The sequence below is a fragment of the Pituophis catenifer genome, unplaced genomic scaffold, assembly GCF_029215685.1.
Source record: "Pituophis catenifer annectens isolate HBS135680 unplaced genomic scaffold, rPitCat1.0.hap2 SCAF_7, whole genome shotgun sequence".
In the NCBI taxonomy this organism is placed as follows: Eukaryota; Metazoa; Chordata; class Lepidosauria; order Squamata; family Colubridae; genus Pituophis; species Pituophis catenifer.
This window is the reverse complement of record NW_027256887.1, coordinates 69,300,585-69,444,763: the sequence shown is the minus strand read 5'-3', so window position 1 is coordinate 69,444,763 and position 144,179 is coordinate 69,300,585. Positions and strand designations below refer to the sequence as shown.

The 144,179-nt window shown below is 39.0% G+C and overlaps 1 protein-coding gene across 7 annotated transcripts; it reads left to right on the top strand.

Annotated features, from left to right (window-relative positions):
- The first annotated feature begins 34,896 nt into the window (after positions 1-34,896).
- MYBPC1 (myosin binding protein C1) lies at positions 34,897-139,216 on the top strand. Of its 7 annotated transcripts, XM_070947636.1 has the most exons (33): positions 34,897-35,041; positions 63,087-63,119; positions 64,084-64,125; positions 67,080-67,112; positions 67,511-67,534; positions 69,247-69,282; positions 70,550-70,642; positions 74,191-74,339; positions 76,181-76,298; positions 78,149-78,197; positions 81,253-81,309; positions 87,798-87,964; positions 89,440-89,572; positions 92,979-93,103; positions 93,945-94,050; positions 96,155-96,321; positions 98,245-98,407; positions 100,372-100,478; positions 102,603-102,736; positions 105,269-105,428; positions 105,517-105,621; positions 106,604-106,792; positions 109,784-109,918; positions 113,798-113,884; positions 116,065-116,232; positions 117,510-117,598; positions 119,157-119,352; positions 121,194-121,333; positions 124,136-124,295; positions 125,909-126,045; positions 131,861-132,047; positions 135,978-136,017; positions 138,025-138,113. In XM_070947636.1, the coding sequence occupies exons 1-32, from the start codon at positions 35,002-35,004 to the stop codon at positions 135,986-135,988; spliced, it is 3,540 nt and encodes a 1,179-aa protein (XP_070803737.1). In that variant the 5' UTR covers positions 34,897-35,001; the 3' UTR covers positions 135,989-136,017; positions 138,025-138,113. The 7 variants fall into 7 exon arrangements, with proteins under 7 accessions (XP_070803737.1, XP_070803734.1, XP_070803733.1 ...); XM_070947633.1 differs by lacking the exon at positions 135,978-136,017 and having other exon boundaries at positions 64,087-64,125; positions 138,025-139,216; XM_070947632.1 differs by lacking the exon at positions 135,978-136,017 and having other exon boundaries at positions 138,025-139,216.
- The last annotated feature ends 4,963 nt before the right edge of the window (positions 139,217-144,179 follow it).

The following is a 144,179-nucleotide window of genomic DNA, read 5'->3' as shown; positions in this document are numbered from 1 at the left end:
ATAATCACTTGATCAAATTTGTCACTATCAACTGATTTACTGTAAATATGGTAGTTATTCAGTTAACACTTTATAGTTATTTACAGCAATATTTTAAGGAAGATTATTGTGTCTATTATGTGTGATTATTTTTAAAACTTTGTAACTCAGAAATAAATTATGTATTCCGTATATATACACACATATCTGGAGGGTTGAACATTTATTTTTATGCAAAATAACATGGATAACTGATGTTTGTCATGTCTATGGAGATTCTTAGTCATCCAGGTGCATTTTCAAAAGGCAACTGGAGTTTGTTTTTCCTTGAAGTTTGTCACACATCCCAGTTTTGAGATGTAGAAACACCAAAAGGGGATCTCCCACCCATTTTCGCATCTGTCTCCTATAATAAAACATGTTAATTAGAATTTACATTTATTCCATTTTTGTTCTATCTACACTATTAAGCATCCTGTTGACTAAAGTTAATGAGCCTCGATTTGGGGGGAAAATCCATCTCTGTCTCTCTCTCCTCCCCACCTCTCTCCCTCCCTCAATCCCTCCCTTTCTTCCTTTCCTTCGCCCTCCCTCCCTTCCTCCCTGTGTGTTTTCTCTTCTCCAATACTTCAAAGTTTATATTCTACTAGTCTCATTGTTAATCAACCAACAGCTGTCTGTGTCTGAATAAAATTATATTATATTAGTGTCCCTAAAAGTTCAGGTTATTTCATTATGTATTATCTCAAAGAACCCTAAAAATGATAGGATGATATCAGTCTTGGTTATTCTCTTTTATTTAGTCCACAATTAATTTAATTATTGGTTGCTCAATTATCTGGGATTGCATGACCCTCTAAACCATGGAATAAACCATTGAGCTGGGTATGTACAATTTGCACATGAGCTGTACTATCTAAAGTATAGTATTCTATTAAGTTAGAAGTGAATAATTTATAAGGTGAATATTTTGACATTTAAATTGTCATATTTATTATATTTTGATATATTAATTCCACTTTTCCTTCAGGATTCTAAAACTAAAGCTCTTCTGTCACTGACATAATCTCTGTTAGATAAAGCAAAGATCTGGAATCTTCTGCATATCATTACTCCCGTCTAAAGGTTCTCCAGTTCATTGTCATCCAAATGTGGTAGCATCATCTGCTACTCAGATGATGTTTTGCTGTAGCTCCTGCTTTATGTACATGCTATATGATCATCTCAAGAATTTTTGCCATTAAGTAATAGCTAAATAGCCAAAATCAGGGGTAAAATGCTCCCGGTTCGGACCAGATCGGGCAATCTGGTAGTGATTGTGGCAGGTGGTTCGGAGAATCGATAGCGATGGCGGTGCAAGGCTCCACCCACTTGCCTACTTCCTGCTTTTAAAAGATAAAAAAAAAGGCTCTGACAATCGCGTGTCACAGCTGTGATCATCAGAGCCTTTTTTTAACCTTTTAAAAGCATTTTTTATAACCTGTTCGCCCAAATAGGTTGTAAAAAAATGCTTTAAAAAGGTTTTTTAAAAAAAGTTGGCCACGCCCACCCAGTCACATTACCTCCACCACCACCAAGCCACGCCCACAGAACTGGTAGTAACAAATTTTACATTTCACCACTGGCCAAAATCAGTAAATGCTGAAGTGCTAGATGTAGTTGTCTCTATAACTGGATGGTGAACATTCATGAGTTTCCCTTTCAGCTTCAGAAGAAGCTTCCTTGAGTGACTGATGTTGACGAAGTACTGCAGTTGGAGAATGAACCTGTGCTACTAACATTTTAGTCTTAGGGCAAGGCAAGCAGATTAGAAAATTGAGTTGGTGAGTGAGTTTCTATGAGGGAGATGGGTGATCTCTAAATATGATCAATCAATCAATTCAGAGAGCAGATAATTACAATATACTTTCACTGAAACAGGACTAATGTTCATAACTCTTTTTTATGCAACCCCTGGCTTACACTGTAAAAAAAAACTTCCTCACCGTTTTGGGAATGAATGAATAGTAACAAATCATTTCAGTGCTATTGCAAAGCAGGTGAAAATCCCAGTGTTTAAGATGATATAACCTTACTTAGGTACCACAAGATGGTGCTGTATGTCAAACTAGTTCCTAGGCAAATCTAGTTTTCCTTTGGCCTTAGAGGGCCACAAATCATATGGATCTAATTTGCAGTTTGTTGAAAATGTACAGGAAAGGGACCACAACTGATGAAATCAATGCTGGCATTGTGGGGAATTAACTTTTTTCTTAACTTACTGGGATCCTGTGAAAATTCCTCTAAACTGGAATTTATATATGGTGGAATGGTCCATTGGTGTCATTTTTTTTGGTGAGGATTTTTTTTTTTGGTGAAAATATAGTCGGTCCTTTGCTTCCTTTTTCCGGGCTTCCTTATTTCAACTATAAAAACAGTGGTCAGTTCTGAACCAGCCTTTTTAGCTGTTCTTACCAGCAGTTAAAAGTGACAACATTTCTAATTTCTAATTTGCCCATTGACCATGGAGATTCTCAGACATCCAGGTCATCGTTTTCCCAAAGATGATTTTTTTTCAAGAGACAACTGGACTTTCTAGTTTTTCTTTCTTTTCTTTTTTTTAATTTTAAAACCTTTATTGTTAAAAAAGAAAGTTGGACATGGTGGAACCGTCTTGGCGTTATCCCTGCCATACAAAGTTAGAGTGTAACACAAATCTCTTATATATTCAATATACATTACTAATTACTAATTATATACACATATTTAACCCCTTATAAATACTTACAGTTACATAATATATTGCATATATTACATTTTCTTTTGATCTAAACACCCTTGTTCTTATCTGTTCCGACTTCCATTCCTCAAGTCTAACCATTGGTAAACCCTATTCCAAATCTCATAGTATTCTGTCTCTCCTTGATTTTTCAGTTCTAGCATCAATCTATCACATTCTGTACAGTTAAGTATTTTCTTTGTTATTTCTCTTTTTTTAGGTACGTTTTCACTCTTCCATTGTTGGGCATAGATTATTCTCGCTGCTGTTATGATATGCAATATTAAATATGTTAATTCTTTACGTAGACCTTCTTTTATTATTCCTAATAGGAATAGTTCTGGTTTGAGTTCCAATCTCTGTCCGGTCATTTTTTCCAACCACATTAGAATCCTTTGCCAATAGTCTTTTGCTTTTCTACATGTCCACCACATGTGGTAGTAGGTGCCCGGTATTTGGTCACATTTACAGCATTTAGGTGATAATTTTTTGTACATTTTGGTTAGCCTGTTTTTTTCTTTTCTTTTCTGAAGAGCTGAAGAAGCGTCTTGGATGAGGAGCAAAATGTCTTCAAAGAAAAACCAGAAATCCCAATTGCCTCTTGAAAAAAAGCATCTTTGGAATAATTTCCTCATTATTACAAAGCCATCTTCTTTATTTGTCTGGACTAGAGAACAGCAGCCCATTTCTTCCTAATCAGTTAGCAACTTATACCTTAGTTTCTTTTTGTGTAGCAGCTTTGACTATTTTATGCTCATCTTCTCCCCCTCCCCCCCCCAAAAAAAAAGATGATTGGGAATTAAACCCTGACATATCTGAAGCCCATCAAGTTGAAGAAGATTAATGTAGAGCTCCAATCAGTATCAAAGGGAACCCTTCCAATTTCTAAAACACATTCACCCAAACCATAAGTTTTAATCTTTGTTTTTGAAGGATATGTTTCATCTAATGGAAGAAGTTTAAACACAGAAACTATTCTATATTTAACTATGATGCACCTGCTCTCTGGAACGAGGTTCCCACTGAAATCCTGGTGGCTCCCACCCTATTGGCATTGCAGAAGGCCTTGAAGATCTGGCTCTTTGCCCAGGCCTTTGAATAGGATGGGTGGGAATGTTTTTTTTTTCCTTGTGGCTCAGTTTTGCCACTTTTGCTTTCTGCATTTTCATTTATTGTTGCATGATTCTCCTGTTTTTGTGAGAACTGCTCAAAGCTATTGTGAGTCAGGGGGTGCACAAATTGACTATATAAATAAATATACCATATTTTTCGGACTGCAAGATGCTCTGGACTATAAGACGCACTTTAACTTTAGAGGAGGAAAACAAGAAAAAAAATCTGCCTCTGCCTCCATGGCCTGTTTGCTGCAGCCGGTTCGCTGCGGTCCACCAGCCACCACTGTGGCCCATTCACCACAGCCCATTGGCCGTAGCCTGTTCGCCACTGCCTATTCACTGCTGCCCATTTGCCGCCACTGCCACCTGTTTGCCTGTTTGCCACTGTGGCGGCCTGTTTGCCGCCACCATGGCCCATTTGCTGTGGCCTGTTCGCCACCACTAGTTTGCCACTACCAGTTCACTACCGCCCGTTCGCTGCTGTGACTGGGTGGCAGCAGCAATAGGCAGTGATAGGTGGCGGCAGCAGGGGCAATCCCCGCCACCTAGAACAGCTGATTGGCACTGCATCAACTCCCCTCCCCCCACCGCAATATTCACTCTATAAGACGCACAGACATCTCCACCCACTACTCAAAATTTCCGCTACCGGTTCTCTGAACTGCTCAAAATTTCCGCTACCAGTTCTCCAGAACCTGTCAGAACCTGCTGGATTTCACCCCTGGACTAGGGGTGACTGATAGCAGTATTCCAGTATTTGAGGAATACTGCCATAAAGAGGAAAGGGTCATCTTATTTTCCAAAGCACCAGAAGGAAAGACAAGAAACAATGGATGGAAACTAATCAATGAGAAAAACAATTTTCTCATTAAGGAGAGACTTCCTAACAATGAGGACAACTAACAAGTGGAACAGCTTGCCTTCAGAAGTTGTAGGGGCTTCATCACTGGAGGTTTTTAAGAAAAAACTGGACAGCCACCTATCTGAAATGGTATAGGGTCTCCTGCTTGAGCAGGGGGTTGGACAAGAAGACCTCCAAGGTCCCTTCTAGATATTCTGATTGATTGATTGATTGATTGAAGCTAGCATAGCTTTTTTTCTGTTGGAGGTTTTCAGCTAGAGACCAGTAAGGGGTGAAGCTTTGGCTCATCTTTCAGAAAGCCATTTACATGTGGCTATTCCAGAGAGCCTTTGAAGAAGAATTGGTGTGAGTGGTGAGCCTTTCAGTTATGGATTATTATATAATGTTTAGTTGTTCCTCAGCTACTGCAGGTGTTATCATTTCTATTGTACATTAATTATTCCTTGGGGAAAAAATCTCTTCTATAGAGAAAAATGAAAGCCGTCCATGCCGTCCTTTTCAATTGCAGTGGTATAGAAGCCCTGATAAATAAGAACTGATATATTAACTGAAAGAAAAAAGCTATCTTGTCAAGAATGTCTGCATGAAATAATGTCTGTTGATACAGTGGATTAGAAAATTATGCTCAGTGGGACTGGACTATATTAGCAAGATGCCACCAGTGTGCAAAGTGTAAATTGATGGTGGAAAAACAAATCTCTTTGGACATTCCAGAGTCACAGAGTGCATGCCAAGGCCTGAAGAACAAAGAAGGACTTTGGGGGAGGGAGGGGGGAAGGGAGACAACTGGCTTCAATTTTCAGTGATGGAGAAGAAGACCAACTTGAAACTACCATAATAGAAACTCACAGATATTAATTCATCAGGTCGAGCTGAACTGATATCAGTCATGCACAAGGCAGAGATATGAGTAGCCTTAGAGGGATTCCAAAATGTTTAAAAATACAAAAAATCTTAAATACCTCCTAAGTGAGGGGACTCTAGAAACAGATCAATGACAACTGAGCATAGTAAGGCAACACCAACTATCCATAACAGATAGGAAGAATAGAATGTTTTAGTTAGTAGATATCATTATCTACCATGGAAAAGGGATACTGAATGAGTTATATTTACTACAACCTTTCTGCTTTTTTTTCTTTCTTTCTTGTTTTAAAAGAATATTTAAATGGATGGTATAAACAAATTCTTAAGATGGCAAAAGCTTTTGTCCTATGTATAAAATTATATTGTACTGAGACCACTGAATAGTTCTGCAACTGACAATAGGACAACTCATTTGAAGATATCAAAAATGTATGGTAGACCATACTGCACTTCCAGACAAAGGTGCCATTTCCCAGAATTTAATATCTGATATTCACTTTGCGTAATTCAGCCATGGACATCTGGTCCCCAAATATGTAGGTCATAACACAGGGTATGCATCGGTGGTGAAATGTAAAATTTGTTACTACTGGTTCTGTGGGCATGGCTTGGTGGTGGTGGGGTAATATGACTGAGTGGGTGTGGCCAACTTTTTTTTTTTTACTTTTAAAACCATTTTTTCTACAACCTCTTTGGCTGAAGAGGTTGTAAAAAAAATGCTTTTAAAGCCTCTGACGATCCCAGCTGACTTGCCTGATCGGCAGAAGTTTTCTTTTTTTTTGAAAGCCTCTGACGATCCCAGCTGACTTGCCTGATCGACAGAGGCTTTTTTTCCTTTTAAAAACATTTTTTCTATAACTTCTTCGGCCAAACAGGTTGTAGAAAAAATGCTTTTAAAAGCCTCTGATGATCCCAGCTGAGCCACGCGATCATCAGAGGCTTTTTTTTTTTTACTTTTAAAAGCATTTTTTCAGCCAAAGAGGTTGTAGAAAAAATGCAGCTCAGCTGGGCAATGGGGGGGCAGGGATTTTTGCTACCAGTTCTCCGAACCACCCGCCTCCATCGCTACCGGATCAGGTGATCCGGTCCGAACCGGGAGCATTTCACCCCTGGTATGCATGAATACAAATGATATCTTAGACTTCTCCCTAGAAAGACGAACTGGGACTATGGAAATATTGGTTGCATTTGTGTCCAAAATTGTCAGTAGCGAACCAATACAACCAGCCATTCTTGTTAGTCTTGGAAAGGCTAATCTGAGCTAGACTTAATTAATATTTGGATTAGTACAGGAAATTTCAGGGTTATAACCAGTGGTGGTGATTCAGCCAGTTCTATCTGGTTCGGGTAGCTCTGTCCGGCTCCGCCCACCCGCCCGGACATCATCATGTCCTGTTTTTGATGCTACGCATGTGCGGAGGTGGTACGTGTGCTCACATTTGTGAACTGGTAGCAAAGGTAAGTGAATACCACCCTGGTTATAACCTAGTCTGGTGAAGCAAAAACACATTCTAAAAGACATTGGTGAGCCCCTTCCATAAACCATGTAAATAAATAAATAAACCTACCCATATATATGGGCATCCGGTGGGAGACTACAGATGTCATATATATCATTGAACAAATGATATGAGTTATATAACTCATCAATCAGGTCAGCGACACAGAGTATTTAATTTCAATCATTTGTATGATAACTTATCCCATAATTCCCTCCCCCTTTGTGGTTTTTTTTTAACGAGAACCCCAAACAGCAATTCATTGAATGATTGCCTAGAAATTGGCAAAAATAAAAGCCAACACTTTCATTTCAATCTACTCTGAAAGAAAAAAGATAAGGAAAGGAATAAAAGTAGTGCTATTATTTTGCGTGTCAAAGCAAGTATCATGTAAAAAGTAACGGTAAAAGTTCCCCTTGGACATATGTGCTAGTCGTTCCTGACTCTAGGGGGCGGTGCTCATCTCCATTTCAAAGCCAAAGAGCCAGCGTTGTCCGAAGACGTCTCCGTGGTCATGTGGCTAGCATGACTAAATGCCAAAGGCGCACAGAACACTGGTACCTTCCCAGCAAAGGTGGTCCCTATTTTTCTACTTGCATTTTCTACGTGCTTTCGAACTGCTAGGTTGGCAGAAGCTGGGACAAGTAATGGGAGCTCACCCCGTTACGCAGCACGAGGGATTCGAGCCGCTGAACTGCCGACCTTTCGATTGACAATCTCAGCATCTTAGCCACTGAGCTACCGCATCCCAATATCATTTATCATGAGTATTATGTAAAATGCATTAAAAATGATTTTCCCTCTAGAGCCATTATGAGGATCAGGGATTTCTACCTGTCAAAAGAAAGTAAAGTCAAGATGTTATTCATGATGATGTGATCAAACCTCTGTTCATTTTAACATGGGTTGCACCTTGGCCATGTTTTGGCCATGCCACATGGACATTCTTTATTAGGATAATTCTAGGCTCACTGCCAAATTGATTTAGCACTGGGAATATTCTACTCCTCTGAGTAAAAAATTCAGAGTAACCTTAATAAGAGGAAAAAAATAGCTAAGGAGAAATGTGTGTAATAATAAAAATGAATTGCCTTCATATAAACTGGATAAATGTATATAGCACAGATGACAAAGGGGGAACATTGTCAGAAAGCCTAAACAATGGTTCTGTAGAACCATCAGTCAGAAAACTGATCAGGGAAAGGGTGAGCATAAGCCTAAGCATAATAATGGGTGATTTTAATGAATTTGACATTGTACAGCATGACTTCTCTGGTCTTTCTTTTTAAAATGGGCTTTAAGAAAAAAAGGACCTGTGGTTAGGTTTTGTTTGCATTTTTATTACAACTCTGATGTTTGAATTTTTAAAGTATGTTTTGTTATGATTCACGCAAAAAGGGAGAAGATAAACAAAAGAATAACTATATAGAATTATAGACACTAGAGGTCTCCTAGTCCAACCCCCAACACATTTATGAACATTTAGTCAAGCACTGCACAGAGATTGGGCAGATTGTCTAGTTGTTTCTTAACGGCTAGCTCTTGAGGTTCCGCAACTCTCATTGTCAGAAGTTCCCAACAGTCCAACTATTGCGTCTTTCCTCTTATACAGTACTTCTTCAACCTCCTATAGCTCCAGACCAAGACTCCTTTGCTTTGTACTATTCTTTTAGGAATACTTAAGAGTAAAATAATGGAGTTGGAAGGGACCTCGGAGCAGTAGTGGGTTTCAAATCCCAGTGCTACCGGTTCACTATCAGTGGTGTGCAGGTGCGCTCACTTGCTTTGCGAGCATGTGGCGCTTCTGCGCATGCACTGAATGTTTTTTATGACATCTAGGTGGGTGGGTGGAGCCTCCCACCACTACCGGTTCGCCCAAACCGGGATGAACCAGGAGCAACCCAACACTGCCTTGGAGGTCTTCTAGTCCAACCCCCTGCTTAGGCAGGAAACCCTATACCACTTCAGACAAATGGTTATCCAACATCTTCTTAAAAACATCCAGTGTTGCAGCATTCACAATTTCTGGAGGCAAGTTGTTCCACTGATTAATTGTTCTAACTGTCAGGAAATTTCTGCTTAGTTCTATCCAAAACACAAATGAAAAGCAGAGTCCCTCAGTTGTGTTAGAATTGTAGATCTGATTATTTTAACTATAATTTTGTTTATGGAGGGGGTTCTATTAAAAGTGTAGACATAATTTGTTTCTTTATTTAACTGTTAGATAAATCCTAGTCCTTCACACTTCATGGGGGCATTCATTCATTGTGTAGTGGAAATCTGTCCTTGCAGGACTTGGTAGTGGGGGGTGGGGTTTACCCATAAATTTACCACTCTTCAAAAGCCTACAGGGTAGATCAGACCTGGAAGGTGACTCCATAAGAACTTCAAAACTATACTTTATTGATATATACTTTAGTAAAAGAATTTTGTACATCTGATTGAGCTGTGGGGGCACAGTGGTTAGAGTGTGTACTGCAGGCTACTTCTGCTGACTGCTGATTGCCAGCAGTTTGGCAGTTCAAGTCCCACCGACTCAAGGTTGACTCAGCCTTTCATCAGCCTTCCATCCTTCCGAGGTGGGTAAAACGAGGACCCAGATTGTTGGGGGCAATATGCTGACTCTGTAAACTGCTTAGAGAGGGCTGTAAAGCACTGTAAGGTGGTATATAAGTCTAAGTGCTATTGCTATTGTGCTTGCCTTTTTCCTCTTGCACCCCAGTGAGTCAGGGAGGAGTCATTCAAATTGTCTTTTTAATACTATTTCCCTTGCCAGGACTTCAAAATACATTTGTCATTTTTTTTTTTACACCTAACAGTTTCTAAATACGTGCTTCAAGGCTATCTCCCTAGCACTCTACACAAAACAATGCTTATTCAGCATTCAACCAACGTAAAAAATCTGGAAAATAAAGGCAATATTAAATACAGAAATACTTTAACATTGGAAAAACTACAGTGCCAGTTTCAGTGGCAAACTTCTTTGCTGATTTTCAGCAAATCACGCTATTAGTTTTCAATGGCAACTTCAGCGGGAGCTCCAGGGCCTTAGTGAGAGTTGGAGGTTACCTCTCCCAATTCTGCAGAAAAGAGATGCTGTTGCCTTAGTAAGGGCCCAGGCAAAAGGTCTTATTTGGTTAAGGAAAACAAATAATTCTGGATGGCCCAAAATGATTATTTGTTAACAGGAAAGCAAACTGCCCCTTGTAAATACCATCATTAATTCAGATTCATAGGATCAGGCTGCAATGTTATAAAGCCAACAGGTTCTTGCTCTGTGCTGCAAGATCATAGTTGGTTTATCAGATCTCCTGCCGCTGCTCCTCACCCCCAGTGGGGGGTAACATATTTCCCTTAGTATAGGCGGCTTGTCCCAAGTATCTGCTGCCAACATAGTTACAATTCCGGATGAACTCTTTGGAACAGCTGTCACCAGAGCTCAAATGAATGACGTCAGCAGCTTCAGAGAGCAAGCCATGGACACTGTCGGTTTTGCTGTGCTCAGAGAGATCTATAGGTTTTTTTTGTAACACCACCAATACTGCAATCAAATTATTCAGGTTTGAAGGCCACAGTTGAATTGAATAGTTCGATTATAGTTGTATGTGTAGATGAGTGTATGATTTTCATACAGCAGCACAGCATGAAAAGTTTTGTAGAGTATCTCTGTTGACCTCTCAGCTTGCCCTGTAATCTAGGATTGTAATAATGGGGATAAATGAGAAGATCTAGAGTCAACCTCATGGAGATTATGACAAGAATAATTCAGGTGACTCAGCTTCATGTTTCCCCAGCTATGACACAAACAAGTCCCAAAAATCATTTTTATATGACATGTCCTTATAACATTGACTTTTTGCCATAGTTGATCTTAAAGTCACATAGAGTGACTTTAATAATAATTTTATTATTATGTTTTCCCCCTTCTTCCAACATAATTCATACCCTGGGCATGATCTTGCACACTTTATTGACAATGTGGCTAATGACACAGTTAGGGGGCCCAATTTTCCCAGCTCTTCTGGACCAGTTTAACCAGTTGTGGACCTGTCTCTCCCTACCAGTCATAGGCAATTGCCTTCTATGGTCATTTGGCCTGAGCTGCAACAGTTACCTGGCTTATGCAAAGACATCAGCCCATATAATGCCTTACCAGTGCTTTCCAGAGTGCATGGGCTCCTTAGATACGTTCCTTATTCTTCCTCGGCACCTGCAACCAGTCAGCTGGACTCTTTTTGGACACACATACCCATCCACATCAGGAGAGGGTTCTACTTACCTTTACTACCAGTTCGCAACGGGGCCACGCACGCTCTTCTGCACATGCGCAGAAGCGTTCTGATGATGTCGGGGTCGGTGGGCGGAGCCTCCTGCCAGTTTTACCACCGGTTTTATAGAACTGGTGCGAACCGGGGGCAACCCACCACTGATCCACATTGAAAGCACACACACACAAACTCACACACACTTTCCCAGCCTCATCATGTCACTTGTTAAGGAGAGCAGTCTTTTCTTGACAGCTGTAAATGCTCACTCAGTGGGAGACGAAACAAAGCTTTCATTAACTTATCCTGTATTAAACCATAAGGGCAGCACTAGGTCCAGGACTTGTTATTGAGATGGAATAGGATTTGGTTGCTGGGAAAATATAGTAATTCAGGGGTGGGTTCTACTTACCTTTACTACCAGTTCGCAATGGGAATGCACGTGCACTTTTGCGCATGCACAGATCATCCATGATGACGTCCGGGCGGGTGGGTGGGCGGACCCTGCCTCCACTTTTACTACTGGTTTGCAAGAACCAGACCGAACCAGGAGCAATCCTCCACTGTAGTAATTGTTACATTTTTCTACCAGCTCAGGAACCAGCAGATTTCAGCTGCCTTCCTATGCCTAGAGGACCAATATTTATTCCATGAGAAAAATCAAGACTGAATCTGTCAAATTGTCACAGATTATATATTAATCTTTAAAGTTATTTTAGAATGAAGTAGATTTCTCCTTGGGTGGGAGAATATGCACAATTTTCTGTTATGAAGAAATATTTCCTTTTACATAATAAACCAAAGAATAGGACCAGGAATGTAGCAAACACAATTACATTAGTAACCAGATTTCTTCTGGTTTTTTTTTTTGTTTTTTTTTTTTGCTGCTACCTTAGACTAACGTGGCTCTCCTCCTATAATAACCTTGATAGACCATAGGCAGCATTAGGGACAGAATCAAATAAATGTGCTATAGTGACTTTCCCATCCTCCCAAACTACAGCCTTATTCTGATTTTCTTTCAGTCCACTCAAACTAAAATCCTCTACTAACTTCCCTCAATTTTATTTCCAAGAAGATATGTGGAAGAGTGGACTGGTAATTAGCACTGCAGAAGTCAATAGACTTGAATGTCTTTCTTGAACAGCAGAGAACTACATGTTAGAAATGGATCTTTTGAAAAGAGAATGTCAGTCAAGTTACAGGAGCCCAGTTCTTTGAGGAATGCAATATGAGACCAGCAATATTTTCATGCAGGCCAAGCTGTTCCATTTGTTCAGCCACTTGTGGTTCTACATGAGTGATGATAAGTTAGGAAAGTTCTTCACATTTCAAACTCACACAGTGACTATCAAGTTAATTCCATCCTTTACTCTGGACCATTCCTCCACTTTCAATTGTGAGCGACACTAATTATGGCATTACTTTGAAAACTACTTTATTTTCTCTTAAGCTAACGTAATGTAAACAGTTACAGTTTCTAGCAAAGACAGGTCAGATATACCTTTCTACTTTCCTGGCAGACCCAAAGAAGCATTGTCTGTGTACACAAAGACAAGTGGGGTAGCCTTCAGCCATGTAAGTTGTGGCTGCTTTGAGGGGAGATCTTTTGCTTGCATTGACATGCTTTGCAAAGCACGTCTTTCAAATGATTTGCAGAGCTTAAATTCCAAAGATTGGTAATAGTGTTTCCCTGAAAATAAGCCCCACCCTGAAAACAAGCCCTAGCCTGATTTTTTGGTGTGGGCCTAATATAAGGCCTACCCCAAAAATAAACCCAGGGGGATGGGCGTGGCCTTGGCACAGTGGATGGATGGATGGATGGATGGATGGATGGATGGATGGATGGATGAAATATGTGCCATCAAGTCACTTTTGACTCCTAGTTACCACATAGATATCATGATCTATTCCTAATCGATTCTTTCAAATCTCCCAATGTTACACTCATCACTATTGTAACTGACCCATCCATCTTGCTGCTAGTCATCCACACTGAACTTCATAGACAAATAGAATGGTTATATATTAGGAACTGACTTCAAGACTTTGTGGGTCTAACTTGTCTTCCACCTTTGAGCTATCATCTATTTTCTATCCTGGGCAGTTGGCAATTGGCCTCCAGGATATACAGTATTATACTGAGCCAAGATAAGTTGGTTGTGGGTTTCCTTGTGGGTTTCCTATGGTTTCCTGACCATAGTGAGACTGTGTGACTCCTGCATTGCTGGTATGATTCAAAGTGCCCATATCCTGGAGAAACAATAGGCCACAGCCCCACTATTCTTCACATTATATTTTGGTTGATTCTCCCCTGATGTTTAAGAAAAAAAGTAACCAATATCACTTTGAAGATATTCTGCTGCTCATCTGCCAGCAAAATAGACCAGCTTTAAGCCTGATCTACCCATTTCCCAAATGGAAATCTCATCTTGTCACTTTTCTGTTATGAAGTCATATGCTTCATGTAGCTGAAAACTTAATTATTAAACATTCAGTTTTTGTATTAATATTGGAGTCATGGTGGTGCAGTGGTTAGAATGTATTATTACAGGTTAACTCACTGCTCAGTCCAGTTCGATTCTGACCGGATCAAGATTGACTCAGCCTTCCATCCTTCTGAGGTCAATAAAATAAGGACCCAGATTGTTGGGGACAATAAGTTCACTCAGTAAACCACTTAGAGAGGACTGCAGAGATGAATTGATCACCTATGTTATTCACATCACTTACCTATGCTGTTTTGACATAAATGGAGTTCAGATGAAGACTTAATCCAGATGGACTGGAACTGAATGGTTCTTTAGATAATTAAAGGAGGTATTCATCTAGATTTTTTTTGTCTTTTAATGACCCTGTAATCCCTTACATCAGGGTGGAGTCAGGGCAACTGAATGGAGCTGAGTGTTTACTGGCTGGATGCCCTTCCTGTCACCAATGCAGAGTTAGCAGCTGATATTTACTCAGTGTGCCCAGAGAGAGCTATACCTGCCGCTACCTAGGATTGAACTCACAGCCTCCTGATTGTATGGTGAGAGCTCCACTTCTAGGCCACTGCACTACTCCAGGTATTCATCTAGATGAATGGGGTTATAATAATCTATAAATCTGGATCCACTGGTTAGGAAAAATGCATCAATCTTCAATTTTGCTTAAGAGGCATTAATATTTTTTGATAAGCTGGTGTAATGCCCACTTGGATCTCCTTCTGGAAAGAAGGATCATAGAATCCTGCAAGGATTTGTTTCAGGATGCAATTTAATGTGTCACTGTGGTTGATCCTAAGATGAAGAAGTGATGTGAATTTTAGCAGGACAGCTATACTTCCACCGTTTGAATCCCTATGTCAGGTTAGGTGTCACTAACAATAAGAAAAAAAATCACCCATTTTTATTTGGAGGCACTTGATGGTAGCTTTTTCATACATTTATTTGCTAATTTTAGTTATTTATTTCTGCTTGCGGATATTGTTTTATCAAACTGCCTTGGAAGCAATTCTGATTGAATGGGGCATATTGAAAAATAAAGTAGACAATTTGTATATGGGGTTATAGAGTAAGAAGTGATTGTAATGTCTCTCTCTCTCTTGTAATTTGTCTCCTGCCAAAATGAGAAATCTGCTTCTTGATAAATGGATTTTCAGCTTTTTAATTCTCTTTCCTTACCAACATCTCAGGCTGCCAGCTCCACTATTGAACGATGTAAAATATTCAGAAGTTCTTTTCCTGTTATAACATGTTCTTGTGCAAATGCTGTGCCACCTTGGTCCTTACTCTGGATCCTTTACATCTGCTCTCTTTCTTCTTCTACACACAAATCCTCCTTAGCATCCATTACATTGTCAACAGGAGAGCTGATTAATGTTAAATGAAAATGGCAATTAATTTGACAAGCACTGTTCTGTAGCAGATGTCAAATTGGAAGCTGTAAATTCTTCCAGATGACAAATGGTGACCCTAAGCGAGTTATGGGTTCTTTATTCCTGCAATTTTCTACAAGCAAGAAAGTTTGCTACCTTTGACATTTCTAACAGCAGTTTCAGAGGTGCTATTCAGCCGGTTTGGATCGGTTCGCCCGAACTGGTAGCGGAAATTGTGGGTGGGCTTGCCCACCCACTCTGGCTCTATGCCATCCTATTTAAGCACGTTTTTGAGGCCGGGCACAAGTGTGGAAGGTGCACGTGCCAGCAAAGTGCATGCAATGAATGCCAGGTGCATGTGTGAATGGGGCGCATGTGAGTGAAGCATGCACACAGGCACGTGCTCACATTTGCAAACCAGTAGGGAAAATAAGTAACTACCACCCCTGAGCAGTTTAAGGTATTTTGGGCATAGCCATTCATATAATGCTCTTATATAATAAAATTGGAGCCATGTCCCATTGAAAAAGGAATCGATAGCAGGACTTTTTCATACTAGATGTCAGAGATTCCCTTCTTATGGTTGAAGTGGGCTGTTCAATGCTGCAAAACTCTTCTGGACCGGAGGTGGGTTTTAGCAGGTTCTGACCAGTTCTGGAGAACCAGTAGTGGAAATTTTGAGTAGTTTGGAGAACCGGTAGTAAACATTCTGACTGGCCCTGCCCCCATCTATTCTCTGTCTCCCAAGTCCCAGCTGATCGGGAGAAATGGGGATTTTGCAGTAACTTTCCCCTGGATTGGGGAGGGAATGGAGATTCTACAGTATTCTTCCCCTGCCATGCAGACCAAGCCATGCCCACCAAGCCACACCCACAGAATCGGTAGTAAAAAATTTTAAACTGTTCTAGACTGAGCAGAGATGAGAGTAGATTGTATAACGGAGCAATCCAAATATTGTTGGCTTAAAACTACTGGGGTTGGGTAGAGCTGCTGGGATATGTAGTTCTGCAACACTTCTCCTGGAGTGTTGAGATTACCTTGCAAGCCAACAGAGAGCTTCCCACATCCTGCAATATACCAGGGGTGTCAAACTCACGGCCCTTGGGCCAGATGCGTAACGTGCTAGCCACGTCCTTTCCCAAGCAAAGGGGGAGGGGAAGTCGTGATACATCACATGACAACAACATGATGCTGTGGGTTTGACACCCCTGCCATATACTGAGACCTATTCAGTAAAGAGACATAAAACAAGATGGATCGACAACATCAGCAAGTATTGCGGGCCCAGTTGGCAAAAAAAAAAAGATCAGGACTGCATTGGGTGGAAACATGTGGAAGAGGCCTTCATTCTGCAGTGGACAGACATTGGCTAAAATGATGATGATAATGATAAAAAATATAAAATGATAATGAATATAAAAAAACAGCCCATTTTTAAAAACAGCAACAATACACCTCAAAAGATCTATTTGAAGAGACGTTTTCCTTCTGCAGAAAAAGTGGGAGTAAAACACAACTCCCAGGAACTGCATTCCTTAGCTGAATAGCAACATAAGAAAAGACTGATTGTTAAATGAAAAGGAGTTTTAATTGGCTCTTGACTGATGACCTAAACAAGTCAGATATGCTGTCAGATAGTATGCAGTCTAGGGCTTTTAATGTTAAAAACAATACTCTGATATATGCTCAGAATGTAATTGGCAATTAGTGCATGTCTTTCAACTTGGGGTTAATATGATCCTACCGTCATGCACCACTTAGTAGATGATTGTTCAGGGATTCTTGTTTTAGCTCTGTAGTAGAGTGTGTTTTGCATACAAAAGATCAGTCCCTGATACTTTCATTTAAATGGTTGGAGAATGGGCCAGCCATTGCCAATGTTCCTTTCCTGCACCGGATGTAAACACCTTCCTAAGGATCTGAATCAATTTAGATGAAGCAGTAAAAACTTTCCCCAAATGGTGACAACTTCTGAATTCAGAATCTATTGTTCTGAAGAAGTTTGAATGTATTTATGCAGCTGAAATTGCACCTGAACTTCACCATTTTCTTGCCACATTTGTTAAGTGAATCGCTGCAGTTCTTAAATTAGTAACATGGTTGTTAAGTGAATCTGGTTTCCCCATTAACTTTGGTTGTCAAAAGGTTGCAAAAGGGGGTCACAAGACCCCGGGACACTGCAACTGTCATAAATGTGAGTCAATTGTCAGGCATCCAAATATAAATCACGTGAACCATGGGGATGCCACAATGGTCGTAAGTGTGAAAAATGGCCATAAGTCACCTTTTTTCAGTGCCGCTGTAACCCTGAATGGTCACTAAGTGGACTGTTGTAAGTTGAGGACTACCTGTATTGTCTTGAGATAGGTATACTATATTCACTATTCTCACAAGTGGGAAGGATGGGAAGAGATGGCTGCTGAATCAAAATATGAACCATACAGATGACACCACTTCGTTAGCCAAACTTCAGGAAAACTTTAAAAAGCTTGTTAGGAATGTAAACATAGTGAAAAACTGCAAGTATTCCTTGCTTAACAATTGGACAAAGCAAAACAATTGTTCAAGGTTATGACGGACTGCTTATGACCCAGTTCCAGAGTTCCAATTGTCACCCCCTATCCAGGGTTGGGTTCTAAATTTTATACTACCGGTTCTGTGGGCGTGGCTTATTTTGTGGGTGTGGCTTGGTGGGTGTAATTAACTGGGTGGGCGTGGCCAAGTTTTGTTTTTTTTTTACTTTTAAAAGCATTTTTTCTACAACCTTAAGAGGTTGCAGAAAAAAATGCTTTGAAAAGCCTCTGCCGATCAGGCAACTCAGCTGGGATCGTCAGAGGATTTTCAAAGCATTTTTTTTTCTACAACCTCTTCAGCCGAAGAGGTTGTAGAAAAAATGCTTTGAAAAGCCTCTGACGATCCCAGGTGAGCCGCGGAATCATCAGAGCCTCTTTTTTTTTACGTTTAAAAGCATTTTTTCTGCTGAAGAGGTTGCAGAAAAATGCTTTTAAAAGTAAAAAAAAAAAAAGCCTCTGATGAGGTGGGCAGGGTAAGCTAGCAGCGACTGGGCCGGGGACTGGTTTGGGGGCATGGCCAGCCAATGTTATTACCGGTTCTCAGAACTACTACAAATTTTTACTACCGGTTCTTGCAAACCGGTGCAAGCCAGGAGCCTGTCACATGATGACACTATGGGCACTTGGAAACCAGTGAATATTTATGGCTGTTTGCAGCATCCAAGGGTCACATGACTGCTTTTCTGCATTTTTTGACCAGTTTATGGAGTTTAATTCTGATTGCTGTCAAAAAAATGTCCATTGAAAAAGACGGGTTTACTGAACGACCATGGCATTCGCTTAACAACCATGATATTTGCTTAACAATGGCTGCAAAAAGGTTGTAAAATCAGGCATAATTAGGTCCTAATGACTCACTTACAATTGCCACAATTTACGACCCTAATTCCAGGCTCTATTATGGTTGTAAGTCAAGGAATAACTACAGGGCCTAATATTAAATATGAAGTAGGCAAAAGTAATCTCAACCTGCATACTTAGTGAATTTACTTGACGGTTAAGAAGTGAAGATGATAGTCAGTATCTTCTTTGGTCCAAGAATAGATTATAATTAAAAACTGTAAAAAGCTTTTCTGACATCCCTTCTTCTCTTTTTTTCTATATCTTTTCTCTTTTGGAAACTTTCTATTTTTCCTCTCTTAGACTGAAACAAAAAACCGCTTGAAACAAATATACGGTTGATTTGAAATTATGCTGGAACCGCCTGAAGGGTTCCAAAATGATAAAACTATAAAAAGCACATGAAAGAAGAGAAGATGATGTTAATCCCAATAAGGCCATGGCAAAATCTTCCCAGACCTCTAGGATCCTCAGGTCTGATAGCATAGCCAGATCTTGAGGGTCTAAAGAAGTGTTTCTCAACTTCGGCAACTTTAAGATGTGTGGTCTTTGACTCCCAAAATTCCCCAGCCAACCATCTTAAACATTGCCAAAGTTGAGAAACGCTGGTCTAAAGCATTCCCTGTCCAGTTGTACAAAGAAGTGTGTGTTTTGTAGCTGATTTAACTCTTCTTCTTCTTCTTCTTCTTCTTCTTCTTCTTCTTCTTCTTCTTCTTCTTCTTCTTCTTCTTCTTCTTCTTCTTCTTCTTCTTCTTCTTCTTCTTCTTCTTCTCCTTCTCCTTCTTCTTCTTCTTCTTCTTTTCCTCCTCCTCCTCCTTTTTCTTTTCCTCCTCCTCCTCCTTTTTCTTTTCCTCCTCCTCCTCCTTTTTCTTTTCCTCCTCCTCCTTTTTCTTCTCCTCCTCCTCCTTTTTCTTCTTCTTCGTTTCCTCCTCCTCCTCCTTTTTCTCCTCCTCCTCCTTTTTCTTCTTCTTCTCCTCCTCCTTTTTCTCCTCCTCCTCCTCCTCCTCCTCCTCCTCCTCCTCCTCCTCCTCCTTCCTCCTAGCGTATTTCTGCAGGTACAGGGTCTGCTTTTTGGATCATTGAATGCCACTTTGTATGGTCAGCTGCGTCTCCAGGGTGCAGGCCTATGGCTTGCATATCTTTGTTGATGGTATCTTGCCATCTCTGGTTTGGATGCCTGCGAGGTCGCCGGCCATTGACTTCTGTTGGTAGGCTGTCTTGGCAACAGTGGAAAGTGCTGCTCTCAGGATATGTCCATACCAGCAGAGCTAGCCTTCTCTCATCTTCTCTGTAATTGGTGCCACATCAAAATGGTGTCATTTGTGATGTGGTCAAGAAGGGAGATGCCCGATATCCAACTGAGCATTCGCATTTCCATGGCACGGAGGTAGCTTTCGGTCCCTGTTGTTGCTGCCCAGCATTCAGTGCCATACAGTGCAACAGAGCGGATGGTTGTCTTGTAACAGTTTAGCAGTTCCTGATTTAACAGTTCCTGCTGTCAAATTAAGCACAGTAACCAAAGATAATGTGCCTGGCACAGAATTATGCTTCTTTATCTGAACATAGAGAGATATGTTAATTTACAGCCTAAATTTAAGGTTGGGATAGTCCATCCTTGTGATGAATTTCAATCAAGCACACTCTGTAGCTTTGGCACACTCTTCTGGGTGCCGAGATGAAAATTCTGATGTGTTATCACATTTGCTAAGGTAATAATAACTTTTAGTACCTTTAGCAGCTGGTCTGCAGACAGCTCCAGATATATTTCTTACACATTAATACATACTCTGAATTGAAAGTGCTCAGCTTTTGGTGGAGACTGATATAACATCATTGGTATGTCATCAGCACACTGCGCTGGTGAAAGCTGCTGCTGGTTTAATGGGACCATAAAATAGTTGTCCTTCTTGTAAAGTAAAAACAGGAATCATGAGGGAAAAAATACACACAAACATCTTTCAGCAGGAAAAGTCAGCAGAGCCATTGTGCATATTAGTATTCAGTGGTGCTGGAATAAGCTAAGTGGAGCTTCAGCCAAGAGTCAGTAGAAGTGTCCATTCTCCTTCCTTTTCTGACATCCCTTCTTTCTTTTCTTACATTTTCTTTCTCCTTTTGGACGCCTTCTATTTTCCCTCTCTTAAGCTGCAGTTAGCAACTGCTTGAAAGAAACAGATTGTTGATTTAAAATTGTCCTGAGACTGCATGAATGGATCCAAAGGCTGCCCATGGCCCACAGCTTCAAGTTGCTTATCCAGTCCTAGAGGACACGAGCAGATGTGACTTGATACAATCCGCTTCAGGATGAATGAAAGGACGGATATAAATGGACTGCATTAATAACTAGGAACAAAATGTAGAAGACTGCTGAAGCAAATTATTCAATACATGAAACTTTGCAGAATGCTGATGTCATTTAGTTGTTTGCATAGGAAAAAAAACAACAATCCAGGGATTTCTTCCCACCCACCCCTTCCCCTCAACAATCATGTCTCCCATAAGCATTGTGTGTAATGTGTACAGCATTTTATGTCACAATATATAAGACACATATCATCTTCAAAGATCCCCATTGCTATGGCAAAATGGGAATCACACAAAGAATCAAATTGCTTTTAAGGCTGGTCAGACAAGTGACCTCCAAAATCCTCTTAAGTGGCTAGGAATGTTAAAGGGTATATGTAAAGCACAAGATTTGAACTGGCTAAAAATATTATCTCTGCTCAAGAAAGCTGAGGGGCGGGTGGCTGCGGAGGGGCGGGTGGAGAAATGCAGGCAGATGCTTCAACCAATGAAAGTGTAATACACAATTCTGCCATCAAGAAGGCTGATGAACCCGAACCCCAGACTTGGTCTACGAAGCAGAGAGATCTTTCCTTTCAAAATAGGGAAACATGAATGCCTTTTATGGCATTCAAAACAGCACTGTTGCTACAGGAAGGAGAAAGGGAGTTGCCCAGGCACAGGATAGGAGACTTGTAGGAAATCTAGAACCAGACTGAGATTCAGCATTGGGATTTGAGAATGGAAAGGAATAAAACCTTTCTGTGTCTTGAAATGCTGCATTGTCGATTCAAAAGGAGAAATAAAAAAGTTTCTACAATAGTAGCATCCTCAGGGTATTGGGGGAGCATCAAAATTGGCACCATGGTGGAAGGAGTGCCTCAATACAGGCCCCACCCCTTTTGTACATGAGTCAACATGGCACACATGTCCCAAAGGGGGGCATTTTTGATTTTCTCATGGATACTACTGTATGGGTATACAGCAAGCCAATGGTTCTCAACCTTTTCTTCACCATGGACCCAGGGATGGGTTCTAAAATTTTTAACTACCGGTTCTGTGGGCGTGGCTTATTTTGTGGGCGTGGCTTGATGGTCATGTGACAATTATTTAGCATTTAGCAGCGGTACTGGTCTACCAGGCTTTTAACTGCTTGCAGAGCTGTACCGATCTACCCATTTATTTTTGCAGGCACTGATCTACTCATGTATTTTTGCAGGCACTGATCTACTCATGTATTTTTGCAGGCACTGATCTACTCATGTATTTTTTCAGGCACTGATCTACTCATGTGTTTTTGCAGGCACTGATCTACTCATGTATTTTTGCAGGCACCAGTCTACTCATGTATTTTTGCAGGCACTGATCTACCCATTTATTTTTACAGGCACTGGTCTACTCATTTGTTTTCTTTTACCACTGATCAGCTGTAGGGCGGCCCTTTGAAGCCCCGCAGCAAGAGTTTAAACAGGTTTTTTTCCTCTAGCCATCAGATGGGACTCAGGAGGCAGCAATAGATTGGGGGTGGGGCTGAATAAAAGGTAGGAATAACGCAGGGGGTGCGGGGCGTGGGGGTGCGAGGGGGCAGGGGGCAGAACCAGTTCAATGACATCATATCGTCACCGCTACCGGCTCGGGAGAACCAGGCCAAACTGGGAGGAATCCACCACTGCATGGACCCCCTATAGCCGTGATGGCAAACTTATGGCATGCGTGCCACAGGTGGCAAACAGTGCCCTCTCTGTGGGCATGTGAGCAGTCACCCTAGTTCAGCTCCACTGCGCATGTGTGCACACCTTCTGTCAGCCAGCTGGTCCTCGGATCTCTGCCGCACATGCGTGGGGGGCAGGGTGCATGCGGGAGACTGCGTGTGCATGCGTGTGGGGCATGCATGGGGCGTGAGCATGAGCGACGGGCATGGGGCATATGGGGGTGCGCATGTGCAGGGGGTGGGGTGCATGTAGGGGGCGGACACATGCGGGGGGCCGCATGTGCATACACAGAGATGGGGTGCATGCGGGGGGCCACATGCACATTGCATTTTGGGGGTTTGGGCACGTCCATGTTTTGGGCACTCGGTCCAGAAAAGGTTAGCCATACCTGCTCTATAAATATCTTTTGTGACCATGGACCATGGCTACAGATCACAGATGTACACAGACCAAGACTTAATTCAAGATTTAAATCATAACATTTCTTCAAGCCTTCTCAGACCCCCTGTGATGACATTTGGGGGGGGGGCAGGAGTCCGCAGAGCACAGGTTGAGAACAATTGAAATGAGCTATTTAAGGGGCTTACTACAGTTCAGGGCCCCTGGTATTTTGAACATTGTGATTCAAGTACTTCTTTTATTCCTTCAAGTTAAAACACAATTTGAACATACCAGCAGGAAGCTTGCACTAAAAAAGGCAAAGCATCATAGAGATTAAAAATATCAGGCAGCCAGGCTGCAAAATGTCTCTATGTTCTATATGGATCCATTCTGAGCAACTAAAGTTGCTGTAGCCTCATGAAGAGCATATGCTTTGTCTGTCTCAAGGTCAAGCCTCAGCTTCTCCAGAATTAACTTTCAGGCTATCTCCCAGGGCTTCCCTGTTGTGGATGGATTTTGAAATAAATTGTTACTTGTTTATTTATTTTGCCACCATTTTATGATGGCAAAAGTCATTTTATGACTTTCAGCAGCTGGCCTGTGGCCAGGCACGCCATTCACAAGACATCTCATACATGAGATTGAAGGCCCATAACTCTGCATCCACGGTTAATGCATCTCACCTCGATTTATTCTCTGTCCAGTAGAGAGGCTACCTTGCTATTTTCCCCCTGCTGTGCTGCTGTTGATATTTTTTTGATTTGATTTATATGCTGCCCTTCTCCGGAGACTCAGGGCGGCTTACAATGCGTTAAGCAATAGCCTTCATACTTTTGTATATTTTATACAAAGTCAGCTTATTGCCCTCACAATCTGGGTTCTCATTTTAACCAGGAAATGGCAGAGACTCAGCCTGGAACCTTCTATATGCGCTTTGCCATTGAAAGATATTATCCCTTTGTATGATCAGCTTATTTCAGGCTTGCAAGTCAAGATGCACAACTTTTCCTCACAATAATACTACGCTCAAAATAGTTGTGCAAAGTCACGTACATTGATCTCAAATACTTTTGTCAGCCCACAGTGTTGTTTTTCTTTGTTTGTGTTTCTGGAGAGTCAGTCTCAATTGGGCAAAGTTTGAGAAGGTTTGAATTCTCCAGGCACACGTTTTCTTTCCCTCAGTTCTGTGGCTTCTTTTGTTAGCATCCTAGGAATACCGTGGGGACATGTGCTTTTAGCCAAGAATAGCCTTGCAAAGTTCAACAGAAATAGAGAGAGGGACTTTTAAAATGTGTATCGAATTTCTATAATGTCAAGCCAAGCACTCCGTGAAGTTCTGGACACCACTATCACTTTTCTTAAGACTTGGCTTGGCGCTGGACATCAGAAAGAAAAGATAATTTTAGCAAAAAAGCACAAAATTTAGGGGAATGTCCCTGATGAATATTTTCCAGAAGACACGGCCAGGAGCCTGCTATTTCATTTTTTTTCCCCTATCTTGGTGTTTTAGTTTTCTGAAAGGAAGGAGAGTAGCCAAGCAAGAGGAGAACACATATTTAATCATGTCATAATCCTATTTTGAAAAATCTGCTTTATGTATTTATAATTTTACAGAATAATTTGTTCACTTTTGGGGGAAAATATTTAGAAACAAAGTAGATTTTTTCAAAAATTAAATATTCTTTAGTAAAATCTATATCGATGCCCTGATATCCAGTCTGTTGTGGTAGTTAAAGCATCAAGCTAGAACCCAGGAGACAATGAATTCGAATCCTGCCTTAGACACAAAGCCAGGTGGGTGACTCTGGGCCAGTCACTTTCTCTCAGCCCAAGGAAGATGGCAATGGCCAAAGACTTCTGAAAAACCTTGCCAAGAAAACTGCAGAGACTTGTCTCAGCAATCTGTAAGACTTGGACATGATTGATTAAAAAAAATTATATATATTGATGCCCTAGGCAACAGGCCTCTTTAAAAAAAAAACCTGTTTAAGCCCAGTTAAATGGGAACTTCTAGGGGTGAAATTCAGCAGGTTCTGACAGGTTCTGGAGAACTGGTAGCGGAAATTTTGAGTAGTTCAGAGAACTGGCAATTACCACCTCCGGCTGGCCCCAGAGTGCGGTGGGAATGGAGATTTTGCAATATCCTTCCCCCAGGAGTGGGGAGGGAATGGGGATTTTTCAGTATCCTTCCTCTGGAGTGGGGTGGGAATGGAGATTTTGCAGTATCCTTCCCCTGCCATTCCCACCAAGCCACACCCACAGAACTGGTAGTAAAGAAAATTTGAATTCCACCACTGGGAACTTCCATTCCTTTCACTGGGACTTATACCAGATGGCATTGTTATTATTTAACATACAACTTTTCTGATCAAACCTACAATGCATACTGTATTTAACACGTAGATTTTTCTATGTAGACTTTTGGAACAAAATTAAAATAATCTAGCAAGACCAGAATTACACAAAATATTAGAATTGGGCCAAATATGTGATTCCCAGTACGGAAAGGTGAAGGCTTTACATATGGAGAACTGACCAGCTTCAAGTCTACTTTTGTGTCCATCTCATGTGTATCATCTCATATACTTGCTGTTTGATGTGCTGTTTCACTGTTATGCCTTGATTATGGAAGTCAGGGGTATATACTGTGAGGTTTTTATTAAGTACCAGGTACACTTTTTTATTCTCTCTTAGTGTTTCAATTTTCCTTAGATCTAGATCAGGGGTGTCAAACTCAAGGTGGATCTGACCCGTGGGGTGCTTAGATCTGGCCTGCGGGGCTGCCCTGGAAACAGCAAAGGACTGGACCATGGTGCCTCTCCCAGTGAAAACAGGAGGCCCTCCCGAGCTCCATTTTCGGCTGCGATGGCCTCCTGCAACTCTCTGCCAGTGAAAATGCATGCAGCCCTCCCGAGCTCTGTTTTTGCTGGCAGAGCGCTCGGGCCACCTGTTGTGGCCTGCCAGCAGATCTGGCAGCAGATTCGGTGTGGAGTGAGGAGGTTGGGGAGGAACATGGGCCAGTCCTGGAGTCTGGGGAAGGCTCTGATGAGGGCTCTGCATCAGAGGCAGAGACGCGGCCAGAGCCGTATGCCAGTTATCAGCTACCTTTGAAGTTAGACATCAGTGAGGCAGATGAACAGCTGGAGCCTGTTCCCAGTGTGCGCATGCGCAGAGTTGCCAGACGAAGGGAACAGCTAAAGAACAAGGGTCGACTTGGAAGTAAGGCCACAGGTGGATGATGAATGGCCTCTCCCAGAGAGAATAAAAGAGGAGCGAAAGGGTAGTGGAGTTTGCAGGGGACAATTAGTTCCTTACTGCATTCTTGCCAAGTATTGCGGCGTCTAAAAGATATCAGCCTGGCTACTCTCCAAGCCTGATAAAGGTCAGTAATTGTGAACTATCTTGAAAGACTGTGGGAGAGGAAAGACTTTGCTGGAGAGGAATTCACTGTAAATTAAATAAAAGGGGTGTCAGGGTGGCAATTAATCCCATTCTGCTTTTGGGTAATTGCACCTTGATTAGAGAATGGATCGTGACCTTTCCTTGAAGTATACTTTAAGAAAATAAAACCGAGATATATTCTAATAAACACATTTTATTATAAAGAAGTAAAAACATCTTACTAGCTAATTAATTACATCTTGGCAGCGTTCCTGCCGGACCTCTTGGCAGGCAAACAAAGAAAGATAGAAGAAAGTGAAAGAATGTGGACATGCACAGTTAGCTTAGAGATAAGAGTTCTGATCAGCTACGGTAAGTCTTAGAGTTCAAGCACAGCTGGCAAATACAAAAAACGCAGTGACAAGGGGTTTATCAGGACGAGGACTCGGCTTAGTGTTGCTGGGGAAGCCTAGGTCAGAACACCACCATAGGTGCCCCTGACATGAGTGATGCCGAGCTGGCCATGCCCACCCTGGCCGCCCCCACCCATCCCCCGAGGTCAAACACAACACTGATGCTTTCACCTCAATGAAATCAAGTTTGACACCCCTGATCTAGATCGTCCTCACTGCTTTATTTCCTGCTTCAGGAGAATTTATTTTAATGATTCCATCTGAATCAACAGTCTAATTTGGAAAAATAATTGCATTCAGCAATTCAAACCACCAGTGAATCTTCGAATCAACTATTTGCACAATCTTAGAACATCTATCATGAAACCTTCCATCCAGGAGAGTCGACTGAACAAGAAAAATGCTAGTAAAACTTTTGTGCGGTTGCAGGTAGATGGCAACTATTTTCTCTACTTATCCAGATGATATTCTTAAAATAATACTGTTGCAGCAATCCCAAATGAATTGTTGATGTTATCATAACAAAGCAATGACCACACTAAGTACAAATACCATCCAGCCACATTTGGACTTATCATGAGCTTGTTTTGTTATGGTTCCAGACGACTAATACCCTTAAGCTTTAGACTCGCAGGAAGATTTTATTTTTGGAAGAAGAATCTTTCCTGTAAACGAGTTCCAATAATTCCAACAAATGTCCTTTTTTTTAAAAAAAAACAGATACAGTGTGCTGCATTGTTTGATCTAAAAAAGACCATTGTTACTATGACTCAAGGCTCTGAAAAAGCTATTTTTGAACAATGTAACTAAAGCAGCAGCACACTCAGATCCCAGTTATAAGACAAAATGTAGAGCCCACTGAACGGAGCTCATCTATGCATTGCATTACTTGAGATAATTTATGCGGACTGAAAAGCAAATACAGGACTACGATTACACAGATGAGATTTATCCATTAATATTTGTTTTCTTCCTCTAGCTAGCTACAACATTGGTTTCAGTCCAAATCTGCTATTATTTAGTGAGTAGAAATCATTTCCATTTCTGCGAGGCAAAGGGACTATCTATCTATCTATCTATCTATCTATCTATCTATCTATCTATCTATCATCTATCTATCTATCTATCTATCTATCTATCTATCTATCATCTATCTATCATCTATTTATTTATTTATTTATTTATTATTAATTTTGTTTGCTGCCCATCTCACTGTAAAGTGACTGTGGGAGACTTACAACATTAAAAAGAATAAACCAATACAACAACATGTATGCAATAAAATTGAAACACTATTAAAATATAAATTATCAACTATAATTAAAAGATGGGCAGGGTGGAAGTAGGGTGAGCGGGGATGGGTGGGATCTGTTATTAATCTATCAACCATCTCCAGTGTGACATTCAGTGTGAGTCCCGCAGGAGAAGGGCGGTATAGAAATATAATAAAATAAAATAATAAATAAAATAAATAATAATAAATTCCCCCTATTGAAGCTCCAGGCCAACTGGCAAAGCCAGGTCTTCAAGCTCCTGTGGAGGAGGTGGGAGCTGATCTCACTTCTAGGGAACAAGGAGCCACAGGATAGGAGCCATGGCAGAGAAGCCATTTCTCTTGGACCCCACCAGAATTCCCTAACTGATGGGGCCCGCAGCTCTGCTGGCATGGGTGGAGCAGGCCAATCCGAGTGGGGTGAGACAATTCCTGAAGTAATCTGGCCCCATGCCATAACTATGTTTTGCAGTTATGCACATTCCCACTACCAGCCGATTGGATCATGATAAAAATGTTTTTATGTAAGTGTGTAGCAAGTAGGCAGGAATGAGTTTATGAATTATGCATGCACAGACAATAGTCTTACTCAATCCAAGAAGCCAACCTGTCCTCATTATATATAATTTATTTAAAGACTTCAATGAGAACATTTTGCTGCCACTGGCCCTTATTTGTATCATAGATTTCCTGAACACTGCTTTATTTGGGAAGCAAAAATAAGTATTGTAAAAACAAAAAGCAAGGAAAATTTTACTCTCAATTTACTATGATTAATTTTGAAAGAGGCACCATGACTTTCATTGAGCAAGGAATAAAATATTTAAAATTTAATTCTACATGTACAGGGAACTGGGGGAAAAAAGGCCTTTTAACCAGGGGTGAAATCCAGCAGGTTCTGACAGGTTCTGGAGAACCGGTAGCAGAAATTTTGAGTAGTTTGGAGAATTGGCAAATACCACCTCTGGCTGGCCCCAGAATGGGGTGGGAATGGAGATTTTGCAATATCCTTTCCCCAAGAGTGGGGAGGGAATGGAGTTTTTGTAGTATCCTTCCCCTGGAGTGGAGTGGGAATGGAGATTTTGCAGTATCCTTCCTTTGCCATGCCCACCAAGCCGCGCCCACCAAGCCAAACCACACCCACCAAGCCATGCCCACAGAACCGATAGTAAAAAAAATTGAATTCCACCACTGCTTTTAACCCCCTTGTTATCCTGCTTCGCACATCTTCTGCGAAGACTCAGCTCTTTGGAGAAGGCTATAATGCAGAGAAAGGTAAAAGAAAAGGAAGACAAGTCAACCAACAATATTATGGATGGACACAGTCATAGGGACGCTGAGTGCACTATTGGGAGACCTGAAAGACCAGGTTAGGGACAGAAGCTGTTCTGTCAATGAAGTGCCTGAGAAATAGCTCCTATAAATGATACAAAACTCCAATGAGGTTAAAGAAGGATTTGTTTATCAATGTTCCCCCTACATTACAAGGTTAAAACACAAGGTCATGCACTAAATTAGAGAAGGGGGACTATAACAATTAGGTGGTGGTGAGGCCTCTCCTCAAGAAGCCGTCCCTGGATCCGGCAATATTGGCCAACTATCGTCCTGTCTCCAACCTTCGCTTCCTGGCGAAGGTTGTTGAGAGTGTGGTCGCGCGACAGTTTCCACAATTCTTGGAGGAAACATCCTATCTAGATCCGTTCCAGTCGGGTTTCAGGCCTGGACACAGCACGGAAACGGCATTGGTCGCGTTGGTTGATGATCTCTGGAGGGCTCGGGACAGGGGTTGTTCCTCTGTTCTGGTCCTGTTAGACCTCTCAGCGGCTTTTGATACCATCGACCATGGTATCATGCTGCACCGGCTGGAAGAGTTGGGGATGGGGGGCACCGTATTACGGTGGTTCTCCTCCTTTCTCTCCGACCGGTCGCAGTTCGTGTTGGCAGGTGGGCAGAGGTCGACCTCAAGGCCTCTTATATGTGGAGTGCCGCAGGGGTCGGTCCTCTCGCCCCTTCTGTTCAACATTTATGTGAAGCCGCTGGGCGAGATCATCCGTGGCTTTGGGGTGAGATACCACCAGTACGCTGATGACACCCAGCTGTACATCTCCACCCCAGGCCACCCCAACGATGCCCTTGAAGTGATGTCCCAGTGCCTGGAGGCTGTGCGGATCTGGATGGGGAGGAACAGGCTCAGGCTCAACCCTTCCAAGACTGAGTGGCTGTGGCTCCCGGCATCCCGATATAGTCAGTTGACTCCATCACTGACTATTGGGGGCGAGTCGTTGGCCCCCACAGAGAGGGCTCGCAATCTGGGAGTCCTCCTGGATAGGCAGCTGTCCTTGGAGGAACATCTGACGGCTGTAACCAGGGGGACCTTTTGTCAGGTTCGCCTGATCCGCCAGTTGCGGCCCTTTCTTGATCGGGATTCCCTGTGCACAGTCACTCATGCCCTCGTCACCTCTCGCCTTGACTACTGCAACGCTCTCTACATGGGGCTCCCCTTGAGGAGCACCCGGAGGCTCCAACTGGTCCAGAATGCAGCAGCGCGGGTAGTGACGGGAGCAGCATGGCGCTCCCATGTAACACCGCTCCTGCGCGAGCTGCACTGGCTCCCAGTGGTCTTCCGGGTGCGCTTCAAGGTGTTGGTTATCACCTTTAAAGCGCTCCATGGCATAGGGCCTAGCTATCTTCGAGACCGCCTGCTGCCACCAACAATCTCCCATCGACCCGTGCGCTCCCACAGAGAGGGCCTCCTCGGGGTGCCATCAGCCAAACAGTGCAGGCTGGTGACCCCCAGGGGGAGGGCCTTCTCTGTGGGGGCACCTACCCTCTGGAATCAATTGCCTCCAGAGATAAGGAGTATCCAAGACCTCGGTGCCTTCCGCCGTGCCCTTAAAACCTTCCTTTTCCAGCAAGCCGGGCTGGCCTAATTTTTTTAAGTGTTTTTAAGTGTTTTGTTTATTGTTTTTAATTAATGGGGCCAAATTTATATATGTATATTTTAACTGTATTTTAATATTTGTACTTGATGTTTTTACTTGGCTGTTCACCGCCCTGAGTCCTCAGGGAGAAGGGCGGTATACAAATTCAAAATAAAATAAAAAATAAAAATAAAATAAACAATTGATACTAGAAGATTTCCTTTAATCCCCAAAAGGTACAGCAGATCACACAGATCTGCCTGAGCAAAACAACAAAATGTTTGTAGAATTAATGATAGTTACACTGCCGTGAATACTGAAGTTCTGAAAAGCAATGAAATAAAATGCACTAAAATGCATCCCTTGACATTAGAGAAGCATCAGATCTATTGTAGATAGAATATCCATACTTATTGATGAACGGATGCCAAAGTCAGTGTTTTTTTTTTAATTATTATTTGATTTATATGCCGCCCTTCTCCGGAGACTCAGGGCAGCTTACAATGCGTTTGCACATCACCCCAAAATGATAATGTAATTTGATCTCTAGTTGAATCCAAAACAAGTCAATAAGGATTATAAGGATCCATGTCTTTGTTCCAACCACAAATGGAAAAAAAAAAAGACTTTGTACTATTCTATGAATACCTCCCCCCCCTTTTTAAAAAAACCCTCATATTAATTATAGGAATGCTAAATTTGGAAGTCAATTTGGAAGTAAAGTGGTATGTGGATTATGGAGAAATTTGGTCTTGGTGTAGAAACAAAGTGGGAAACAGATTAATGAAAAGCTCTGCCAAGAAAGCCCTATTCTTATCATTCAAAATATCTGTTTCACGTTCTTCCAACATCCTGAAAGATTACGTTACACATGGAGATCACCAAATGGATAACCCAGAAATCAAGCTCACTTCTGCAACCAAAGTTGGAAAACTTCTACTCATTCAGCAAAAACAAGGCCTAGTGTTAATTGTGGATTGGATTACAAATCCCTGCTTGCAAAATTATTACATTCATAACTCTATGTTTATTTTCCTTGTCATCTGGCTTTTATTTTCCTTGTCAGCACAAAGCTAATGGGTGACCTTGGGCCAGTCACTTTCTCTCAGCAATAGCAAGCCACTTCTGAAAAGCTTTGCCAAGAAAACTGCAGTGAGTTGTCCAGGCCAAGAACTGGACATGATTGAACAGAAGAAAAAATGTAGGAAGCATATTAATAAAAAAAAGCTAGACACATTTATGTTTTACTGCAACATTTTCATATTAAATATTTTCTAGCCTGGGTGATTGGGAGCTATGTGGAAGGCAAGATTATGCAAACCTAATGGGTTTATGGATTTTTGGAAGATGGCTGTCCTTTGTATTTCTTAAGTTTCCACTACAGGTTTCCACAAAATGACAGGAAACTTTGCCACCAGTTTTCAGCTATTCTAGTCGGAAGTAATTCCAATAGTCACTACAAATGGATCTGTGTATTTCAAACTGCCCAGCCCTATTTTACTGCAAGAATGAGATAAACAAAGATCATATTATTACTGAGTACTGCTACAGGAACTGCTAAGAACTGGATTCTTGCCCTTTAGCATTTGGAGAGGGTGTTATAAACAATCTATGTCTTTCCAGAGGACAAGTGACCTATCAACAATAACCTCTATTTAAGCCATGCAATTAATTTCTTCATTCTATCCTTTTCCACCCTTGGGGTCCACGATATGTTGAAAATCCCATCATCCCCCAACTGTTCTATTGTGAGGAACTGAAGCCCAATGACATCTGGAATCTTGTAGCTGGAAGCTGCTAGTCCAGTCATTGCCTTTGCTGCATAGACTGACTTCTTCTGATACACAGTAATTTATATTGTTAAATATGAATAGAATAGAATAGAATTTTTTTATTGGCCAAGTGTGATTGGACACACAAGGAATTTGTCTTGATGCATATGCTCTCAGTGTACATAAAAGAAAAGATACGTTCATCAAGAATCATAAGGTACAACACTTAATGATAGTCATAGGGTACAAATAAGCAATCAGGAAACAATCAATATCAATATAAATCGTAAGGATACAAGCAACAAAGTTACAGTCATAAGTAGGAGGAGATGGGTAATGGGAACAATGAGAAGATTAATAGTAGTGCAGATTTAGTAAATAGTTTGACAGTGTTGAGGGAATTATTTGTTTAGCAGAGTGATGGCGTTCAGGAAAAATGGATATTCAGATAAGTGAGTTTTCTTATAATCCACAACCACTAGTTTCTACCTGTTTGGGAGCAAAAACAAGTAGTTTCTACCTGTTTGAGAGCAAAATCACTAAAAAAGTGTACTCCTAGAACTGTGATGGTGAACCTATGGCACGCGTGCCACAGGTGGCACACAGCACCCTCTCTATGGGCACACAAGCTGTCAGCCCAGTTCACCTCTGTTGCGTATGTGTGCGCCTCCCGCCGACCAGCTGGTTGTCGGGTCTCTGCTGTGCATGTGGGAGGGGTGCATGCAGGGTGTGTGTGTGCATGTGCGGGGTGTGGTGTGGTGTGTGCGGGGGGGCATGCATGCATTGCATTTTGGGGGTTTAGCCACGCACTTTGGGCACTTGGTCCAGTAAAAGTTAGCCATCACTGTCCTAGAATGTACTCTAGATCATTGTTTCTCAACCTTGGCAACTTAAAGATATGTGGACTTCAACTCCCAGAATTCCCCAATCAGGATGCTGGCTGAGAAATTCTAGGAATTGAAGTCCATGCATCTTCAGGCTACCACGGTTGAAAAACACTGCTCTAGGTGATTAATACCAGAGGCTAGGAATATTGAGGATTGTGATTCCCTAAATAATATCTGGGCCATCCCTGGAATCATCATGATATGATTCATTAAGCCTATGCAAAGAATTTAAAGTGGTACCATAGAATTACTGTTGGTTCTGAGACAGCCTTTTAGTTCTTCTCCTCCGCCCGCCCCTTAAAAAGATTGTTAAAGCATGGCAAGTAAAAAAGAAAGTTGAGTTATTGTGACAAGAAGATATAATATGAAGACGGGAACAATTATTTAATCAAACTACACTCCCCTTTCTAAAGAACTGTTGATGTTTATGACACAGTAATTTGGGGTATGTGGGAAATTGAGCATATTAACTCACATAAACACAGACTTGGACTGATTAGTTTTATTACTCTGCATGAAAAGTACCAACTCTTCAGATCTGGACAACATTCTGATACCCATGACAATTGCCTCCATGCCATGCTTCTAAAGAATTTATGGTTGGACAATCATCTGAAAGTACACAAATTTTGTGCTGCTCTGCTGCCATGTTTTTTTTTAATTTTTGTAAAATATCATATTTGTGTCCCCTTCATTAACGTGCCAGTCTTTTGTGTTCTTGTTCACAGATAAGAATTTTCCATTGTTTTTGACTGAAGAAGAAAATAAGTATCACTTCCGTTGAGGTTCTTGTCTCAATCAGTGCCATAATCTCCTGTCCCAGAAGATGAGCAGTCTACGTTCCTCAAGTTAAGGAAAGCATTCTGAGGTTTGAATTATCCATCAAAGCACTAAAAATAGTTAAGTAGCATTGCATATTCCTCATCAGGCTGTCTGTCTGGACTATCGTGCCACAGGGGTGGGGATGAAATGACAATTCTCTACTGACTGATCTCTCATCTCTAAAAGCCCTTTGATAGCTTGGCAAGCTGTTTGATTCCCCATGTTGTATGTGGATCCACAGGTCTGAAATTAGAAAGTTATAACTGATCTCCTCAGCCACATGAAATGCAGCAGAGATTCCTTCCTAAAGCCGAGGGGGGCAGTGGCTTCAAACAACAAATGTAAGCTGAGCTCCCATAACTGTCAATTTTCAGAGGGTTTACATTAATAGGAGAGGAGGTGCTACTCTGATTGATATTTTAAGGCTGTATATAAAATGGAAAAATTCTTCTCACTCTCTGCTTGTCGTACTGGGCTGCATTTGTATCTGGGGGCTCGATGATTCCTTGCTGTTGTATTTGCACATACTGGGAATAAAGACAATGCCAGAACCCACAATGCCAGAACCCACTAAAACAGATGGTAAGTTTAACTGTTTTTTTTTAAAATACATACATATATCACATTGAAATTCAGAAATGCACATTTTCAAACCAGCTTGCAAATGAAGAGAAATCAGAGAAGGCAAACTGTATTGGTGCTATATCGAATTTCTGTTCATGGACATCTGCTAATGTACGCCATTAGTGTGAAACTAAAACAACTTACATGATTATTTAACCACATTTGAAAGGTTTTGTAAATAAAGATTAGAAAGCTCTGCCTAACTAGAAAATTATGATTTGAGTTGTGTGCAGGTTTTCTTATCAGGATTGTTGGCAGTTGAATTATTATTCTATTATTACTACTTTTATGATTGTACTTAATTTTTATGAAAGCATACTATCCTAACATATGCAGATTCAGAAATTTAAGAGGATATTTGTATTATCTTTACAAACGCCACTGATTTTTATCCTAATAAATAAATCATAGTTTAGGTTTATAACATAGCATAGATGATTTAGAGATAGAGATAATGAATGAAAGTGCAGTCTTTGTAAGTTATGCATTAAATTTCAAGGATGTACTTTTGCTCCTTGTCTGAAGTTTGGAGAAGCACCTTATTTCTTTACAACAAAACCTTTACAAAGAGTTACAGAATACATTTATGAATATTTAGTCAAGCACTGCACAGAGATTGGGCAGATTGTCTAGTTGTTTCTTAATGGCTAGCTCTTGAGGTTTTGCAACTTTCTTTGTCAGAAGTTCCCAACAGCCCAACTATTGCGTCTTTCCTCTTATACAGTACTTCATCAACCTCCTGTAGCTCCAGACCAAGCTTTGTACTATTCTTTTAGGAATACTTAGATCATCACATACAGGGTAGTTCTGTGTAGGACTAGAAAACATTTGGATCCATCATAGACTTATTTGGAATTTTGAGAGGCGGTTATGGGCGCTCTCAAAAAATGGTTGCACAGCATTTACAAAATGGCTGACAAAAAAGGTTTGGTCATTCACAAAGCATCTATTTACAAGGTTGTGAAGTACTGACATTGCTGTTCACCCCCTCCACTTGAATGCCCTGTACAACCTTTGGCTTCTTTTTCCATGCAGGTCAAATAACCTGCATGGAACCTACTGGCCACCCACCACTCCATTTTTAAACAATGCCTCAAAAGCCAGTGTGCAGAGGTAGTCTTAGAAATAAAGAGGTATTCTTAGAAATAAAGAGGACCCTGGTTGTTGGCATCTTGCTTTGACACATGTCATATTATTTTTTTCTAAAGCTAAAATAATAAAAGTTTGAAATCAGAAGTGGGATAGGGTGCCAAGGGTGACTGCAAGCCACGATGTACTCACAGGTCTTCTAATGCTTTTCAGTGTTGCGTGTATTCTTTCTGGGAACAAAGCTGAATTTGCAACTATTAAGATGAATGGGATTACTGTCAAGTTGGAAGGAAAAGGGTGGGAACTTCAATTCTCCATGAACAAAACCAGCCTAGTTCCTTCCTTTCCACTACCATAGATTCACACTGTTCATCAGCCTTAGTGCCATCCTCTTAGGAGAAATATGAAAAAAAAACCACAATTCTTTATGTAAGACCTAATATAGGCATTATTCAAAAAATACCTCCTGTGAGACAAATATACCCTTTTTAATCTAGCAAGATGGAAATGATATTTTCATGGACAATTTCCATGTGTGAAAGCACCATCATTATTGCTCTCTGGATTGAGAGAACATATGAAAAAAGATGTTGTTATGCTATCAAACTCACACCCCTCTGATGTGTTTTGGGTTATTCTGTTTGTTTCGTACTGTGAACGTAATTCCCTTCCATTTTAAGGATGTGGAAATACTCTTTGGGCATATTAGATAGTGCCACAGTGGGGATTACACCTTGTCTGTGAGTCTGTGACAGGGATCTACTGAGTGTTTTATGAAGTGTGCTTTAAATGACGTCCTTATACAGCTAGTGTGTTTGACACCTCACCATCTTGCATTTCATTTCTCTCTCTCTCTTTTGCATTCTATGCTGATAATATGAGTCCATTTATGAGAGGGGGGTGTATGCATTTTATGACCTACTTTGATTAGAACGGTGGATTGAATGTGTACTTTTTTCAAAATCTTTCTAGTTGTGACAAGCTAAAATCTTATCATGTGGTCTCTGATTTAATGGACTGCCATGAGGTTTGAGCTATTTGTTCTGAGCATTTATAGTTAACTTTCTGAATGTGGTTGAAGCTACCTGATTATCATGGGCATTGGCTTTGTGATACAATCTGCTGGTTTTGTATTGTCTGAATAACAATATAATAATAGAATATAATTTTTTATAGAATATAATTTTTTTTATTGGCCAAATGTGATTGGACACACTAGGAATTTGTCTTGGTGCATATGCTCTCAGTGTACATAAAAGAAAAGATATGTTCATCAAGAATCATAAGGTACTGGATAATCATCATCATCATCATCATCATCATCATCATCATCATCATCATCATCTGGAGAAGTACCGTGTTTCCCCAAAAATAAGACCATGTCTTATATTTTTTGAACCCTGAAATAAGCACTTGGCCTTACTGCCATGCACTCAAAAGCCCAATTGGGCTTATTATCAGGGAATGTCTTATTTTGGGGGAAACAGGGTAGTAAATACTACAAAGTTTAGTTGGTGAATTTTAAGTTTGGGATCTTTATTGTTATTTTATTCTGTTACATTCATAAAGAAATAGTATATTCTCTCTCTCTTTGTCTCTCTCATTCTCTCTCTCAATATACAACAGTTAGTTACTAATAATTGCTAAGATTCCTACATGGTCAGATCATTTTAACCTGTCGCTCTGATAGTAACCTAAAGATAACACTTGGTGACTCTTCAGGGTCAGAGTGACATTTAAATGAATTTAAATTTAAATGAAGAATGACATTTAAGCCAGAGTGACATTTTAAAAAACAAATAAGGAGTAGAAGCTCATGTTAACCGATTACAATTAGTACACTATGCCAAATACCCATCACTTTCCAGGATTAAGATCTAATTTTGTTGTGGGCTTTTGTCTCCTTTCTGTCAAACCATGGAGATTAGGGATCTTTGGACTGGGGTAGTAACAGGAAAGATCAATGGTTAAGATGACCTTCTCCAAGACGTGGGAATTATAGTCCAGTACTATAAAGGCTGTAGGTTCAGAACAGCTGATTTTCTGCAGCATTGGAAGGTGGAAGCAAATTACTTCTTTACAGATATTTAAAATATTAGCTATTTTAAATTCATGGGTCTGTGATTTAATTGAGAACTTTGTTTTATACTTCGTTTGTTGGTTTATCAAATTTATATGCCACTCTTATGCATGAACATATGCTCATAGGTGTGTGAGGTGACACAGAGTGGCTTGCTTGCCAAGCTATTTAGTTATAAAGTTTTCTGTTCTCAATAGAAATAAGAGGTTAAGATCTCTGGAAACTATAAGGATTTTAGCACCTCAAAATGGAACTCAGCATCATACAGGGCTGAGTCCAAGGCAACTAGCGTTGACAGACTGAAAGGATTTATTTTCTTGGTGCCAGAGCTCTGTAATGCAGGAAGACAATGTATGAGGTACCTTCCCTAAAATAGCTGTATAAAATATGTGTGCAAATTTGAAAGGCCAAGCCCTATTCAGGCCTTCCTTTTAAGGTATTCTATTTGAAATGCAAATGAAAATATATACAGTAAATCTTCATAATTTATCTTCAGGGTAGGGTTAAATTAGCTATAAGGTCTCCATTATTGGGCCTTATTTTAATTGGTTGATTTGTGGATTGCGTAGAGATGCAAGTAAAACTATATCTATAGCTGAAATGCTAAATTGTGCCAATCTCATGATTTATCTGTTCTATGGTTGTTAAAACAGAAAATGACTGCAGATAAAAGTGAGCATCAATTAAGAAAAACTCTATTTCATTGATCTATAGTTCTTTGGGTAGAAGTATCATTGATATTACTCAACATAATCGATCTTAATAATAGGTTAGAATGAAAAGAATCTGGAAATGACATACATCAGCACCTATCAATCTCTTGCTATGTGTAGTGGCGCCATTGTGCATTCACAATATTTCATGTAATGCTGCATATTCAGAATGTTTAATCTGTTGCACACAGTCACAAATGGGGGATTACTAGAGTCAGAATTGTTCACATGGATGCAGAATAGCAGTTCTCCAAATGGCCTATGTGTACGCAAAGACAGATGCATGCAAAGACAGATGAAATATTAACAACATTAAACTTATGAATAGAAATGTACTACAATATTCAGATACATTTTCACTTTCTGAGGTGGAAGTTATCCGCCTCAGACTCTTACCATCGGCTCTCAATGCCCAGAACGACTTAATTGCAAGAATTTTTGTACTAGAATTATATTATCTCTCTTGTAATGTAAAATACAAATCAATGTTGTTTAATTAATAATGTGCTGGAGTCATTGATTGGCTTTTAACTTTCTCTAGTAAGCTGTCAAGTTCACAGCTAAATCAATTCAATTTATTATCTTTAGTCTGCAATAAATTCATGCCTCTATTTTTATTGTTCAATAGTTTAGGGATTCTGAAATTATGCTCCAAATAAGCGAAACTGAATACTATACATCAAATGAGTTATTTGCCTGTGTAACTTGTTTTTATCTTATTTTTAAAGATATATATATATATATATATATATATATATATATATATATATATATCCCTTTTTTTTTAACATAACCAAAGATCTCACTAGAATAAGACAACAATCTTGGAGCATTTTCTAGGGTTAGAATTTGTTTTTGTAACTGCAAAAGTGCAAGGATATAGTTTATTTTGTTCTTTCGACATTTGAAGTAAATGTAGTCTAACAGAATTGGATTTAATGATCAGGAGATGATTGACTTTAGCAAATGTATGACATTTAGAATAATCAAATTTCCCTTTTTAGCTATAAAGATTCATGCAAAGACTAAAGGAACAAATGGAAAACAATATTAAGATACCATTCTCCAGAAAGAGTTATTGGCTATACATTGTTAACTGCTAATGAATTGCTATATAATGGCTCATTTGAACATCATAATAGAATGAGTGACTAATTAAATATTTGCTAATAGACAGTCAATCTTTGGAGGAACTTTTTCTGAAATTGAAAAAATTAATTTCTAATTGACAGATAAATGGAGCATCTAAAAAGGATTGTCCGGGATTTTTATTTCTCCTCTGCCACAAAAATACAGATATCATGAGGAAAATTCTGAGAACTTTGACCCTTTAACATTACGCACTAAGAGCTATGCTATCAGATGTCTTTCCTTCTTCCTTTTCAGGGGTGTCTGACCCAAATAAAAAAGGCTTAGGGCTTCAATCGTGTGGTCTCAGGTATCATTTTGACATTTTTGGTAAGCTCTGAGGATGTTCCTTTTTCAAGAGCTTTCACGCTAGAGGAATTTTATTTTGCACTAGCCTGAATCTAATGCTAGTGCAGGATGTTGGGCTTTTGGAAATCTTCTAGAAGATTTTAGTTGACTTTCAGGCCAATGTGCTTGACTACAAAAACAATGTGACAATGCAAGCAAGTGTTAGCAGGACATAGAAAGTTTTTCTCTTACGGGATGCTTCTAAAAGAGACAAGACAGCCAACTGTTGGGCGGGTATGGAACAGACATTTTACCTTAATTACTATGATTTTCCCACTTCTTTCTATGCACTGTCAACAGGGAAAGCAGAAAGCATGGTAAAGGCAAAAGAAAAGAGGTTTTATGAATAAAAGTTGCAATGTTCAGATGAGGTAAAGGGGAAGAAATAAAAGCTGTCCTATCTTATGGCTCACAGGGTGATAGAACTGACAGAATCTTTGACGTTATTTCTCTACATTATACTTGGATATTGTTCTTACTTCAAAACAAAGAAAGAGTGCCATCACCAATATGCTGATTTACCACATGTAGGTTTTTTTTAAAATACTCATTCAGCTGAAGTTCAGATTGTTCTCAGGTCAGTTCTGTCAGTTGTGTGGAACAGTTTAAATATAATCCAAATATTATTTTTACTAGAGCTTGGGGGCCTATTATGGAGCAGTACCAGCTACAAGAAGGTGGAAAACACTAAAGTGAAATAATAGATCATGCTAAAGAATAATCACAAAGACTTCATCCCTCCATATTTATTATCCAGGCCTTTTAAGTTCTGTTGGAGTCGATCAGAAGCACTGTTAGAACAGATTTAGTAAGCTGCTCCTTTTAAAGGATGAGGGAGAATGTACTTGTGTAGTTAACTTAGACATGCTGATAAATTATAAGGTTTGCATGAAGAAGATCTCAGGTTCAGTGCCTGATGTATTAGTTTAAAAGAATCAGATTGCAAATATTTGGAAAAGTCCCAGCTGGACATGTTGGATAGCTGCTGTTAAAGTAAATTCTGGCTTAGATGGAAAATGATTGGCATATAAACTTACTCTTTCAGTAATACTCTTTGTATTTTCAGAAAAAAAATGGGAGAGAAAGAATTTATTTCATTTCAGGGCAATTCCATTTATTTGTCCTCTAATGGCCCTTCAGCTGTGCATTTATACCCAGGTAACCCAAGTCTGTCCGATTTAATATGGAAAAGAATTATATTTTATCTCCGGCAAGAGCAGTTAACAGTCTATATTGCCTGCAGTTCTTCAGAGCGAGGCAGATTATTCACATTTTTATCCCCCTTGCTCATCATTTTAAGATATTTTAACTTTCTTTGACCATTGCATTCATATATTATTTCTTAAGAAAAGACCACAGTTTCAGATTGTATGTTGATTTCTTATTGGCCATTTCCTTATGCAGTGGTCTCCAAACTTGGCAAGTTTAAGACTTGTGGACTTCAACTCCCAGAATTCCCCTGCCAGGGGAAGTTTCTCAAGCAAGTTGCCAATTTTGAAGACCCCTGTCCTTATGTAATAGACCCTGCAGTAGAAAGAGGACCTAACTTCTGCAGGGAGGTTAGAGTTAGGTTTACTGCTACCTCACAAGTATGTTTTCATGTTCACTCCCACACTTCCTCCTATGATATTAAATTAATGTTGACCTTCAAAACTCCCACTCATCGTGTTTGAATCAAGATCACTGAATATATGCAGCTCAGTTAAAGACAATTCAAGTAGGCTGTTGCTAAATTGGTAAACACTGGAAACTATATCAGCCAATGTTTGAACACAAATTATAAGACATTTAGCTCACTATCACCTAGGGTTACTTTTAGCTCTGCCAAGAGTTCATCACCTCTGGAATACATTTGATTATTATTTGCTGTACATCAGATCCCTTCCCACACAAGCACATATTACAATATCACAAACTATTTTTGAAATTTTCCATTTGGGAAGGAGTCTGAAAAGTACCAGCCAAAGCATAGTTGTCAAGTTATTCAATCCTAGTCCTCAACTAACCTACACTGAGCTGCAGTGGCACAGTGGTTAGAATGCAGTACTGCAGGCTACTTCTGCTGATGGCTGCCTGCCTGCAATGTGGCAGTTCGAATCTCACCAGGCTCAAGGTTGAGTCAGCCTTCCATCCTTCCATCCTTCTGAGGTTGGTAAAATGAGGACCCAAATTGTTGGGGGTAATATGCGGATTCTATAAACCACTTAGAGAGGGCTGTAAAGCACTGTGAAGTGATATATAAATCTAAGTGCTATTCAGCAGTGGGTTTCACATTTTGTTGCTACCAGTTTGCCCCGCTTCACGTGTGTGCGCACCTTCCGTGCTTGCGATTTGCTTGTGTGCACATCTTTTGGGCATGCCTCTGGCCTCAAAACCGTGCCTAAATAGGACGGCATAGAGCTGGGGCGGGTCCACCTGCTATCTCCGCTACCGGTTCACCGGTAGCAAGTACAGGCGGAGTACGAACTGGCTGAATTCAAAATACGAACCGGCTGAATACCACCTCTGGTGCTATTGCTATTCTCTGAAAGTTACTACACTGAATCCCAACAGACAATTCTGAAACAAGATTTTCCTATATCCACACTATTGTAGTACTTTGTTGAACTTCAGGTCTCTAGCCTGAAGCCTTAACCACTACAACAAACTGGTTCTCTTGGTTTGACTTCAATTTATTCAAATCTTTCATGGGTTGACATTAATCTTTATTTATTTTATTTTATTTTATTTTAAATTTATATACCGCCCCTCTCCCTGAGGACTCAGGGCGGTGTACAGCCAGAATAAAAAAAACATGGAATACAAATATTAAAAACAATTAAAATATATATAAATTTGGCCCAAAATTAAAAATACAAACCAATTAAAACATTTAAAATTTCTTCTTAAACCAGCCCGGCTTGCTGGAAAAAGTGGGTTTTAAGGGCACGGCGGAAGGCGCTAAGGTCTTGGATTCTCCTTATCTCTGGGGGCAATTGATTCCAGAGGGTAGGTGCCCCCACAGAGAAGGCCCTCCCCCTGGGGGTCACCAGCCTGCATTGATTGGCTGATGGCACCCTGAGGAGGCCCTCTCTGTGGGAGCGCACGGGATGATGGGAGGTCGTTGGTAGCAGCAGGCGGTCTCGAAGATAGCTAGGCCCGATGCCATGGAGCGCTTTAAAGGTGATAACCAGCACCTTGAAGCGCACCCGGAAGACCACTGGGAGCCAGTGCAGCTCGCGCAGGAGCGGTGTTACATGGGAACGCCATGCTGCTCCCATCACTACCCGCGCTGCTGCATTCTGGACTAGTTGGAGCCTCCGGGTGCTCTTCAAGGGGAACCCCATGTAGAGAGCGTTGCAGTAGTCAAGGTGAGAGGTGATGAGGGCATGAGTGACTGTGCACAGGGAATCCCGATCAAGAAAGGGCCGCAACTGGCGAATCAGGCGAACCTGACGAAAGGTCCCCCTGGTTACAGCTGTCAGATGTTCCTCCAAGGACAGCTGCCTATCCAGGAGGACTCCCAGATTGCGAGCCCCTTCTGTGGGGGCCAAAAACTCTCCCCCAATAGTCAGTGATGGAGTCAACTGACTATATCGGGATGCCGGGAGCCACAGCCACTCAGTCTTGGAAGGATTGAGCTTGAGCCTGTTCCTCCCCATCCAGATCCACACAGCCTCCAGGCACTGGGACATCACTTCAAGGGCATCATTGGGGTGGTCTGGGGTGGAGATGTACAGCTGGGTGTCATCAGCGTACTGGTGGTATCTCACTCCAAAGCCATGGATGATCTCGCCCAGCGGCTTTACATAAATGTTGAACAGAAGGGGCAAGAGGACCGATCCCTGCGGCACTCCACAGATAAGAGGCCTCGAGGTCGACCTCTGCCCCCCTGCCAACACAAACTGCGACCGGTCGGAGAGAAAGGAGGAGAACCACCGCAACATGGTGCCTCCCACCCCCAACTCTTCCAGCTGGTGCAGCATGATACCATGGTCAATGGTATCAAAAGCCGCTGAGAGATCTAACAGGACCAGAACAGAGGAGCAACCCCTGTCCCGAGCCCTCCAGAGATCATCAACCAACGCGACCAATCGCTGCTCTTTGAAAGGTACAGGTATATGTAACAGTCAAGAAGAAAAGTGGAGAAAGTATTTGCCTGCTGATGGAGATGAAGATTAGTAGAAATTATCCTAAAGATCATTTGTTATCATATTTATGCTACAAGTTGTTATTATGTGTGGGTAGATAAAATAATTCAAGTAGTAAATACATATTTAATTTTAGATTACTTTTTGGTACAAAATGTAGTTTTAAAAGGCTTTTGAAATAGTGGGGAGGACATACACAAATGCAAACATAATCATGATTTTACTTTCCTACAAAATGGGAACTGTGCTTTTAAAGAGGAGAACAATTAAAGTCTTTCTTTAATTGAGTGGTTGCACATTTTCTAAATGTTCATTTAATTATCTATGTTTGCAGAAAATTAGAGACATACTGCTCTAAGCAAATATTTTACAATCAAGGCAGCAGAAGCAAATTCAATTTTATTTTCACAGTATAATCATTGAAGATGCTTTGTTTTAGTTAAATGTAAATGGCAGAATATATGGATGGCAACTAGCATGCTTTGTGGGGGATTGTTCTCTTTGTGGGAATTTAAAAGCACTTGTAAAGGTTGTATAATTGGAAGAAATCATTATGTGCTTTATAGTTAAAATAATAATTTTAACTATGTGTAAATGTCTATAGCCTGAAAATTTATTGACAGATGTTTTAAGGGTCCACTTTATAATGTTCATTTTCTCCATCACCCCATTCTCTCTTTTTCTGCCATTCATATATCTGATGGAATAGCAATGGTTTTCTTTGCCAACACTTTGGAGCCACATTTTATTTAAATAAAATTGATTGCCATAAATAAAGCAATCTATTTTATACTATGTAAACACTTTCCAATTAATCTGATCTGACATTCAATCCATATGGACAATCTGGTTCTTGTTTGACAATACAACTGAGTATAGTAGACATAAGATATTTTAGATTGGATAGTGAAGAGGTGTGTTTCATAGATCTTTGCAAATCTGGCATGATATTGGTATCATAATTCTATATTAGTACATATTTTCCTCTATATATCATAATTTGTCCCAATTTGATTGTCAAAGAATAAAAACCTTTAGGCTGAAAGAGAGTACTATTTCTTATTTGGATTAGCTAGGAAAAAATGTGATTGATGAAAATCAAAAATTCAAATAGAAATGTTTCAATGTGGGTATGTATGTATTCATTGATTTGATTGATATAGACAACCAACTTGTCAAAGTTACTCTGGGTGTTTCACAATGGAATAGAAGAACAAAAAACCACAGGAGTTAAAACAAAATCAAGCAAACACCTGGAACAAAAAAAGATAGTAATAGAATAACCAAATGAAATAATAAAAGAATAAAATTGATAAATAATTTATTTTTAAATATTAAATCACAATATAATGCAAATACAGAAAGAATGTGGGCATATGTTCTGTTTCATATGTCTGCTTCTATTTCAGTGGCTACCAGTCCAAATCTGACAAATAAGGAATCATAAGAAGGAAATAAAGTTTCCCATGATCTTCATCAAACAATAATTTGAAGAGACATAGAGTCATTTGGTCAGAAACCCCACCCATTACAGCAGGGGCAGGCAATTTCTATACCACCTGTGGAATTCAACATCTAGCATGGCTGGCTCAGGCATTCGGGGAGTTGAAGCCCACTGATCATAATGGGGCCTTAGTTGCCCATTCCTTCATTACAGAGATGCAAGGATAGCAATAGCACTTAGACTTATATACCATTTCACAGTACTTTACAAGCACTCTCTGAATGGTTATAAATGTCAGCATATTGCCCCCAAACAATCTGGGTTCTCATTTTACCAACTTCGGAAGGATGGAAGGCTGAGTCAACCTTGATCCTGTCAGGATTGAACTCCTGACTGTGGGCAGAGTTAGACTGCGATACTGCATTCTAACCACTGCACCACCACATAAGAACTGTATAATCTTATGTGTTTGTCCAATCAACCCATTTTCAAAATTGCAAAGCATTTGCCGTATCATAAAATGAGATTCAGCAGTTGAAGCTCTGATCTCATATTTTGCGTGAGATTGTCTAAATCATGTACAATATCATATGCAAGGCAAGGCAGATGAAATCTCATCAAATTTTCCTGAAGTTTGCAATGTTGACTTGTTTTACTAAAGTGCTTCTTGGACATCCAGAAGTTGCCCTGATATTTATCAGAACCCTGATATCTAAATCTATATTTGCATCTGTATCTACATCTGTATCATCTCTTACATTTGTATCATTATTGAGCGGCACGTTTTCTTCAGATGTGTTCTTCTTTAGCCTTTTCTTCTTTTTCTTTTTTTAAAATAGCAATGCAGTTCTGTCTAAAAATAAGAGTGATGGCAATGCATAAGTAGCTACCCTATTTTCATCAGTCAACAAATGCTCTAGCAAGAATCAGGCTCCTTGGTGCTTGGCTATTGGTGTAAATCAGGATCCATAATCCTCTTCTTGGATGGCTAAACCATGAAAGCATTTCTCTGTGCAAACCTAAGTAACAGCTGTGCTTTTACTCTCTTAATTAGATGTCGCATCTTGATATTTTAGGCATGTTCTTCTAGTAGCGTATAAAGCAGAGATGAGTTACGCTTCCAACCTTATAGCATTTAGCCTTCTTCAACAAGGTTGCTTTTCAAACTTCAGGTCAACGGAGACAGTAACACAAATTTAGACTGAAATTTACTGCACACCTTATTGGATACTGGTTCCCAGTACAAGTGAAATTGCTTGAGGAGATCTGCTTTTAGATTTTGTGTGTTGTATTTGTTAGGGAGTAGATGTAAGGGCTACCTAGTGCAGCAGGAAGAAGCGTTCTGCTTCACAGTGTCACCTGGTCACCCCACCATCATTTAAATTCTAATCTGTGCTTGAAGATAGACTGCCAGGTACTATAAAGATTGTGTGATACATCAGGAATATTGGTTCTGCCCCAGTGCGCAGAAGAGACCTGTTGACTGCAGCATAGACCTTTTGATTGTTGAGTCACAGCTGGCAAGAATACAGAACGAAGGCTGTGCAGTAGAACAGGAGGGAGATTCTGGAGTCTGCCTCCTGCAGCCTTTTTCATCCACCTCAGTTGATGCAATGGCTTTCGTGATACAGTGGGAGTCTCCCTCCCACAGCCTCAGACAACCTCTTGCCCCTCATCAGCTGTTCAGTTTGCACACAAGAAGCTAATACCCAGAGGCTCCAGTTCAAAGCTGGAGAGGTGGTATCCTTGCCCATGAGATTTAGGCCTGCTTTAGGATTAGAACTTGATCCCCCTATTACCAGTGAGACCTAGTGGCCAAGATTGATACTCTTTGAGAAGAAGAAAAATGAATTTTGCAATAAATATTTCTCCCGTTTTAAAACTTAATTTTCTAGTTTATACCTTTGAAAGAGATTTGGAAGATCTGGATGTTCAAAATGCAAAGAAGGCATAGATTTTGAGTCATAAAATATCTTAAAACCTGTTTTAAAAAAAACACTGAGGTGCAGAGATAAGAATGTCTTTGGCAGACATAGAAATGAGGCCGGACTCCCTGCTATAGAATGAAAGGGATATAAAGAAAGGGATGTCCATGGAACGTGTCCTCAGGAGACTTCCAGTAAACTTCCCTTAATGTGACTCAAGAAATTCTTCTGCAATTGGTAAGTTTCGGAAATGCAGGATGTAGTATTTGCTGCTGCAACAAGCCTGCAAATGTTCTTCTTTCCATGGGTCCATTCTTTGTTTCTCAGAATTGCATTCAGAGGTGATATTCAGCCGAATCAGTAGCAGAAATCACGGGTTGGCCTGCCCTCGCCCACCCGTCCATCCTGGCTCTATGCCATCCTATTTAGGCACTTTTTGAGGCCGGGCGCATGTATGGAAGATGTGCATGAGAGCAAAGCACATACACAGAAGGCTGGGTACATGTACGGAAGGCAGGCACACGTGTGGACCGGGAGCGCTCGTGCATGAAGTGAGTGCACACGCATGGGGCGAACCGGTAGTAACCTAATATGAAACCCACCACTGGTTGCATTCCATTACATTCATAGGTGTACCCAGAATTGCAGAAAATGTTCAGAACTGTGAATTTAACACCACTAATATAAATAGATTAAATGTTAAATATAAAAAATATATATTAAAACTTTTTCAAAACCTCTTCAGGATCTTATTTTGATCTGCATAATGGGATGCCTAGATGTACAACCACATGTACAGTAAACCATAATAATGTCGCACATTCTTTAACATTGCATAAATAATGCAGATTACATCATCATCTTTGTCATGTACATGACAACATAAAATAAATATTTGTTCTTGGCTGTGGCCCTCAGAACCTGCAAAAGCTATCCAAGTGTGATTCCTAATAGGAAGGAGAAATGGTTAAATGCATGACTGGTGAATGTATCAATGTAAGGAAAGAAAATCACATTTAATTTGGCTCTAGCCACTTTTTCTGATTGTGGATCCTGGGTTGTCATTCAAAGGCTAAATGAGGCACTTGGCTCAGAAAAAAAATGTGTCACCTTCAAACTTGATGATTGCATTTAAGTTGATAGATACCCTGTTGGAGGACAAGGCAATTGATCAGAGTGCTAGAGGAAAACCGAGCTATCTATTTAATTTTCATATTGCTATTTCTAATTTTTTAAAAGAAATTGGGAAAGTAATGATTTTTTTTCTCAATTTAAATTTCTTCCATGCTCTCTTGGACATTAACGTCTAGTTAAATGCTTTTTAAATGTTAGCGTACTCTTCCAGTTTTAGAATGCTGTCTCAACACAAATACATACACCTGAAGCAGACCCATTTGTTTTTTTAGCATTGACCCCCCCCTTCTTTGGAAAAAGCTCTCCATTGATCTTTTCATTATTTATTTATCTGATTAGTTGATTTTTAGACCCTACTTTTCCTCCAGGAACTCAAGGCAAGCATTCCCTCCTTCAAATTCTTCATCACAGCAAAATCTCTGCGGAGTAGGTTATCTTGCTAAATGCTAATCATGTTCTATGTTTAACAGCGAAATTCACCATTGAATACTCTATTATAAATGTCCTTGAGAGTTCTAAATGGGAAACAGCATACAAGCATGCCAATGAAGGAATGGAAATGAATGAATGAGCAAGCCAGCCAACCAGGCAGCCATAAAATTCTGGAGACAAAAAATCTGGAGTCTGGAAGTATGAATGAAACAAAACTAGCTAAACCCGAAGCAAGAAGTAAGTTTCATCCAGAATGGATCTATGTCAGCCATGAATGGGCTGATATTCCCTTTTAAAGAGCAGGAGGATCTAGGAGTCTCAGTTACTGTTAGATAAGCAGGTGAGGGTGAGGTGGGGTATTAGATAAGCAAGTGGGGTTGGGGTGGGATATTTTTACTCAGCTTTGGCTGATGCATGGTTGTGGTCCTTCCTGGACTGAGATTCCCTGCCAAGGATGACTCGGGCACTCATCAACACCCAACTAGATTATTTTAGTCACTCTCTGTAGTTCTGCCTTTGAAGAACACTTTGAAACTACTTGGTCTAATTGGTCCAAATTGCAAGCAAATCAGAGTCATCGCAGTCATCTAACATCAGTTTCTCAGTCACAGCATTGGCTACTAATAAGAGTTCAAGTGCAACTTGCAGTGCTACTTTTAACTTATAATGCCCATGAGGAGTCACAACTAGATACTGACAGGTGCTTATATGTCAGCTACCTTGATGTAGAAGTAGTCCATCCGACCTAGAATGTATTATATGTTACAATTTATGATCTTCTATTAAGCTGATGAGGTAAAGCAGGGATGTCAAACTGGCGGCTTGCAGGCCAGATGTGTCACGCGTAAGCCATGCCCACCCCAACTCTATGAATGGGGAAAACGTCATGAAACATCACATGACGGCAACGTGATATGGCATGTTTGACACCTCTGAGGTAAAGAGATAGCCAATGCTTTCCCATTACAATTCTCACCATGGAATGGGCCCCTTCTTGAAGCAGGTCAACTTCCAGAAATTATTTCAAACCAAATTATCCTGAACAATTTGAAGAATATGAATGGTGACTGTCATGCTTATGTCCATCTGCTGTATTTTTGCACCAAATTATTTTTATTTCAATTTTATTCTATTTTATAGAATATATAATTGTTTTATGCTTTTATGACATAGTCCTGGGAGTCCTTAGAATAAAATGCAATAAATAAATGAAATATAAATTTAAATCTTGTATGTCTTCATTGATTCTGTTGAATGGTCATTTTGACTGATTGTTTTTTCTCAAACATAGTATTGCAGTTTTTCAGCTCAGAGCTATCGGGTTGTATGTTACTTGGAACAATCTGAGAAGGTGGCAATAAATGGTTAACCTTGTAAATTAAGCTGGTTTAGCACTAGTTATTACTTGAGCAAGAGACCTCCAGGGAATAGCTGAGTTGTAGAGTAGGCTGAAAAGTCAGGAAACAACTTGGAAGACAGCAATGGCCAAGAACTACAGTATTCTTACTGAGAAAATTTCACAAATGTATCTCTGTTGTCCTCAGAAACTGAGTTTAACTTGACTTTCTTCCTACTGAATCTTTCAAAAATGCATTTTTGAAAGATTTGAAATCAACGCGGAAACAAATATTGCTACTTTTTAAAACAAAAGATTTACGCTTCCAGGCTCTTAAGTCTTCCCTTACTCTGCAATTCTATTCCAGGTATTTATAATCTTTTTGGTCATGTTCTATGTTTAGCCTGAAGTACCTTGAGCTTTCCTGGCTAAAACCGTATTGACATTTCCCCAGCCTTGGCAGCTGAAGAGGGTCCTCATGATTTAATGAGGAAAATTTCTCCCTGAAGGGATGAAATGCTTTGTCAGGCATTCAGTGTGAGGAACTGATCCATACTATAAGCCTCCACAACACCTAACCAGAGAACCTTGTAAGGCAACTGGATGGTAAAGAATGACATCTAGGGACTCCACTGAGCATGCTGGATCAAAAAGGCTGAACAGCTACGGAGGTAACATATCATCTTTTTTTTATTGTTCTTCCTTTCTTGGCAGAAAAGTCTATCCTGAAAGCTAATAGTCTGGTTAACCTTTGGTACTGGGCGCTGTAATATGTTTACTGTTGGCTTCCTTCAGAACTGAAAGTAGCAGCCAAGGACACCTTATTGTTGATAGATAACTGTACCATGCAGTCTAGGTTAATTGCTAACTGAAACAGGGAATCTACTAGAGACCTTAGTTCAGCAGATGATACCAGTGCCAGTTCTTGCCTTCCTTTTTAGACCTAATCTTGCTCTTATCTTCAAGTAGGCTACTATTGCCTTTCCCTATATGAAGCTGACATGTATCAGGGTGCTTCTCAAGTTAAGGGCTGTTCTTGGTCTTTTGAGTGACATGTTGGAGACTCCGTTCAAAAATATGAATGTAAACTAGGACCAAAAAGTGGGTAAGACAAAGCCAGGACAAAATTTAAATTTAATAATTAAAAATTCAGCCTCTTCTGCCATTTATCAGTGCTTACCTTTTCATCTCCACAAAACTATAGGGCTTCTGAAGAGTTTAAAGAGCTGAGCTGATTAATCTTAAAGTCAACTTCTAGAACAGAAAATTTGTAATATTTATTTTGAACCTCCCACTCTTAGAAGCTTCTGTCTTGAAGTCTTCTTGGTTCCTGGCATTTCCCCCATCCCACTTGAGATCAAAACATCAGGATGCCCTGTCTTCTGTGTCCAGGAGGCAGAATAACAGAATTGGAAGGGAACTTAGAGGTCTTCTAGTCCAACCCCTTGCATGAGCAGGAGACCCTATACTAGGGGTGTCAAACTGGTGGCTCGCAGACTGGATGTGTCACACACAGGCCATGCCCACTCCAGCTCCGTGAATGGGGAAAGGGTTGAGAAATATCACATGATGGCAACATGACGTGGGAAGTTTGACACCTGTGCTTTATACCATTATGGACAAATGGATGTCCAATGTCTTCTTAAAAACCTCCAGGGATGGAACATCTACAACTTCTGAAGGCAAGCTGTTCCACTGGTTAATTATTCTCACTATCAGGAAATTTCTCCTTATTTCTAGATTGGTTCTGTCTTTAATTAGTTTCCATCCATTGCTTCCATCCATCCTGTCTTCTGGTGTTTTAATGAATACTTTGACCCGCCTCTTCTTTGGAATATTTTGGAATATTTGAGCCCCTCAAATATTGGAACACTGCTGTCATGTCACTTCTTTTCACTGAATTAGACATACGCAATTCCTACAACTGTTCTTCATATGTTTTAGTCCCCAGCCCCCTAATCTTTTTTGTTGCTCTTCTCTGCACTCTTTCCAGAGTCTCAACATCTTTTTTTAATATATATTTTGGCAACCAAAACTGGATGCAATATTCCAGAGGTAAATTTTATCAGGGCATTATAAAGTGATACCAACACATCATGCGATCTTGATTCTATCCCTCTGTTAATGCAGCCTAGGATTGTATTGCCTTTTTTGGTGGCTGCCACACACTGCTAACTCATATTTAAGTGATTCCACTAGGACTCCAAGATCCCTCTCGCAGTTACTGCTGTTGAGCCAGGTTCCACCTATTCCAGGGGTGAAATGCTTCCAGTTCGGACTGGATCGCCCGATCCGGTAGCGATGGCGGCGGGGTGGTTCGGAGAACCGTAGCAAAAATCCCTGCCCCCCCATGCCCAGCTGAGCCGCATGATCATCAGAGGCTCTTTTTTTTACTTTTAAAAGCATTTTTTCTACAACCTCTTCGGCCAAAAAATTCTTTTAAAAGAAAAACAAAAAGCCTCAGATGATCGTGCGGCTCAGCTGGGATCGTCAGAGGCTTTTAAAAGCATTTTTTTCTGCAACCTCTTAAGGTTGTAGAAAAAATGCTTTTAAAAGTAAAAAAAAAAAGTTGGCCACACCCACCCAATCACATTACCCACCACCACCACCAAGCCACACCCACAGAACTGGTAGTAACAAATTTTACATTTCACCACTGACCTATTCTATTCTATACATTCGCTTTTTCTTGCCTAAGTGTAAAATCTTTCTTTTCTTATGGTTGAATTTCATTTTATTAGATAGAGCCCAGTGTTCAAGTCTGTTGAGATCCTTCTGGATCTTGAGCCTATCTTCTGGGGTGTTGGCTATTCCTGCCAGCTTGATGTCATCTGCAAATTTGATGAGTTCCCTTTCTATTCCTTCATCTAAATCATTTATGAAGATATTGAAGAGTACTGGGCCTAAGACAGACCCTTGGGTTTTACCCCACTGCTTACTTCTCTCCATGAAATATAGATATAGTTTCATTAAGGACTACATATTGAGTGCAATTTGTCAGCCAGTTATGGATCCATCTGGTGGTGCTGTCTAGCCCACATTTTTCTAACTTACTAAGAAGTAGTTTGTGGTCTATTGTGTCAAATGTCTTACTGAAATCCAATTATACTTTGTCCACAGCATTTCTCTGGTCCACTAATTTGGTCACCTTGTCAAAAAATGAAATAAAATTTGTTTGGCATGATCTGCTTTTGGCAAATCCATGTTGGCTTCTGGTTATAACTTTGCTTGCTTTTAGGTGTTAGCAGATCTGCTGCTTGATTATCTTTTTAAGGATCTTCCTAGGTATTGATGTCAGGCTGATTAATCTGTAGTTTCCGTGGTGCTTTGACAGCACCTCCACATAGTCACCCTGAAAGAAATTGCAGTGTGGAATTGAGGTGAATAAAGGATAAGGTGCTTCACAAAACATATATTTTTCTGTTCCCCCATTGGGCATCCAGATGATCTTCCCTTGCCTTTGTCATCCACCAAAGTCCCAAGAAAAAGCCATGAAACGCAGCAGGAGATAAGGAGAAGGGATGATGGCTGAAGTTAAATATGATTACTCCATGTGAAGTAGTGTACAAAAATCATATAAAGGGGAAAATGTGGACGGTGGATATTTTAAATGAATGGTTTAAAAATCAATGTGGAAAGAAAGCGTAATGAATTCAGGATTGCAAAATAAAAAACTAAGAAGGTGACAAAAATCAAAATTATGATTAATTGATTGATAATATGTCATAAAGTTGATGTAGACTCAGCGGCTACATAATTTTTTCCCCATGAAAATTTGTTCCCAAATTGGTCCTTCAGGTCTTCCAACAATCCATCTCGCTATACAAGAATTTGGAAAACTCAGTGACTAGCAGGAGATTCAAGAGTGACAAAACAAATTAACTTGTGAAACCATGAGAAGTGTTGAGAAATGCTATTGAAACAAGAAATGTTTTTAAAGGCTTATAGTGTTCTTACAACACTGAGGATGATAACTGAGTGTTGATTTGAAACTTTGAAGCTCCCTGTTAAGGAAGTTCAAAGGAATTTCCATTTTGTGTATTTTACTGCTGGCAGACAATGTTTAGACTTAGGCAGGGTTAAGTATGCAAACTGGTTTTACTGGTGAGTTGAGCGGGTACGGAACTTTAGTTATTTATTTAGAAATGTGCCTTTGCCACCTTTCGTACATAAGTTGCTCTTTATATTTTGCTTCCAAACAGCTAAGATTAGAAAAGCAGCACAAACATCAAGAAGTATTTGAAGTGTTATGGTTCGTGTTTTCATTTAGAATGGGGAAGCCAAGTTTAAATCTGTATTCCAGTGGTGGGTTGCTACCAGTTCTCCCCGGTTCTTGCAAACTGTAGTGGAAATTTTGAATAGTTCGGAGAACCGGTAAATACCACCTCTGCCTGGCCCCGCCCCCAATCTATTCGCTGCCTCCCGAGGCCCGGCTGATCGGCTAGACAAAAAAAATCAGGGCTCACTTGACAAAGAAGAGAAAAAAAAACCAAGACACCTTAGCTTTAAATTGATAAGCCAAGAAGCCTCCCAACTGATCGGCTAGAACCGATCTGCTCCTTGTAAACTGCTCGGTGGTAGATTGGCAATTGAGGCCAAGCTGCTCGAAAGCGGTTTCCGATGCTCTCGGTGGTGGCAGAGAGGCAAAAAACTGTTTTAACTCTTGTCACTGAGCTTCAAAGGGCCACCCTACAGCTGATCAGTGGTAAAAGGCAGTGTGGTGGTAGATCAGTGCACTCCAAAAACAAATAGGTAGACCGGTATGCTCCAAGAACAAATGGGTACAGACTGGTACGGCTCTGCAAGCAGTTAAAAGCCTGGTAGACCAGTACCTCTGCTAAATCCTAAAGAATTGTTTGTCACATGACCATCAAACCACGCCCACAAAATAAGCCACGCCTACAGAACCGGTAGTAAAAAAATTTAGAACCCGCTCCTGCTGTATTCAACTACAGAGATCATTAGGTGACTTTAAGCCAGTTGCTCTCTCTCAGTCCTTTCAGTTTCTGGAGGCATTTGGTGAAAAAAAAGATGCTAAACTACAGTAGATGGGCCAGCAGACACCTCTTTGTGATAAAAATATTATAAAGATTTCCTTTCTGAAATTTTTCTTCATAAAACAATAACGTTATACAAATACAGTGTAGCTAACCCAACTCAGGGGTAATCCTCGGTTTATGACTACAGTTGAGACTTATGACACTAAATGATGTCATGCTACATGACGGCACCCGATGGTATGATCTTTTTTTGCCATGGTCATTATTTGAATTTCCCCCTTTGCCTGTTGGAAACCAGTTGGGAAGGTTGCAAATGACACATGACCAGTGGTGAAATCCTCCATGGGTCGCCACTGATTCGCTGCCCATGCATGCATGGTACACGCCAGATACACGCTGCACACACATGCGCACTCCACACCAAACGCATGCTTTTGGATTTCCTGCTCTTTTTTTTACTTTTTAAAGCATTTTTAACTACCAGTTCCGGAGAACCGGTAGTAAAAAAATGCTTTAAAAGTTAAAAAAAAAAAAAGTTCCAAAGATCAGCTGTGCGACGATCATCAGAACTCTTTTTTACTTTTTAAAGCATTTTTTTAACACCTGTTTGGGAGAACCGGCCCGAACCGGTAGCATTTCACCCCTGCACATGACCCAGTGATACTGCAACTGTGGTAACTACATACCAGTTGCCAAGCACAGTCTCAATCACATGACCGCAAGAGCACTGCAATATCATAAGTGCGAGGACCAATTCTAACTTTTTTTCAGTGCCATGAAAACGTCAAACTGTCACTAAACAGATGGTCAAGTGCTACTTATGGATCAGGATTGTTATTGGAATAGAAAACCAGACTCTCTAATGTGTGTGAACATAAGAATGCTGCTGCCAGATTGGGCCATGGCTTATCTTAGCCCACCAGTTTGTTCCTTACATTGATCATCCAGATGCCTGTAGAACAGAAGATGGTGGTATTTTCACCTTTACTTTGTGGTAGGAAAAATGCCCACCTAAATAAGGAGCCAGAGCATTTGGAGATAGACGCAATGAAGTATATTTTATTTTATTTTATATTTTATTTTAAGTATATTTTATTGGCCTCCTGGCCAAAACACAAAAAAACAGCAGCAGTATATACATCCCTAGATATGTTATACAAAACTCACAAAGGCAACATAAATTATAGATTGGCCTTACTCTATAGCCTGACCTGGAGCCTCAAAACTCCGTATTTCTAGGGAAGCTTCAAACCAGCCCTTTCTGCTGACATTAGCACCTTCTATTATAAATAATGTCATCTCACACCAAGGAAAAGACAATAATCTGATTTTTGTTATCAAACTCCTTGCCCTCCAGGGTCATCAGGCAGTTCCAATTTGCTTTTTTTTCTTCTGCTGTTCAATTCAAAATCCTTCACAAGGATCGTGAATGCAAGCACAGAATATTAGTATCCTTCACACCCTGCAGTACTAGGCATTTGGGGGCATGCTAATTTCCAATCCAGAAACACATTCAATCTTAAAACCTAATTGCTCTTAATAGACCCTTTCCATAAAAGTATTCAATTCTTTTCTAAGCCATCTAAATCAGTGTGGCCATTGCCTTCCCTTGGAGTGGTGTATCCCCACAGATTAATGATGCTGTCTTTTGACTGCTCTGCTTTTGTAAGGTTCATTGGTCTTGATTTCTCCATACTTTGCATAATTTTGGAGATTGTGACCAAGCCCCCACCTGTGTCATGGTTTTTTCGAAGCTAAAGACAAACATTCTTGCTCTTTCTCATAGGAAGGTGATAGAGCTGCTTGATAATTTTAGATGAATTTATTTCAAGCTCAGTTAAACCCTTTCTTTTTCAAACCAAAACTGTATACAATTTTTCAGATGGAAATGTACAAGAGGTTATCTGAGAGTATTATTAAGCTGAGCATTTTATTTTCAACCTTTTTCCAAATGAGTCCTAGCATCAGTGTAGGATTGTAGAAATGTAAAATTTGTTACTACTGGTGCTGTGGGCGTGCCTTGGTGGGGGGGTGGATAATGTGACTGGGTGGGCGTGGCCAACTTCTTTTTTTTTTTTTACTTTTAAAAGCATTTTTTCTACAACCTTACGAGGTTGCAGAAAAAAATGCTTTTAAAAGCTCTGACGATCAGGCAACTCAGCTGGGATCATCAGAGGCTTTTAAAGGAATTTTTTTTTTCTACAACCTCTTCGGCCGAAGAGCATTTCGGCCGAAGAGCACTTCACCATTTTTTTTTTACTTTTAAAAGTATTTTTTCGGCTGAAGAGGTTGTAGAAAAAATGCTTTTAAAAATTAAAAAAAAAGCCTCTGATGATCGCGCAGCTCAGCTGGGCATGGGGGGGGCAGGGATTTTTGCTACCAGTTCTCCGAACCACCTGCCATCGCTACTGGATGGGGCAATCCAGTCCGAACCGGCAGCATTTCACCCCTGCCTAGCATCGACTGCAGAGGTGGTATTCAGCTGGTTCAGACAGGTTCAGGCGAACTGGTAGAAGCGACTGGGGGTGGAGGCGGGCCTGTCCGCTCCAGTGTAATGCCGTCCTATTTAGCCCAGTGGTGAAATTCAATTTTTTTTACTACCGGTTCGGTGGGCATGGCTTAGTGGGCATGGCAGGGGAAGGATGCTGCAAAATCTCCATTCCCACTCCACTCCTGAGGGAAGGATATTGTAAAATCTCAGTTCCCACCCCACTCTGGGGCTAGCCAGAGGTGGTATTTGCTGGTTCCCCGAACTACTCAAAATTTCCGTTACCAGTTCTCCAGAACCTGTCAGAACCTGCTGGATTTCACCCCTGATTTAGCCACGTTTTTGAAGCAGGGCGCATGTGCAGAAGGCATGCACAAAGCACATGCGCAGAAGGCGCACACGCACAAAGCGAGCACGCACGACGAACCAGTGAAACGTGAAACCCACCTCTGATCGACTGTGCCTTTTTCTTCCATCCATGTGCCAGCAGATATCCTCCGAAAAAACTCTAAACTATTGGGGAGATGGGATTTAGCTCTGCAGAATCCATGCAGATTTTTTCCCCTTCTTTGATCAGTAGTACCAATCATGGAGCAGACATTAAACTGACTGATCTATAATTTCCTACCTCTCCTTTGGGTCCATTTTTAAAAACTGGTGTCATACTGGCTACCTTCCAGTTCTCTCCCAGTGAGCCCAATGTAAGGGATAAATTACATATTTTGTAAAGGGCTCAGCAATTTCACAACTGAGGCCTTTAAAAACTCTTGGGTGGATGTCATCAGAGTTCAGCCATTTATTACTGTATAGTCTCTCAAGAGGTCCCAGAATATCTTCTCTTGTTACCTCAACTGGCTTCTCTCAATCAGAGACATAGCGATCTTTTCCTATAAACTTCTGTAGAAAATACAGAGGCCAAGAATTCATTCAGTTTTTCATCAATCCCACAGTATCCTTATTCCTCCTTTGCCATCAAACAAATCACCGGTTTTTTGTTTTTTTTTGGCTGGTTTTCTGCACTGAATAGAATGAAAAAAAAGTTCTGATTGATTGATTATCATACTGTCCTCAACTTTTTCTTCCTTATGATCACCCTACACCTGTGATGGTGAACCTATGGCACGTGTGTCGGAAGTGGCACACAGAGCCATCTCTCCGGACACGCAAGCCATCGCCTGTTGCTCTTCCGGATTCTGACGTGCTGGCCAGTTGGCCTTCACGTGCGCAGGAGCATTGGAAACTGGAAAAGCAGCTGTCCCAACTGAAATGGGACACGCACGTGCAGGAAACCGGAAAAGCAGTTGCCTGGTGCGCATGCACGTGCCGGGAAGCTGATCTTCCTGTTTCCGGCATGCACATGCACACCAGCCACCTGGTCTTTGTGCACGCATGCATGCCAGAACCCAGAAGACCAGGTGGCCGGTGCACATATGCACCCCGGGAACCTGAAGATAATCTTCCTGGCATGCGCATGCGTACCAGGCAACTGCTTTTCCGGTTTCCAGCACGTGCGTGTCCCATTTCAGCTGAACAGTTTCGCCAACACTGCCCTACACCTTTTCTGCCAGAGTTTATATTCCTTTTTGCTCTTGGTGGGTTTTCCAATTTCCAAAGGAAGTCTCCTTTATTAGAGTTCTGGGAGGAATCCTTTGGTGCTCATCCTGGACTTGGTTGACCTTTTCTTACATTGCACTCGGACTTCAATTGTTGTGATTTAAAAATAATCTCTAAGCATTACATAGAAATTTCATCCTCTTAACTCTTCTGTCTCTTTTTTGTCTGGTCTGGACATTTTTCAGAACTTGCTCATTTTTTAGTTAACGGAAACAATGCCACTTGCATGCAAGATAAAGGCAAAATCATTAAGGTCATTGTTTCCTATTAGTTTCACACAAATGCCTCACGCCAGATTATGGTTACCACCTAGATTTATATCAAGGTTGTCTCTACAGCTAGTCCTCGACTTACAACCACAACTGAGCCCAAAATGTCTGTTGCTGAGTGAGACAGTAGTTAAGTAAGTTTTGTCTCATTTTATAACCTTTCTTGCCACAATTATTAAGTTAGTAACACTGTTATTAAGGGAATCTGGCTTCCCCATTAACATTGTTTGTCAGAAGGTCACAAAAGGTGATCATATAAGCCCAGGACAATTATCATATATATGAACCAGTTGCCAAGCATCTAAATTCTGATCACATGACCATGGAGCTTTTGCAACAGTTGTAAGTGTGAAAAATGGTCATTAGTCACTTTTTTAGTGCTCTTGTAATTTTGAATGGTCACTAAACGAATGTTTTTAAATCAAGGACTACCCGTATTCTGGCTAGAAGTACTACTATCAGTTCTAAGAAACAGTTATTTAAAGCACCTAGACATTTGTTTTCTTTGTCATGGCCACAGCCACAGCCACCTTCAGATAGTCTGTAACTTACAACCAGAAGTGTGAACGGAATTTTGGTTGCTAAGCAAGATGGTTGTTAAGTGAATTGCACCCTATTTTATGATCTTTTTTTACCAAGGTTGTTAAGTGAATCACTGCAGTTGCTAATGGAATCATACAGTCATTAAGCAAAATCCAGCTTCCCCCATTGATTTCGAATGTCAGAAGCTGACTGGGAAGTTCACAAATTACAAATCAGGACCATGGAATGCTGCAAACATTGTAAATACATTCCAGCTGCCAAGCACCTAAATTTTGATCATGTGGGGAAACTGCAACAGATGTATGAGTACCGGTGTAGCCCCTCTTGCAGCCGTATCAGATGAGGAGGCGGCATGGGAATCGGGGCCAATATCAAGGCAATCTGAGAGCTCCGAGGGGGAAGAGGGAATGGAGCTGTCACAGATACAGAGGTGGAGCCTGGGCCGTTCCTCAGCCCTCAGATGGAGGGTCAACAGCCCCCAGGTCTGGAGGTGGCTGATGAGGAACAGCTGGGTCCAGTGCCTGACGTGCGGATGCATGGAAGGCAGAGGAGAGGAGAGCAGTGGAAATCAATGGGCCGATCCTTGGGAAGAAAGAGCCACTGCTGCTAGCAAAGCCCCACCCTAGCTCTGGGGATAAAAAGCAGGGGGCGGAGATGAATAGGTGTGGTAGACAATTGTCTGTCAGCCACTTGTTATCCTGCTGTGTGTGTGTGAGAGAGAGACTTTTTGCCAAGGCTGCTGGCACTCCTAATAAAGGGAATGTTTAGTTAAATACAGAGGGCTTGTCATGTTCAGGAGTCAGGTCAGAACAACTGGTCATAAGTCACTTTTTTCAATGTACCTTCAAGCAGTCACTAAACAAATGCTGTAGGTTGAGGACTACATGTATACAATTTATGTGAGGATAATTGAAGCTTCCCTAATTTTTGTCACTCAAACAGCATGTGAAGAAATTGCATTACTACTGTTAAATGTCAGTGGGCTCTTAGTAAATGCTAGTAAAATAGGTGTAGATCTCCCATGGACTTCCGGGTATTACACGGCAGCCTCATCTAACATGGCGAATAGGAGGAAAGCTGAAAATAGTACTTTAACAACATCCGGAGCACCATAGGATTGCAGTGGGATAATGCAACACATTCAAGAAGGGTCCTATTTAAAACACAGTGACATGCATGAAATACCCTTCCATGCGGTTAAACCAAAATTAAGCCTCTAGGCAGTTGAGTTGTATTCCATGTTCAGTTGAGCCTGTGGGAATTCTTAGGATGCTATGTAAGACAAGGCCCTCATACCAACCATCCCTGTTGTCTCCAACCTAAAAATCTATTGCAGACTCTCAGTAGCTAAAGTTGTCTAGGTAGGATTAAATGTTCTAATGCAAGGACAAAGTCATGTGTGCGAGCACTGCAGTCCCAAAAGCCAGTTGTTCAATGATCCGTTGATGAAACCAATGATTAATAGAAGTTTAGTTTTGTAAATTAGGGTTTAGCAGCTTTTTTTTTCTTGTTGGGGCAATATCTTGGAGAATGCATTATCAGTAGAGTTTCTTCAATTTCACAGTTAAAAGAGGTGGGGATAATTATTCTCTAAAATCCCTTCTCCTATTCTCCTTTCCAACAACATTTCCTCTCTCCCCCAAACTATGGACTGTATGGGAAGAACATAAGTCAGACTGGGAGGTGGGGGGGCCTCTGCACTGGCTTCCTTCACAGCAGATTGGAAATTAGACTGAAGTGGCGTGAAATCAGACCGGAGGCTACATGAAAAAATGCTGGCCCTCAACCCTGCTGCCAATCCTAGTTTTGCTTGGAGACAAAAGTATTTTTAGTTGTTCCTGCGACCAATTTTTCAAGATTTGGGGGCAATATGGATTGTCAGCATTTTGGGAATAATCTTTTTTTGTATGAAATATTTGCACAATATTGTGCATTAACATTGGCCTCGTAATAATAATAGCTGTTTGTTATAGAAAAGAAGGGGAAAACTTTCTAGTAATTTGCTTTTTTTAAAAAAAAAAACCCTCCTGACATAATGCACCATAATGTAATAGGCTACTATATGCAAGTAGAACCCAATTGTGTACGTATTTATAATAAGAACAGTGTGATGTTGTGAGTTTTTTAAACTGTCATAATGCAGAATTTATATTATTATACAGTTATTCACTTTACTTTATTGATTAGCCCTTGGGCCATATCAAAGTGCAGAGTTCCAGACATAAATTATTACTAAAATCTTTTGAGTATATTACTATAGAATAAAACAGAATCATCATTGTTCCTTTTCTTTCAGAATGTTATAAATATCTTTCTTTTAACCTTTTCAGATATACCAGTAAAAGAAAGTGCACCTCCTCCAGGTTAGTAAAATATTTGTCTGTCTGTCTGTCTGTCTGTCTGTCTGTCTCTCTCTCTCTCTCTCTCTCTATCTATCTATCAATCATCTATCTATCAATCATCTATCTATCTATCTATCTATCTATCTATCTATCATCTATCTATCTATCTATCTATCATCTATCTACTGTAAGTTTGTTAAAATAGCAGAATATTGTAAAGGTCTCATTAGGAACATAAAGAAGTGATTAGAACTTTAAACTTGTTCTACCACACATTAATATTTTTTGTGTGTTGTTGAGTTTCTGAGAATCTGAGTTTCTGTTGACTGCAAGGACAGATCCATACTGTTTTTCAGCAGCATCTTCTGAGATGTAAATCTATATCTACATGGATTTGCTGATAGTCCTCCATTCAAATAGTAACCTATATGGGCCTTGCTTAGTTTTTTCAAGATCAATCAGGGATACCAAACAATTGCTGTGGTATTCTTGTGGAAATTATGGAGGTTTATTTATAAAATAAGCCATCATAGTTCTATTTGAATACATGAAGCAAATCCAGTCTTTCACGTTTTTCTTCATCTCTATTGATTACTCTGATGATCGTATTCTAAATAGAGGTTTTTCTTGTAACTATTGTTAGCAGATGCCGTTGCATTATTTCATCTCCTGCACAAGTAGCCATGTTTTAAGTGCAGACTGATGGAATCTGTAATTCAACATATGTAAATAGATGCCATTCCAGTCCTTAGAAGACTGCATGCTAACATTTTTATTTTTATTTTTTTTAAAAAAAACAATACATGTAAAGATCCAGTTTTATGCTATGTAATTCAAGTTATTTGTAATATTGCTATGGAGTATCCCAATAGTTCAGTTTACATATTTAAAATGTTAATACAATGTTAACACTAGTAGCTGAAACATACACAATATTTATGATCAGGGTTTTTCTTTTAAAAATGTGCTTCTATTTCCTATATAGTAGAAGCTAACGCTCAGGAACAGGGGAAACCCCCAGAAAAAGGTGAGTACAAGTATTCTTCAAAAGCTAGACGAGATTGTACAGTTCAGGTAGATTATGTTTCTGTTCTTTCTTGTTCCATCCTGTCCCCTACTGGATTTGAATTTCATGTCTTTTAAAAATATAATTAACTATATACCTTCCTGGATTATTTTTGTGCATGTCTCAGAGTCAAAGTTTACTCACTGTCTTTTCTCCCTTTTCCTTTATTAGTTGATTTGGTCCATTGTGTGCACTTTTTTAAAGAAAGAATTCATTCCACTTTTCTGGGTAAAGTAAACTGTAGACATTTATGATTAAACATCTTAATACTGGATTATTATGCTATACATTATATCTACTCTGGAAAAGCTTCAGTGACATGAAATATCACCAGTTGTCTAGAATAAAATCATTAAAAGATGTAATTCCAGCATTATTCAACATTTAGGTACACACACACACACACACACACACACACACACATAGCAATTGTTTGTACAAATATGCAATATATAATATATGTATAAATGTTTCTCATATATTTTATTCCCTAATGTGCATTTATTAACATCCTTTTTTTCAGAAAATATAGCAGCTACAATATGCCTATAACTTGGAATACTAACATTAATTTACTAATATTCTCTAAATTCCATCAGGTATCCAGCTATCTAATGACCCCTCTGTTATTTCATTTTAGCTTATTCTAGCCTGGTTCTACTTTGTCAGCACATGGAGAGAGTGATTGCAGTTTCTATGAAATCTGTCTACAATATCTCTCTTGCTTTCTAAAATACTTTTACCATTTTTAAAGTTGGAGCAACCATAGCAGATATGGAAAGGAAGCAGAGAAAAAAAAATCCATCCCAGTTTTCAACTGCCTTACATTTTATAAATGCTAAACAAGTTGTCCTTTTCTTTCTTTCATACTATATTCTTTTAATAGACATTGCAGTAAAGGTATATACACAGACCATCAGGAGAAATACTGGAATCACGGGGTGTATTTCTACATTTGTTACCCTGTTTCCCCGAAAATAAGACATCCCCTGATAATAAGCCCAATCAGGCTTTTGAGTGCATGCACTAAAATAAGCCTCTCCCCCGAAAATAAGCCCTCCCAGAAAATATTTAACCACATGTGCAGCCAGTCCCCGCCATTTCCTCTGGTTAGGGTTAGGAAGACAGAATTGGAAATCAGGTAAGAAGGCAAGAGGAGCCCCATCTTGCTCCAAGTGCCCCAAAATAATAAGACCTACCCGAAAATAAGGCCAAGCACTTATTTCGGGGTTCAAAAAAAGATAGACAGGCCAAATATATTTTTTAAAGACTAATGTTTGCGCCACAGTAATAGTTTGGATTCAGATTTTCCAGTTTCTCAGATCTCTCAACAAAATAGTAACGAATTCTACAAAATATTGTAGCCATCAAGCATCCTTGATTGACTGGATTTCAATTGTATCAACATTTCTCTCTCTCTCTTTTTCCTATTATTTCTAATAAATATCAATACTCCAAAACCTGACAATTAGATTTCTCAATTTTCAGCTCTGTATTGAAAGTGATGAAGATTTCCGACATATCATCTGTCTTCTTCTTGCTTTCTTTTTTCATGCTTTTGATTGACAGGCAGTTGGTTAACATCAGTACCACTGGGAAGGCTATTTTCTGGGCCTGTTCCTCAGCTAAGGTGTGCTTCAGGCTTCCTTCCTTTGTTATGAGAAGCAACAGCTGAAAACTGGAAAGAACAACTTTGAAACATTGGGAGGAACAAATACTTCATTTATTTCTGCCTGAGAGCAGGCACTTAAAGGGGTTCAGTGCGCTATGCATGAGACATCAAAATGGGAGCTCTGACTATGTGATTGAAGCCCTGCCTCTTTTAAATGTATGTCTCAGTGCAACACAATTTTAAAAAAGAGGAGGACTTCAATCACATATTTGTGGGTGCCATATTTACTTTTTTTAAACATACATACACAGATATTCCCAAATGGATATAGTCCAATCTCTTAAAAACCTCCAGTATTGGAGCACCCACAATTTCTGGAGGCAAGTCATTTCACTGATTAATTGTTCTAACAGTCAGGAAATTTCTCCTTAGTTCTAGATTGCTTCCCCCCTTGATTAGTTTCCATCCTTTGCTTCTTGTCCTGCCTTCAGATGCTTTAGAAAATAGGCTGACTTTCTTCTTCTTTGTGGCATCCCTTAGATATTGAATCAATGCTATCATGTCACTCCTAGTCTGTTTCTTAATAGTGTAATCATGATGTTTCTTAGTATCACTGTAGAGGTAATTATTATTGGATGAAGTCATCATTATTGTTTTAATTGATTTCAGTTTTAGGGCCCATTAATTTATGATGAGTATTCTTAATGCTTAATTCTTCCTTTGAAAGGAACGGAACACTGAATTAATGTTCTGTCAAAATGCAATCTTCTACTTGGAAGAAAAGCCTTTTAAACTTAGTAGGCATGCATACATCGTATAAGGCTGGGTTCACACAATATACTGGACCCTGTACAGTATAGGTTAGCCAAGTACAATATCTGAGTCCATGTAACACACTATGTCCAAAAACATAAACCCATATTGTGGGTAAACATGATGGCCTTTTTGCCATAATGTGCTAAGACAATTACTACATTTCTACAACAGGCTGTATATGTTATCCTTCCCGCCCCCCACCACTTTCCATTCATTCAAACTGTGATCTTCCCAACCCCTTTTAGTTTAGTGTAACATGTTATGCAAACCCAACCCTGTGTTCTAATTTTGACAGAAATAATAGGCATGCCATTTATATTATTTTTACATAGGTATCTTAATGTGAATGAAGAAAAATAATTGTTTGATTTCAGCACTTTTTGCTCTTTCTTTCATTTTTGATTATATTATTTTTACCTCTTTTAAAAAAAAAAAAAACAAAAGATCATAGTGATGAATGTATCTGTGGTACACGTTTTACTTGCAGACGGAAACGTCACTGAAACAACATCTTCTTCAGGTCAGATCTATGGTTGACCTTGATTTTCATTGTAACTTTTTTGCATTCCATCTCCCCACTCCATTTCCCCACTCAAGTTTTTGTATTTTGTGTCTAACAAACACAGCCATGTCGAAACCCATGTCGAAAACATTCAAACCCATGTTTTAATAATGGATTTCACTTCATCTATCCCATTTTTGTTTTTGCGTGAAGCATTAAAGTTGACCATTGCTCGATCCCATAAAGCTTTCTCCACAAGTTTACCTTTGTCATTACCAGCTCCCCAGCTATCATAGTTTTCCCTTCCTTCTATTACAGGTTTCTTGTTTTCCTCCATTTTTACTAAACTACATTGTTGCTTTTTCTTGTCACAATTCTCTATTTTACCTGTTATGTATTTTTTTTTTTTTTTACAGATGAAGAGGATTCTTCAGCAACAGGTTAGAAAGACTATTGCATTTAATGTTATATAATAGCAATAGCACTTAGATTTATATGCCACCTTTGCTTTACAGCCCTCTCTAAGCAGTTTACAGAGTCAGCATATTGCCCCCAACAATCTGGGTCCTCAGAAGGATGGAAGGCTGAGTCAACCTTGAGCTATTCAGAATCAAATTCCTGGCAGTGAGCAGTGAGTTAGCCTGCAGTACTGCATTCTAACCACTGTGGCACCACGATATTAGGATAAAACATGGAGACCTGTTAAGATTCAATTCTTCTGTTCCCAACCAGAGATAATTCCATCCTAAAGAAACCAGATACCTTTGTAAATTCATTTATTTTTGAACAATCCCCCAGTTGATTTCACTAGAACTCCCCAATAAGAGACTTTGAAAGACTACATTTTTAAAATCTGCTATCTTTGATGAAGAAATGTATTTCAAAACACCTTAAGGAAGATTTTTTTAAAGTAGCCTAACAATTATTTATTTGTTATATTTATAGATAATTTCTTTATCACAATAAAACTCAAGAATAAGCAACGTATGATGACTGGATTGATTAATGAGAATATAAATGGTTCTGATGGATCAGATGAAAAATCAGATTATTGTAGCCATAAACATCCAGGATAGAAGCAAGAAATGGGGCAAATGATCACCCAGGTGTCATGGTATCATCACACATAATGCAAGTTGTATGCTTGTGTCAAATATCGAGGCATGAATAATTGCACTATTGGTGCGATGATGTAATGAATGCTATGTCATCAATTTAACGTCATGAGGTAGACAACTATGCCGACCAAAATGCAAGCAGGGGACAATCTCTGAAATTACTAGGAGAGGAAATCCTGAACCTTTTATGCCCCTGGAATGAGAAAAAACATTCATCCATTTTGAAGAGACCATACTTTAAATTTAAGAAGAAAACAAAACAGATTATGTCGTTTTCTGTCTTCGGTCCTTCTGCTCTGTAGAGATTAGGAATATTTGGGAATATTGTCTGAAGCTCTATAATAAACATCCAAAGCGTTTTGGAGTGAGTGGCCATAATAAACTTATAAAGCTAAAGGTTCCCCTCGCACATATATGCTAGTCATTCCTGATTCTAGAGGGCGGTGCTCATCTCCGTTTCAAAGCTGAAGAGCCAGTGCTGTATGAAGTCGTCTCTGTGGTCATGTAGCCAGCATAACTAAATGCCAAAGGTGCACAGAATGCTGTTACCATCCCATCAAAGGTGGTTCCTATTTTTCTACTTGCATTTTTATGTGCTTTCGAACTGCTAGGTTGGCAGTTACGAACAGTTACGCGGCTCTAGGGATTCAAACCGCTGAACTGCCGACCTTTCGATCGACAAGCTCAGCATCTTAGCCACTGAGCCACCGCATCCCTGATACTTATAGTAAACTTATATAAATTTATAAATTATAAATAAACTTATAGTAAATAATAATACTGCCACCAATAGAAATCTTTTCTATAGGTAGGATTGCTCAACCCATTATCATACCAGGTGCTGCTCAAAGACCCCATCTGCTCAGCTTCAACAAAATGATGTACCTCTGTCCTCTTAAAACAATTCATTACAACCTATAATTTTCCTCCTCTCTTTTAAAATACAAAGGGTCTACAATTCTACATGGTCAATTAAGCAATCAAGATAATAACTTTTGAATGTTGATATCATACAGTTTATGCTTACTTTTCAGATGGTACAAATAAACCTGGAGAGAGAAAGGACTCAGGTGAGATATGCTAAATCTGAAAAGAAGACGACAAAACTCAAAACATTCCAATTTTCATTACTTATTAACAATTTTTTTTGTAGCTTCCTTTTTCAGTTGCAAAGCGATTTATGCTCATTATAACTTTTTATTCTTGTTTTTTTTTTTCAGATCTAGATAAAAAGCCTGCTTCAAAGATTCCTGAAGTCCTAATTTGCAAGCCCAGCTTCTTATGATTGTGGGCTCTTCACCTTGTTCCAGGAGTGAAGTTAGAAGCCTCCAATCATATGAAGCTTTAAAGTACATTAGTGCAGGGGTCTCCAACCTTGGCAACTTTACGACTTGTGGACTTCAACTCTCAGAATTCCTCAGCCAGCGCATACTGGCTGAGGAATTCTGGGAGTTGAAGTCCACAAGTCTTAAAGTTGCCAAGGTTGGAGACCCCTGCATTAGTGCAGTTTAGCTGTGATATAGGAAATGGATTTATAAAAACTTTCTATAGCACTATATTCTACATTAGATTCCAGTAGCATACATCTGTCTAGACTCTGATCCAGAGAGTCATATATTGTACATACCAAACATATGTCTACGCATGCAAGGAATTACATTAAATTTGTCTTCTACTGAAAGGATGGAAGACATCTTTCCCCAGCAGGATAATTCTTGTAGCCATTAATATGGAGGATTTTATTACACACACAAAAAAAAACTTATTTTTTTTTTCTCAGGCAAGGTCAAGGATTAGAAATTGAAAGACTTATTTACTGTTGCCCAATAGCTCGCTAATAGGGATCTGGCCATCATTCAGCACTAGGTTCTCCACTTCTTTTATCTCAATAGATAGAATTTTGCTTAACTGCCTGCTTTGAACCCTAGCATGGGTGTTCCCAAGACTCCACTTTCATTCCACAGTTGGGTGCATCTTAGAACTGATTTGGGATCACCATGCTATGTGTCTTAAAACTTGAAACACAAGGAAGTATTCTGTGTTCATTACTGAAACAATAAAGTCATTCAAATTGTAAAGACTACTGTAAAAACTGCAACTGACAGTTATAGCTCAGATCACTAGTACAAAACTCAACTCCATTCATAAGTGTGTGCTCTGTATGACACTTTTCTTATTTCAGTAACCTTATCTTACCTTGAAAGACAGTTATGGGGGGGGGGCATGCCTATTTTTAAGAAGTAATATTAATGCTAAAAAAAAAACCAGAATCCAGGTAAGCATTGCTTAATTAATAGGTTCATTCTGATAATGGCTATTTTCCCTTGTTTTCTATAGTAGTATCGTCTGCAGGAGAAGAAGGAGAAAAACAAGATTCACAGAAATCTATTTTATTTGTTGAAAAGCCAAAAGGTGGCTCAATTAGTGTAGGTAAGTGTAAAAAGAACATTTACACCTGCAACCCTGTTCATATCTATCTGGCAAAAAAGAACTTACTTTTCTGTAAGCATGTATAAGATTAGATTGCATATGTATGCATGATACGGTTCACTTGTGCATATGTATGCATGATAAAGTTCACTGTGATTATGAAGTAGCATTGCTCAGGCACCTGTAGTCGCTGAATGTGGATATAATGCACTGATACAATCATATACTTAACATTCAGTCAGAATCTCTTTTCCATAAATTTACGTTATTCTTCCATGTCCTACACCCAGAATGATAAGGATAAGGATAAGGATAATTTTATTTCTATACCGCCCGTCTCCCGAAGGACTCGGGCCGGTGTACAGCCAGGTAAAAACACAATACAAATATCACAATTTAAATTTAAAAAATTATTAAAAGTATTACATTTAAGGCCAATTAACTAAAAACCCAAAAATTTAAGAATTCCAAATTTAAAACTCAATTTTAAAGTCGGAAGAGCAGGGTTTTAAGAGCACAGAGGAAAACTCGGAGGTCAGAGATCTTGCGTATGTCTGGGGGCAGTTCATTCCAAAGGGCAGGGGCTCCCACAGAGAAGGTTCTCCCCCTGGGTGTCACCAGCTGACATAATTTGGCCGACGGCACCCTGAGGAGTCCCTCTCTGTGGGAGCGAACTGGACGGTGGGAGGCTATCGGTGGCAGAAGGCGGTCTCGTAGGTACCCGGGTCCTGAGCCATGGAGCGCTTTAAAGGTGGTAACCAACACCTTGAAGCGCACTCGGAAGACCACTGGGAGCCAGTGCAGCTCGCGCAGGAAAGGTGTTACATGGGCGCAACGGGTTGCACCCATATAATGAGAAGAACATGTCTTGACCTTCCTCAGGGTGACAACCTTTCCAGCATTGTAAGAGGACTATCATGTTTCCTCTCAGTCATATTTTCTCAAGGCTAAATTTACCACCACTTTAAATCTCTTTTCATAGGATTTATCTTTTAATCCCTTGATCATTTTCATTGTCCTTCTCTGAACCTATACCAATTTTCTCTCAATCCTTATTAAACTCTGGTGTCCAGAATTTGCTGATGATATAACCTCAAATTGCATTCTCATCTCTCTGCTAGTCCATGTTCAATTTGCAATCTCCTATTTCTCTAAGCCATTTTACACCAGTACAGTTATCTCATCCTATACAGTTAACTGTACACTAGTACAGTTATCCCATCCATCCTATATTAGTGCATGTGGTTTTTTTTCTTTAAGGGAAGAACTTTACATTGGTCCCTACTCAAGTTCATGTTACTTGCTGATCATTTTCATTAGCCAATTGTTTTTCTGACATCTGAACTATCTACCTGTACTTTTCCTGTGATGCCTTTTCTTCTTTCCATATCCTTTCATTTTTAGTACGCTATATTTGTAGCCAAGTGGGCTGTTAATGTTATAGAGGCATAGCAATGATGTAGTTTGCTTAATTGTGGCATTCAGTGTTGTTCTGGGGGCCTCTTCTACTACCTCTGAAGCAGGAGAAAGCAATATAAGTGAAATCCTAAAGAAAACCCCTAAACAACTTGTGAAGTGTTGCAGCAGCTTCACTTAGCTCTTTAAAAGAAGGTGAATCTGTTACTTTTAGGCATCTTCAAAAGTCCCCCTCCATCATCCCAGTTATTGGAAGTAAACACAAGGTTGAAATTATACATGTGAATATTTCCCTGTTCCCTAGTAATGATCTGATCCTTAGATAGGGGCTGTGATGACCCAGGGCAGAGATAACACAAACAGCTGGCAGTTCAAATAGCCCCTTTGTTGCTCCAAATCTCCCCAAACGCTCCCATGTTACTGGCAAGTCTTCAAGCAGAGTGAGAACAAACCCCCACACAAACTCAAACAGCCTCTGGCTGCTATTAGTCCAGCCCAGCGCTGGCTACACCCAGGCTGCACGGCAATAAATCCCAAACATATTTGGCAAAAACAAGAGCCAAGCAAGGAGTTCAGGGAGCAGAAGATCCAGATAATTAGTCCAGAACGGCAACAAGGAATGCAAGGACACTCGGCAAATTCAAATGTTGGCACACCACACTCCAGGAACTCAGAGTTAGTTCCCAACAAATGCCCCTCCCTATGGCGTCTCCTTATGTCTCATTCCCCAGGTGTTCCTGGTGAAGCTGGGTGTGGCACTCTCTTCGCATGTGGCCTTCTCTGCCTGCACTGATCTTGCCTTCTCTGCACTCTTCTAGCCCTTGCATCAGGAAGGGGTCGTTCTTGCTCCTCGTCTGAGCTCTGTATCTCCTCCCTGCCTGCCCGGCAGGCCTTGCTAATTCCAAACAGCCTTGCTTGGACTGACTCTGCCCTTCCCCAGTTTCCTCCAAGGCCAACGGAGATGCCTCCTCACTCTCTGTCAGTTCTTGTTCCAGCTCATCTTCCACCACAGATTCAGACTCCGACTAGGAGGGCATGACAGGGGCTGGATATCATTTCTCTCCCCACCCGCCCCTGCTGTTTCTCATGAAACAAACCAGCCATAGTTTAATAACATGCTCTGGTTGTCTTCTGTTAATTAACTCTTTATATAAAAAAATAATGAAATAAATAAGTTGGTATTTGAGTCTCGTTTTTAATTATTAAAAAGTGTTTATTTTACAAAGTAAAAACAATAATGAAAAAAAGAAAGTAAAGCAAAAAGAAAAGAGATATTAACTGTCCAATTAGTGACTCCACAACAAGGAAACACTCTCGGGAGAACTGAATTCCCAAAAGTAAAACTTTATTGGATACACCATTTTCGTACTGAAGAAACGAAACCAGCTCTGGTTTTCTGTGGAAATACCTGTGGAAATACTTTCTCCTTCTCCCTAACCCTGGATGATCACATTGTCCAATTATGAGATGTTCTTTTGTTATGGGAACAATCCATCTCTTTCTCAGGCATCTGCAGAGTGAACTTGATGGTTTCCATGCTCTCACAATCTCTGCATACATTCTCTATATTCCATTTCCAGTCCCCACCCCCACCCCAGTTCATTGGCAAGTTGAAAAGCATTACGATTTGAAAGAAGCAAAGTGATTCAATCTTGACAAGAGATGAATAAATAAGGAAAGAAAAAAAAAGACAGGGAAGAAAGAAAAAAAGGAAAATGAGATATAAAGACGTGGATTCTGGTTTTCTTTATAACAAATGCATTTATATTTTATTCTCCCTATATATTTATAGAGGAGCTCCTTTCATTCCATATTCTGCCCTTTCTAATCATCAATCTCATAAAGAACAAGTTTATTTTTTTCCAGCTATGGCAAACAGTCCATAAGATGTTTCAGTCACTGACAAATGTTATTGTCTAAGAGTTTTATTGTTAAGGGAATTTGTTATTCCCTAATTAAACAAGTCTAATTTTTCCTTTTCTGCAAATTTTTAAAGAATCATTTTTCCATTGTCTGCTTTTCAGTCTTTCCAGCTTTAGAATTTGGTATTTAAATCTCATTTACATGTGTCAGATATTCCCTATTGGTTAATTCTATTTTGATTTATGTTGATTGGCTTGCTTTTTTTTCAGGGCAAAATATCACATTCACAGCCAAAGTAGAAGCTCAGGATCTTCTTCGGAAACCCACTGTTAAGTGGTTTAAAGGAAAATGGATGGACTTGGCAAGCAAAGTTGGAAAGCATCTTCAGTTAAAAGAAACATTCGAGCGACTAACCAAGGTATATATAGAGAGATGAACTTTTTCAAAGTATATCTTTCAAAATATATTCACTTTTTTTAAAATATCCTCAAGTTTTGGACCAAATTGTCATTTTTAATTCTTCTAATCTGCAAATGTTAGCACAAACATACCCCTAAAGAAAACAATTTAATGGTGGTAGGTAGGAGCATTTGTCTAAAATCACATGCTTGGAAAAATAGAAAGATGATATGGGATTTATTGATCAAAGTGATTCTTGTGATTATACAGTTATGGATTGTTTTAGACCAGGGGTGTCAAACTCAAGGCCCGGGGGCCAGATCCAGCCAGTAGGGTGCTTAGATCTGGCCAACGGGGCTGCCCTGGAAACAGTGAAGAATTGGCCTGTATGGCTGCGTGCAGCCCTCCTGAGCTCCATTTTCACTGGCAGAGGGTTGCAAGAAGCCATCAGAGCCAAAAATGGAGCTCAGGAGCCCATTTTTGCTGGCAGAGGACTTGGACCACCACAGGCATCCCCCCGACACGAGTGATGTCATGCTGGCCACGCCTACCCTGGCCATATTGCCCCCCCCCAGGTCAAACACAACCCTGATGTGGCCCTCAATGAAATCGAGTTTGATAATCCTGTCAATCCATAAGACATAGGTCTCAGACAAATTGTGAGCTCATAAAATTGCTGGGAAATGGGGAATTGCTGTGATCAAAAGGAGAAGCTATAACAGACCTGGAGTCAGAATAATTGCAATCCAGTTTGGAAGACCCAAAATTTTTGTCATCTTCTGAATGGTGAGAAGGTCAAGATGTGGTTTTGGAATTCAATTATTAACAGATTAATAATTGTTAATAATTGGAGACTGCTCCAAACTCAATTGCAGAAAATACAACTTCAGCAACAGGGTGGTCAATGCCTGGAATGCTCTACCCGGCTCCGTTGTTATATCCTCTAACCCCCACAGCTTCAACCTTAAACTGTTTACCATGGACCTCATCAGTGGTGAAATGTAAAATTTGTTACTACCGGTTCTGTGGGCGTGGCTTGGTGGGGGGGTGTAATGTGACTGGGTGGGCGTGGCCACCTTTTTTTTTTTTACTTTTAAAACCATTTTTTCTACAACCTCTTCGACTGAGCAATCTGACAATCAGGCAACTCAGCTGGGATCGTCAGAGGCTTTTAAAAGCATTTTTTTCTACAACTTCTTTGGCCGAAGAGGTTGCAGAAAAAAATGCTTTTAAAAGCCTCTGACGATCCCAGCTGAGCCGCACAATCATCAGAGGCTTTTTAAAAAACTTTTAAAAGCATTTTTTTGGCCGAAGGAAAAATGCTTTTAAAAGTAAAATACCCCCTCTGATAATTGCATGGCTGAGCTGGGCATTGGGGGGGGGGGGCGCAGGGATTTTTGTTACCGGTTCTCCGAACCACCCACCACCACAGCTACCGGAATGGGTGATCCGGTCTGAACCAGGAGCATTTCACCCCCAGACCTCACCCCATTCCTAAGAGGTCCGTAAAGGGAGCGTGCATAAGCGCACCAGCGTGCCTACCGTCCCTGTCCTACTGTCCCCATTTATTTGTATTCATTTCCCTCATTCATGTCCATGTTCATATTCATACCTGCTATCTTATACATGTTTGACAAGCTAATAAATAAATAAATAAATAAATAAATAAATAAATAAATAAATAAATAAATAAATAAATATTAGTATGGCAAAATAACAGACTAAGAAATGTGAAAAAGAAGCAAAAAATCAGTCCATTTCATTATGTCAAAATACCAGAAGGTCATAAGTAGGTGTGTTTAATTTCCAATTATTCTTGCAATTTTATCTGAATAATTGCATTATACCTTTGGGTTTCAGATGTATACATTCGAGATGCAAATAATCAAAGCTAAGGAAAATTATGCAGGAAATTATAGATGTGAAGTAACATATAAGGATAAAGTTGATAGCTGTTCTTTTGATCTGGAAGTCCACGGTAAGAATCTTTAAATATATATATATATTTTAAAATGGTGAATATGTGTTATATATTAAGATAAAAACTTCTTTTCCCAAAACTAACCCTGAATTTATTTCTCTACGCCATGTTAGATTTCAGCTCCTATAATTCCACAGACAAAATAGATGAACTCTGTAGGCAAGTGGGAATATAATAGAAGATGAAATCTATCCCAGTCTTGGAAAGGCTACTTTATATTTACTTAATATAAGTAATGCTTAATCCAGGCTAATCATTTTCTTCCATATTTGAAAATTATCCTTCTGTATTTTTAGCACTATTCAGAGATAATGAGCAGGAGTGTTCCATCCTGAACAACTTTTTAGAGCTGGAATTGAACTCTACTTTAAAAGGGTTTTTTTATTTGGCACTATGAAGTGGGGATGAGGAAACTAAACTCAGAAAGACAAAAAGGAAGAAGAAGAAGAGATCAAAAGACTAATAGGAGATAAAGCATCAAGAATGAGACAGAATGTCATTTGTTAGACCCAGTGAGGGAGTTTTGCACCTCTGTCCCCATTTCAAAGAAATGTCAGTTATATCTGGAAATAAAAATGGTATCAATATATTGTGACAATTTGACATTTAGCTCATAAACTAGGCTTTGGGTCCTAGGATATCGAAGATTTCTGACAAAGAATTTTCAGTATATAAGACCCATGAATTTGATCATGGATCTAACTGAAACATCCAAGAAACTCATAAGGAGGAACTTCTGAAAGTCTACAAGACAGACTTGGACAGAATCCATTGCTCTCCTCTACTACTACTGTTGCATCCCAACAACTGGTACTGAGTAGCCAACTGCTCCTGAATGTGAAAGTTTCATGTAACATTTTGGCTAATATCCATGGAAAGACCTATCAATCTCCATCATCTTTTAAAACACTTTAATTCACAGTTGGCGGGAGAAAGGATTCAGAATATCTTTGAGCTGGTGAGCTCATGCTATATCCTTGAAGCAATTATTTATGAAGCTTGCTGAAGTATTCAGTTTATATTTGGACAAAGTGCATGGTAGATACCAGGGCTGACTGCTCAAGACTATAAATTTATCCTTTGGGAATGTCAAAAACACCTTTCATCTCGACTTGAGCAAAAGCTTTTCCCATTAGTAGATCATAACGAAACCCCAAAAGAAAGGACATTAAGTCTTAAACTCTGTTGAAACCAAACTTTTCCTCTCTTTGTAGACACGACATTACGTGGCATTAGGTATTCGAACCACCGAACTGCCAACCTTTCTGATCGACAAGCTCAGCGTCTTAGCCACTGAGCCACCATGTCCCCTTATGAGAGAGAATAATTGACCCCAAATCACCTAGATAGCTTCTATGCCTACCGAAGACTACAACCTGTGTCTCTCTACTCTTAGTCTCACACTTTAATCAGTGGATCACACTGATACTCATTCTTATTTATCCTCTCTTTCTCTGACTTGCTCTCTCTTCCCCCCTTCTATACATACTTTCCTTGATTATTATATTTGATTATGGTATATTGCAAATTCAGGCTTGCAAAATTGCTTTCATTTTATGAAGATCTCTTATTATTTTTAATATTTATCATTTTAGGTTAAAGCGTTCTGAATAATGAATTACGCTGCAAAGAAGTTTATAATACTGCTGAAAGTTGGATTCTTTTGTCATTTGCCAATAGGGTTCTGTTCACCTGTGTATACGTGATTACTTGAGCTGTACATAAAATTGAACGTATCATATTCTAAATCAAATAAATGTCATATATCACACAGTCACTCTCTGCCCAGGTTTAACCCTTGAGAAACTTCAAAAGTTAAAACTTTATTTTTTATTTTTATTTTTTAGAAACAGAATCTACGCCATCAATAGATATCCGGTCTGCATTCAAAAGAAGGTAAATTTAAGTGATTTTGGAAACTTCTTCAGTAATAGGTATCGGAAATATCGCACAAGTTATACTATCTTTGAACACCCTTTTCAGGAAGTAGGTTCTGTTGGAAGAAATGTCCTTCTGGGTTCAATTCCAAGTGGGGAGAAAGACACTGGAAACATGCAAAAATACAAGCAACATGGTTATAGTCATAAGTGGGAGGACATAGGTAATAGGAAGGATGAGAAGAAGAATAGTAATACAGTCTTAGTAAATAGTTTGACAGTGTTGTGAGAATTAATTGTTTAGCAGGGTGATGGCATTTGGGAAAAAGCTGTCCTTGTGTCTAGTTGTTCTGGTGTGCAGTGTCCTATAGCATCATTTTGAGGGTAGAAGTTGAAACAATTTATGTCCAGGATGTGAGGGGTCTGTAGATATTTTCTCAGCCCCCTTTTTGACTTGTGCAGTATGCAGATCCTCAATGGAAGGCAGGTTGGTAGCAATTGTTTTTTCTGCAGTTCTAATTATCCGTTGAAGACTGTGTCTGTCTGTTTGGTTGCAGAGCCAAACCAGACAGTTATAGAGGTGCAGATGACAGACTCAATAATTCCTCTGTAAAACTGAATCAGCAGCTTTTTGGGCAGTTTGAGCTTTCTGGGCTGGCGCAGAAAGAACATTCTTTGTTGTGTTCTTTTGATGACGTTTTTGATGTTACGTGTCCATTTTAAGTCTTGAGATGTGATAGAACCTAGAAATTTGAAGGTCTCTACTGTTGATACTGTGTTATCTAGTATTGTAAAAGGTGGTAGTATAGGAGGATTTCTCCTAAAATCTACCACAATTTCTACGGTTTTGAATATATTTAGTTCAAGATTGTTCTGGTTACACCACAAGGCTAGTTGTTCAACCTCCCATCTGTATGCAGATTTGTCGTTGTCTCGAATGAGAGCAATCACTGTTGTATCATCTGCAAACTTCAGTGCTTTAACAGAGGGATCTTTTAAGATGCAGTCATTGGTGTATAGAAAGAAGAGAACTGGAGAGAGCCCTGTGGGGGGGGGGGGAGTCCTGTGCTAATTGTACAGGTATCTGATGTAATTTTGTCTAGCTTCACTGTTGCTTCCTGTCTGTTAGGAAGCTTATGATCCATTTACAGGTGTGGTCAGGTACAGCTAGCTGACTTTGAGGTTTGATGTTGGAAGTGATGTAATGGAAGAGAAATAAACAGATATCAGAATAAATGCAGGTTGCATGTGTACATTAGTGCAAAGGAATAGAAAGTTTTAGCTGTGTGATTGATTGATTGATTGATTGATTATATGCCATCAATTCAGTGTTGACTTTTAGCAACCACATAAATACATTTTCTCCTTGACAATCTGTCGCTAACCTGGTCCTTTAGATCTTCCAATGATGTTCTCATTGCTGCTGTTATTGAGCCCATCTATTTTATCATTGGTTTTCCTCTTCCTTTTCCTTTCACTTTCCCAGCATCAGAGCCTTCTCCAGAGAGCTAAGTCTTCATGTAAAGTAGAACAACCTGGTCATTTGTGCCTTAAATGATCTATTTGTTTGTTTGTTTTTGGATTGTCCATGGTATTCTCAGGAGTTTTCTTCAACACCAGATCTCAAAGTGTCAACCCTTTTTCTATGCTGCTTCTTCAAAGTCCAACTTCACTTCCACAGAAGGTCAATGGGAATACCACTGCCTGCATTATTCTGATTTTTGTAGACATAGACCTATCCTGGCATCTGAATGCCTTTTCCATGGCCTTCATGGTTGTTCTGCCAAGTACCAGCCTGTGTTTATTTCTTGACTGCTTATTCTTTTACTGTTGATGTTTGATCCTAAAAGCCAAAGCTATCTCCCGCTTCAATATCTTCTCTGTCAGTTCTAAGTATGGCTGTTGTACCTGTTGTCATTAGTTTGGTCTTCTTTAAATTTAATTATTATGTTTTCATTTTTATTGCTAGAGCTTGCCAATCCTTTGCCTTTTCAGCTACCTGAGTAGTGTCATTAGTAAAATGCAGATTATTGATGTTTCTTCTTCCAGTTTTAAGACCACATTCAACTTTTTCCAATCCAGCTTCCTTAATATATATTCAGTGTATAGGTTGTATAAATATATTTAAGGGAGGAGAGCCTAAGGCCTTTTCTCCTCCTGTAGCAATGCAATAGGAAGAGATAATTCCCTATTCACACACACCCCCACCCCCCCCCCACCCCCACACACAAACCCTAGCTCTCTCTCCTCTCCGCTTTTTTAAAATTATACACTGGTTTATACACTGGTTTATATACCAGTCATTGCATAAGCAGGCAAGCTTGGTTTCAAGCTGTTGAATTCAGTGCCAAAGCAATCCTTAGAGAAGTAAAACACATTAAACCCTATTTATAAATATTTCAGTGATAGTGTTAATGCTCAATATGTTCTAAACATGCATTTGTCTATTTTTAACTATCTTTCCCTATGGCTTCCCATCTTTACAATCATGCAACATGTTATGCACGTGGAGTAGGATCTCAGGTTCTCAGATTCTCCTTGCTAACTAGTCTAAAAAAGAAACTTAACTTACTTCATATGGTTTTGCATTGTTTTGTACAGCACAAATAACAATGCAAGTATTTGATTTACACTGAAAGCTGAGTTCAGCATAAGCCCTTTATTTTATTTATTGATGCATTTTTAGGTACGCACACTGGAAGCTGTTAAAACAAAGCCCTGTGTGCTAACTCACCTTAAAAACACGTTTGTGTTACACAAACACATAACACAAATTGGGGCAAATTTATGGTTCTATTTACAAGAATTTGCCTGAACAGGTATAACCTGGAGCAATGCAAATCTTTGTGTTCACGTTTCACAAGTGCCTGTTACAGAAATTGTAAATCCTGTGAAAAAGAATACAAGTTTGTGTTGACATAATAGTTTTTCCTTGCGTGTCTGCATATATATTGCATTGGTAGGGCAGCTAGGATATATGCAATATGTGTTGTTTGACTTTCTGCATATTAAATGAAGACTTGATCTTTTTTTGTTTGTTTGTTTGTTTTTGTTTGTTTGTTTATTAATAACAGTGGTGAAGGACAAGACGATGCAGGAGAACTTGACTTTAGTGGTCTCCTGAAACGTAGGTGAGAACCAAGCAATGGAGCAATGTTTATTCAAAATGGTTAAGTTCGTGCATAGAAAATGTCAGGTGTAGAGTTAATAAATTCAGAAAAATGTTATAGCTTTTTTCTTATTTTACAAAAGCTGAGTTCTCAAAAGAACAACGCATGCTTAAATTTAAGTCAGCACATTGACAAGAAATGAGTTAAATCCTAGGATATCATGCTATTTCTTACAGTTGATACCATATTATGCTTTCATAGTAACATTGAAGTATCTCAGATAAATTAAAGTATAACATTGGATGAAGGGTTTTTTTGTGTTTTGTCTTGCATGCTTTTTTACCCCTCTATATGGGGATGAGAAATTCAAACAAATGATCCTGGTATGGAATTTTTATTTTTAAAGAAAATTAAACTGAACTTGAGAATTCATTTTCTAAACATTCAGGCTATAGATGAAACCTTTTCTTATCCTGCTTTCTGCTAGAACGCTACAAAATGATTTACTGTATTCTAACTGTACCTGCTTTCATGGTGTGACTGTAAACATAAGCATCTCTCTGGAATTTGAGAAGGTATTATAAAACAAGACACATGGAAACATTTTTTTAAAAAAAAATTAGAATAATCCAAGAAGCTGTCAGCCCTACTTAAAATCCTGAGATATGATCAACGATATGAACAAGTGTTCAGGCACTTGTTTGTATTTTTATAGTTCTATACGGTTTTGGTTTTCCACACCCTATTCTCCTCAGCAGGCTACAAGAATAATAATAGTTAAGGTTCAAGACTGAGATCCTGTTTCAAATTTACCCATCTGTGTTGTGAAGGAGGCACATATAGATTCCCACAACATTTATTTTATTAATAAAGGAGAATACTTGTGACATTAAGATCAGACCAAAAATCAAGTAAACAGCCCAAACAAAGAACCTCCAATAATTTTTACTAAATTGACAAGGCAAACCATTAGAAAATAAACTGAGAACAAACTCCACTCCTTACTAGCATTGATGATGTTACCTAATTTGGGTAATGAAAGTCTGCAAGAAAACAACCAAGCTTAGAGGCAACAAGGCATCCTTCATTTCTTTTATTTTCTTCCTAATGGGATTAGTAATAGAAAGAGCACTTAAATGTTTATACTGCTTCATAGTGCTTTATAGCACTCTTTAAGTGGTTTACAAAGTCAGCATATTGCCCCCAACGATCTTGATCCTCATTTTACTGCCCTCAGAAGGATGGAAGGCTGAGTCAACCTTGAGCCAGTCAAGATCGAAGGAATCAAACTCCTAGCAATGAGCAGTTAGCCTACAATACTACATTCTAACCACTGCGCCACCACAGTTCTTATTGTATTGGAGATTACTCGGAGAAGGATGGTGGATAAATCAAATTCTTTTATTTTGTCCTTTACATTCATGTTCACTGGCTGGATAAGTCCCTGAAGTTTTCTTGACAAGATTTCAGGATTTGCTTGCCATTGCCTCCTTCCTAGGGCTGAGAGAAAGTGACAAGCCCAAGGTCACCCAGCCAGCTTTGCACCTAAAACAAAACTAGAATTAACAGCCTGCTGGTTTCTATTCTAGTGCCTTAACTTTACAGGTAGTCCTTGAATTATGACCACAACTGAGCCCAACATTTCTGTTGCTAAATGAGACAATTGTTAAGTGAGTTTTCCTCCATTTTACGATCTTCCTTGCCACAGTTGTCAAGTGAATCACTGAAGTTGTTAAGTTAGTAACACAGTTGTTAAGTGAGTCTGGCTTCCCCATTGACTTTCCTTGTCAAAAAGTCGCAAAAGGTGATCACATGACCCTAGGATCAGTGGTGGGTTCCTCCCGGTTCCGCCCAGTTCTGCCGAGCTGGTAGCGGCGACAATATGACATCACCGAACCGGTTCTGCCCCCGCCACCCCACCCCCCTGCATTATTCTTACCTTTTATTTGGCCCCACCCCCAATTTATTGCTGCCTCCTGAGTCCCAGCTGATCGGCTAGAAGGAAAAAAACTGTTTAAACTCTTGCTGCAGGGCTTCAAAGGGCCGCCTTACAGCTGATCAGTGTTAAAAGGCAGTGTGGTGGTAGACTGGTGCCTCCAAAAATAGATGGGTAGACCAGTGCCTCCAAAAACAAATGAGTAGACCGGTGCCTGCAAAAATGAATGAGTAGACCGGTGCCTGCAAAAATGAATGAGTAGACTGGTGCCTGCAAAAATAGATGGGTAGACCAGTGCCTCCAAAAACAAATGAGTAGACCGGTGCCACCAAAAATAAATGGGTAGACCAGTACCTGCAAAAATAAATGGGTAGACCAGTGCCTCCAAAAACAAATGAGTAGACTGGTGCCTGCAAAAATAAATGGGTAGACCAGTGCCTCCAAAAACAAATAAGTAGACCGGGACAGCTCTGCAACCAGTTAAAAGCTTGGTAGACCAGTACCTCTGCTAAATCCTAAAGAATTGTAACATGACCATCAAGCCACACCCACAAAATAAGCCACGCCCACAGAACCAGTAGTAAAAATTTTTAGAACCCACTTCTGCCTAGGATACTGCAACCATCGTAAATATGAGCCAGTTGCCAAATGTCTGAATTTTGATCACATAACCATGGGGATGCTGCAACGGTCGTAAGTGTGAAAAAGGGTCATAAGTCATTTTTTTCAGTGCTGTTATAACTTCAAACAGTCTCTAAACAAACTGTTGTTAATCGACAAGTTCCTGTATACCTAAACTGATTCCAACACTGCCTGCTAAATAAAATTAAATAAAAACACACATGTGGAATAGGCAGTGTATGATTCCAAATCACAGCAGATACTGTTCTCCAATAAATTATTTAAAAAGTTAAACCAACCTTTTTTTCATTTATTCCTGCCAGGTCTTCATTCTTTCTTTCTCTTCCCATATGTATATTTCATATGCTTGGCTTTACTTTTGTGGCTTCCTACTAAGATGCAACTTAATGCACGGAAAACCCTTTCATTAGAGTTTGTGCTAGTGTGAAATGATTACTTTGGATAATATTAATTTTGTTGCATATGAATATAAATGTCTCTGTACTGTATAGAAATGTATTGTTATGTTGATAGAGTAATCATGCTTTGAAGTGAATCTGGAGACTTCACTTAAATATTAAAAATGAAACTTCGGTCACCAAGGGTAGGATACTGACAATCAAGAAGAGCATTGAAATAGGCATTTACTTCCTGTCTAAGCATAACTGAATTTTGCTTAATTAACCTAATTATTCTTTTAAACAGATCTCTAGCAAATGATGCAGTTATTCTCGCTTCCTAAAATTTTTTTTGTTAAACATGGTCTGGTTTTTTTATTGATTTATCAGTCAATAGCCTACTTGCAACCTTCTTTTCAATTTATAACTTCAGTGTTTTATGCCAACTATACTCGTAATTTTTTTAACTTATTTTACTGGGCTTTTAAACTGCTATTTTTAGAGGTTTAAAAATTGTGAATGTTCACTCAATGCATTCTACATATTTTAAGCCAGTAGTGGTGGAATATCACTGTCAAATTAAAATTTAGAATTCAGTGCTGCTGATTTCAATAGAACAGAAGCCAAGTTACAGGTAGATCTCAACTTATAACCAAAATTGGGACCAGAATTGCCATTGTTAAGCAAGTCAGTTGTTAACTGAATTGCATCTGATTTTACAACCTTTTTTGCCATCATAATTGAGTGATTTGTTAAGCAAATCACTCAATTGTTAACCAATCACATGGTTTCCCCTATTGACTTTGCCTAAAGAAAGTCAGTTGAGAAAGTGATCACATGACTCCATGTGCTGCTGCTGTTTTCCTAACACCTGAATTTTGAACATGTGATCATGGGGATGCTGTAATAATTGTAAGTGCAAAACCTGGTCATAAGTCACTTTTTTCAGTGCCATTATAACTTCAAACTTATGCTAAACATAAGTTGAGGACTATCTATTTATGGATTGATGTAGGGGAAGGAGTGGCAGAAACTGGGAGTAGAATCCCTGCATAGCCACAAGAGAACTAAATCCAACCTCCATTGAATTCAGTTGTTCCATATCTAACTCTTAGCAGGTGCTAACCATTAATTGAGAACATTCCTGTGCATAGGCATGAGTAACAACCAATCAGTTTAACTCAGGGGTGTCAAACCTGCTGCATCACAGCGTCATCACATGATGTATTGTAACCTTTTCCCCCTTCGCTAAACCGGATGTGGGCGTGGCCAGCACATGACACATCCGGCCTGCGGGCTGCGAGTTTGACAGCCCTGGCTTAACTGGACCTTACATGTGGACCTGATCTTTTGCACCTGTCATGATGTCAGATTACATTATACAGTAGTCTGTGTCAACAATCAATAACCTGATCATTAGACAAATGCATAAATGCCTTTGTGAAATCTCAACCTTTGCCTTGCATCAGATAGTGGCCAAATTCTAGATTAAGCTATCAGTGGTGATGTAATCAACTAAATTTCAAAGGCAGCTGGATATGTATCTAAGTATTTATATCACTCCCTGGAGGAAAAAAAAAGATATTAGATGCTAAGTAAGTGCAGAAATTTAGTTGTAATGTATGTAATAGTTAATGACATTTGAGGTTTTTTTAATCTAAATGACTAAAATAGTTTTACACATATTTTAATGACTTCTGTTTTGTTTTGTTTTTAAATCAGACTATGCCTAATAAAGTATTTTCTGGGAAGAGAGAAAAAAACTGAATTACTCGCTAGAGATTTGTCTAAAACAAATGACAGATCCATTCTGTTATATACCCAACCAATCTTTTCATCTATGAAATAAAACTGTGGCCTCACCAAGATGTTTTTTGTTAAACTAACGAACAAATCCTGATAGAAGCACCATCTTTAATTACAGTAAATGAAGAGGCTGAAAAACACTTTCTTAACATGGTTTGAAAATCAGGATGCATCTTATTATTTACAAAAATAAAGGTGCACATCCTGTTGATGAAGGCGGGTGGCTGGCTGGTAGCTTCCATAGCTAGAAAGCACCACCAAAGTACTGGAATGAAAAAATGTCTCTTGAATGTATGCAAGTTCTACATCATGCTTATATTTTGATATGACCTTTGGGAAGGTACTGCAGTGTTCCATCAAGTAGCCAAACTCAGCAAATTCTAATTGTAATAAACAAATAAGCAGTAAATAAACTCACTATCATAAATGTTAATACCATAATTTAATTGATATTTGATATTGATATTTCTTAGCTGCTTCCAGTTTTCAAAAAAGGTGATCGTGTAGAATTGCAACAGATGTTGACTCACTATGTTGTTATATTAAAAGAACAAGGATTTTTCTGCAGCGTGGTATGATAATACCAGCTACAGTCATTGTTACCATCTTTAAAATACAAAATGATCTCTTGAAGTAATTTTAAAAAAGAATCTTTTCTAGTAACTTTTATTTGGAGAAATGTTTCTTCCAACACAATGTAATTCATTGCAGTTTTTTTTAATTAGTGTATAAGATCAGCATAAGATGTATGAATAAGTTTTCCTGTTATCGTTATTTTTTCTATGTGCAAGGATTGTACCTGAGAACAGTTTCTTTAAGAAACAGTTTTCTTCAATTATGTCAGGATCACACCACACTAAAAATTAAGAAGAGTATAACATCCATCTTTTGTTAACCTGGTGTTATCCAGTTGTGTTGGACTTTGATCTCCATGACGATTGGGAATTATGGAAAAACTTCTGGAAAAATAGCAAATTTGACTGACCACTTTCTTTTTACCCTAAGTTAATTTCAGTAAAATTCCGTGGTAAAAGTAATCTTGAAATATAGAAACATTGAACTTCAGTATTACACTTGTGATGATATTCAAAAACTATGGCTAGTAGACAGAATTCTTCAGAACGTGTCTGCCTTCCATGGTGACTGATTTCACCAGTCCATCCTTGCAAAAATCTTAATATGGCAGGGGATAGCAATCTAATCATGATAGTGATGTCGTTAGAATGAAGGGCATCATTAACTAACATCCTTTTTGCCGGTCAGTAAATGACATCTCATTAAATTTCAGACTAAAATATTAATTGATGTTTTCCATACTTAATTCCTGATCCAACTAATCCATTTGTTGTTCATCCCAGACCCTTTGACATTTCCTATTTCTAGTATACCTCACAGTTTTGAGACAATGCACAATGCAGACTTCTAGTTTCATTCTTCTGAAAATGCATAGGTTTCAGTTCAAAGGGCTAATTCAAGATCTGTAATATATTGCCCACTGAAGACGTGGGGTAAGTGTGTATCCTGCTATTCTCTTCCTTTCTGCTATTAAGATCTTTAACCATATAACCAAACATTTTAGCTCAAACCCATTCCTAAGCCTAACTATGCCTAGCTAAAGCATTTCAGTCTTTAATCTTCCTTGGATTTGATTTCCAGTTGCCACGTTCATAATGTACGAGATCTCATTAATCTGGGCCACATCCCCTTTCTTCTTTCTTTTGTTCTTCTAAATCTTTGTTCCTGATTAGGGAAATTAAACAGGAACCAGAAGAGCCAGAAATAGATGTGTGGGAACTCTTGAAGAATGCAAATCCCAATGACTATGAGAAGATTGCATTTCAGTATGGAATTACTGACCTGAGGGGTATGCTGAAACGTCTGAAGCGCACTCGGAGGGAAGAGAAGAAGAGTGCAGGTATTAATTACTTGGGAAAGTTGTATCTTTCTTCCCCCAGAAATCCCTCCCCCAAAAATCTTCCTTTAAAGCTTTCAGAAAGGAATTGGTTTTAATTTTGTTGTTGATAGTCATGTCCGACCCATCCCAACCCCATGGACAATTTTACTCCAGGCCTTCCTGTCCTCTACTCTGGAGTCCATTTAAGCTCATGCCTACTGCTTCAGTGACTCCATCCAACCACCTCGTTCTCTGCCGTCCCCTTCTTCTTTTGCCCTCAATCTTTCCCAGCATTAGGCTGTTCTCCAGTGAGTCCTTCCTTCTCATTAGGTGGCCAAAGTATTTGAGCGTCATCTTCAGATTTTAATTAAGCATCTCAATTTCTTTTTACTGAATAAAACAAAGTTGGTCTTCATGTACATCAAGATAAACTGGAAATAGCAAAGGACTGGCCCATGGTGACTCTGCCAGTGAAAATAGAGCTTGGGAGGGTCGTGTGTGGTTCTCCTGAGCTCTATTTTGCTGGCAGAGCACTTGGGCCATCATAGGTGCACCTGATGCAAGTGATGTTGAGCTGGCCATGTCCACCCTGGCCACGCCCATCTGCCCCCCCAGGTCAAACACAACCCTGATGCGGCCCTCAATGAAATCAAGTTTGACACCCCTGATATATGTTATCAATTTAAATATCCAGCTCCATTATCAATGACAACTCAACATTTTCTCCTTCACGTATTTCTCTGAATATGAAAGAATAAAAGGGAAGAACAGTCCAGGTCTATCTTAATATGCTTCCCGAATCTGCCTTATGGGTCTTTCCATTTGTTTTCAAACCATTTAATACTAGACACAATACAGTTAAGACTGGATCTCCAGAGCTCCACATGTTTGAAATGGAACTAATTATGTAAAAAGAGGCACTGAAATTCCAAAATACACAATTCCAATAGTGTATTGCGAAATCAGGAACCTTCCTTCCCTATCCCTGTCCAAATTGAGTTTTGGGGAGGAAATGTTAATTCATGAGGAAGTTCATATTTCTCTAGTGTACAGATAAAGTTCATTTTTATCTCATCTATATTTTTACTGCTGCATGTACTGGCTGCAAAAATACAGATGAGAAGAAGATATTAGTGAGATTGTTTGCTTCTCTTTGCTACCATGTAATATTCACTTTGAGATTTGCAGTTCAGATCTGGAAATTCTACTGTAATAAAATATATTTTTTAAAAAAAATCAGCTAGAATACTTCATTTAGATTTTGTGAAGTCAAATATCAGTTTGTGACTTCTTAACTTTCGGGCCAAATTTATATATATTTTTAACTGTTTTTAATATTTGTATTCTATGTTCTTATCTTGGCTGTACACCGCCCTGAGTCCTCAGGGAGAAGGGCGGTATATAAATTGGAAATTAAATTAAATTAAATTAAAATTAAATCAACTTTTACTTTCCAAAAGCTTTCTTTTTTACTGCCATATTTTTTCACTCAACAGCCTTTTCTAAGATTTTGGATCCTGCTTATCAAGTGGACAAAGGAGGTAGAGTACGGTTTGCGGTGGAGCTGGCTGATCCAACAATTGAACTGAAGTGGTATAAAAATGGCCAAGAAATACGACCAAGTGGAAAGTAAGTATGTGCATTGACTTAAGTATAAAGAATCTTTCTTATTCCTATTCTATTGTATAGGATGTAACTGTGGTTGTTTCTTAGGCATTACTGAAAAGACATTCATGAATATATGGGCCTAGGGACAAGCCATCCTAGTGGCCAAGGACCATGATTTTATTTATTTACTATGCAGTTTTAAGTTTTATTTATCGGTTTGGTTTGGTTTGAAATCCGCTTTGACTCCTGGTGATTTTCTGGACAGGTCCATTGAGGGTGGTTTTTTCCCCCTAATATCATGGAAGTAGTTTGCCATTGTCTGCTTCTGGGATGTTTTCTCAACTTTCCAGACTAAGAATTGGAGAGAATGACTGGTCCAAAGTCACTCAGTTGACTTCCATTCTTAAGGGTCTCCTTACTCCTAGTCGCCTTTGATCTCCTAATCATAGTTTGCACCTTTTCCACTACACCAGGGGTCCCCAACCCCTGGTCCGTGGATTGGCACTAGTCCACAGTATGCCAGAAACCAGGCCATGCAAACAAGGGAAGCTGCATCTGCGGGACGCAGCACATGAAACCTTGCCCTCTCCGGTCCATGGAAAAACCTCTCTCCATAGAACCAGTCCCTGGTGCCCAAAAGGTTGAGGGCCACTGCACCTACAACACTCTGGCTTCCTACACTTCATTTGCTCTCTCAGCATTATAGATCACCCCAACTTGAGTGACATGAGCAATAATGAGATGATACAATGGCAGCAAAGTAGAACTGACACTTTTGTAAGGGATTTTTTTTTAAAGTTTGTTTTATTAGGAGGGTATTTATTTGGGCATGGTTGCGTTAAAATCTTGAAATCTATAGAAAACCACATCATTTAGTGTGCAGTTTGCAAGTTAATGTCAACAATCTCTGGGGGCTGGGGCTTTGGGGGCTAAACAAATGATTTGAGAACCATATGCAACCTATTACTTGTTGCTAGAGAAAGAAAGAAAAACAGGAAGGCATAACTCAAAAGGATAATGGGAAGCAGAGGCTCCTGTAGACATCTACCCCACTGCTTTTTTTTAGTAAACCAGCTTTTAGTCAAGTAATATTTGAATTTAATTAATACAGTAAATATTTGCAGCCACTTTATGACCTTTGCCACCACTAGACTTTACCAGGGAGAAGCCATCCATCATGGAGATCATCTTGAAGAATATTGACACATACAGTATCTAGTGGTCTTCACTGGATACATTTAAATTAATTATCTGATAGTTGAATGTGAAGTAGAGCAGCATTGATTGAAGCTAGAGAACCTCCAAGCTTCATATTTGCAATATTTACAGCTGGCTATTGTTTGTTTATTTGTTTGTTTTGAACATAGTGGCCTTCCAGACATATGTTAAAAATTCCCCTTTCTCTTGTCATCCCATTCTCAGGCTGGTAAGAGAAGATGGGAAAAAGCAGCTCTTTAACTGCCAGTTGATAAGAGAACCAACAGCTAAAGAGCACTTTCCCCAAAAATTTCAATTTCTCTGTCCTCTCTTGACACCCATCTCTGTTCCTAGGAGTTGGAAAGGTGATAAAGAAAGGAAGGAACTTAAATGCAGAAAAGCAATTCCTTAGCTGTCGGCTCCATAGTCCTTTGGATTGCTTCATGGAATCAAAGAACTCATTAAAAATGAAATTAAGAATTATGAGAACTTAGAACTAAAAACTGCTTCCCTCCTTGTGCTTCTTTGCCAGCCCTCAATGCCTGAGGGTCTTCAGCCCAGTCTGCCAGATGTGGCAGAAGTGGGGATCAATTGCTCTTTGTGGCAAAGGGAGAGCCTGATTAGAAAGAACCAGAATCTTCTCCTGCCAAAAGAAGAATGGTTGTAGTCAAGGGTGCCCAGACAGAGAGAGGGCATGCCTGCAGCAATCACAGGTGGCCAATAGGAGAATAATGCGATCATATCATTAGAAATGAAAAATGATTAATAACAAAACATGATAATATCCTATTACGGCTGCCTCCATCTTGAGATTAACATGTTGTATTATTCCCTCTGCATGACAAATGCTTCTAGAGACCTGTAACATTTGCACCATATTCTGTGGTATGTTGGTTGTTTTCAACATAAGTATTGAGGCGGTGTGAATTCTGCTGAACCAATATGATTAGCTCTGCCTTTAAAAATTCAGTGAAGATCACTGCAGTAGCTCCTTGTTCTTGTGGAAGCTCTTTCCATCACAGTTCATTAACAATAAAATTTAGAAGGAGAAAGGAAGCAAGATGAACTAGTTAATAGGACCTCTGAGAAATTAGTTTGAGTGACTAGAAACCCTTTAGTTCAGTGTTTAATATTGGATTAAAGGTGGCATAAGGTGCAATATAGTCAGAGGTGGGATTCAGCCGGTTCTGTCTGGATTGGGCAAACCGGTAGCAGCGACTGCGGGAGGCTCTGCCCACCTGCCCGGATGTAATGCGTGAGCACTGTGCATGCGCATAAGGCTGTGCGCATGCGCAGAGGAGGAGCTCCCATTTGCGAACTGGTAGAGAAGGTAAGTGAATCCACCTCTGAATATAGTCTTCCACTAGGTCCTTTAAGTTAACTTTCTGACCCAAGTGTGAAAGAGTTTCGACTTCCAAAATAGAGTCTCTATCTCTTTCAATGCTTTCTTCTCCAAAGCCCAGGACAACTCTTAAGAACTAACTGGCCTGAATACATCAAGCCCAGACTATTGGGCAGCTGCAGGATGGCAATTAGCTTTGGTCATTATTGACCTGAAACAAATGTGAACCGATGACCTTAAGGTGAAAGGCACCATATCCCATTACGTACCTTATGAACCATAAGGCCTACCAGAAATGTTGGCTGCTTTGCCCCGGCTATTATTGTACTTTTGAAAATATGTCAAGAGTGCAGGAATGGAACAAGGCTCCTGTTACGGTTATTTCCATCTTCGCCGAGCTAGGGTTTCAACTACTGTTGTGTTCAGAACTCTTGAAGTTTGCACTGCATTTTTCCCCGTGAAAGTTTTAGGGCCAATTGTTAAATCCGTCTTTGCATCAGTCTTGGACTCAAATGCTAAAAAAGCACTGGACATGTGGAAGTGGAGGAATTTGGTATAAAAAATATCCGCCGGAGAAGAGAAAACAGGATCATTTTTGTTTGGGGGAAAAACCCTCATTGTTGTCAAGACTACAGCAAGAAGGAAAGGGCTAAATATACCCATCTCCAAATTGCTACTCTGATCCCTAACTACGCATAGCCTATCTATCTACAGTTTAAAAAAGAAACCTGCATGCCAGACACAGTGACCTAATTAGATTAGTGTTTTTGAATACCTCCTGTTGCATCAATCACTTTACAGTGAAGTACCCACTTAGGATCTGAAGGTTGAAGAATAATTACATCTTCTAATAATTCCAACTTTCTTAATCTGCCATTTCCCCCACAGATACATATTTGAACACAAAGGTAATGAGCGAATCCTATTTATCAACAACTGCTCGCTGACAGATGATGCCCGTTATCATGTCACAGCTGGAGATGAGAAATGCTCTACTGAATTGTTTGTTAGAGGTACAGTAATAAATCATGATTGTTGTTTCAAAGCTTCAGTCCATTGCTTTAATAGAGTCAAACCTCAATTCAATAAATGCCAGTTCGTTAGATTTCAGATTAAACACAGACAATTTAAACTCAAATTTTTCCCTATTTAACAGATAATCAACCTCATTTTGCAGACAAATGGGAAAATTTCAATAAGATCTACAAATGGAGGATCCAATATATCTCTGCAGAGTTCTGCCATTATTTCTGGTTGAGCGGGTGGGTGGGGATCTTGGAATCAAATGCAAAATGGATCCAATTGTATAACCCTAAATTTTAATGCCTGACTAGCCTCTGAAATCCTTGAGAACTTCATTTTTTCAGGTGGTATGTAGGAACTTGGTCTCTCTGATTCAAAGAAAGCTACAGCATGAGAAACCACCTAATATCAGAGATGGCTTGTTTTAAAATAGAACAGAACAGAACAGAACAGAACAGAACAGAATTCTTTATTGGCCAAGTGTGATTGGACACACAAGGAATTTGTCTTTGGTGCTCTCAGTATACATAAAAGGAAAAAAAGGAAAAGAAGAAAAGAAATCTTTGCTGCAGATTTTTACGAATGAAGGTGAATATACGTGTTCTAGGATAGGATCCAATCTGGATTGATTACCTAGACCAGAGGTTTTGTCTTCTGAGCTTTCGGACTCAGGCTGGAGCACCTCTTCAGGGATCTTCTCTCTATCAGAGTGTGTGCTGTTCTGTGTGTGGTATTTATAGTGTCTATTGTAAGTGGCTTGTTTGTTTGTTTTTTAATATATGAGTCTTTGTGGTCATTTGTTCACAATATGATTTATTTTTCTTCCTTCAGAGCCTCCAGTAATAGTGACAAAAGGCCTGGAAGATACCAATGGTTATATTGGTGACAGAATAGAATTATCAGTTGAAGTGTCTGAAGATGATGCAAACGTGAAATGGTAGGCCACTTACGTCTTCCTCTCATAAACATTTTAAACCTGAATTCACTAATGCCAGTGGTAACTAATCAAGACAGTCACACCTAATTTCACTCCCATTTCTTTTACCTGAATTTGATTATGACTCTTTAGCTGAATTGGATCCTTATGAACCAAACACATTTAGATTTTCTAAACTAGAACAAAAGAGCCAAAATGCACATGGAATTATGCAGCAATAAGGAATTTGCATGTCTCTATGTAGAGTATTTCCCAGGAATGAAGAAGACGGAGCTTCTATGGTTCATACCAAATGAAGGCTTCAATTTACACATATACTATTAGTAATCTAGGCAGCTGGATTACGAACACATGGATAGCAATAACAATAGCATTTAGACTTACATACCATCCTGTAGCACTTTTTTTGCACACTCTAAGTCACGGGTGTCAAACTCGCCACGTAACATTGATGTCACATGATGTATCGTGACATTTTTTCCCTTTGTTGAGATTGTGTGGGTGTGGCCTGCACGTGATGCATCCAGCCCATGGGCCGCCAGTTTGACATCCCTGCTCTAATTGGTTTACAATTTAAGCATTATCTGCATATTGCCCTCAACAATCTGGGTCTTCATTTTGCCAACCTCGGAAGGTTGGATGGATGAGTCAATCTTAAACTCTGTCAGGATCAAACTCCAGACTGTGGGCAGAGTTTTTCTAAATACTACATTCTAACCACTGAACCACCAGGTGTCTTCTGGATATACAGTATGAGATCCCTTCTGGTTGCCAATTTATTTTATTCAGCTACTGAATAAAACTTGGTTATGGTGAAATTTAAAAACGATGTGGAAATGATGGTAAAACTCTTGCACTAGATAGGAGATTAGGTCTATCAGAGTTTGTTGCAGAAATAATCAAATCCAGAAAGCACCCACAGGTAAACTGATTCAGCACGATTCATTAACTTCTTTATATACAAAATAACACATGAAGTAAATTTACAATACCAACAGTAGATTTCTTCCAACGTGGTAGAAGTTACAGGCAGAGGAGAGAAGCAGACTTGTTCAGACTAGTTTCATTTTTAGAGCTGAGCACAAAGCTAAACCATGCCCAGACTCCTTCCTTAAGTTTCTGTTTCCAAAAACAGCTCCCATTGGCTGATTTAGTTGCTATGCCTATTCATTGGCTGACCTTGTTACCATGTCTCTGCTAGTTCATGAATATTCTGACAAGGTCTTAGGACCAAAATAACCCATCCAACTATATAGAACTATGATTTTTCTGAAAGTGAAAACCAAAAATAAATTTCACGCTTATTCTCTGGTTTCTAATAAAAAAAAGCAAGATGGTGCAACATAGGTCAAAACCAGGGGTGAAATGCTCCTGGTTCGGACCAGATCGCCTGATCCAGTAGCGATGGCGGCAGGTGGTTTGGAGAACCAGTAGCAAAAATCCCTGCCCCCCCCCCAAATGCCCAGCTGAGCCCCGCAATCATCAGAGTCTTTTTTTTTATTTTTAAAAGCATTTTTTCTACAACCTCTTCAGTTGAAAAAAATGCTTTTAAAAGTAAAAAAAAAAAGCCTCTGATGATCGCGTGGCTCAGCTGGGATCGTCAGAGGCTTTTAAAAGCATTTTAAAATCGGCCGAAGAGGTTGTAGAAAAAATGGTTCTAAAAGTAAAAAAAAAAAAAAAAAAAAAGGTTGTCCATGCCCACCCAGTCACATTACCCCCCCCCAAGCAAGCCACGCCCACAGAACCGGTAGTAACAAATTTTATATTTCACCACTGGTCAAAACCATGCATCTTTGTATATGCATACAGTTACAAGTTTGCCTTTCTTTGATCACAGTCACAGATGTCGGTGTGCTTGTCGTTAAAGAACAAAACTAAGCTAAACTCTGCAACTTTATACCTGATCCTACCTGGTCAATATTTCCCCCTATCCCTCCTTCATTTGTCTCATATACCATGCTTTTCTTTTCTTTTCTTTGTTTTGTTTTGTATCATTTAAAAGATAGCTTTTTTTTTCATTCGAATAAAGATTTTGATGCCTTTTTTAAATAAAGGTACTTTCAAGTTAATTATACCATTTTGAGTTGTTGTTATTGTTCATCAGGTTTAAGAATGGTGTGGAGTTGCCCCTTGATAGTAAATCAAGATATAAAGTTAAAATCGAGGGTAAAAAGCACACTTTGATTATTGGAGAAGCAACGAAAGCGGACAAGGCAACTTACTCAGTCATGACAACTGGAGGACAATCAGCTGCCAAGCTGAACGTTGATTGTGAGTGAAGATTGTATTTCTAATTTATTAGCAGGAATCCTTTTTTTAAAAATTACTATTAGCATGTCCTTGTCACCTCATGGATAGTCTTTGACTGCTTTGAAGATAAGTTGGTACCAAAATAGTTGATCCAAAATGTGATGGCCTGTCTGTTGACATATCAATAGCAGATTAAGTAATCTAACATTTGTACTGCAAGATTCGTTCTGAGTCCAATTCAACATACAGATTATCACTTTTTAAATTCCTCTATGCTTGGTGCCTAGATTCCTAAAGAGAATCTTTCCTGTCCAGGTGTGGCCTATCCTATGATTCTGAGGGAGGATACATAAAGGGAGTTGGGGACCTAATCTTTTATCTTCTCAAATGCCCCCTGCCCAAAAAATTTGGAATCTCATGCCTCCTGAGATAAGGAATACCTCCAATCTGTTGGCCTTAAGAAAGCTTAATGACAAGATTCTATCTAGTAGACTGTCCTATGTTTATGTTTATTTTCATTTTATTTATTGTATCCCACCTTTATTATTTTTACAAATAACTCAAGGCAGTGATCATATCCAACACACCTTCCTCGTCCTATTTTACCCACAAGAACAACTCTGTGAGGTGGGTTGAGCTGAGAGAGAATGATGGCATAAGAGCAATTGGTTTTCATGGCTAAAGTGGGACTTGAACCTATGGTCTCCTACTTTCTAGCCTAGTGCCTTAACCACTAGACCAAGCAAACAAAACCACCTTGAGTCTATAGATATTTGAATACATAAATAATGGATTAGCTGTTCAAGACAGCTAAGAATGATTCAAATAACACTTAGAATTGCTTAAAATAACAGCTCCACCCACAAGTGTAAACTGATGGAGCAGATAACCTATTGCATCAAATAAACATTATATTGTGAGTCATATTTACATAAAAATGATTTTTATATGTAAAGAATAATGTCTCCTCATCTCATATCAACCTATTAAAAAGTTGGTAAGTTGTAGATGCATATTAGCTAAAGAATTCTGACTGTCAAGATTCCAGGAAGAGAGCTTTCTCTGCCATTGCTCTCGTCCTCATTCTCCTCCCCTAGGTGAGATAGGTCCCCAACCTCCTGGCCTTTTGGAAAGGTGGAAAAACATGGGGTTGCAGCCATGAGGCAGGTTAGCACCCTTGAAAGTCCTCCCACTGCCTGTTAATTAACTTTTAATCGTGCTTGCCTATTTTTAAAGTCTATATACCATTTTTAGGTTCTAAAATGTTATTTGTACACTGCCTCTCTGTGAGAAAGAGGGATGATTTCAAAATTTGATATATAAATATTAGAATTTCCAAATCTATGCAAGGGTCCATTGCACGTGCACTCCTTTTGGTGCACATTTACAAGGTTCAAAATGAGGTGGCCAGCAGGGCACCACACACACACCAAATTCGGGTTAATGTCAGGGATCCAAGTAACACTCCCAATGAAAGAAGATTCCGAGGCCTGAGTTTCCTCAAAGTTCCATTTTATTAGAGATGTCATATTGGCACATCTGGGAAAACCCAAATCTGAAAGCTTCCAGGTTTTCCCCACCCAAAGGAAAGTTCAAGTCCCTGCCCAACACCCACATGTCCATCACATGGTCCAATCCAAGCACCATCCCAACTGGAGATGCCTCCCAGTTCCAGCCGTCCAGGTCCAGGGCAAGATGTCCTTGACTTTCTGAGAAAGGAATGTTATAATGACTATATATCACCCTGGCTCCATACAATTCCCCCTCCCAGTTTTCCACAGTAGTAAATGTGACAGGCCTGAAGATCCAATGAAAAAGATGGCTTCCAGGCCTGACACCAGGCCCCTAGTCTAGGCATGTAAGTATGCGATCTAGTCTGGTGTCACTGAATAAATATCCCATAATAAAACAAATCTAGCATTCTTTCATTCCTCATTTCTTAAGTGAGGCCACTGAAGATATTGCATCCACTGGAAAATCAGACCGTCAGGCTCGGCAAAGAGATCTCTTTGAAGTGTGAGATTTCTGAGAATGTAGAAGGGAAGTGGTACAAAAATGGCCAGCTGCTCCAGCCCAGTGATCGCATCAAATTATATCACAAAGGAAGGTAAGCTTGTAACTTAGACCAGGAGAAATAATGATAGTAAAAGCAATGGATTTTCTCAAAGATATTTGTGAAGTTGAACCAGGATTTCAGAAAAAAAAAATCATTTTGGTCTAACGATTATTCTTCCAAATCATTCAGTTTGGATTCTGGCTTTCTGGCTTTCACCTGGTATGTCCCAACCTGGTCATTCTCAGAAGAGTCCCTTGTTTCCCCAGATCTGGGGAACTGTGTTGGCCTGAAGTATGCCTGAAACCATTTTCAGAATAATCAGTAGCAGAACATGTTGAACAACTTCTAAAACTGCTGGGAGAAAATCAGAAAATTCCAGGGAACATTAGAAAACTCTGTTACCATAAGAGAGAATTTTGCAGCTCCGTAAATAAATATATGAAGTTTACATACTCATTCTTGTAAATATCTCAAATTTAATTCATTATGCTTGAGAACTCTGTTTTTTTTTTAAAAAATCCTAAAAATTATATTTTGGTGTACATATCTCCAGATATGTGCAATTTTCTTTGCAATTTTGCTTACTGCAGCCATGTTTTGCAAATAATTGGCAATATTAGCACTTTTGTATGTTGTTTTATGAATATATGTACTTTTGTAGAGTATTTTCTTACCTTGGGATTGTTTTTAATGAAGAAGTGGTGATTAAAATAGTTTTACAGTATGGTTGAGCTAATCTCACAATCTGGACAACTGTAATAAAGTTAATTCATGTATTGGTCCAACACTCAATTAAAATATGAATTAAATGAATTTCTTCCCCCATCTTTAGCTCCAGTGCATTTATTTTATGAAAGCTGCAGTAATAATGATAAATAGATACAAGGACCAATTTCCACGGGAATTTGTACTATTAAACTCACTGAGCTTTATTTCTAATTAAACATACCTAGGACTATGTTATTAAACTCTTTACCACTATCCTTTTTCTGAAAAGTGTTATATAAACTCAAGATTCAATTTTCAAATAAAGTTTCTATACAGATTTTTGCAATACCTCCTTATTTTTTTAAAAAAATATATACAGGTAGTCCTCAACTTACAGCCACAACAGAGCCCAAAATTTATTTTGTTAAGTGAGATATTTGTTAAGTGGGTTTTGTCCCATTTTATGACTTTTCTTGCAACAATTGTTAAATGAATCACTGCAGTTGATAAGTTAGTAACCCGGCTTCCCCATTGACTTTGCTTGTGAGAAGGTTGCAAAAGGTACTCACAGTTGCCAAGTGTCTTAATTTTGATCACATGATCAATGGGATGCTGCAAAGATCATAACTGTGAAAAACTTTCATAAGTCACAGCTAAATGGCTATGGAGATTCTCAGTCATCCAGGTCATGGTTGTTACAAAGGTGCTTTTTCAAGAGGCAATTCTTGAAAATTTCGTTTCTCATCCAAGAAGTCTTCAAAGAAAAAACAGAAAGTCCAGTTGCCTCTTGAAAAAGCACCTTTGGTTCATAAGTCATGTTTTTCAATGCCGTTGTAACTTTGAATAATCACTAAATGAACTGTTGTAACTCGATAACTATCTGTATACATTTCAAGCTCATTTTTTTTCATTTGGGGCTTACCTAATATTGCAAGGTGCACACAAAAGAAATGCCTGATATGCTGAATTACCAAAGTTCAAAAAGCTTTTGAAAAGCTGAGTTTTTCAATTGCCGTATCTTTTCACAACAATAAAACTTACTGCAGATTCTACACACATTAATAACAGGCTTATGTGAAGGTGTAATAGGAGAAAGACAATTGTGTAAATGCTAGTGCAACACAGTCTCCTCCATTATTTTTTTCTAGATTAACAACCAAACACAGAGGAGCTTGCCAGTTTAGCTGTCCCTTTGCATTTACCCTCACCCAGTTTCTCTAGGGTGGGGCCCACTGCTCCATGTAGTTATCTGGCCATGCAGGAATAAGAATATTTATTTTGGTTTCCTATCTTGACTTTTTTTATAGAATCCATCGGTTAATTATTGATAACTCACTTGTGGAGGATGATGGTGAATACATGTTTGTTCCAGATGCCTACAATGTCAACATCCCTTGTAAAGTTCATATTATAGGTAACTCCTATGTTTCTCTCTTTTCTGGTTCTATCATGTATTTATATAATAAGACAAGTGCACAGAAGTGATGTGATGTTCCTAAAATGGACTGATAGTTGAATGCTCTTAAAGCCAACTGAGCGTGGAGCTATCTTGCTGTGTTAGGACTGCAACTTCAAAATTCCCAGGCAGTAGCCAGAGTTTCTAGTCTGTTTCTTGCATTTCAACCTTATGGAATTCTAGAATTCTACATAATTTGCAGTGATTGTGTTGGCCATTTCTACAGTAAAATAGTGTTTTTAAATATTGTAGGAAATGGCGTAGTAGATGTTGATCTGGACTGCAATGAATCAGGAGGAAAGCATTAAAGGTCTGGAATGTAGGCTTCCAGAGCATCGAATAAAGTAAATATTTATGTGATTATTAATAATCACAAGTCACAACATTAATGATGTCATGCCCCATATATATAATATAGTATATCTATTAAGAAGAGACTTCATCTTGATGAAGGTTTATGCAAAGGACTTCTTCAAAACGGTATGATTCTGTTCCTTCTAAAGCAGGAATGTCAAACTCACAGCATCATGTTGTTGTCATGTGATGTATTGTGACTTTTTTCCACTTTGCTAAACTGGGGGTGGGCGTGGCCAGCACATGATGGATCCGGCCCGTGGACCACGAGTTTGACACCCTTGTTCTAAAGGGAAGGAAGTGAAAATGTTACATTGCTTCACTTCACATCACTTTCAGCTACACTTGCCTCCCAAAATGCATCACATCATGGAGGCAGTGCAATTATCTTTGCAGAGTGACACGACAACACAATTCTCCTGATCAAATGCTTTTCTTGTTTCTTTTCATTTATGGCAGTTTTGGAAGGGGAAAAAAGCTGGACATATGCAGTAACTGTAATTTTCCAGATTTCACACCCTAGGAAAATACACCTGGTTACTTCTTTTAACTTCCTTTCAACTCCAGCCCAGGACACACTGTCCATTTAGTGCTGACTAGATCACATCATATTTTACTGACTCATTTATTTCTACTTAGAGATGCCAGGGACTTAGGTAAGACATTTTGGACATAAAATACCAATGAGAAGTCCCAACAGAGCTGCAGCAGGAAGAATAGAATAGAGTGGAGTGGAGTGGAGTGGAGTGAAGAATGGAGAGTGGAGATGAGGGTGCAGTGAAGTAGAATGGAGTGGAATGGAGTAGAAAATGAATGGAATGGAATGGAGTAGAAAATGAATGGAATGGAATAGAATGGGAGTCCTGATTATAGCACACTAAAACTAAAAATATTGTTGCTTTTTTATTATTGCATCTGAACAAATCAGTTTGCTAATAAGTATTTGGGACAATAGATAGGAAGAACCGATTTAAAAATAATAAAGAATATATTAAATGTTTTAAAATGTACATGTAGAAATTGTTTCTCTGCTATCCTCTATATTATATGAGAATTTTTCCAGAGGTATGTTTAAACCAGAGACTAGGACACAATTATTGTATGTTGGAGCATAAATTAGTTTATTGGCAGTGCTGGAGATAAACACAAAAAGGTGTAGGATTATATGAAAATCAGGGTGTACGCATGATTAGAAATAGCAGCATGATGTGGCTGTAGCACATCAAGTATCTAATGAAGTCAATGTTAGGGTTAGGGTGTAACTATGAGATAAGTGAGCAGAGCTGTAAAAGACAATGGGGGTTGAAAGACCAAAAAAAGCCGTAATTCATGTACATAGTTTCTTTTTTCAGGAGTTAACGTTACAGGGTTAATCAAACTGTTCCTATTTCTCAGAGCCTATGTTTGGTCTCTGGTAACATTTCCCAGAGACTGTCATCATTGCTCACCTTCTAAATGTTTTTTGGCTGAGTTGACAATTCAGTTTCCCTGGGAAAGTGGTTTTGGGCAGAGGGTGACTGCTAAATTTGATACTATATAACTGAGCTAGTGCTACTAGCTCTAGAAAGGTTAGGGGCATTTAGCTTGATTCCCAAAACTCTTCTTCAGCATATTACATTAACTCTGGCTTTGTATGTATGAAGATGTTTCTCCATTCTGAGATAAAGCTGTCTCTTCAATCACACATTCAAATTTTGAGATGTTTTCCTAAGTACCTTGGTTTTGCAGATCCTCCGAAGCTTCACCTTGATGGCCTTGGTGAGGATAACACTGTAACAGTTGTCGCAGGAACAAAATTACGTCTTGAAATTCCTGTTTCTGGGGAGCCCCCACCAAAGGTTATGTGGAGCAGGGGAGACAAGGTAAAATTGTAATTTAAATAAATACATCTTTTTTTTTTTTAATTTGATTTATATGCCGCCCTTCTCCGGAGACTCAATGCGTTAAGCAATAGCCTTCATACTTTTGTATATTTATACAAAGTCAGCTTATTGCCCCCACAAACTGGGTCCTCATTTCACCTACCTTAGAAAGGATGGAAGGCTGAGTCAACCTTGAGCCTTGGAGAGATTCAAACCAGCAGTAATTGCAGGCAGCTGTGTTAATAACAGGGTGCTTAGACCACTGTACTATCAAGGCTCTTAAGTCCAATCTTTTAAATAAGTTGTAATAAAATATGCAATGGCATGAAAGAGGTGGCATGGTGGTTAGAATGCAGTACTGCAGGTTAATTCTGCTGACTGCCGACTGCCAGAGTTTGGCAGATCGATTCTCACTGGCTCAAGTTTGACTCGGCCTTTTATCCTTTCGAGGTCGGTAAAATGAGGACCCAGGTTGTTGAGAGCAATATGCTTTACAGAGAGCTGTAAAGAACTGTGAAGTGGTATATACAGTAAATCTAAGTGCTATCGTTATTGAAGTATTCAGAATCTCTTTTACCAATAGATACCATGCATCTGAACTAAACTCAGGAGGGGTTGTAAGCTGTTGGAGTTGCAATCACATCTAACAATCTACTATCAGATAATTAGGTATATTAGCAACCATTCATAAAATATCACAGGTATCCAGAAAAGATATAGGATAGAAGGGATAATTGGTATCTTTGGAAGATGACAAACAGATAGTCCTCAACTTACAATCGATTGGTTAGTTAACTGAAGTTACAATGGACTTCCCAATGGGTACTTATGATCTGGTTCTGAACTTCCAATGGCCACAGGCATCTCCATAATCACGATGGGTACTTGGCAAGCGGCCTGCATTTACAGCCGTTTACAGTGCCCATAGTCACATGATCACATTTTACATTTTTGCTTCAGCAAAACTGGCCCATAGCAAACAATTGGTTCACTTAATGGTCACTGCAAAAATATCATAAAATCAGATCAGTTCAGTGGTGAAATCCAAATTTTTTTACTACTGGTTCTGTGGGTATGGCTTGGTAGGCATGGTGTGGCTTGGTGGGCATGGCTTGGTGGGCGTAGAGGGGAAGGATACTGCAAAATCCCCATTTCCACCCCACTCCAGGGGAAGAATACTGCAAAATCCCCATTCCCTCCCCACTCCTGGGGGAAGGATATTGCAAAATCTCCATTTCCACCCCACTCTGGGGCCAGCCAGAGGTGGTATTTGCCGGTTCTCTGAACTATCTTACAACCATCTTACAACCATGATGGGCATCTCCACTAGGATCATTAAGTCGAGGACAACCAGTAAAATGAGGAAAATGTTAAAAATAGATCAACGTTCTTTAAATTCTTTCTGTGAATGTCAGTCAACTACGAAGGATGTCTACAGGCAATAGTCAAAAAAGCCAAGATGGCTACTGCGATGGCGTCATCAAAAATCAAGGCTTCGCATCTGATGCATAAAAAATAGGCAGAGCTCCAGCCACACCATTGGCATGTTGGGTTGTTGTTGTTTTTTACCATACCCAGCAGATAAAACTGCCTACTATCCCTCTTAGTTGCTAGACCATTGTTTCCTAAATGTTTTGAAAACACTCATGAGAAAATGCAGGTAGTCCTCAGTTAGGAACTACCTTATTTAGCAAATCTTCACAGTTACAATATAACTGTGATGCAAAAGTAATCTTGCAACCAATCCCGGCATATATAACCTTCACAGGTCTGTAAAGGCAAGTAATGCTGAAGCCGGATCAAACGCACAGTTGCAGTTTCACTTAGTGACCACTTCGTTTAATGACTGAATTGCCAGTTCAATTGTGGTGACTGAATAAGGACTACCTGTGCAAGTGAGAAATATTGCTAGACATTAGCATGCAGCATCAGAGCTTCCTTAATGCAAGAAAAGGGATATAAATTTTAAGGATGCAAGTACTTTTTCCAGGGGGAATTCAATAATATCTGGGCCTTGGGCAAAGTGGAATATCTCTTGCAAAAAATCATTTATTAAAAGATAAACTGGTAAGATTCCTGCTCCCTCCAGTTTTCCTTTATTAGTTCAAGTGATTTTTTTTTTCACTTTCTCAATAAATAGATATGCTTCCAAATCCAGACAAAGTGGCAATCATGTACTTTTAATTGTTCTAAGAAAGCCTTGAGGGCACATGTTAAGCCACAGCTAGTCTTTAAACATAAAGATGTTTTGGTGGCATGGTGCTTTGCTTCATGGCATGCCAGCCTGTCATCCTGATTTTAAAAAATTTAAAAACAAAAAGCATCGTTAAAGTAAGCACAAAGCCTGAGGTATCAAGAATGTGTCCATGGAGTATCTAACAAATTCCTTGCTACATTTGTGCAATTTCCGTATGACTTATCTTAATTCAATTCTGATTGTCGATCCTCTGGTGGTTTCTAATCCCACCCACCCCACCTTTTTAATCTATTTTTCTCCTCCTACCCTGTTTTCTTTTGCAAAATGATTGACAGTGGATCATGGATTCTGCATCCAGAATACGGGCAGAGAATTATCCAGACAGCAGTTGTTTGGTGATTGATTCAGCTGAAAAAGATGACTCAGGTCCTTATAGAATAACATTGAAGAATGAAGCTGGAGAAGACTCTGCCCACATCAATATAAAAGTAGTTGGTAAGTCAATGCAATGCATGGCTTTCATACTGAAGTAGCACCAATGCCCTTCCTATTTCAGCTCTAACAAAACTTCTAATTGCAACAGATATTCCTGATCCCCCTGAGGCACCCAATGTGACTGAAATAGGAGAAGACTGGTGTATTATGACCTGGGAACCTCCAGTTTATGATGGCGGATGTCCTCTGTTAGGTGTGTAGACCATTCATTGAAACTGATATTTTAATGATTTTGTAGAATTATTTGGTGGCTCTTTGAAATGGAAGTATACACTATTCATAAGCTGAATGTCAGGGTTCCAAGTAACACCTCCAATGAAAGAAAACTCCGAGGCTTGAGTTTCCTCAAAGTTCCATTTTATTAGAGATGTCATATTGGAACATCTGGGAAAACCCAAATCTGAAAGCTTCCAGGTTTTCCCCACCCAAAGGAAAGTTCAAGTCCCTGCCTAACACCCCACATGTCCATCACATGGTCCAATCAAAGCACCGTCCCATCTGATGATGCCTCCCAGTTCCAGCCATCCAGGTGTAGGGCAAGATGTCCTTGACTTTCTGAGAAAGGAATGTTATTATGACTATATATCACCCTGGCTCCATACAATTCCCACTCCCAGTTTTCTACAGTAGTAAATGTAGCAGTCTGAAGATCCAACGAAAAAAAGCTTCCAGGCCTGACACAGAAGGGTTTCAACTGAGAGGTTTTGCTCAAAGAAATGTGTAAGTTATATTATTATTATTTAGATGGCATGTAGGTGACCAAGTGAAATCGGTTTTCTGAAAACTCAGAAGACTAAACTTCTGGCCCCGGTGATAGACCCTGATTAGATCCTGAAATAAAGATTAGGGAAAGTAAAAGTGAATAAATGATGTGACAAATGTGTAAAATACTGTAAATGAATAAAACTGGGAATAAAGGAACGATAAAGATAATAAATGATGAGAAAAATGGGAAATGTAGAAAGTAGAAAGTAAGAGGAACGAAACTGATACGTAAAAAGAAACACATATTGTGTGTTTGTGTTTTGTATGTTGTGTTATTGTTGTAAAATTAATTTAAAACAAATTAAAAATAGATCCTGAAATAGATCCTGTCCATAACAATTGCATTTGCTCTTTTTAGAAATTCTGAGCCCTCAACTAATAGTTTTATATTTATCCATATATTTATTTAGGATACTATATTGAAAGGAAAAAGAAGCAAAGCTCCAGATGGATGAGAATAAATTTTGATCTTATTAAAGAAACAACTTTTGAGCCCAAAAAGATGATTGAGGGAGTTGCCTATGAGGTGCGTGTGTTCGCAGTCAATGCCATTGGGACTTCCAAACCAAGCATGCCATCAAAACCTTTTGTGCCTCTAGGTAAGTAAAGTATATCTATGTATTTAATTATGCATAACTTTTATTAAATAGCCTCGGTGGTGCAGCGGACTAAAGTGCTTGCACTTAGCTGCCAGCTGCCTGCAATTAGTGCAAGTTTGAATCTCACCAGGCTCAAGGTTGACTCAGCCTTCCATCCTTTCGAGGTAGGTAAATTGAGGACCCGGATTGTGGGGGCAATAAGCCAACTTTATATAGAACAACACCGCTTGGGGGGGGGCGAAAGCCCTAATAAACAGGTATATACAAAAAAGTATGCAGGCTATTGCTATAATGCATTGTAAGCCTCCCTGAGTCTACGGAGAAGGGCGGCATATAAATTGGACTAATAAAATAATAATAATAATAATAATAATAATAATAATAATAATAATAATAATAACAATAGTTGAAAAGAAAAAAGTATGGTTCATTGACATTGCAATACCTGGTGATGCACAAATTGAAGATAAGCAGCAAGAAAAAATCACAAAGTACCGGGACTTACAAATTGAAGTTGAGTGACTGTGGAAAAAGAAATCGTGTGTTGTCCCGATTGTAATTGGAGCCCTCGGAGCAATACCCAAAGGGCTACCCCGCTATTTAGAAATTCTAAATTTGCCGGACTTGAACATTTTGACTCTACAAAAAACCACCTTACTCGGAACAGCTTACATCCTCCGACGATACCTTAACAGTTCCTAGGTCCTTGGTTAGGACTCGAGCTGCTGAGCTATTAACCAGCCTCAAAGGCTGTGAATCTCACTAAAGATTAACCAATAAATAATAATAATAATAATAATAATAATAATAATAATAATAATAATAATAATAATAATAATAATAATAAATGGTTTTATTGCAATACAGTACTGTAGCACCCTGGAAATTAATTAAAAATACAGGAGATATTCATTCACACAAAATCCAGGCAGAAAGATAGTTGATTTAATTCAATTTCAGAGAAGACTTCAGAGTTCTTTAGAAATAGGAAGCAGGAAAACAAATTAATCTTTCTCACTTGATGTTGCAGTCATGATCTGGTCTGGTCTGACATACTGGAATACTATCAGAAAGAAATCCCTTTACCAATAAAGTTGACCAATGTTAAACAGAGCTATTACTGTGATGTTTCAATATTGGCTGCAGCTTCATTATTATTTTTTAAATCAAGACATATTTTTCATCAGAAGATATTACAGACCTGTGTAGGATCATATGTTCACTGTTTCTCAATCTCAGAAACTTTAAAGTGCATGGACTTCATTTCCCAGAATTGCCGGCTGAAAGCAAATTCCGGGACTTGACGTCTACACATCTTAAAGTCACCATGGTTTAAAAACAGTGGTCTAGACCAGGGGTCTCCAACCGTGGCAACTTTAAGACTTGTGGACTTCAAGTCCCAGAGTTCCTCAGCCTACTTTGCTGGCTGAGGAACTCTGGGAGTTGAAGTCCACAAGTCTTAAAGTTGCCACAGTTGGAGACCCCTGGTCTCCAATAGTACCTGGTCGGGTACTTCTCAATAGTACCCGATTTACCATTTCTAAGGTTAATAGTTGTTCCTGTGCTAACTTTTGTCTATATGCCTCATCTTTATTTTAACAGTCATCCCCATTCTAATCCTTATTCCATTCACATTGCCATTTCGTTCCTCTTATCTGTGTTTTGATGATTTTAAGGTGGTATTTCTTTTGAGAGATCAGATTTTTCTAATTGTTTATGTTAGGGACTGCAGAAGATGAGCTCAATGTTTCTAAATATCACCTATTCTAATGAAAACAAGAGAAGTATACAGATAACGAGCTGGTATTATCATCTGTATTTTCCTAATGCAAAAATTATTTAGATTAGTAATACGACACTGAAAGTATTACATGCGCTTGTTAACTAATATAACGAGCATGAAAATTGTTTAGTGACCTACAAGATATTATGTATATTTTGTTAATAGCACTTAGCAAAAGCACGTAGACTTATATACAGCTTCATAGTGCTTCTACAGCCCTCTCTAAGCAGTTTACAGTCAGCCTATTGCCCCCAACAATCTGGGTCCTCATTTTACTCACCTCGGAAGGATGGAAGGCTGAGTCAACCGTGAGCCGGTGAGATTTGAATTGCCGAACTGCAGCTAGCAGTTAGCTGAAGTAGCCTGCAGTACTCTAACCACTGCACCACCTTGGCTCCTGTCAAATAAACATTTTGTTAAGAAAAGTAAAGTCTTACACTTAGGCAAGAAAAACTAAAAGTACATATATAAACTGGGTGAAACCAGGCTTAATAGCAGTAACTGTGAGAGGGATCTTGGAGTCTTAGTGGACAACCAGTTAAATATGAGCCAGCAGTGTGCAGTGACAGCCAAAAAAGCCAATGCAATCCTAAATTGCATTAACAGAGGGATGCAATCAAGGTCAAATGTGGTACTAATACCACTCTATAAAGCCTTCGTAAGACCACATCTAGAATACTGCATCCAGTTTTGGTCACCACACTATAAAAAAGATGTTGAGACTCTAGAAAAAGTGCAGAGAAGAGCAGCCAGGATGATTAGGGGACTGGAGACTAAAACATATGAAGAACGGTTACAGGAACTGGGCATGGCTAGTCTAGTGAAGAGAAGGACCAGGGGAGACATGATAGCAGTGTTTCAATATTTGAGGGGCTGCCACAGAGATGGGGGAGTCGAGTTATTTTCTAAAACACCTGAAGGCCAGACAAGAAACAATGGATGGAAACTGAACAAGGAGAGATTCAACCTGGAAATAAGGAGAAATTTTCTGACAGTGAAAACAATCAACCAATGGAACAGCTTGCCTTCGGACATGGTGGGAGCTTCATCACTGGAGGTTTTCAAGAAGAGATTGGACATTTGTCAGAAATGGTGTAGGGTCTCCTGCTTGGGGGGGGTGGACTAGATGATCTACAAGGTCCCTTCCAACTCTGTTAATCTGTTAAATTTGTTAGGCTAATGTGAATACTCTCTTTTGTTGCTTTTAGCTGTCACAAGCCCTCCTACCTGTCTGGCAGTTGACTCTGTCACTGATACTACAGTTACCATGAAGTGGCGACCACCAGATCAGATTGGAGCTGCAGGTTTAGATGGTTATGTTATAGAGTATTGCTTTGAAGGAAGTAAGTCCCAATCATATTTCATGCAAAAGATAAAATATACCAATTTTTTCTATTCAATAACAGCTTTGGTTTTATAAGTCAATGTATGTAAAATATAAAGATTCTCCAAAGTAAATTAAAAAGACCCTTTCAAAATTTGTGTTGAATTCACCACAGAAGTTCTTAAGTAACTAGTAAGCTATGTAATGTTCTGTTCTATACAATTTCTCAATCAGTGAAAACATCTGGCTGTGGATGAGTTGTCCCAGTGGTTATACAACCACTAGGACAACAAGACAACCATGTTGGATTTTTATGAGTGTCAAGCTACTGACCAGATTGTAACTTCCAAATTGTTCTCAAATGTCTCCCAAACTCTTAGTCTAAGTAGAAAAGATATTGATCTGAAGTAAAGATCAATAATCAGCTAGAAATTTTATGGAATAGGGCAGGAATGGAATGGAATACAAACATGTTGTGTTTGATTATTATTATTATTACTGCTGCTGCTTCTGTTGCTTCTACTTTTATGGAACAGCTCAATAATAATTCAGAAATCTCAGGCTCCATAAATCTAATGTTAACTGATTTATGAGGGTCGTTAGCATATACAATTCCTGATTCATAAAAAATTTAGCAGATGGTTTGGGAAATTTTCCTAAAGTAGAATATACAGCAAACTGCAGAAAAATGGAGAACACAGCTGGAACATAGCTAATAGCTTCCAATTTATATCTCACTCCCCTTAACAAATGATTTATCATTTCTTCCTAGCAAGTATTTAAAAGTAAACAGCTCTGATCTCTATCTTTTGTTTTTTCCTGTCAACATGGCTCTGCTGAACAAAGTATTTCAGGCAATTTTAAGCCACTTATCTGGAATGTGTCTGCTTTAGAGCAGAGATGTAAAATATTGTATGCTATAAAAGTAAGAAGTGTTGTTTTGCTAATTATTTTAGCTAAACAGAAATAGTTTTTCCAGACCTGACCTTGAAAAAGAGAAAGTATCATTTAGGTTCATTGGGTAGGCAAAAGATTTCTCTCCTACTGGAGTTTAAATTTCTTCCCATATTGCTGGCCATACTCATATGGAATTGATATTTAAAAATAGAAATTACGTTTTAAAAAAGCAAGTAAGTAATATTTTATTAAGCTGACTAGGTGCATCAAGAAACAAAAGAGCTTAAACACTCAAATGTAGATTGTATCTGCCATTTTGACATGACCTACCTTGGATAAAATACAATAATGATATATTTTACAAACAAATGTGGTATACAGCCTGTATATTATATTTACCTTTGCATATCTGGATATAAATTATACATGCTACGTATATACTGTCTGTGTACATGTATGCATGCAAATACACAGACACAAAAATAATGTTACTCGTGTATATATTGTAATGTTTTAGAACAGAACAATCTAAAAGGTTAAATAATACTTTTTGTTTACTTTGCTATATCTCTTGTTATGCATTGTTTCTTTTGTTTGTCCTTTTTAGTATCTGGATTTCTGTGTTCTTCATCTTCTTTCCTGCAGAACTTTTCTTTCCACTAATCTCTCTATGAAACTTAATCTCTTACTTGGATCTTCAGCAATCTTTTTCTTTAACTGTCAATCTTTCAACTCCATTTCTTCAGTTCTACCTTTTCTTGCTTACACTTATTTATTCTATCAACCAACCTCTCTTTTCTCTGCTTTTCTCTCTTGATTGCCTGTTCCCCTCGAATGGGGAATTAGTAGAACCACTTTAATCAAAGGCAAATTTTATTTAAAAAAATAATCTTTTCAAATATACAAAACCAACCTTAGAAAAATAGACAAACATCATGATTGTTTAAAATCATGGCTCCCAGTGGTCTTCCGGGTGCGCTTCAAGGTTTTGGTTACTATCTTTAGAGCGCTCCATGGCTCAGGACCAGGGTACTTACGAGACCGCCTCCTGCCACCAATAGCCTCTCACCGACCAGTTCGCTCCCATAGAGAGGGACTCCTCAGGGTGCCGTCGGCCAAACAATGTCGACTGACGGCCCCCAGGGGGAGAGCCTTTTCTGTGGGGGCACCTACCATCTGGAACGGGCTTCCCCCGGAGTTACGAAACATCCAAGACTTACGCATATTCCGCCGTGCCCTGAAAACATTTCTATTCCAACAAGCTGGTCTGGCCTAACTCTCCCTTTTTAATTGGCTTTTAAACTGGCTTTTAAATTGGGTTTTAAACCTCTTTAGATAAATTTGGATGTTTTTTAATCTTTGAGCCTAAATTACTTAATCTGTTTCTTAATAGTTTTTAACTTCTATATGTATTTGTATTTATTATGGCTGTTCACCGCCCTGAGTCCTTCGGGAGTAGGGCGGTATACAAATATGAAAAATAAATAAATAAATAAAAATAAAAGTTAATAAAATATACTGTTTCATCGGAAGCAGTACTATATTCTAAATAAAAGGTGAAGGTTCCCCTTGCACATATGTGCTAGTCGTTCCTGACTCTAGGGGGCGGTGCTCATCTCCCTTTCAAAGCCAAAGAGCCAGCGCTGTCCGAAAAAGTCTCCAAGGTCATGTGGCCAGCATGACTAAACGCCAAAGGTGCACGGACCACGAAATAGGGTGGTCCCTAATTTTCTACTTGCATTTTTTACATGCTTTCGAACTGCTAGGTTGGCAGAAGCTGGGACAAGTAACGGGAGCTCACCCCGTTATGCGGCCCTAGGGATTCGAACCGCTGAACTGCCGACCTTTCGATCGACAAGTTCAGCGTCTAAGCCACTGAGCCACCACGTCCCTGTCATATTCTAAATAGACCTACGTAAATAGCTTCAAAGGATCAAACAACAGTATTTACATCACAAGAATGGAATGAATAGTTTTTAAGAACTGAAAATAAAGGAGCAAACTTATCCCTTTCTCCTGTTTTGTCACGGATTATCAACAATGAAAAATAGATGAAGTAAAAATAAACTTATTTTTGTAAATTTAGAGGTAGATGTTACACAGAAGTGTTCTTCAGCTAGTGAAAAACATTATCATAAAGAGATCCCCGTATTTTTCTTGCATTTACTTTTCAAATATATCTATATGATACTTCCTCTAAACCTATCACTCGGTGGAAAAACTGGCACACAATCATCTGATTTGTTCCAAAAATTATTATATGGTAAAATATTGTTTTCTTATCTGCTACAAGGAATCACTAACAGAAGCATGGATTCTGTTGGGATCACTGTACCAATTCTGTGGCTGTCAGATTCATGACATGCCTCAGCGCTAATTGTCCACATCCTGAATATGAAGGTTCAAGGCACACCTATCCTCCATACATTCAATGCAAAGTACAAGATGCAAAAGGCAGAGAGCTGCAGATGCCAACTATCCAGCAAGAAGTATTGGCAGATCCTGAGTTCCTGATAACCAATGGATTTCAACGATAGCCATGCCAGTAGTCTTGCCAACCATCTTAAACCTATATATCCCTCCATGTATATCTATCTTTCTTCTTCTTCTTCTTCTTCTTCTTCTTCTTCTTCTTCTTCTTCTTCTTCTTCTTCTTCTTCTTCTTCTTCTTCTTCTTCTTCTTCTTCCTCCTCCTCCTCCTCCTCTTCCTCTTCCTCTTCCTCTTCCTCTTCCTCTTCTTCTTCTTCTTCTTCTTCTTCTTCTTCTTCTTCTTCTTCTTCTTCTTTCAGTTTCCTCTTGCTTATCCTGGAGTATGCTTTAATTTTCTCTTCCTCTTAAATCTCTTTTTCTGAATGGATTCCTCTTGTCTATCTCTTTTTTTACACATTTCTCAACTGTCTTGATTTCTGATTCTGATTCTATGGATGCTCAGCTATACCAGTCCAAAAGGCACATTTGCCTATCACCGTAAATCCCCATCTGTGCTTTCCAAATCATTTAGGTTCCTCTGACTCTGGTTCAGAGCAAAATATTAGTGATGACACAGCCGGGGGCCCAGGGCAGACGGAAGAGAAGACACCCAAACCCTGTGAGTGTTCAGCATCAAGCTTTTTCATCCCTTCTTTCTCGCCTCTTTTCATTGTACCATTTTCCTTTGATCAGTGGTTGGAGCTGAAACACTGGGGGGAAAATACAAACAATGTTTTATCCTAAAGGAGTTGCTGGTGCCCCACTTGGTTTTACTGTCTTATCAACTCTGTGATCATCACAAGCTCCTCTTCAAGGTGCAGTATGTGTGTCTGGGTACTTACTAATAGAGAGTACTAACAAACTATGTTATGCTTGTCTGAAAATGGATGTCTCTAATAAAAATGAATCCAAATCAGGTTTACCAACAGAAGTATGTAATGCTGACTTTCTGGAGGCAAGCCATAATCCGGAGGGTAATGTACGCAAAATATTTAAATATTCTTACTGAAAGAGCAATAGAAATAGATGGATAGGCAGGTAGATTCCAATAAAATCAATGTAATTTGGAAAACCTGGGAAACGATCAAGGAGCTGAATTTCTACTTTAATACGTATCACTGGTTTTCAGCTCATACCTTTATAGGATCTCTATGAGATGCATCATTATTATGGTTGGTCACACAGTCAGCCAGTTATTTAGACTAGATCTGGAATTTTTATCCACCTATTGAGTCCTTCCCAAGGTTGCTATTATTATTTTGTAAGTGGAAAATGAAAAGTAAGAAAGATTGGATGGAATTTGAACGTGGACAGAAGTTTTCCAGAAATTGCCTGGCAAATTCTTAAAAATTGAGGTCCACACGACTAAGGTTGAAAAACCCTGGTTTACAGGTTCGGATCCAATGGCCCAGGTACTAAAGCACAAAAGGTCTTTTATAGCAGGGGTCTCCAACCTTGGCAATTTTAAGACTTGTGGACTTCCTCAGCTTTGCTGGCTGAGGAATTCTGGGAGTTGAAGTCCACAAGTCTTAAAGTTGCCAAGGTTGGAGACCCCTGTTTTATAGCATGAGTCTTTTTTCTGCAAGAAGATATTATTTAAACAGTATTGAATGCTATTTCTTTTTTTTACTTTACCATAGAATGTACTTTTGGTATCAAACGAACTTTTTTAACAACATTGCTAGCTGAGGCCTTCGAAACTGTTTTTGTCTGTATAAGAGATTTATGTTGTCTTTGTATTTCTGTTGTCCGTGTCAGTAAAATTGGTTGCCTGTATTCAGATAAAAGCCATGGTTTTGATGATAATAAAAACAATTGATTACAGAGAAAAATGAAAATCATGTTGTAATGATAGAATAAGAGATTTACACTTATATTTGCTAAAAAGAAAATAGGAAGTTTCTTCTTTAAATTTTCTTTCTTTGTTCTAAATATTAGTTTCTCTTTTATATTTCATTTAAAATTTTTAATAAACTTATAATAAAATCACAGTTTGCATCACGTAAAAATAAGCTGTTTATGCAATGTCCAGATAAATTAATTCAGTTTTCATGCAGTCTTCTAAACTTAATACTGCTGATAATAGCAAAATAACATTTGAAAATTGAGAAATATTTGCTTGCTGGAAGATATACATGAGCATTTTCTGCAGGGGTTACATTAACACACAACATATTTATACTAGGATTAAATTAGATTACTCTGCTTGCTCAGAGTACACAAAGATTTGCAGGATATTTTGGAACTTTGGCATTTCATTGAAAGAAAATACTGTCAAAATGTGGAGGGGGAAGGGAGGGATTGCTGACCAATCAGCAAAGCTTTCTTTGTGAATATAACGAAGTACAATACAGAGTGCAAATATATTAATATGGAAACCTCTTCTTTTTTAAAAAAAAATCAGGAAATCATTAAGATCCAGAATTTGGATAGATTTCATGTGGAAATGCGTTTTTCCAACTGACAATTATTACATTGCTTGCATATTAACATTTCTCTTAAAAAGACAGTATAATAATATTGATGGCCTGGCCTTCAGGATTATAATTCTTATTTCTTGACCGTCTGTCTGTTTGTGCTTGTCTGTCTCCGTCTATTGATTCTTCTTTGGAGGCTAGTAACATTCATTTCTTCTAATTGCACCATCATAGGGGCTAATGACCTGACCACAAAAGTGTAAAATTCCATGATATATCCAATATATACTTTAAATAAAAAAGAACCATATTTAATCTGTCTTTCTATGTAATTCTGAATGTTTTTCTTTCTCTTTGTCTTTCTGTTTTTATTCCACTTTAGCGGAACAATGGATTGTGGCCAATCCAGATCTAACAGATAAAACAAAATTCACCATCACTGATCTTCCAACTGGATCAAAAATCTTTGTCCGAGTAAAAGCAGTAAATGCTGCAGGCCAGAGTGAGCCCCGGCTGCATCCACAGCCTATTTTAGTTAAAGAAGTTATAGGTGAGCCTCATCATTTATTTGTAACTCATTGTTCTGACCTAGGCTTCCTGAGTCAGTAAAACATACGAATAGTCCCAAAAACCTCTTTTATTTGAACAGCTGTGAATTCTGTTCATTCACAGATGAGTCCCAAATAGTTGTAAAGAATCCTTCAGGATAAGGCTGATAATCACCCACCTTTATCTCCCTTGACACTCTGCCAAAGACCTAATTGGCAAAACCACACGGAGTCCAGAATCAAACAGAGCTTCCGATTTTAAACTGAACCGAATGAACAACGTTGCTTCCTGCAAAGGCCCATGTGCCTTTGCTCCTCTTTTAAGTCTTATGGGAGGGGCCAATCATCTCCAAGCCCTACTCCTTGCCCCTTTTGTTTTAACTGTTCTTGCCTTCTGGCAGCTCTGCGCATGTGCACACTGGGAACAGGCTCCCCCTGTTCCTATGCCTCACTGAGGTCCGACTCTGGAGGCTCTTGAGGCAGCACGTACTTCCCAGATGACCCTTTCTCTGCCTCCGATGCAGAGCTCTTATCCGAGCCTTCCCCAGACTCCAGGACTGGCCCATGTTCCTCCCCAGCCTCCTCACTGTCCGACTCTGCTGCCAGTTCTGCAGGCCTCCAGCGGACCACAACAGTCATATAAGCATTGTTAAAGGTTATTTTTCCTTGCCTTATAGCGGTGTCATCTTTCTTTGCCCATTGCTTTGATTTCCAATGGGGAAAAAAATTCTATACATAGTGAGGGACCAATGACATGGGTTTTGTAATTTGTTAACTAACATAATTAATTTATATTTTAATTTAATTTATTTTCTCTTTTTTTTAAAATGGTGTTCAGGTATATTGGCTTTTAGCATTCCTAAACTGATAAACAAGCTGGAGACTAGCTCCAGGTAAAAAAAAAAGTTTGTTAGTACAAATTGGAGTCTGACTTATGTCTTTTGTGAGCTCTAAGCAACCTTTCTCCTTACAATTTATGCCTTTTCAGATGTCAGACCTCATTTTAATAAACATGTATGCTATTATCCTGTCCAATCAACTTTCCTCTTTCAGATTTCCTTGTTATGTTAACTATAAAAGGGGATTGAAGCTAAAGGTCAGGGTTCCCTCTTTTAATGAATCCCTTTTGTCTGAATATCCTGATAAATTGTAATAAAATCTTTCTGTCTCATTGGAAATAATGCATGCCGAGGACAAGCCTGAAAAAGCCATATTTGGTCTTCAATTGCCACATTTTGATCTTATGAATTAAGAAACAAATTCCTTTCTTTAAATTAAGAACCTCCGAAGATTCGTCTGCCGAGACACTTAAAGCAAACTTATATCCGAAGGGTTGGAGAAGCTGTGAATCTTGTTATTCCTTTTCATGTAAGGAATGCACGAGTGTTTATGCGTCTATATGTATATGGGTCTACATCTAATACTAGGTGCTGTGTGTCTAACTAATACAATTGCTCTGATAACTTCTATATTTGAAAAAGTTCTAAGAAGTTTCAATATTTGCTAAATGGCAGCAAATGATTTAAAAAATCCTTGTATTCAAAATATGGGAATTATAATACTGATCGATTTATTTGCAATACGTTTACAAAGATATTCAACTGTAATCAGAGTAGCAACTTTAAGTGCCTTTAATTCTCACTCGATGTCATAGAATAGTCCAACTCTATACATGAAAGAACGGCCCATTTTTAAATTTTCATTAATTCTAATAGTCTCCCAAAGGGTAAATTTGACAAGGTCATTGATTTATTTTTATTTTATTTACCAAAATTAGGAATTAGGTGCCCATCTCACTCTCAGAGTGGGTGGTACAGGGGTGAAATTCAGCAGGTTCTGACAGGTTCTGGAGAACCGCTAGTGGAAATTTTGAGTAGTTCAGAGAACCAGCAAATATCACCTCTGGCTGGTCCCAGAGTGGGGAGGGAATGTGGATTTTGCAGTATCCTTCCCCTGGAGTGGGGTGGGAATGGAGAGTTTGCAGTATCTTTCCCCTGCCACGCCCACCAAGCCACACAACAGGCCAACCAAGTCACCCCCACAGAACCGGTAGTAAAAAAAATTGAATTTCATCACTGGGGTGATATACAGTTAAAAGCATAACAATCATATAAAAATGCAGTATATTAGAAGGAGGAGCCAGGTAGGAAAAAAAAATTAAAAGTAAGTTAAAAGTAAGTAAAAGTTAAAGTTAAGTAAAAGTTAAAAATAAGTAGAAACAAAATTAAAATAAGTTAAAAGTTAAAAGGCAAGAGGGAGCTTTAAGGCTCCAGTCACTCCCATGGTTGTGTGCTGCTCTGGGAGCCCCATACAAGATTTAGGACAAACTCTTTTGAAAGGCTAGGAGGCTATCCTCACCTCCTTGGAGAGGATATTCCACAGAGCAGAAAAAATGGCAGGGAAGGTCCTCTTCCTGGACCCTCCAGCTGTGCTGGCTGGAAAATTCTGGATATTGAAGTCCACACAACTTAAAGTTGCCAAGGTTGAGAAACGCTATAACAGTGACACAAACTGAAGGGAGCCAGTTTAGAAAAAACTGATAGCTAAACATTATACCCATATAAGAGCCGAGGTGGCACAGTGGTTAGAGTGCAGCACTGCAGGCTACTTCAGCTGACTGCTAGCTGCAGTTTGGCAGTTCAAACCTCACCAGCTCAAAGTTGACTCAGCCTTCCATCCTTCCGAGGTGGGTAAAATGAGGACCCAGATTGTTGGGGGCAATATGCTAACTCTGTAAACCGCTTAGAAAGGGCTGTAAAAGCACTATGAAGCAGTATATAAGTCTAAGTTTTATTGCTATATTCCATCTGCTTAATTCAATCATCAGCTCACATATTTAAAGAATATCTTTAAAAGGAAATAATAACCAAGGAGTATATCTCAACCGATACATGTCTGGTGGTTTGTTTGTTTTTTCCTTCCATAGGGAAGGCCAAGACCAAAAGTATCTTGGAAGAAAAATGGTACCCACGTAGACAAGAACCAAATTAATATCCGCAACAGTGAAAATGATTCCATCATCTTCATCCGAAAAGCAGAGAGGAGCCATTCTGGGAAATATGACATGAAGGTCAAAGTAGATAACCTCGTGGACAAAGCCACAATAGACATTCAAATAGTTGGTATGTATTGAAATTCAACCGGAGTAGAATATGGCCTGTTAGCTATAATACTTTCTCAACACTTTGGTCTTAACATAACATAAATGGAAGCTATTTTATATAGGGAGCAGGATAAAAAGGATAAGAAATTGTGGAGGGCTGGATTAAGTCCATAGTCTGGAGTCTTCCATGCCTCTTTTATAACTTAAGAGTTTGAAATAAGCTACATTATGATCCTTACCATATCTTTCTTATCTATGGCCCCTACAAACCAGAGTTAAGACCAAAGCTACATTTCCTCTGGATATGAAAGGCCTACAATCTAACAGTTAAAACATAGTCTTGCCTGTAACAAATATAGTTTCTGAGGGGAGAAGCCAAAGATGTCTTCAGGGGGCACAGAAGGACAAATTCTGACACATGCATAATGAAGTCTCACACAAATGGTGCAATTTACATACGTCATTACAAATATCCCTAAAGTCAATATGCTATGGTATCATTTATGTGATAATGCCATGACACATGATGTCCTTTTGACATCATCATGAGTTGTTACAGATGTCACCGGAAAAGGGTTAACAGAATAACAGAGTTGGAAAGGACCTTGGACCTTCTTCTAGTCCAACCCCCTGCTCAGGCAGGACACTATAATCATATACCAGGTTATGATATCTCAGTGCGAAGCTGACAATATCCTAGTAGCAATAGCTTGACTATCCTAACCTTCAGTTCTTGGCCATCCCAGCATCAAAAGATTAATAAATACTTTTTTGGTATCTTGCTGCTATTTCCACAAGCTGGGCTGAAAATCATTTGATAAAGTAAAATAAATTTTAAAAAGCAAAGCCGTGTTGCATAGAATGTGACTGAGGGAGTTAAATGTAGTGAAACATGAGTGAAATTTTTTGAGCCTGAAAACATTAACTGTCTGCAGATGCACTTACAGCAGTGTGAAAAGTTGAGCTGTCACTCAGAAATAGAGGGAGAAGTCACATGAAGGAAATGCCACTGTAAGGTCCCAAAATACACTTGAGTCACCAGAATGCCAAAAAGAGAGACTCAAGACGAGGCTTGCAAAAAAACAGATTTTATTTATGGCCAAAAACAAAATACTGGGTGGAACTATATCCAGAACATACAGATACAATGCATGCGAGGAAATAGCCACACCTTGGGGAAGGTATGGTGTCCTTTTATACCCTCAGAGACGTCAGCTTAGTACCCAATTCTGGCCTCCTAATTTAGGTTTGTGTATTCCTTGTTGCCCTGCAAGGGGGAATAGAAACTTCCCAATTAGTCATCTTGAGCATTTCTTTGTTTACTCAATTGGCCACTTTGGTCCCCTGACTCTGGAAAGCAGGAGTTTATCCAGATCAAACATAAATTAGGGCTGAGGTGTAAATTATCCCTTTGTTGATGGCTGTAGTTTCAACTGAGATAACGTACCATGCTTTTAGATGGCACAAGAAAAACAGGAAGAAGATTGATATGGGTTCAGGTCAAATGGCAGGGACATATGTTTGACAAATACCTGATACATTACAGAAGCCTAATAACAGAATATGTTTGTTACAGGAGATACAAATATAAAGGCATAATATATGTGATACAAATACAAAGGCATATATGTATTACAGGAACCTAATGGTTACAGAATCTAGTATACCAGTATATCATATTCTAGTATTATTTATTATATCCTTATTATTGTTTCCCTTCACCACCTTACAAAACTTTTGGCCACCTAAAAATTATAAACTTGGAACACTCTTTAAAAAAACATTAAAACCTGCCAAACTGAGACAAGCTGGAAAAATGACTTTTACCTGTACTGTTAATATTTCCTCTTTCTGCTGTAGATCGTCCAGGTCCACCCCTAGTAGTAAAAATTGCAGATGTCTGGGGAGAAAATGTTGCTTTGGAATGGACACCACCAAAAGATGATGGCAATGCCAACATTACTGGTTACACAATTCAAAAAGCAGACAAAAAGAGTATGGTAGGTAGACTTTCTAACATGGCGAATCTCAGGATAAGCCACCTGGTCCTCACATGGAAGGCTGCCTTGGAACACTGATATTATTTGTGAATCTAAATGACTTTTGAAAACTGGAACATCTGCCATTTAAATGTGTTTTAAACTGACACTGTTATAAAAGACCTTGTGTGTACGACAAGTATCTTTGGCAGGTTGCCTTCGTTCCTGGCATTGTTACCTTCAAATGATTCATTACAGCCTCATTATTAAAGCTACCATATTTGTTTCTGTGTATCTTCTTTATATATATATAGTGGCCAAAATTGTGGAAACCTTTTGGGAAAAGTGTATTTTTGAGGTTTGATGGCTAATAACACCTTTTTTTTTAATAGTACCATAAAATTATATATCAATGGAGAGATAATTTAATCAAGAATGTAATGCAACGAAGTTTATTTATTTATTTATTTGATATTTATACCGCCCTTCTCCAGCAGGACTCAGGGTGGTGAACAGCCAAGATAAAACATAGCATACAAAATTTAAAAACAGTTTAAAAGATATTAAATGATTTTGGCCCACAATTTAAAACAGTCCAATTAAAATCAATTACAAATTAAAACCGAAAGGATGGGATCAAGCCAGCCCGGCTAGATGAAATAAGTGAGTTTTAAGGGCCCGACGAAAAGTCCGGAGGTCTGGTATCGTGCGTATCTCTGGGGATAGGTCGCTCCAGAGGGCAGGTGCCACTACAGAGAAGGCTCTCCCCCTGGGGGTCGCCAGCCGACATTGTCTGAGTTTGTTCAATTATCTGTATTCTATGAAAAGTTATAGCCAAATAACCAGGTTGCTTAGGTTGATATCAGGTAGCTTTCCTTCATCTGATTTTAGCCAATAAGCATGAGTGTTTAGAGAGCCAATCAGATGTCATCTTGTTTTGATAATGAGCCAATCAGATCACAGTAGGATTCAGTTATTGATGTCATGTATTGAAGCCGAGAGGAGGACATTTGTCAGTGTGTTATGTGATCGCTATCAAGTTGGTTGGGATTTTTTGTGTTCTTTCATTTAGTGAGCTTGTTAAATGTAATAAAATTAAAGTAATGGTGCAAAGAGTTGATTGGTCGCCCAGAAAGTGATGTAAAATAGTATTATCAAGTGAACAAAGCTACAATTATAAAGAAATTAGAAGAAAAATTGGTGGAAATTTAACCAAAGGTGGCATTTCTAGGTTTTTGAAGAGATATAACAAAACCACACTGGTAAAGACAGGAAAAGGTGCACAACAGCAAGTGATGATAGAAGAATTAAAAGACTGTGCCTACGTGACAGAAGAAAATCATCTGGGTGTATACTAGATGAAATGGCGCAATGCCATGTAAAGTTGAGTGCAAGGACTGTTTGGCGCAGACTGCAGGAATTTGGCCTGAAATCTAGAATTCCACAAAAAAAGCCACTTTTATCTCTCAAACAAAGGTTGAAAAGCATTATATTCTTGATTAAATTATCTTTCCATTGATATATATAGATATAGAGATATATAGAGAGAGAGCCTTGACGCGTGGTCTACGCACCCTGTTATTAACACAGCTGCCTGCAATTTACTGCTGGTTCAAATCTCTCCAAGGCTCAAGGTTGACTCAGCCTTCCATCCTTTCTAAGGTAGGTGAAATGAGGACCCAGTTTGTGGGGGCAATAAGCTGACTTTGTATAAAATATACAAAAGTATGAAGGCTATTGCTTAATGCATTGTAAGCCGCCCTGAGTCTCCGGAGAAGAGCGGCATATAAATCAAATTAAATATATATATATATATAATTTTATGGTACTACTCCAAAAAAAAGTGGTGTTATTAGCCATCAAACCTCAAAAATACACTTTTCCCAAAAGGTTTCCAAATTTTGGCCACTACTTCATAATAATTTGCATGTTCTTGGGGTGGGGGGTTGAGTCAGACTTTAGGCTATAGCAAAGCTGGCTAGGGAATTCTGGGAGTTGAAGTCCACCTGGCTTAAAGTTGCCAAGGTTGGAGACCCCTGATCTACAGCAATAGCAGTAGCATTTAGGCTTATATACTGCCCCATAGAGTTTTACAGCACTCTCTGGGTGGTTTATAATATTGAAGCCCTATTTTCATATTGCACCCAACAATCTGAGTCCTCATTTTACCAGCCTCAGAAGGATGGAAGGCTGAGTCAACCTTCAACCCCATCAGAATAGAACTCCAGGCTATGGGCAGAGTTAGCCTGCAATACTGCACTCTATATTACTATTCCATATGTTTGAATTTAAATGTACAGATAAATTTCTTTATTTAATATTGCATGTCTCAATTTTCTTTCAATGGGAGAGGCTGCTTATAAAATTACAGTCATTCTTCAGGCTGCAGCATAATACAGAGAGATACCGTGTTTCCCTGAAAATAAGACCTCCCTGAATAATAAGCCCAATCGGGGTTTTGAGTGCATGTGTTAAAATAACCCCCCCCCCAAATTAGCCGTCCCCAAAAATAAACCCTCCCCGAAAATAATTAAACACATGTACAGCCATTACCCGCCATTTCCTCTAGTTAGAGTTAGGGAGACAGAGCTGAAAATCAGGTAAGATAGCAAGAAGAGCCCCATCTTGTTCCACGTGCCCCAAAATAATAAGACCTCCCCAAAAGTAAGGCCAAGAGCTTATTTCGGGGTTCAAAAAAATATAAGATAGGGTCTTATTTCCGGGGAAACACGGTACTTCTAGATTGATGTCTCAGTCAGGCTACCCCTGAGTGCATAACTCTTATGGTGTTACAAGCTCATGTTAATTTGTTCTATCTTTCAGGAATGGTACACCGTCATTGAACATTATCACCGGACCGCTGCTACTATTACTGAACTTGTAATCGGAAACGAGTATTTCTTCCGCATTTTCTCTGAAAATATGTGTGGCCTCAGTGAAGATGCCACAAGAACAAAAGAAAGTGCTGTGATTGCTAAGGATGGTTAGCTAAAACTCTGAAATTCCTGAAGTATCTGTCACAAATATGACAATGGAAATCAGCTACAAGGGATATGGGAGGCTTATATTAATCTATTAATTATATTAAGATGCCATAGTTTTAGTAACCACACCAGGGGTGGGTTCTACTTACCTTTACTACCGGTTCGCAATGGGATTGTGTCTGCGCATGTGCAGATTGCCGATGATGACCTCCGGGGCAGTGGGCGGGGCCTCCCGCCGGTTTTACTACCGGTTGTTGCGAACCAGGGGGCAACCCACCACTGAACCACACGATTATGTAGCATAGCCAATCATGTTAATAGTAAACATTGAAAATAATTTATTCTTTTTTAAAATATATATATATATGGTACAATTTGGAGGGAAAGGATAAAATAACGGAGACTGTTCTTGTTTGACCAGTAACATTCTCTTCCAACACATTTGGAAGAGAAAAAAATGTTAACATTACTTGAGGTTTTTTTCATGCATCCCATCTGCTAAAAAGTATAGGTATTATATCTAATTTGCAAAAATACTGATTGGAAGCAAGACATCCCATGTAGATTTTGCATAACATTGTCCTGTAGGTTCTTAGTAGAATTGAATGTACCATAATTATCAATATCAAGCAAAAATCATTTATGACTACTGACCTCTTTTGCATAGAGAAATATGGTCAGGAAAGTGACTTAATTTTTTCCAATAACATCACTTTGTTCGAAACTATTTAAGTACCCTACCACTCTATTTTAAGGAAGATTTAAGGATCTTATGGACATTTAATTCATGTTGCCTGTACAAGAGAAATTTTCAGCCTTGCATCCATTCAAAACACCAGTATACATTAAACACGGTGTTTTGCTACCTTGGAGGGAGAAGAGATGTGGTTAGTTCACATTTTAGGCAGCGATAGTACATTTTCATTCTTTTCTTGAAAGATAATCTGCAATTCATCAGGTGAAGGACACAATGGTGGAAAACAGCTACTAGCCCATCAGAATGTCAAACCAATCAAAAACATTTCTTTCCTCTAATCTCATTTATATTCTTTGAGGTTCTAGATGACATACTTCTTCCTTTTTAATCCTGCCCAACAAAAACAAGGGGCAAGAAAGATTTTTTTTTTTTAAAAAAAGAAAATCTGTATAAATTATAGGCAGTTAGATTATGAGTCCACAAAACATAAAATTTTCAAAGGTCCATGTTCAATTTCTTTATATTTAGTGTCATCTATAAATGTGATGAAAAAAGTTTTGAACTCATATTCTAGAACCCTTAAGGAAGAAATCTTCGATGATGCATCTTTTATTATGGATAGTTTATAAAGTAGGTTGCAGACAACTGAACAATATGTACTATGCAGCATCCCTTCCCAGGATTATAGGTCAGCTGCAGAGGTTAGCTTCATGACCCAGCAAATAAAATTGCTGTTTTTAAGAATTAGAAGCACACACTACATTTGCATGTGATTTGCTTTCACAAATCAGATCTGAAGTATTACACAGTTCCACAATTTATTGATAAACTTTGTTCTTATATAGGTAGCAATTGGAGAAGTGAACGTGTTACAAAATTCTGTCTTTTAGCAATTCTTGAACTTCTCTTTTGCAGGTAAAGTGTACAAAAATCCAATTTATGAGGACTTCAATTTCACTGAACCACCAATGTTTACTCAGCCTTTAGTTAATACATATGCCATATCTGGTTATAATGCAACTTTGAACTGCAGTGTCCGAGGAAATCCAAAGGTAAGATACACATCTAGTAAGAATCACAATGAATACACAAGAGAATATTAAAAGATGTGGATAGGACAAATCATGTACAACAGTACTTCTCAAACTTGGCAGTGTGAAGAAGTACGGATTTCAACTCCCAGAATCCCCCAGCCAGATATGTCCTCAACATGCATCGGGCAAGTGTTCTGCCCCAGCTACGGACCCCAAAGAATGCAGCACACACAAAGTCTGTACAAACCTTAGTTTACTAAATTAAATAAGTTTTTTTTCCCAAGCAAAAGCTGTTAATTAACTTTCTTAACAGCCTACAAAAATTCAAAAAATAAATAATCTTAATCTTACTATGATTGGCAGAAAGCCCAGAAGCAATTTGCAAAGAACTAAGATCAAGGCACGAAGGAGAGTGAACAAGTTGTTCCCTGCAAATTGCTTCAGTCGGAGTTCCTCCTTAAATAGGCTAAGGGAGTGGCCAATTAGCCCCAAGCCTTACTCTTGAGGAGACCTCTTTCTGAGGAGCCACGCCTGCCTTTTGGCAGCTCTGCACACCCGTGCATCGAGAAGAGACTCCTCCTCTTCGTTCTCTTCACTTAAGGGAGCTTCTAGAGGTTCTGAAGGCCCTGGCTGAATCCCTACCTCTGGCACCACATCTTCTCCAGCCTCATTGTCCGACTCGAGTGCTAGCTGCACAGGCTGATGGTGCAGCATCACACCAGCCTCCTCGCTGTCCGAATCAGCCACCAGCCGCACAGGCCGCGTACGGGCCACAACAGCAACTAATCTTTCCTTCTAAAAACCATCTCAGCTGCAAAAACTGAACATCACATATAAAAGTTCCACACCTGTGCAGAACCCCATTAGAACCTTTATGTGTAATGTAGAATAGCAGTCCTCAACCTTTGTGGCTTGGCAGCCCGGCTGGGGGGAAAAGAGGGGAACTGGACCGCATGAGTGCACATTTATGTAGCCCTTGTGCGAATGGTGGGCCAGAACAAGCATACAGCCCTGTGCACTCACACAGCCCTTGCGCAAGCTGTGGGCTGGCACATACCCATGCAAGTGCCCAACGGCATGCCATGAGCACAAGTTAAGCTGTGCATGAGTGCTCTGGCCACCCGCTCACTCAGTCCAATTCTGAATAGGTCACAGCTCAATAGTGGGCCCAGGCTGGGGGTTGGGAACCCCTGCTGTAGAACCTATATGTGTGGACTTCAACTCCCAGAATTCTGGGAGTTGGAGGCAACATGTCTTCAAGTTCCCAAGATTGAGAAATTCCCAAGACTGAGGTATAAGACTGCTATTTCTTCATCTCACTTCTTGAACATTATACATATAGGTTCTAGTGGGGCTCTGCATAGGTGCGGAACTTTTTTATGTGATGTTCAGTTTCTGCAGCTGAGGAGGATTTTAGGAGGAAAGGTTACCTGCCGGGTGCATGTTGAGGACATACCTTCCATATTCTCCTTAATTCTTTTTCAACTATTAGGGTTCTGCATCATCTAGAACTTTCTGTGCTCTAGTTGGGTTAAGTAAAGTTTAAGTTATTTTTTATTTAATATAGGGAAATGTACCAGTCTTTGAGTGTAATAGATATTTTGAAATATTTTGAAATTTGAACTTTGGGAAAAAGAGAAAAAGGTATTCCTGTGAGGTAACAAATGACATTGTAATTGATGTAATCTCCCCTGCTCCCAATTGTAATGGCACCTAGAAAATCCATAGTTGTAAATGCAAAACTGACCACTCAAATATACTGGTTACCAGGTAAACTGTTTATTCTTCTGCTACATCACTCTAGAGCAGCAGTTCTCAACCTGGGGGTCGCGACCCCTTTGGGAGTCGAATGGCCATTTCCCAGGGGTCGCCAAAGCCCTCTCTCGCCCCCCCCTTCACTCACCCTCTGCCTCTGCTGGATCGCCCGGTCGCCGTTCGCTTACCCCGCCCACTCCCAATCTATTGCTGCTCCGGAGTCCCAGCTGATGGCTAGAGGGAAAAAAACTTTAAATTCTTGCCGCGGGGCTTCAAAGAGCTAGCTGCAAAGAGGTAAATTCCTGGAGCAAGTTTTTTTCCCCCTAGCTATACTGAAAAGAGAAAGCGAAAGCAGGGTCTTAGCTGCAACGTGACAAAATGAGGCAGAGAGGTTTCTTTTTCTTTTTCCAAAAAAGGTAGGTACAAAACTGCAAACAATGGGAAATTTAGGGCAAGAGGAGGTTCAAGATTTTAAAACACAAAAGAAAAAAAGCTCTATTTAACTAGGGAATTGTAATAATTGAGATACTATTAATTGTATATTGTGTTGAAAGCAGAAATGGTTAAGTTGTGGTTTGGAGGAATATATGGGGGAAATTATTTGGTTTATTATTATTGGTAAATATAATTAATTGGATTGCATGGAAATAATTGGAATATTCATGTTCATATTGATAAATATACAAAAAAGATAGTTATATAACTAATTGATTTATATTAAAATGTTGAATTTGTATTAAACAACTGTATTACATTGAGGTAGAAATGAGGTAGAAAAGAGGTAAATAAAAGGTGAATAAAAGAAATAATCATTCCAAGTCATAATTAACCAATGTGAGGATGGATATAGAAATAGATGACAATGCAAAGGGGTATAATATAGAATAGAAGGGAAAAATTGAATTTGATTAAGATTAGAGATGAGGATGAAGGGTAATATTGGTTTTTTTTAAAAAATAGTTGAGAAATAAATATGGTAAAAAGGAAATATAGAAATTGTAAATTTAATTGAAATGACTAAATACTGTGTTGGAAGAAATATCCTTCTGGGTTCTGCTCCAAGTGGGGAAAAAGACACTGGAAACATGGAGACTGTTTGGAAAGATGTTTTAATAGTGGACAGGATCACATGGCTTGATGGGGCCCATTGTGTTAGTTTCTGTTGCTATTGTGTTGCAAATGTCCTTTGACAAAGGATTGACTTTCTGCCTCTGGCCCATTAACAAAGGGTGGGGGGCAGGAAGGTGGGAGCTGCTTTGTCTGTAAAATATGCTTCTCCATTTCTCATCCAGGGAAATATAATATTCTGCCTTTTTAATATTTCCCAAAATATTTCATTCTTCTAGGAAAGGGGTGGCTGCTAACCTCCTACAACTGTTTAAATTTGTGGACCGGCCAAATACTCTGTTCAAAGAAAATATGTTGTATGTTTGTATGTGTGTTTCTAATTATTGCTATTTATTCCTATTTGTTCTCTTTTATTCTTTAAAGTTTAACAATTCATTCTTTATCTTAATATCTTTATATTTGTTTGGGGTTGGCTTTCTTCCCTTTCATCTTTTTTATTGTACAGCAATCTTTCTCCTCAAACCTACCACCTTTGTCTTTTCTTTCTTACTTACTTTCTCTCCCCCCCTTCTTCTTCTCCCTACTTCCTCTTTCTCCTTCTCCTCCTCTCTTCCTCCCTCTCTTACCTTCACTCCTATTCTAATTTCCCTTCCCTTCCTTCATCCCTCTCTATTGCTGTATCCTTTTATGCTTTTAGGCTGAAAAAGTTATTTTTGACTGCTCCTCGCACTTTTGACCAGTCCTCGAACTTACGACTGTCCTCACATTTTACGTTTTTGCCCTATCTTGTCACCATGGTGAAGAGAAGCAGTTGTGAAATGAGTGACATGGTTGTTAAGAATGCTACAATGGGCATAAATGATGACCAGTCATAACTGCGAAGACCGGTCAAAAGTGCAAGGACCTGTCAGAAATCACATTTTTCAGCCCTCTGGGTAGTCCTTTTGTGCACAGGGATTACTCAGAGGGCTGAAAAAGTTATTTTTGACTGGTCCTCGCACTTTTGACCAGTCCTCGAATTTACGACTGTCCTCACATTTTACGTTTTTTGCCCTATCTTATACCATGTTGAAGAGAAGCAGTTGTGAAATGAGTGACATGGTTGTTAAGAATGCTGCACAGGCATAAATGTGAGGATGGTCATAAGTGTGAGGACCAGTCAAAAGTGCGAGGACCTGTCAGAAATGACTTTTTTTCAGCCCTCTGAGTAGTCCCTATACACATAGCCATGGCCACCCAGTCACATGACCAGCTAGCCACGCCCACCCGGTCATATGACCTCCAAGCCATGCCCACAAAATAAGCCACGCCCACAGAACCGGTAGTAAAAGAAATTTAGAACCCACCCCTGGTTGGGGGTCACCACAACATGAGGAACTGTATTAAAGGGTCGCGGCATTAGGAAGGTTGAGAACCACTGATCTATAGCAAATTAGACAATTTCATCACTGCCCCTCATACAAACCTTCTTTATTTCCATATTTCTACCCACTCTGTGTTTCACCTCTTTTCCTTAATCTGATACTTATCTTGGTTTTTCTTAGAATTGGAAGCTAGCACAAATGCAATTTATCAGGGAGGGATATTTATTACACCTACCACGATACTTCATAAATTGTATGATTTTTTTTTTTAACCATATGTCAGATTTATGGTTTTGCTCAGACTTGTTTCTATTTCTATGCAAGGCACCTGAAGTTTGGCAATGAAATCTATTTCTTGCTAATTAAGATTAGGAAAAAACTGTTTAGTAATATTTCCTGTATATTATTCCCAAAGAAAATATATTTATATTGGGAGGACAAATGGGTTTTTGAAAATCTTGCTATGATGAAAGAATTTATATTTTTCTGGTTCTGCTCTTCTGGGATTTTGTTTTTATTGGAGATATTAAAATAACCACCTTTGTTTAATACTTTTAATGGTGTAATGTGAAAACCGTGTGTTCAGTAAAAAGGCATGTAAAATATGCATGTTAAATGTTGCATTTAAAAATCACGTTTGAGAAAGGTGTCCCACAATCTAGCTGTAGAAATTGAAATATATTGCAGTGTAGTTCATGAAATGAAAATTTAGTGTTCCGTAATATATAGGTTTAAGGAACATGGTGGCTTAGTGGCTAAGACACTGAGCTTGTTGATCGAAAGTTCGGCAGTTCAGCAGTTCGAATCCCTAGTGCCACGTAACGGGGTGAGCTCCCATTACTTTTCCCAGCTTCTGCCAACCTAGCAGTTCGAAAGCACGTAAAAAATGCAAGTAGAAAAATAGGAACCACCTTTGGTGGGAAGGTAACAGCGTTCCGTGTGTCTCTGGCATTTAGTCATGCCGGCCACATGACCATGGAGATGTCTTCTGACAGTTCCGGTCTTCGGCTTTGAAACAGAGATGAGCACCACCCCCTAGAGTTGGGAACGACTAGCACGTATGTGCGAGGGGAACCTTTACCTTTAATATAAAGGTCTTCCAGAAGGGAAGTCCCTGATTTTATGACCTTTTTTGCAGCAGTTGTTAAGCAAATATAGTGGTTATTAAATGAATGTGGTGGTCATTAATGAAACCTATTGTACCCAATGGCCACAAACCATCATCACATGCCCATAGGAAGCTGCAAATGGCCATAAATGCACACTGATTGCCATGTTACCCAAAATGACATCATGTGATCATGAAGGATTGGGCATAAGTGGGTCTGGGTCGTACGTAACTCTGGAGAGGTCCATTGCAACTTTGAACAGTCACTAAGCAACTGGTCTTAAGTCGAAGATTACCTGCATGAGTTTATGTCACAATTAAATGAGAGACTTTGGGTAGAGTTTTAGGAAAAAGTATGGAATGGACTTATCCAATAAAATAATTTGAAAATCTAACAAACATTACCATTTATTTTAAGATGTCCTTAAATAGAAAATAGACCGTCCACTTTATTAACATCAGATATTAGCATTATGCTATGAAAAAGGAATTTGATGTTTAATTTCCTATCTTCTCTGTCTATGTATTCTAACTGCAGCCCAAGATAACATGGATGAAAAATAAAATCATCATTATGAATGACCCACGTTACAGAATGTTTGGTAACCAGGGTGTTTGTACACTGGAGATTCGGAAACCCAGCCCCTATGATGGTGGCACATATACTTGCAAGGCAGTCAACAGTCTTGGTGAGGCTGAAGTTGAATGCAAATTGGAAGTCAGAGGTAAGGTGGTCTCTGTTGGGTAACTTTCTTTGGTATAAAAAAATAGCTTGGAGGAAGATGCCTTCCTTATGATGACAATTTTTGCCTCTTTTGCTTTGTGGGAAAACACATTTTCATGAATAAAACATTAAGAGAAGAATATGAAAAGAGTAAATGACAGATTAATTCCCTGGAAAGTAATAGCAATATTTGGATCAAATATTTATGCTATACCGAGAGTATGCAACATGGCATTTAGAATATCGTAAATATATCTGCACATCTGTCATAAATACCTCTTCAGGATGTTTCCAGAGTAAGGTAATACATAAAGATTAGTAACTGGATTACAATGTTCCATTTTTAACTTTAAAATAATCTAGTTACAAACTGATCTAATCTAAGGAACAGTTTAAGTATTACCTTCTTTCACTGAGCTCGTACAAATACTCTGTAATACACATTGTCTGTAGAATCTATATAGGTTATAGACTCATTAGTTTCTGCCTTTTGGCTTTGTCTAGCTTTTGTTTCTTACTTACTTCTCAATCTTAATTAGGTCCATAATTATACTGTTATGACATTGAAAATCCAATGTGGCATTCACTGCCCATATAATGCATCTGATTTAGTTAATGTATTATTAGGTTATTATTTTACTTGCTTTGCAATTTGTGTACTTTCTTTATCTTACCCAATGACTCAAGCAGGATAGAAGTGACCTGTCTTGGGCAATGCACTATTTACATTTCCTGATTGTCCCTGTTTCTGTATTATCTACTTTTCTGCACAGAAGGCATGCTGTCATTTCAAGTAGTTCACTCTTCCACATCACATGATAATAGAACAACTCATTCATAAACATCTAAACTTATGCTTTCCGCAAATCCTATATGTGGTTGTTTCATTTCAATCTAGCAAAGAATGCCACCGTGGGACATTCATAGTGTCTAGAGTCTATGGCATGAGTAACCATGACTTATGTACTTCATTTCTGAGCATTGAGACATTTTAGAGGTGCAAGAGTTGATCCTGTTTCCTTGGAAAGAAACTACTGAAGGCTGAGAGGTGCTAGCCAAATATAACCAAATTTCTTCTTCACATTCCAGTTTTCTTTATTTTTTCCCTTCATTATCTAGAAGATGGAAAGACCAAAAAGCCTCCATACTGAAAGCTTGGTTACCAACGATATTTTGTAGTCATAAAGAGATGTCTACTAAATAGTTCACTGCAGTTGTGCTGGGGGTTTTTTGTTTTTGTTTTGCTCTCTTTCTTCTTTCTCCCTTTTCCGCTTAATATTTATTATCTGAAATCCAATACCTTTTATTCACTGCCTGAATGTTCATCTCTCATTAGGGTAGTTCAGTCTGCTAAAGTGGTTGGACATGTAGTCAAACAGCCTTCCAGGTCATCAATTAAATTTTCAATGCCTTCAGAGTTAGCCCCATTGACATCAGTGGGATTTACTTCTGAACAAATATACATCTAGCAAGGACTCAGCTATCTTCTGTAAACCTATGAATTTACATATAAGGCTTTCATATGAAGATACATTTTCAGTTACTCAAAATCATATGGTTTCACACAAACTTAAGTACCTTCTTTTGTTTAATTCATTTTAATTGGGGGGGCTGAAGATATCAAACACCGTAGGAGTAAGGAAAAGCAGTCAAGAACTTTAACGCAGAAGAACAATCATTTATGGTGGTTTTGTGATAATTATAACTAGGCCCCAATTTTGTTTTTCTATTTGCACTTTGATTCATAATTCCTTGTACATGGGGCACTCTGAAAGTTTTAAGTTCTCACGCATCCACTATAGTCATCTGTAAATGGAATCAAAGAAATCTGATGTGTAAGGTCTTTGAATTTGCCTAAGCCCCTGATACTACAGGAAAAGGTTTAACCCCTTCCCCTGCATTTTTCCTGGGTGAAGACTCCTTCTGAAGCAGTCAATCTTTCTTCTCATCTCCTGCTGAAAAACAAAGAATATCTTTTCCTACCCTGGCCCCTTCTGGATCTGTAGGGGTAACACCTTCCAGGTTTTTAGCCAGAAGGCAAAGCTTGGAAAAGTCAAAGCCAACTTACAACAGTTACAATAACTGTTTGGAGTTGTGGGAGAAATGATATTGGTTTACTGTTAAATTTTGCCCATTGTTTAGTCTCTGCCCCTGCCTAAACTGGCACTGAAATATTCACCATCTGAGATGCCAAACGGAATAAGCTCCAAGAAACTAGTTATCCATGGTATTCATCCAATAAAGAAGATGAGGGATTCGGAACATATTGATTCTTTATAATTAAAAAAAACAATGAGATGACTAGTTTCTTTTATTATTATTTTTTTCAAAGACTTGGCAGATGAAAGAAAAAGTAAGGCTCATTGCAATTAAGTCTCTGGTATTTTCAGTTGAACAAGTCACTTTGGATCACTCCCAAAGCTACAATTAATTATTTCCAAGAAATGCTACTGGCATTTCTATCCTAGATTGCGTATTCTGATTATGGTGCCTTAAGATATAAAGATGCTTTAATATCACTCATTGCAGTTTAATATTGGACAGAATGTTTTTTCTTTCTGTGTGTTGGACACTTAAAAGAATTACAGCTGGTGTTGTAGTTCTGAAAGAAAAGAAGCAGCAGCTTAATATTGTTAAACAGTGGTGCAATAGAATGTAAAAGGAAATTAAATATTGCTCAATAAATCTGCAATGATATAATATGGAGAAATTTTGCCAGAAAAGCCAATCTTCTTGGAGGAGCAGAAACTAGTGTTTAAAATCATATTCAAGTGGGCATTTTATCCCTTTCCTATTACATAAAACGTGTTTGCATGATAAGTTTGTATTTCATACCTGTTCTTCATCTTTGCCCCATGGCATGCTTCTATGGAATGGGCAAAGAAGGTCTAATTAATCAAGACTATAGTAACTAATGTCTAGATAATAGTAACTAAGTTTAAAATTTCATTTATCAATAAATATAATCTTAGTTCCATGTTCTTTTTAAAAAAAAAATATGTTCTTAATCAACATCAAATAGTTGTTTTCAATGACAAATGTATCATGTTTGAAAAAAAGAATAGAGCTGAATAAGTAATAAACAGAATCACATCATCAGTGTTTAAATTGTCAAGAATAGAAATGATAACATATAATTTAGTGGTATATTAAGAAAGTCCACACGCTTGAGAATAAGCTCTGATAGACACCATGAAATTTACTATTAAGGAAATACAGGAATGTGCAGTAAATTGTATAAAATGAATTATAACCTGTAATATAATGATTTAGTAGCTAATTATACTGTATTTTTAAGAAAATATTTTTTCTCCTATAAAATGCATAGTTTGAAAGGCTAATTTAGAGTAAATACAGCTTTGTTGTGCAAAAGTATATACTGGAATGTTATCTTTATATAGTAATGCTTGAGAAACTTGCCTAGTAGTTATTCAAATAAAATATATAGATATAGATGGTTCAATGCTATGCATATGGCTTTTTCCTATACTGAGAAACACTCTGGATATACTTGTGCGTGTGTGCGTGTACATATATCTATATCTCCAATTTTAATTTTAATTAAAATATTTTAATTTAGTTTAACCTAATTTTTGTTTTAGTCTTAGATTAGTGACACAATTAGATTGGCTCCTTTATATCTCTTACATTAGTGTGGCAGCCAATCATTTGTGTTGTGCATAATTAATTATGCTTCCTATATTAATGATGATGCTGAAAGTGTGCTAGATCCCTTCATCTTTTGACTTTCCATTGTCTTTCCATTCTCATTCTCTCTCTCTCTCTTCTCTCTCTCTCATGTTTTACATGACTAAGGAATTAAATCATCATCTTTTCATCCCTGTGGACATACTTTCACTCAATAAAGTCTGTACGTTTATGTTTAGGAAGTAAAGTGCTTACAACTTCTTTCTCTCTCTCTCTCCTGTAGTTACACAGTAAGGATTTTTGAATGTATAGTGTCATCTAAGGTAAGCTTTCATATGGTCTCTGCATATGAAGCTTATTTCTGTTGTCATGTCATACAAAACCTACCAAAGTATGGCATAATTTTCATTATGTCATTTAATGAAAATGGGGTAGTAAAACCAATGTAGCAACGGACTGATTATTTGTACTGTGTTAATTAACAACTCTCGCTGAATCTGCTGAATAAATGCTTGTGATAGCAGTTCCCGCTATCCCCCTGTGATGTCAACACATACTAACAAGCTATAGAGGGAGTGATAAAGCATGAATCAGGTTAACAGCTTACTATACATAAATAAGCATAAATCACAGCATTTGAACCGTCTAATGCCAGTTATTTGCCCCAAGGTTCAGGCAGCTAGGAAGTAGTACTATTTCATTATACTCAACTCTTACCTCCTTTTCTTGAAAATGTACATCGCAGCAACTTTAAGGAACTAGTTTAAAAGCATGCCAGATTTTGTGTGTCACAGCATAAAAAGGTGAAAGAAAAAGAAGGAAGGAAGGAAGGAAGGAAGGAAGGAAGGAAGGAAGGAAGAAAGAAATAGATCTTTGACAACATATTTAATTGCTCTAAGTTAAATCAAAAAGTTTCGTTTTAGCTGGGATGTGAGTAGAATTGTCATTTGCATTTTTATTTGCTTGAATGTGCAATATATGTATCTCTGTGACAGTAAACCGCAAAATAGAATTCATAGAGCTTTGAAAGAATCTTGCATTTGAGATTAATGGTGCAAACATTCAAAGGTAAGTTCTTTATAAAAGGGCATGATTTTTTTCTCTCTCTCTTTAGCCAAGGCTGTTTTAATTTCAGTGTTTGTTTGTTTTTTAACTATTGTTACTTCATTGAATCTCAGCAAGCTAAGGTAACTCTTCTTGGAATTTAGACAATTAATATGGCCTAGATCCTTGTACGGAATTCTCATGATACCAACATCACTAAACAATCCAAGAAAATGAGCATGAAGTTACTATATTTAAATTGGTTGGCACCTTATGCTTACTGGTCTCATAGATTTTATTAAGTCCCACTGCAACATTATAATATCAACCATTCCCACCTAGATAGGATGGTTTCAATAGCTAACAAGTGTGTCATGTGGTGAAGGTATTGGTAGGGAGGACATTGAATGCAGTAATATTATATATTGAGACAGTGATCATCAGCTTCAAAATGGCTGGCACAGATGGGCAATCAAAATCCCATCCCCTTTTTATGTGTGTATGGTGCATGTGATGCATGTTAAAAAGGACTGAGGCTTTGACTGCCCAGTTGCACCCACCATTTGGGGGATGTTGACCACGTCCCCCTGCCCCCCCCCCCCCCAGTTATAGCTCAGTGTAACAGAGTTAATGGGAATTGTAAAGAAGAAATGTGGAAGCAAAAACACTTCACGGTTAAAATGTAATATAGGCTTAATATCATTATTGTTTACAGAAGAAAGATGTTGGGTTGCCCTTGGTATTCGCCTTTTGAATATTCTTGATGCTATAAGAAATTTTATTTCGGATGACTTTCACTATGTGGATCCCCCAGAATCTTATTGAGTCTTCTCCTTCTCCCACTCCCTTATTCCAATAATTAGAATATGCAACTTCACTTCAAAGCTTCTTCACCATGTTTGGCTTGGAGAATTTATGAAGACTCACGCTATGAGTCTTTGATGAGTACCTGACAATTTTACAGCCACAACAAGACTAACGTGACATTATTGACAGCAACTTCATGCTGGGTCTATCACATCCCCATCCAATGGACAGTGAAAATAGTCAATGGAACATAGAATTCCTGACCTATCATTCTTGGAAGAATGTATTTCATTCACATGCAAAGAAAACAAAATTAGTAATTAGAGAACAATCCCATCTAAAAATCCTAAACCTATTTACACTAAAGGAAGCTCTGCTAAAATGATGGTATATTTCTCCTTTTGTAATTGCACAAGTGTGTGCAGGTGTAAAGATCAAAGCTATCTTTTTGGTTGTTTTCATAATTGTCTTGTCCTCAGGTGGTCTCTCATTTTTCCGACTACTACTGCAAGGAGTGCCTCCGCATATTGCCCAGTCCTATATGAAAGAAATGGAAGCAAGCAAGTATGGAAAAAAATAAATTCTGGCCCCAGTGCTTCTCTGCTTCTGCACCGGAAACTGCTAGCCATTCTGCAGCCTCTCATTTCTACCGTGATCCTCCTAAATCATATATATCGCACCTTCCGTCTTCCTCCTGTTGTTGGTGGGAAGAAAAACTCACGCATGGATTGCTTTTTTTTTTTTTTTTGAGGTTTAATGAAATAAGCTGATGCTTACCTGCATTTTGTACTGTTGTGTATTTCTGTTTCCTTCTCTTTCCCCTCTCTTTTTTAATGCAGAAAAGAAGACAAGCTAAACAAATATGCATGAAAGCTCATTTTTAGTTTTTAATTTATGTTTTAATTTTTGTGAAAAGCAGATGCTGCCACACCCAATAACAATGGAATCAGAACATACAATACCTCTTTTGATAACCAAATAACAAATTATAGGTTAATGTCTCCTGTGTACACATGATTTACAGCATTTAACCATTAATTGAGTTGAATGAATCTCAAGTTAAAAGGGTTCCCCCCCCTGTTGTTCATTTGTGAAACCCATTTCTTTGAGCTACTACAGGGGATATTTTTTGGTGATGTACAATAAAGCTGAAGTGTTTATGACCTAGCCACATATTTGGGATTCTTATGCTTATTTTATGTTATTTTGTTTTCATAATGTCCTGGCTTTTTGTTTGCAATTACAAACATTGTGGATTGTGGGCTGGGATGCAGATACACTCACATATATATTCCTATCCATTACATTATTCCATTTGAGGGTAAGCACTGTTGTATTAAGCACCTAAGAAAGGAAAATTAAAGGCACTGTATTACAAAAAGAAATATCATGTAAGTGTGTCTAGTTTGCACCAGCTCCATTCATTATCCTGCCCATATCTTTTTGTTCTGCAAATCTTTTGGGCTTTCATCCTGACCATTTATCATTTCATACATCTTGCAAACTTTATACAAACACAACTTTCTCAGTCTTCTCCTCTCAATACATTCAGCCTTCCTCATACACTTGTTTGATGAGTCAGTTCTCACTTTCTCTATGAACACACTTCCTCATCTTCCTGGCCACAAATGTTTGTATCATTCATTCAGCGCTTATTCTTTCTTGACTCTATCTTTTCTTGTTTACTATACACACTTCTTAAGTACCCGCTGCATTAAACTTTTGTGTTTTTATATCATGGCAAACTCTCATTTTCATTTAGTAAAGCGTATAGGAGCTCACTATGGACAATTCCATTTCTTTATACAAACCTGCTAATAATAATTGACAGTACTGGTCAGTTTAGGCATATTTTGGTCGAAACCCAGTTGTATCCCAAGCATATTCACATTATTCTATGCAAAGCAGGGTCTCTAATATGGGGACTATTTTCCAAGCTAGCATTGCTTCTTATATCCCACCAACTACTAGGTATATGCAGGGTCTATCACAATCCTAGGCAAGATAATAAAAGTTCAGAATGTATTGGAACAGTTTGGAACAAAGAACTACATAGCTATCTGGGGTCTGAGGCCTAGTGGAGGCCTCAGACGCAACCTGACCCCATTTGTTATACTTTTCTTGTGTCAGTCCCTAGGAAGATCAGGACTACTTCACAGGTTCACCAGGGAGGCCACACTTAAACGACCCACGTAGGAGAAAGGATTTAGGAGCAATACTCTTAACAAGATTTTGCTTACTCACCTAACAAACCTATTCAGATTAGAATGAAATGAAACCAGCCCGGAAACCAAATATGAGGTTTCCCCTAACCAACTTGTTCAGACTGAAGCAACTACCCTGTTTCCCCTAAAATAAGACCTCCCCGGATAATAAGCGCAATCGGGCTTTTGAGCGCATGTGCTAAAATAAGGCCCCCCTGAAAATAAACCCTCCCTGAAAATATCAAACAGCATGCGCAGCCAGTCCCCGTCATTTCCTCTGGTTAGGGTTAGGGAGACAGAGCTGGAAATCAGGTAAGACGGCAAAAAGAGCCCCGTCTTTCTCCACGTGCCCCAAAATAATAAGGCCAAATGCTTATTTTGGGGTTCAAAAAAATATAAGACAGGGTCTTATTTTGGGGAAAATATGGTGTTTGGATAAAACTTTTCAAACTAAAAAGTTCATTTGCCATGCCTCAATTTCCAGACAACTGATTGAGAATCTTCATCGACAGATTAATACGGTATATGTTAGACATGTATTGACAATTTCTAGCACAGCAATGTATACGTATTAATAGTGTTACCAACAATTGCTTCTTCTGAAGCATTTCATGTAGAGCTATCACTTATTCATATGATTCCAAGCATGTTTTATACAAAAATGCCAGTGGAATTAAGCTCAGTGGAATTACTTGATTTCAAGGTTTAAAATTGTATACATAGTACTCATTTTAATGTATTAATAATTACATCTGGAATTTAAAATAATATAGGAGCACCTGAAAGACCCATTACAACCCTTTAAGTCAATGGATACAAAGCCAATTTTAATTCTTCACTTTATGAATAGTTACTGCAATTGAAATATAGCTCAAACAGTACCTCCCAAACTCGAATGCAGTATTTTGAAGGAAGTTATACTGATCGACTTCCTTATTTCTGTCAAACAGGCCAAGGCAGAGGAACGAAGAACAAACTTCACATGTAAGGCTACTAGACCTAAGCAGATCAAAATGTATTTGAGTTTTTGTATTATGGCTACCATGTAATGGTTACGTGAATTTTTGCTGCCTGGATCTGATAACCTTAGCTTGTATAGCCGATTTAGACTTCAGAGAATGCTCTCCAATTATCCTCTGAAATATGTTTTGCATCTCAAAGACTGAACGTCCCACAATTTATATGCATTGTTCAAAGTAATAAAATTCCCTCTTTTTCAGGAAAAGCTGATATTTGGGGGCCCATTTCTGCAAAAATACATCCAAAGACGACAGACACACTAGACTATTATACTTGAAGACAGCAATAACATACAAGACACCCAATTCTTTGTTCAGAACTTGCTTACAGCAGGAGTTTCATAGACATAAACATGATACCGCTGAAAAGTGGCTTTATTGCATAAAAGAAAAATGCTTATACACAAAAATTCTGCCCAGTGCAGAACACAGAAATCAAGTTTTCTAATATATATGTTCCAGGCAGTGGTGAAATCTAAAATTTGTTACTACCGGTTCTGTGGGCGTGGCTTGGTGTGTGTGTGGGGTAATGTGACGGTGGGCGTGGCCAATTTTTTTTTTTACTTTTAAAAGCATTTTTTCTACAGCCTCTTCGGTGAAGAAGTTGTAAAAAAAGGCTTTCAAAAGGCTCTGACAATCAGGCAACTCAGCTTGGATCGTCAGAGGCATTTAAAAGAAAAAAAGGGTTTTTTTCTTTTAAATGCCTCTGACAATCCAAGCTGAGTTTTTTTAAAAAACCTCTGCCAATCAGGCAACTTGGCTTGGATCGTCAGAGGCATTTAAAAGAAAAAAAGGGGTTTTTTTTCTTTTAAAAGCCTTTGACGATCCCAGATGAGCCACGCGATCATCAGAGGCTTTTTTTTTTTTTTTTACTTTTAAAAGCATTTTTTCGGCCGAAGAGGCTGTAGAAAAAATGCTTTTAAAAGTTAAAAAAAACCCTCTGATGATTGTGCGGCTCAGCTGGGCAGGGGGCGGGGGGGCAGGGATTTTTGCTATCAGTTCTCTGAACCACCCACCTCCATCGCTACCTGATTGTCCGAACCAGGAGCATTTCACCCCTGGTTCCAGAGTTTAAATTCTAGGGGCTTTGAATCAATGGCCTTCTGGTCATTTTTTCTTCCCAGGAAAAACTCTCAGTTGTAGACAACTGTTCGATGTTTATATATTGTCTGGACAGATAATTCATTGGTTAAACCTCACTAGTTTCAGCTTTATAACCATCTGTGATGCTGTGCACCATCCCTCAGTACAGTAGCATTTCACAAACAATACAGGTAGCTTCTATATTCTGTATTTAAAAATCAGACATGAAAACAGGCAAAGGAAAATAAAGATTTTTGGGAAGGAAAAAAAGCTTCAAGATGGATTGGAGCTGGTGTTGTGAGTATTGTCAGTGGACTAACCATCAGAATCATGAGAATTTAGAAGTAGAGATCAGTGATTAACACCCTAATACAGGGGTCCCCAACCTCTGGTCCATGGACTGGCACCGGGCTGCAGCATACCAGAAACTGGGCTGAACAAACAAGCAAAGCCCCATCTGCGAGATGCACGCAGCCTGCAAAACCATGGCCCCTCCAGTTCGTGGAAAAACCTCTCTCCACGGAACTGGTCCCTGGTGCCCAAAAGTTTGGGAGCCGCTGTCCTAATATGCTTACCCATTAAAACTGTCCAGAAGCAACAGTTCAGATGAATAATTATCTTCAGCATTTATTCTATACTTTCTCTTACATATTACACATTTCTGGAGTGAATACTTTTTCCTATCATTTACAGTAGTGGCCAAAACTGTGGAACCCTTTTGGGAAAAGTGTATTTTTGAGGTTTGATGGCTAATAACACCACTTTTTTGGGGGGGGGAGTTTCAAGATAATCATATTCCACTGATGGAATGGCCTGGGAATAGCCCGGATTGAACCCAATTGAAAATCTATGGAGCCGATTAAAGAAACTTGTTAGTCTGAAGCAACCCAGCAATAAAATTCAGTTTACTAGAAGCAATCATTCAATCTTGGTTTCACATTATAACAGCTGCAGAACTATTGGTTCACTCCATAGGAAGACATTGTAAGGTCGTAATTCATGCTAAAGGTTACCCAACTATTAACTGACATGGTGATAATTTTTGTATATCTCGTTTTTTCTATGGTGATAATTTTTGTATCTCTTATTTTTTCTACGTGTTTCACTTTTCTTCTTTATACTATAACTGCTATTCTAATAGCAAATCCTTCATAAAAGTTATTACATTTTTGATTAAATTATCTTTCCATTGATACATAATTTTATGGTACTACTCCAAAAAAAAAAAAAAAGTGGTGTTATTAGCTAGTTTTAGAAAATACACTTTTCCCAAAAGGGTTCCACAATTTTGGCCACTACTGTATATACTGGTGCAGCAACTCTGTACATTAAAACTTAGGAACACAAATCAAAACTCTTAGTATGAAATGTACATAATAATTCAAGCTGTCATAATTATGTTATTAGATGCAGCAAAAGGATTAAATAGAGAAATTACTTCCTAATGTGCCTGAGGCAACTATATTCTAATGCAAGGCTTATATTGAAAAGTTCTGGAAAAACATTTCAGTTTGATAATTATATATAGGCAAGGCAATCATGTTGATATCAGCCTTCCTTCAGCCTTGTGTTATCTAGATATCAACTCCTGTCATTGCTAATCTGCACTGGCCATGACTCAGGATGGGGCAAAAGGAGGTGACTATAGCAAACATGAGCATAGTTTAGTACCATGCACACACCCTTCTATATTAAAATGTAGTTTGTGATTCAGTGCGCTGTTCATATCCAAGCAACTGGGTTCAAAAGGTTAAAAAAAAATTTATAATTAACAACATATTATGTGACTGCAACCACAATCAAAGCATACAACTTTTGTCTGTGCATCATCTCCCAGTACAGTAGATACAGGTTTGTCTGTACATGTGCATAGAAATGCTCCTACATGGCGACCGCCAAATTGGCGAGACCTGCTTAGCCCTGGTTTACTTAACCTTTTGGTTTGCTCAAACTAGCCTTCTGAATTTGCCCGCTGAGCTAATCCACACAACATAGATAAATAAACATCACTTGAGACTTTCAAGAAAAGATTGGACTGCCATTTGTCAGAAATGGTGTAGGGCAGGGGTCAGCAACCTGTGGCTCTGGAGCTGCATGTGGCTCTTTCACCCCTCTGCTGCGGCTCCCTGTCACTCAAAATATGCGTCGCAACCACCAATGTGTGACACCCGCCAGCACGCTATTTATTGAGCTTTTCAACCTCCGGTAGACCAACCATGGATAAATCTAAGAAAAGTTTCTGAAGAAAACAGAACGATTAATTCAGATTAATTCAACTACATATGCTAGTTTTGTGGCCCCTCGAGAAATAGGCACAGGGAGGGTTTT

Coding starts and splice junctions, on each gene's coding strand:
- MYBPC1 (XM_070947632.1), top strand. CDS start 35,002: ATGCCAGAACCCACAATGCCAGAACCCACTAAAACAGATG. Junction 67,535..69,246: donor AGAGGATTCTTCAGCAACAG/GTTAGAAAGACT, acceptor CTTACTTTTCAG/ATGGTACAAATAAACCTGGA. Junction 81,310..87,797: donor AGTGGTCTCCTGAAACGTAG/GTGAGAACCAAG, acceptor GTTCCTGATTAG/GGAAATTAAACAGGAACCAG.